The 144,179-nt window shown below is 35.7% G+C and overlaps 2 protein-coding genes across 8 annotated transcripts; both read left to right on the top strand.

Annotated features, from left to right (window-relative positions):
- The first annotated feature begins 45,049 nt into the window (after positions 1–45,049).
- On the top strand, positions 45,050–99,598 carry TMEM196 (transmembrane protein 196). 7 transcript variants are annotated; one of them, XM_059073715.2, is made up of 5 exons: positions 45,057–46,328; positions 88,345–88,401; positions 92,375–92,629; positions 93,788–93,861; positions 96,675–97,440. In XM_059073715.2, exons 1-5 carry the CDS (start codon positions 46,182–46,184, stop codon positions 96,679–96,681), a joined length of 540 nt encoding a protein of 179 aa, XP_058929698.1. In that variant the 5' UTR covers positions 45,057–46,181; the 3' UTR covers positions 96,682–97,440. The 7 variants fall into 7 exon arrangements, with proteins under 7 accessions (XP_058929699.1, XP_058929698.1, XP_058929702.1 ...); XM_067042635.1 differs by having other exon boundaries at positions 45,161–46,346; positions 96,675–99,597; XM_067042637.1 differs by having other exon boundaries at positions 45,441–46,340; positions 96,675–96,985.
- An 808-nt stretch (positions 99,599–100,406) lies between these two features.
- On the top strand, positions 100,407–131,087 carry POLR1F (RNA polymerase I subunit F). The gene is given in 9 exon segments (XM_059073713.2): positions 100,407–100,852; positions 102,364–102,523; positions 103,438–103,507; positions 107,592–107,769; positions 109,714–110,145; positions 115,249–115,390; positions 127,676–127,884; positions 129,153–129,528; positions 129,530–131,087. Coding segments are annotated over 5 exon segments (1,047 nt in total). The 5' UTR covers positions 100,407–100,852; positions 102,364–102,523; positions 103,438–103,507; positions 107,592–107,769; positions 109,714–109,891; the 3' UTR covers positions 129,596–131,087.
- The last annotated feature ends 13,092 nt before the right edge of the window (positions 131,088–144,179 follow it).

Here is a 144,179-nt window from a genome sequence, read left to right as displayed (position 1 = left end):
ATTGTTAGTCTTCTACACTCTCAAATATGATTGTTATTCTTTTATTTCACATTTATATGATAAATATAAGGGAATTTAGGAAGGAGGAAAGTTCAATGTCAAATGGAATTAAAATCCTAACTTGAAAAACATGCTAGAGAGCACTCACATTTCTTGACTTTTTCATCAACTCCAATTTCAAATATTTGTTGTATGATGATTTTACTTTTTCCTTTCTCTGCCCTGGAAGAAAAGCCGGCAATATTTTAATATTATGAAGCATTATATTTGCTCTTTCGGTTAATTCTCAGAAAATGCGTGCACAGTCTCACTGTATGCCCAATGCACAGAATTTTTTAAAGGCGTTGTTGTTTTTCTTCAGGCATGCACTTAATAATATGAAAACTGCTTGATTACTAAAGGACTCAACTCAAAGGAAACTGATTTCATCTTCTCATGTCTATGGTTTCATTTGTAAAAGGCTGAAAATGTGTACTCCCTATATGCATGAAAAATAGCCCAACACATAATCTTTTATTTAATCAACACAGCATTTCCTATTGTGAATCTGTGGATTCTAATAGGATCAAATTGTTTTCCCTTGTGATGATCTTGTTATGAGGATGCTGCATAATTGGAGGAGTAATTGATTCAAAAGAACTGGGAGTTGGGGAAAATTAGTAAAAAAAAAAAATTCCTGGAACTATTTACCCTAAATGACTCCAAAAATGATACTTTACATTCTAAATGAAGATCAAAACAAAACACAATGCTGTTTTTTGCTCAGAATATTTTAAAGCATTGTATTTGAGGCCCAGTGAACAAAGAGCTGTTTGAAAGCTATTTGCGAACATTGCAGCAACAGAAGCAGAAGCATATAGTTCAGGTAGAGTGAACATAAATGTCAGAAAGTCTTCTGTCAGAAGGAAAATTCTGAACCCTGATTGTTCTCACTTCCAATTATAGTAGCAGATACAGTATCAAAAGACTGCAATGAAATTCAGGTGCTGTACTCAGCTGATGGGTATTCTTGTGTTGCTCTCTCTTTTAGCAAATTAGTCCTTCCAGGACCTATCTGTTGTGTAAAAGTCTTACATTTATGTATATTGATTTTTCCTCTTCTACAGTATAATATGTTATTATATGTGATCAGCTAATTTCTCTCTGAGTCTTTTTTGTATGACAAGGTAGGATTTCGGACATTCAAAATCAAATGTCTAGCTGTTACATTTCCAGTAACTTCAGAACAAGCTTGAGATATGAGAAATATTGGTAAAACTATCTGAAGGTTGATGAATCTCAACAGAGACAAAAATAATGCAGAAATAGATCAACAAATATCATTAATACTCCACGCTAGTAAACAAAAGGAAAAGTCATTAAGATAAAACTCAGCAGAAGATGAATAGACATTTTCCCTTCAGTGTAAGTATGTAATTATTCTAGAACTGTAGGTATATAAACTATATGCTATTATCTTGTTTGCAGTTACATATGCCAATGTACTCAAACTCAGTAACCAAGGAACTTTACTGAAGTGGTTTTTAGCTTTAATTTTAGGTCAAAGGGACAAATGTAAAAGAAAGAAATTAATACAATAATTTATTTTTTTTTTAAAATACAGGCATTTATAGGTGTAATGAAAATTTACCTGTGCCCTTTATGAGTTACATGAGAGCAACTACATAAAACTATAGCATAATGACACTAAGTCCTCAATTAGTTAATAAAAGTTAATTATATTTAATATTTAATTTTTGTTACTATGACAAGAAAGCAAAAAATAGCTGATAGATCATTTTAATCACAAGGTTTGAAACCAAAGGGTAGTATGGAATTAATCAAAAAAATTAAACTAAGCACTCTACTCACCTAAAGTTTAAAATGTTGCTAGACTTTGAGACCTATTTTATTATCATTTAGGATTATTTTTGTTAAATTACATGAAGATAACTATGTATTTGAGAATATGAAAATTTTTTCAACCAAAATTATGTAAAGGATAAACACATGAGCTCATAGCTGATAGTATAATAAAATATTTTTCCCTTGACCTTTTCTATTTTATCTAGTTTGATTATCTATTTGAGGAAAAGCTCTTGAAAAGCTATTTAATAAGTAATAAAGTATCCCTTTCCAAAAGGCCTAGTCCTAAGGATTTAGAAATGTAGTTCTGAGGATTAGAAAGAATTTACTTAGGAGGGAAATTATATAGTGATTAAAGAACACTACTGCTACAAATTATATCAGGGATTTTACAGAGGGATTCCATTTAACTCCTTGAATACCGCAGCATTAAAGCTTAGAGTATGATGTTACCAAAGTGATTATGTTATTTAAAAGATTGGTAAAACCCAGTTATCAGTATGCGAGAATGACACTGTTGTTTTAAAGGATAGCCAGGTTGTTCAATATTATTAAAGTCAATAATAAACAGAGTAGAAAGTAAGCAAAGGAATTCATTTGTCTTGTACAGCTGGAAAAATATCTTTATATTTTGTTACAGAACTTACACACACCTACACACACATTCTTTTAATTAACTCATTTACAGAGACTAATTAATGTGTCCGAAAATTAGCACTAGTTATAGTGTCAATAACTCAGCTCTATTGAATTTTAATCCTCACATAGAGAGGAATCATTTCCAGGGAAAAAATACTTTTAAATTAAAATTCCTTGCATTTTCAAAATTTAATAAGCCAGTAACATGGAATTTGGATTCTTCAGTAATTTAGCTTATTCAGATAAATCCAAGCGTCTTTAAAAGACTAAATGATTTCAATCTAGGAGCCAGCCTAAACAAGTTTTGACCTTTGATATCTGAAAGTTGTTATATCAGCCTTGTTTATAGAAAATAAGAAAGTACTTGAAAATTAGGACATTATAAAGAGAACAAAACTGTATTTAGTCTACTGAAGCAGCTTATCAAAAACTTCACATGAAAAGCATTTTTGTCATAAAATTTTTAAATAATACAAAGCTTCATGTTCCATAAGGAGCACACGCAACCAAACCTGTATAACTCCATATCTTATAGTTTCCACTGGAAAATCATCTCTATAATTATAGGCTTGGTCTTTCATAATATATAACTATAAGTATACAATATATATTAATCTATCTCCAGTATGCAACTTGGAAAAACAGAGTACTTTGACTCTTTGAAATAGAGGGATATTAAATTTAAAAATCAGGAATTCCCACACCTGCCAGAGATGTAACTCTTCTTTGTTGTTACATGTCATAGATTTGGAAAATTTTCTGACAAGAGTGTGGATGTCAAGGGAATAGGCTACTAATTTCATTTCTATACTGATTGATAAAAGGTTATGAGTTGAGTCACATTTGTCAAGTAACATAGATCCTTTTTGGATTTTCCTTTTCTTCAGTGCCTGGACCTTGGTAATATGTGCTTTAAAAACATTTATTTAAATTTTTTAAAAAGGTAGAAAAACGATTTCTCATTAATCTAGAGGAATAACACAACCTAAAAAAAAACCAAAAATAAAAACAAAAGAGGAAGAGCCATCCTGTTTCGCCCAAGGTCATGGTGATGATACCTTTGTAAGAGCAGAAGACATTAATGACCTCAGCCTGGTTTGTATTTGAGAATATTCTATATATTCCTTATGACAGTTCAAATTCAATAAAAACCACCCCTCTAGGGAGGTATATAAATGTACTGAAATGTGGTTATTATACCTGGCTCCATTATTGCAATTCATGCCTGTCTTCAGCTTTAGTACTATTGAGGAGATCAGGAATACTGGGCTTATCTTTTGTATTTTCATACTATGAGATGACTCTGAAGTCAATATAGCTAACTGTACTTTTACTTTTAAATCAAGAGTTGAACTCTCTGTTGGACATTGGTACACCTAACCAATATCAATTGTATATTCCCTAAGACCAACAGTGTACCATGTTCAATTTATCCATAAGTAAATACATTAACTCCTCTTCTCCCCTGCTCTATCCCACACCTAATAATATTCTTTCACTGTATACTTTTTCTTGTTGGTTACAAGACACTTGTAAAGAAAGTAATTGTCCTTCTAATACCAATTTCTCCTTGTTTGGTAAACCAACATTAAATATATTCAGAGTGACAAAGTGTTCAGATAAAGTACACTTCCCAGCCACCCTTGTCGCTAGGTTTGTGACCATGTTACTAAGTTCTGGCCAAATAAATAAATGTGGAGGTTGTTAGGTGAGTGTTCGTGAGCCTTTTAAAAGGGAGAGAAAAGGCTGTGCTGTGCTCATTTTGGCTCTTTCACTTTGTGCTCCCTGCGTGGTATATGGAAATGGTACTTGAGCTGCAGCAACCACCCTGGACGATGCAAAATCTAACGAAGAAGAAAAACAGATGGTGGAGCAGCAGGTTGAAGGAGCCTGAGTCTCTGTTCACACTGCATGGCTATCATCCAGGCCAAGAATGCTTCCCACATTCTGCTCATTGCAGAGAGAAATAAACTGCTACTTATTTTAACCACTGTTATTTCTGGTATCTGTTACTAGCAGTAGAAAGCGATTCCTTACTAACACAGTACACAGAGTTCCCAAGAGTCCTTCTAGAATTTCTCTCTCCTCTGTAATCCACCCCAACTGTCAGTTTAATTTCTTAAATTTATTTCAAATTCTGTGCTTTCTCTACATCTCCACTTTCATTGCTTTAGTTCAAACATTTGTCATCGGATACCACACCATTGCTTTGGACTCTAATTTACCTGCTTTCGGCCTTACTTCCCTAGGGCATAGCATCCCCACTGCTGCCAGAACATTCTCTGAAATGATGAACTGATCATAATCCTCTCTGCTCCCCCTGAGGTTCAGATACCTTCCGTGACTAATTTCCAACCAGGTAATGTTTTTTTAGAGTGCCAAAAAAATATGAATATTGAGTATTGGCCTTGTCTCTGGTCTTATGCTCTAGAAGTACCAAAACACTGGTAGCTCCCTGAATACCCCTTCAATTCCTTGTCAGTGCTGTTTATTCTCTGGAATGCCTATTCTCAGGCTGTTGGTTATAAAACTCTTATCAATTTAAAACATGTTTAAGTTTCTCTTTGAAGATTTCATGACTCCTGACTTGTGAAACACAATCTTCACTCTGTAAAATTCATTGTACCCAATTCTGTTGTTTTATATCACACTGTATCATTATTATTTTTTTACATGCCTGTTTCATTTACAAGACTATGGGCAATCTAAGGACAGATAGAATGTATTTCTCATTTTCATACCTTGTACCTCCAGTTTCTGTCTCAGTGTCTGGGGAATAGTTGTACAGGCCACTCAGGAAGTATTTGAGGAATCTGGATCGCAGTATAGCTCCTTTCTGAGATACTATTAGTTAACAAACTCCCAAGAGATGATGGCATCATGGGTCATCCTAATGGAAGCCAAAATCATTCTGGATTATTATCTACATTAAATGACCATTGGGACTATCTTGCACTAAGCTACTGTTATGTTTGGGCTAGTCAAAGAGCAAGGGTCTTGGAAAGTTAGAAGAAAAATAGGTCGTGGCATAATGATGTAAAGACTATTTTGCTACTATAAATGATAGCGACATTAGCTCACCTTTGCAAGTAAATAGAACAGGTTAATTATGAATTAACATTTTACTAAAATTCTTCTCTATCAAGCTTCATTAAAGAGAATTCATCACTCAGTCCGTTTTCATAGGTTTAGTTCTTCTCCATATCATTTGGTTGTGGTTATCTTATCATTCAGGCCCAGCTAATAGATAACAATCATTTCTATTTTTTGAAATTCAGCAAATTTAGCTACTCTTAGTACTTAATATGTTTAAATGTCTTAAATGTTTAGAAAATACTTAAAACAAGCTTTACTGTTCTGAAATACAGTCTCCTTACCAGACACATTTTTAAAATTATTTTAAGAGGAATAAGTTACTTTAAGTACATTAGATAAAATCTGTGGCATTCAGTCTTCAGAATTTAGTGGTTAGTAGAAAAGCAATCATTTTCTGCTAATGCTTTACTTATTAGAATTGGGCATTTGATTTCCCCCATTCTAATCTATGATAATCACTACCAGAGGTGCCCAGTTTGGAGAACAACCCATTATTTCCACAGTACTGTTGGTGTCCTCTCTGTATAGTAAATCAGAAAAACAAAATATTTTATTTGGAACCTTACTCAGCAAATAACCTTGCTGACTGATCTACTCACTGCTCTTGCAGAAATACTACTGTGGGAACTCTGATGTAGGTAAAGTCAAATAAAACATTATTTCTTGCACCCTCAAAGACTCTAGGCTGTCTATGTACTTTTCATTGTAAATAAAATAGATTTTTTTAAAAGTCTATAGAGATGCATGTTTCACATTTGTGGTAGAATTTTTTTCCTCTGTGCTTCAATATTGGCTTTAATAGCACTAAAATTACTAGTAAAGAAAAAAAAATTCTAGTCTTAGTTCCCAAAGAAAATGAAATTTGAGTAAATAGGTATGAGGATTATTTGATATTTCGTGATATTTCAACCTGCTTTTTAACTGTATGCCATGGCAGTTTCCCTAGCTGAATTTTAAGTTACTTTCCTAGGGTCATAGAGCAAGTAACTATTGGAGGTAGGATTCATTTCTAGGTGAGCTGGTTCTGGAATTTCCACATTAACCATTTTTTTCTGTCGTGTCTCCAATGGACATTATATTGGTATTTAACAAAGCATGTTCAATTCAAAATGATTCAACAGAGTTTATTCAGAACCTACTATGATCTAGGCCCAAGATGCCTAACTCTGTAGAGCTCAAATCTGAATAAGGAGAAACGATGGACAATTAACCTAATAAATAAATAAATAGGTAATATCTTTTAGAAGATTGTAAGCACACTATGGAGAAAAAAAAAGATGAAAACAAAAAACTAAAGAAGAGCAGGTGTAAGGGAGACTAAAATATTTGGGAATGGATTATTTCTGAATTGTTTCTTATTTGTTAACCTGTACCCTCTCTGAGTAACAACTTTATCAACCAGAGAACAGTGCTTGTATACAGTTTATATAGATATGATAAAATGAAATCTTACAGCCTCCACTCATTTCCAAAGTTATTTAGGTTAGCATCTTTTCTCCTACCCCTTCAGTGAGGTTATGCCATACATTGTATATAATCAGATGTTTTAAATTCCAGTCTGCATTCCGTCCTGGGATCTGATTTCCTAAATGATTTTGGTTTAAAACAAAGTTTTTACACAAAGGTACACTTTTTCTGCTATAAAGTTCTATGAGTTTTGAGAAATGCACACTGTCATGTAACCATCACTACAGTATCATGCAAAATACATTTTCCCCACAGCTTATGGGCAGGCTTCCTGCTGGAATCCAGAATGCAGTCAGCAGGAATCACATCCTTTGACTGCATGGGCTCTTCTTGTATCTTAAGTCTGCTGGCTTTCAGACTGGAACCTATACCATTGGTTCTCCTAGTTTCAGGCCCTTGGAGTCAGACTTCAGTCCTAAACTTTGATTTTCTTGAGCTTGTCAACTGCAAATCGAAGAATTTCTGAGCCTTCATAATTGTTTGAACCAATTCTACCTTCTGTTACATATTATTCTGAATATATATATATATATATATATATATATATATATATACACACACACACACATATGTATACATCCTATTGATATCCTATTTTATCTGGAAAACCCTAACTACTAATACAATAGCTTATTTCTTTTTGTATTTATATTATATCATATGGATGTACTCATTTGTTTATCCATTCACCTATTGGAAAACATCTTGGTTGCTCCCAGCTTTTAGCAATTATGAATAAAACTGCTGTAAACATTCATGTGTAGGTTTTTGTGTGGACATAAGTTTTCAGATCGTTTGAGTAAATACCTAGGAGCACAATTGCTGGATTGCATGCTGAGACTTTGTTCAGCTTCTTAAGAGACTATCTTCTGAAGTGGCTATAGTTTTGCATTCCCACCGGCAATGGATGAGCTCTCTGCAATCCTCACTTCACTTGGTATCGATTTTTTGCATTTAACCATTCCAGTAGGTGTGTGGTGGCATCTCATTGTTTTAATTTACATTTCCTTAAAAACACATTATTTTGAGCATTTTTTCATATAGTTATTTACCATCCATCTATCTTCTTTGGGGAGATCTTTGTTTATATCTTTGAGTTATTTCCTTATTGAATTGTAAGAGTTCCTTGTATATTTTGGATACAAGTCCTTTATCAGATATATGATATGCAAATATTTTGATATCATATTACACATTCAGTTCTCTGTCTTTGGTTTATTTTTTCATATTTTTTTTTTAGTGGTTAAGCTCCTAGTTTCCAGGATTGTAATAGTTTGAAGCAGCCAAGAAGCAACAGCACTGAGATCTCAATGGACTTGTTGACAATAACTTTATGGAGGTAATTTTTTCCAAGGATGAGAGCTCTGGTCCAAGGCCCAAGTTATACAGCTGCTCAGCCCCCTGGTGGTTTGTTTAACATTTCTACAATGTTATTATCCCACCAGGTGCATGGGGAACAGTAATTCCAGGTCAAGCTAAGTCACGTATCACAGTAGGGAAGGATGTTATGATCCATCGGTCCTGGAGGAGGAGAAAAGTCCCTTTTCTGCTGATTCAGAATTGCAGTCTTTTCAGGTGATAGATGATACAAAGAGAAGTCATTTCGATGTTACAATAGTGAAAATCATGATAATGAGTCAGAAATGCATCATCTTAAATACTTTAGTGGGAAAAACATACAGCCTCAGAGTCTCACTTTAAGCCTCAAATAAATTTCAATCTTTTCCTATTCTCAAGAAACAACTGAGATAAGAATAATTTAGGGAGCCTCAAAACCAGTATGAAGAAATACATCTCCAATAAGACAGAGATCCTTCTTTACTATCTCCATTCTTTGCCTGTGTAAGGAATAAGAGCCATGACTCACCCTCACACACACTCACAGAGGCAAATCATTAGATATATAATAGTCTCAGGGTGTAGGGGTTAAGCATTACCTCTGGAGGGATGGAGCCTAGACCTCTTACCACCCTAAACAAAGGCAGTCATTCTTCCTCCTCAATCCTCTTAAAATTTTACATTTAAATTATCAGAAACAAGATGGAATGCAAAGTGTCTTTGCTCAGTATCTGTTCAGACTTATCCTCTAGAACTCATGAGGTGATAATTTCCATACCCTCACTGCTACATCTGAGAAAATAAGAACTTTGCTTCTAAGATGTTAGGGATGTTAAGGAATCTGCAATACAGCGAGAAAGGTAGCTCATATTCATTTCCTATTCCCTGCTTTTTCCCTATGAAATACAAACCAAATCCATGACACTAGCCGCTGCCATTATTTAGAAACAGGTTTTCTGACTTACAGCTGAAGCCTCATGGACAGCTATGACACCTTCATTTGTGGCTAACGTCTCTCTTTTGCGGGGTGGGTAGAGGGGAGGCTCTCTATTTTGTTAAAACAACTAAAAAAAAAGAACTTCGTTTGTTATTTAGATGCTTTCTGTCATAATATATAATCTAATTCTTAAGCTCACCAAGACAAACAAAAATTAATGTATGACGAATTATTACCTTAACTAAAAACTGCTGCAAGGAACACAGTATTACGAAGTGTGTCTAAAGAAAATTGAAAATCAGACAATATAAACAACATGAATGCCAGAGACTAAACTGACATCCTAAAACCCTCATTAATGTGCCCCAAGATGCAGCTGAGCTAGCCAGAGCTTGATGAGACACAGGTGATTCCATAGTCAGCAATGCTCATGGTGTGAGTTTTCCCCAAGTGTCCAAGCCCAAGCACCCAAGTCCAAAGGAGCAAACTGGGAATCTTTGGCAAAAAGATTCCAAGGAGAATCTTGGAATCTTTTGGTCTGGGATCTGGCTGCTGTCCCATTAAGATTTCGATTTATCTTGCCCATTCTGTGAAAGCCACTTACCAGCTCTTCTTAAATTAGATGTTAACAGAGTTTCCTTAGCACAGTTTCCTTGCGCTGAACAGAAAGAAGAGAATGCAAAATACATGGAATTCAGAAACTGTTTTCATACTTGCCAGTCAGGTCTCCAACTCCCAGGAAAGTAGCAATCATCTCCACACCTGGATGTCATTAAATTTCATATTGTTGTGTATGCCAAGATGGAACCTGAGCTGAACTTGGACACTCAAGATTTAGCAAAGGCACCTGGGACAACACTGTTGAAAAAGTAAATTTCAGAAATGTTGTTCTCTAAGTTTATACCACTATCTTTTCACATAAGAAAAAAAAGAACACTGCTTGTTGCCACTGCTTAAGTGACAACACTTTTAATTCGGAAAGAGGAGGTACGTTCTCCTATTGTCTTTAATAAATGGAGTCTTTTAATAAAGTGAAAAATAATCATCTTATGAAGTTCATCACGGTAGGCATTAAAAATTTTAGCTAAACAGTACCTCCAATGAGTTGGGCAGGAACATTGTCCTTGAGGTGTATTTTAAGTTTACTGACAATATTTGTCTGGAGGGGAAAAAAAAAACATGTACATAAATTAGTGTTTACTTTTCAGTTTCCCTCCCACATTATCTGTACGACAGTATTTCCATTCAGGAAAAATTACTCCCTCCAGGGGAAGTATCAGAATCTTGAAGGGAAGCAAGTATAGCTTGTTCAGTAAGGTACATTCAAATTAAACTATTATAAATTTGGGAAAAAATAACTCTTGCTTTTTAAAATGCGAACACATAATAATACTCCACAAAACATGCCCTAGGCCCTACACCAGGGAATACATCAAAATCTCCTGGGGGAAAAAACATGATCTTTTTATATTATAATAATAATATGCAGCCAAAGGCTTAAAAAGTTTTAAAATAATTTACTGCAAGGTTTGACTTTAAATAACACTCTTTTTAAAATAGACATATCACATTTTACATATTTTCAAGACCTTCAACGTTTCCAAAGGACTATGACCTAAATGTTACCGTTACAATGTTGCTCAAAACAGTTGGAAATTTTCATCTGGAAAAGTCTAGTGTAACTGATACACAAGACAGGAAAGTCCATCTCATTCCTTTATAGCCATATATACCTATTACCCATTTTTGTATAACTTTGCAGAGCCATTGATTTGTCCCTGCCGCATTCTCTGTTTACCAAATCATCTTGTATTTAATACAGTAGTTTACTAAGAACTTGAAAAGCCTACAGAATGCAAATCCCTGTCCCCTAACCTCAGAAATTCCTATTCATCTAGGTATTTTAGATAATTCTGAGGTAGTTTATGGGGAACTTTGGTAAATATTACATTAATGGATGGAAATCTGCTTCCATTAAGGAAAGCTAGATGATCATGCCAAAGTTCTGAAGACTTTTCCAGAAAAATTCCCAAGTGGTTTTGGGCAATGACACCATTCCAACAAGTGCATGGTCTCCCTTGTTAAAAACCTTCAAAGGCGAAATTTGCCTGGATCTATGAATTGTTACAAGTTTATTTTTCTAAGAAATCCACAGTGTAGTCACTTATGTTATAGTCTGTGGTATGTTATTTCTGGCTAGCCTGCGGGTTGCCTCTTTTCTCTCTGCCAGAAAACTTCTGGACCTAGCTTGTCATCCCTACATGAACTACTTACTGTCTTCTGTGATTTTTGCTACCTGCCCTCTGCCTGGCCTTCTTCCACAGCTCCATAGGAATGATGGATTACCTCCACCCCAGCTCCCCCCACCCCTTATTTGGAGTTTCCAAGCTAGCATTAGAGTCAGACTACTATGAGCAATGACCACCATCCCCTGAATAACAAGCAGGGGAGCAACTAGATGATAATCACTAAGTACACAACACCTTCCTGAGTATAGCATGTTGCCTGGAGATAGAAAAAGAGGAAGTAGCTCTAATGACTTTTGTCATTTAAGCACTTGCTTTAGATGTAGAAAAACTTTTGGCACAAAGCATCCTAAAACCCTGAATGTGTAATAGCTTTCTCCAGAAGTCTCTAGGGTGGTTAACATGAAATTCTACTGGAAGTCACAGAGATAAGTTAGAGTTATGAGAGTTATGTTTTCTTCTTATTATTTCTTTTTACCAACTGAGAATGATTCCATTAACCTGGACTTCTCCTGCTTATCAATAAAGGCTAAATATATTTGGGTTCCTTAGAGTGAGTGTTAAGGATCAGGGAGAAGGAAGAAATGAGGAATGTGGTTTCTTAACTCCAAAATTTTTCAGACATCCCATTGATATTCAAGATTTAAAACAGTGTAGTGCACGCTCTAAAATATATACAGTGCTACCTTCAAATTGGAAAAAGGTTATGCTGCTTAATGTACATTTTGGGGACACATAATTTATCATTTAATTTATTTAAATTATAGCATCACTGAATTCAACGAAGTCATAATCTGAAATTGATTTTTAATTCATTGCTCTAAAGAATATTGTCAATTAGCTCTAAAAATATTTGTGCATTGTGTTTACACAGAGAATAAGAGTTTATTTCTAGATGTGTTTTAGAATATCAACTTTGGTACATTAAAAAAGGTAATATCAGCTTATTCTTTTCATTAATTTAAAAATAAAGCTTTTATATTTCATAGAGTTTTACAGCTAACAACACACTGAATTATTTCTAGCGTCTTTGATGCTAATTAACATACTCCTGATAAGTTTTGATAATCATCTTTATAGTGTTACAGAGCCACCTTCAGAGCATTGACTCTTAGTTAGGAATTTAAGACTCTAAAAACCACTCCCCAGGTTTAGATTAAAGTAAATTAGACACAGCATACTGTTTTTTCTGCAGCATTTTAAAATAAATCACTACACAAACAATATAACACATTCTAAGAACATCAGCTAATTAAATTTAAATTCTAGAATAACAGCTATTTGATATTTTAAAATTTAAGTGTCACCAGAGAAATCTTCAGATTATTATCAGATAATTATTGAATATTAGTATTTGGATTTTGAAGTATATACGATTATTTTAGTTCAATTATAAAGTGTTCATTCTACTTCAAGAGACAAAAATGTTTAAATGAATAAAATTGTTTATAAAATTGAAATTATAAAATTTAAAAATAACATGACATCTCTAGTCAGAACTTAATAGTAACATAATGGTATTGATAATAAAAATAATAATGATAATTTACCATTATTATAATCACCCATGTTTTTACTGGTAGTAGATTTTAATAAATAAGATACCAAATATAACATATCTTACAGATCATATTTTATTTAACCTCTCAATAATTAACTGATGTCCCCCTCCATCCTTCTTGAAGTGTATTTTAACTTTTATTATAGAATCCCATGTTGTCCTGGTTTTCCTTTCCTTGGATTTCTGGTTACTACTACTCAGTCTTCATTGTAGTCAGTGCTTCTTCTGCCAATTCATTACATATCTGTGATTATCTGGGTTCTTTCTGTCCAGGGCTCTCTTCTCTCATTGGGTGTTTTATCCATTTCTAAGTCTTCAACTGCTATCTATATGACTCCCCAAATGTAGGTCTGACTACCCGTCTGCCCATCCGTCAACTTACTTGAGTGTTCTATAGCAGCTCCAACTCTACATGTCCCAAACCAGCCAACCCTGTACTCTAGTTTGCAGGGATCAAGGCACTGACATAGGCATTATATTTAATTCTTTCCTTCCCTTCACCTCACACATCCAAAATACATTGATTCTAACACCTAAACATAGGAATCCATTCCCCCTTTCCATTCTCAAAGATACTCTCCTAGTCTTAGGAAGCCAATATTTCTCCACAGGGTTTCCATAGTATCCTGCTAAATAAGCTCCCTGCATCTAATATAATCTCTCAAAATTACACTGCATTGCCAGAAAACTCTCTAAATAGAAATCTCATCCTGTCACTCATTCTTGAGCCACTTTAACCACCTTTGCATAGGTCCTGAGGTCTAAGGACCTCCATGACCTCACCTCTGCTTAATTTTCTGGCCTTGAGCATCATCACTTCCTAGTTCATTCTTTATTTATTTAAAAATTTTTCCAGATTTATTGAGATTTAATTGACATATAACATTGTGTAAGTTTGTATACAACATGATTTGATATATGTATATATTGCAAAATTATTACACAATATAGTTAGTTAACACATCTATCACCTCACATAATCATATTTTGTGTGTGTGTGAGAATATTTAAGCTCTACTCTTTTAGAAACTTCCAAGTGTATAATACACTATTGTTAATTATAGTCACCATGCTGTACACTAGATCCCCAGAACGTATTCATCTGTGACTGGAAGTTTGTGTGCTTTGATCAACATCTCCCTATTTCCTCCATCTCTAGTCCCTGGTAACCACCCTACTGTCTGTTTCTGTGAGTTTGGGTTTTTTGTTTTTTTTTTTAAGATTCCACATATACATGAGTAAGACTAGACAGTATTTATCTTTCTCTGTCTGACTGATTTCTCTTAGAAAAATGCCTTCAAGGTCCATCCATGGCTTGATTGCTCATTTATTTTTAGTGATGAATAACATGCCATTGTCTGCATGTACTACAGTTTATGAATCCATTCACTCACTGGAGGACATCTTGGCTGGCTTCCAAATTTTGGCAATTATGAATAAAGCTGCTATAAACATTCATATGCAGGCTTTTCTGTGGACGTAAGTTTTCATCTCCTTTGGGTAAATATCAAGGAGCACAATTGCTGGGTCATTTGTATGGCAAGAATATAAATAGTTTTGTAAGCAGCTGCCAAAGTGCCTTCCAAAGTGGATGTACCATTTTGCATTCCCACCAGCAGTAAATGAGACTTCCTATTGCTCCACATTCTAGCCAACGTTTGGTATGTCAGTGTTCTGGTTTTGGCCATTCTAATAGGTGTGTTGTGGAATAGTTCATTTTAAGAATCAGTTTATAGTTTATAAAACCTGCCTCTTCTCATTTGATAATAATACATGGGTTATACATTAAATGTATAAATAGCAACAAATGTAATTCTGTCAGAAATAAGCCTTGAGATTACTAAATAAGTCAAAATATGTTATGCTCTTCAACATAAAGATAATATTCATATATTAGTATGAATATTTTTATATTCCTCATAAATTTTCAGATTGAAACATCAAATGTAAATGTGTAATTTGATTGCATTAGAGGGATAGCCACTAGTCCACTTGAAACACATAAGGATTGTTTTTTAAATAAATCTATAACATAGTCAAATATAGGATTTTTAATCAAAAAATACTGAAATGTGTGAAGAAGAAAAAGCAATATAGGAAATATTAACACGCTTTGAAAGAAAAGTTTTTAAAGAAAACTTAGCATTTTCAAAGCTGTAGGTTATGTCTTATAATACTGAGAAAGGTCTTACTCCCAATATTACAAAAGAGAAACCAAATTTCAGCCAAAGTAATCAAGGACTTGAAAATCCCTCAGTATCAGTTTAATTCAGGTGATAGTTGAAAAGTCAATATGCCTCTTTAAGATTCTGACATAGAAATTGAAAAACTCTCCAAAACGTGTCCACATTTATTACATGTGCTGAGGGAAACAGGTGACCTCAAAGTCCAAGACAGCATATACAATGAGACCTAGATAAATTATTTTTTCCACTTATTTATTTATTTATTTACTGTATTGCATCCAGGCCCCATGGTAAACATTGTAGGAATGCAAAAGTGAATCAGCTACAGTTCTGCCTCTCAAGGAGCTAATGTCTCACAGAGAAGCTAAAAATACTTAAATATAGTCTAATAAAATGGCAAATGTCATAAGAGGGATAAAGGCAAAATATTAGATTAATTTAGAGCAGGAGGATTACTTCTGCTTGCAGGAAGTCTTTGTGGATCACGGCTCATAACCAGGAAAGGAAACAACTTGAGCAAAGGAAAAGGAATAAAAGTGGGAAAGTGTGGGATGTAGATAAAAAAGAGCACACGCTTCAGTTGATTTAGAGCATAGAATGGTTGAAATGCAATAGGAGATAATGTTTGGAAATACATACTGGGTCCAGTCTTTAGAGGACCTTGAATGGCATTGTAAGTGTAGTTCTGTAATTCAGGAACAGTGGCTAAAATACGAATCATATAATGTATTTCATTGAGAGATACTCTTAAGAGTAGAAGAGAATATAATACTTCAGATCAGTATAAGGGCCAGTTCTCTTTTAAATATGTAGCAGTTCTCTTCAGAGGAGCACCAAAGATTAATGCTTCTCAAGCCAGCTTTAGAAAGGGCATGGAATATTTGCATGACCCTTTATTCTCATTTCCTATTTATCTTAGTTTACTGAAAGAAGAATGTATCACCTTCATTTATTTGCCATTTCTTCTCTTGTAAGAGGAATTTGTTTATATGTCCATGCCAAAATTTCTGCCTTTCAAAAAAATAATTTCAGTTATTAATAATATTATTAAAAGTGTGATTCATTGTAATATCTCAGATGCTATGACTAGCCTATTACAATATATCATTTCATTTATTTCTCGTAATAAGTCTACTACAAGTATGGTATTATTGTACTAATTTTACACATAATGAAACTGAGGATCTGAAAGACAAATCACTCTTTTACTGTCTTAAAACTAACATGTTAAGAAAGATAAGATTTGAACACAGTATACTTTGACTACAAAATAAGCATGGTCTATCCACTATGACAGTGATTAAAAATGCAGTAAATTCAACCTCTAGTTTTTCTTTCATAAAAAAGCCTGTAGGGTTTCCCTGGTGGCGCAGTGGTTGAGAGTCCGCCTGCCGATGCAGGGGACACGGGTTTGTGCCCCGGTCCGGGAAGATCCCACACGCCGCGGAGCGGCTGGGCCCGTGAGCCATGGACACTGAGCCTGCGCGTCCGGAGCCTGTGCTCCGCAACGGGAGAGGCCACAACAGCGAGAGGCCCGTGTACCGAAAAAAAAAAAAAAAAAAAAAAAAAAAAAGCCTGTAAATTTTATTAGTCTGGATTGCATCTTCCAATCAATTCCTTCATTTGAGTTTCCATAATAGAGATCTTAGACAAAATTTCTCTTTATCTCTTTCTTCTCTACATATAACATAGATCTTTTATCAAGATTGATTGCTTAAGACTCAGTACCTTACATGATATTCATGATTCCCAGAAGAAATGTTCAAAATCCTTACTAATACAGCATGGCAGCAGCCAGTCAGAACAGACCACCAAACAAGTAGGCTCAGGCATAAACTAATATAATGGCAGCGCTGATACAGACCAGCTCAAATATATCTCTTGTCAATATTCCACTGGAATTGATAAACAGCATTGCCATCCAAACAAATTCCTAAATGAATGTATGCAATTATATTGAATTGTTTTAACACATTTTGAATCTTGAAAGATTCATTCAGGGAGTAATGGAGGGACTTTGGAGAGAGCTACACTTCATACTCCCTGCTTAGAGCTACAAGTCTTAAGGGTAATCCCTCAGCTGTCATAGTCCGTTTTCACCATTGGGAACAGAGATCACAACACCTACTCTTCAGTTGTTTATAAGGATGAAATTAATGTATGTCTAGGGACTCATAGCTGCTGACACGGAGAGGCACAATCCTGGATGCTGTTCTTTACTCCTTGTAGTCCCTGCACTAGTCTCCTCTTTTCGTTTCTCCAGCCTCTACCTCTTAAATGGACTGATCTAAAGACCTGGTCCAAAGGGGAACAAAGAATCTCTGCTCCAAAATTGACAGATGAGCAATATATTTTCTCTGTAAGTCTTTTTTATTCACCTTATTCTAAATTCTGGTTTGTAATTGTGGCTGATTTTCATCATGCTTATATATCCAAAACCTTGAGGAAAAAATGGGCCGAAATGTCTTTAGACTGTGGCTCAGGAACCTTTGTCTTATAAAACTAAACCTGCAGTGGAATTCTCTTGAAAGACCTTTTCTTGTAATATCCAGCTCTTAAAAGATCGTTCCCAAAGGATCTGTTCTTAGCTCTCTTTTCTCGCTTAATGATTTTTGTGAGGCTCAGACTAGACAAATATGTAAAAATTGTGCAGCACTCTATTCTACCTTTTGTTTTAGTTTGTTTTGTGTATGTCTAGTTTTCTCCTTCCAGATTGTAAATGAAGGAACCATGTGTCATTCATCTTAGCAGAGTGTCCATGACCTAGTCCATGATTAAGAAATGTTCATTGAATTAAAAGTGAGATGGAACAAATGCTAAAGAAAAAATAACCAGATATGCTAAATAATCTCCCTTGAGATACACATACACAAATTTTTCACTTCAGGTATCTAAAAGTAAATTGTAAGCTATTAATAATCCATCCTGCTGTATTTTTAAGTATTCATGAGTGGAGTAAAGCGAGTGTTTAATGACACAGTGTTTCACTGAGGAAGAGTCGTGGACAGTGAGCTAAAATATGCCTTGAATCCCACCTAGTTTGGGAAAGAGTGAAGTATTCCCTCTCCATATTCCTACACTTCCCTAACTGGGTTATTTTTAATGGTGCCTCTTCCCTATGATGTATCCTGGATTTATTCCTAAAAGGCATCATAGTCATCAAGTAGCTGAGAGCAAGGCCATGACCTCTGTATATCCCACAATAATAGCTTCCTAGAAACGTGGCTTCTCATACAATGGAAAGAAACTACTTTGTGGTCACAACAGGGTAGGACTGTTATTTGCCCAAGCATAAGGCTCACACCTGGCTCCAGGGAAGAATAGCTAATGAGATTAAAAAATGACTTCTCCATTCTTTGCACCTGACAGGTTATATTATTATTGTCTTTTTAAACATGAGGTATCAGTATGGACAAAGAGTTGAAATAATACCAAGGGAAAAAATAATATGTGTGTTCCATTTCAGATCACTGCTGATGTGTAAACTGTTCTGTAACCTTATTGCTTTCTGGTTTGTCATGAAAATAGCACGTTCAGTGTGTTCTCCCTCCTAAGGATACTGGAGTAGCTTAGTGAGAGAGAAGGGGATAGAATGAGTAATGAAATGTTTACCATGCAAATTTCAGCTCAAATAATGCGATATTTCATCTGTTGACTAATTCACACTTTATGAGAGCTATTTTTAAACGTGCCTCCTTCTCTCTTGACTTTGTCTATGTTCAAGGCAGTCTGCCACACACCGAAAACATTTGTATTCCTATTTCAAAAATGAACTTATTCATTTGATAGAGTATTTGTAATTCATTTGCTCCTGTGTAGTAACACTACTTTGATGAGATATCAGTTGCCTACTCTTTCCTCTGCTACGCTTAGAAACTTTACTTATGATTGCTTATTAAGGAGGGAATATGCTCATCGTGCTTCGTCCAAAGAGGAATAGCTTAAATAAGACTTGTTTTAAAAAACATGCACAGCAAAATGTGTCAGACATAAAAAGAGAAATACTGTATGATCTCACATGTGGAATCTTAAACTCACAAACTCATAGATACAGAAAACAGATTGGTGGTTGCTAGAGACAGAGGCTGTGGAAAGGGGATGGGAAAAATGGGTGATGGTGGTCAAAAGGTAACAAAACTTCAGTTTTTAAGATAAATAAGTCCTGGGGTTGTAATGTACAGCATGGTGACTGAAGTTAACAATACTGTATTGTATATTTGAAAGTTGCTAAGAGAGTAAATCTTAAAAGTTCTAATCACAAGAAGAAATAATGTGTAACAATGTGTAGTGAAGAATGTTAACTAAGTTTACTGTGGTAATCATTTTGCAGTATATATATATATATATATATATATATATATATATATATATAATATATATAAAATCAGTATGTCATGCATCTAAAACTAATATAATGTTATATGTCAGTTATATATCATTTTTAAAAAACCCTCATACCTCATCTACTCTACTGGAATAATAATTATATGTAATGAATGTAAATATGGATATTTACTACCAAATCCAAGTGTAAGCCATAACTTTAAAAATTCAAGATCCCAAATTTGGTATAGTCTTTTAAAGTTGAGTAAATTAGAGCCTCATTATCTAAATTAGCTTTATTTCCTTCATCTGAGCTCCAGATTTTTCACATTAGCTAATACTCATTTGTTAAGCTTTTATTTCTCTTGGAAAATTTCTAAAGGCAAATTGTCAGAAAAGGCAGGGCTGTGAATAAGAAATTAATCATATGCAGGTAGAAATCTCAGATCATGTTTTTAATGATAATTGGATTAATTAAGAATAGAAATCTGACAAACCACTTGTTTATTGTCCTATAGATTAACCACCACAGTAACATTTTCCCTCTTTTCAACCACTTATTTATTCTTTGTATGGGTATAATCCAAATCTCTTTACTATAAAAAATTAAACAAAACAAAACAAATATACATGTTTAGGGTTTGACTAGATGTCGAACTTCCCCACTCTGATAGACTCTTGTCTGGCCAGCATCAATAATCCCCTACCCCATTTCTGGTAACTTCAGTTTTCCTTTGGAGAACCAGTCTTCTCCATTCTCAGTCTATGTGGTCATAATGAGACTGACCTCATCCTCTAGCTTCATTGGCTGATCAGAGTAACTATGATTTGTCCATAATGGGCACAGGATACAACTTGGGCTCGAGTCCCACCCTAAACTTTCACTGATTGGAAAAAGCATCTCTTTCTCCCGATGTTGATAAACTTCTTGAAAATAAGTAGATATTCCAAGGTCATTCTTGGAGAGAGCCAATCTGAGAAAAGAGCCAGTGCAAAAGAACATAGAATTCAAAAATGGAAAAAGAGACGTTTTCCAAAGGCCATTGCTGAGTTCCAAGATCTACCTGTGATAAGAGCTACAGAAAACTGTACAACTCTGATGAAAAAAATCACAGATACTAATAAATGAAAAGATATTCCATGATCATGGGCTGAAAGATTCAACTGATTTGAATATTCAAATGATTCAAAATCCTTCCACACAAAAGCCCGCACATAAATGTTTATAACAGTGTTGTTTATGATTGCTTGAAGATAGATGCAACCACTAACAGGTGAATAGATTTAAAAAACTGGTATATCCATAAAATGGAATAATCATTGATAAGAGAAATGAGCTATCAAGACATGGATGAATTTTGAATGCATGTTGCTAAATGCAAGAAGCTAGTCTGAAAGACTGTATAATTATATAATTACAATTATATGACATTCTGAAAGAGGCAAAACTATATAAATGGATCAGTGGTAGCTACAGGTTTCGGGGAAGGGTAGAACAGGTGAAACATGGGGGGTTTGTTGGGAGCAGTAAAGCTATTCTGTATGATATTCCGATGGTAGATACATGAATTTGTCAACCCATAGAATTGTACAGCAAAAAGAGCTAACAACATTTGTAAGCTTTAAAAAAAAATCATTTAGGAGGCTGGGGATCCCAGGAAGGAATGCAAATTGCCACAAGAAAATGTAACTGTATTACAAATGTATGAAACAACCTCACTAAATGAAGTGGAGGGAAAGGTGCTGTCCTAAATAACTTTGAAAATGAGTGGATTCCTTCTGTAAGACTAAAGGCAAAAGGAACTGCACATAAGTACTGTACTTTAGCTGATAAAGTTCACTCCCACAAAAATACTGGATTAACATTTTTGATACTGCTATACATACGTATATACTAGAAGTGAATAATTAACTAAATGGATGGAGCTTGGTGGGAGTCATGTTTTTCCACAGTTGTAGGAATTTATGGATCAAGATGGGGAGGAGGCTATAATGGTCCATGTGGAAATGGATTAGAGTTAAATATCAGTATTAACTCATGTTTAAATTAATATAGGTATTGAAAGTCAGTTACAGACATATTTATAGATATACATATACACAGGTTAGTTGGTGTGCACACCACATAGTTATTTGTTCTGTCAGCTGAGAGGACTTACAAGCAATGATACCCCAGTAGCAACTAGCACACCGAGCATCCAGAACTTGGTTTCTATCACCATACTTACAAAGAAAGAACCAAGAATCCTTGGATAAATAACTGATTCTAGGTCTAGGGCTGGAACCACTGAAGAAGATCCTAATAGCCAAAGCAAGAACAATTTGAGCATCAAAATAAATAGTAATGTATTATAATGCAAAGTATAAATATCCATAAGTTTATATTGATGTAAATGAATGATTGAATGAATAAATAAATAGGGAAAAGAGACAAATCTCTTATGCAGAATAATTTCAAAGAATTTATGTAGATACTCCACCCTCAAGGATGAGTATCTGTTTCAGCTTCAAGGAGTATAACTGTATTATAGTTGCTATGTATAATACAAATATATATGTATCTCTATATATGTATATACATATATAATATAGTGCTTATATATTATTTCTATTTTAACATAGTATGTACATATGTGTATGATATAGTACTTCTGTATAATATATTTATATGTACCATATATATTAACTATATGTTATAAATATATACTTATATGTAATATATTCATAATTTTTAATATATGTAATGCTTAGCACAGTGCCTGGCTCATAATCATTACTCAGAGAATGATAGTGGTGATGGTGGGAGTCATAATTGAACAAATAATCAGTGACAGGAATTATTTAATAATAACAATGGAAGATACGCCCTGTAGAACCATTTTGGAAACCTGCTGGGCAGTATCTATCAAAACTGAATATTTGTACAACCTATGCCTCAGCAATCCCATTCCTAGGAGGTGTGTGTATTGGTGTATCTCTGAAATGAGTACATATTTTACCAAATGGCATATACCAGAATGTTCATAATAGTGCTAGTTGTAATAGTCCCCAAACTAGAAATTCCCAAATACCTATGAACAGTGGAGTGGGTAAATAAATTGTGATATATTTAAATTTTATGGAGTGGCATATAGCAATTAGAATAATGATATAGAACTATGTGCCACGATATGTATGAATCATGAATATAATGTTAAGTTAGAGAAGTCAAATATAAAAGAGTATAATATATGATTCCCCTGATGTAGACTACAACAGTAGGCAAAAATATGTGTTGTTAGAAGTCAAGGTTCTGGTTACTTTTGGAGTTTGGTAGGGTGAATAGTTACTACAAATGGGCATAGGGGAGCTTCTGAGGCTCTTGATCTGGGTACTGGTTACATGTGTGTTCAATTTGCGAAACCCCATTGGCCTATACACTTAAGTGCACATTTCTCTTTGTGTATTACACTACAAAAATGTTAAAAGCACAGAGGACACTGTGATGTCATATAAAGGTCATTGCATTTATGAAAGATGTCAGTAACTAACTGTAAGAGCCTGAGCTACTTCTGAAACAGAATTTATGCATTTACAATACAGGGTCATTGTGAAGATTCAATAAAATTAAAGTATGTGAAAGCACCACAAAAAACTCAATCAGTATTGACCATGCCTACCTACGTAATAGGTTTCAGACTGCTGAATTGTCAGTGTCAGTGATGTGGTGAAATGAGTGGTATATTATTCATTTTCAATTACTTTCCATATTCTTTATCCAAAGAATGATTATCTCAAATGCAGTCATCAAGGGAATTCTGTTTTTATGAGCTTATGTCACATGGCATGACTGCCAAGTGGACATAAAATGAAATAAGATAAAATAAAATTTGCTTTCTCATGGTGTCAAAGGATGCCAATGCTATTTTGGGCAGTGTGTCATGGTAAGAGGATTATTATCACTTTCACCATGAGTGTATTAAGATTGCACCTGAAAACTATTTTTTTCTTTTGGTACCTCAGGAACCTCCAGCAGTAGAGCAACTGGTGGGAAGCTTAGGAACTTTCCATGCCTGTAAGAAAAAGAAAAAAAAGAAAGAAAGATGATGGGTTAAAATGCATACAGTTTTGCTTTGTCAGTGAGAATAAACATAATAGCTCATAAATATGGGAAAGGTGTAATTCTAAAATAAGATAAGGGTAAATGATTACAGTCAAGTATAATAAAGTATATCTATGCGTGGTAGGATATAATTATTTTTAAAGAACAGTTTAGATTTAACATCAGAAAGAAAAGTCTCCTTAGAGTAACAACAATTCAACTATGGAACATTCATTTAAGAGAGGCAATGTGAGCCCCGTTTCTCAAGACAGTGTAAACAGAAGCAGGCTAAGCAGGCAGACAATAAGTTACAGGAGAAATATTTTGCTGATGAGAGGTTAGTTTGGTCTGGCATCCCTTTTCCCCCCTTATCAAAAGATTATTTATTAAATTATTTATGGATGAATTGGGAGATTGGGATTGACATATATAAACTACTATGTATAAAATAGATAATTAATGAGAACCTACTGTATAGCACAGGGAACTCTATTCAGTACTCTGTGGTGACCTAAATTGGAAGGAAATCCAAAAAAGAGGGAGTATATGTATAGGTATAACTGATTCACTTTGCTGTACAGCAGAAACTGACACAGCAGAGTAAAGCAACTATACTCCAATGGAAAAAAAATTTATGGAACTTAGATCTCTTTAATTAAAAAAATTTTATTGCAGTATAGTTGATTTACAATGTTGTGTTAGTTTCAGGTGTATAGCAAAGTGAATCAGTTATACATACACATATATCCACTCTTTTTTAAAAAAAATAAATTTATTTATCTATTTTTGCCTGTGTTGGGTCTTCATTTCTGTGCGAGGGCTTTCTCCACTTGCAGCAAGCGGGGGCCACTCTTCATAGCTGTGCACGGGCCTCTCACTGTCGCGGCCTCTCCCATTGTGGAGCACAGGCTCCAGACACACAGGATCAGTAGTTGTGGCTCACGGGCCTAGTTGCTCCGCAGCATATGGGATCTTCCCAGACCAGGGCTTGAACCCATGTCCCATGCATTGGCAGGCAGATTCTTAACCACTGCACCACCAGGGAAGCCCCTATCCACTCTTTTTTAGATTCTTTTCCCATATAGGTCATTACAGAGAATTGAGAACAGTTCCCTGTACTATACAGTAGGTCCTTGTTAGTTAACAGTTTTATATACAGTAGTGTGTATATGTCAATCCTAATCTCCCAATTTATCCCTCCCAGCCCCCCTTACCCTCTAGTAATCATAATTATGGGTCTAGCATATTAAATACTGAAATTGGTCTCATTTAAAAATATATTAAGAGAGAAAGGACCTTCAAGAGGGCAGAGGAGTAAGATGTGGAGATCACCTTCCTCCCCACAAATACATCAAAAATACATCTACATGTAGAACTGCTCCTACAGAACATCTACTGAACACTTGTAGAAGACCTCAGACATCCCAAAAGGGAAGAAACTCCCCATGTACCTAGCTGTGTGGCTGACAGGGTCTTGGTGCTCCAGCCAGCTGTAAGGTCTGAGCCTCTGAGGTGGAAGAGCTGAGTTCAGGACATTGGCCCACCAGAGACCTCCCGCCCCCACATAATATCAAATGGAGAAAGCTCTCCCAGAGATCTCTCTCTCAGTGCTAAGGCCCAGCTCTACTCAACGACCAGCAAGCTCCAGTGCTGGACATCCCATGCCAAACAACTAGCAAAACAGGAACACAACCCTACCCATTAGCAGAGAGGCTGCCTAAAATCATAATAAGTTCACAGACATCCTGAAACACACCACCAGACACCGTCCTACCCACCAGAAAGACAAGATGCAATCTCATCCACCAGAACACAGGCACCAGTCCCCACCACCAGGAAGACTACACAACCCACTGAACCAAACTTAGCCACTGGGGGGCAGACACCAAAAACAACTGGAACTACCAACTGGGAGCCTGTGAAAAGGAGACTCCAAACACAGTAAGTTAAGCAAAATGAGAAGACAGAGAAATACGCAGCAGATGAAGGAGCAAAGTAAAAACCCACCAGACCAAACCAATGAAGAGGAAATAGGCAGTCTACCTGGAAAAGAATTCAGAGTAATGATAGTAAAGATGATCCAAAATCTTGGAAATAGAATAGAGAACATACAAGAAACTTTTAACAAGGACCTAGAACTAAAGAGCAAACACAAACAATGATGAACAACACAATAAAAGAAATGAAAATTTCTCTAGAAGGAATCAATAGCAGAATAACTGAGGAAGAAGAACGGATAAGTGACCTGGAAGATAAAGTAGTGGAAATAACTACTGCAGAGCAGAATTAAGAAAAAAGAGTAACAAGAATGGAGGACAATCTAAGAGACTTCTGGGACAACATTAAATGCACAAACATTCACATTATTGGGGTCCCAAAAGAAGAGAAAAAGAAAGGGACTGAGAAAATATTTGAAGAGATTACAGTAAAAACTTCCCTAACGTAGGAAAGAAAATAGTCAATCAAGTCCAGGAAGCACAGAGAGTCCCATACAGGATAAATCCAAGGAGTAACATGCCAAGACATATAATAATGAAACTATCAAAAATTAAAAACAAAGAAAAAATATCAAAAGCAGCAAGGGAAAAGCAACAAATAACATACAAGGGAATCCCCATAAGGTTAACAGCTTACCTTTCAGCAGAAACTCTGAAAGCCAAAAGGGAGTGGCAGGACATATTTAGGTGATGAATGGGAAAAACTTACAACCAAGATTATTCTACCCAGCAAAGATCTCATTCAGATTCTATGGAGAAATTAAAATATTTACATACAATCAAAGGCTAAGAGAATTCACCACCACTAAACCAGCTTTACAACAAATGCTAAAGGAACTTCTCTAGGCAGGAAACACAAGAGAATGAAAAGACCTGCAATAACAAACCCAAAATAACTAAGAAAATGGTAATTAAATGTAAATGGATTTAAAGCTCCCACCAAAAGACGTAGACTAGCTGAATGGATACAAAAACAAGACCCATATATATGCTGTCTACAAGAGACCCTCTTCAGACCTAGGGACACGTACAGACTGAAAGTGAGGGGATGGAAACAATTATTCCATGCAAATGGAAATCAAAAGAAAGCTGGAGTAACAATACTCATATAAAATAAAGTAGACTTTAAAATAAAGACTATTACAAGAGACAAAGAAGGATGCTACATAATGATCAAGGGATCAATCCAAGAAGAAGATATAAGAATTGTAAATATTTATGCACCCAACATAGGAGTACCTCAATACATAAGGCAAATGCTAATAGCCATAAAAGGGGAAATCAACAGTAATACAATTATAGTAGGGGACTTTAGCACCCCACTTTCACCAATGGACAGATCATCCAAAATGAAAATAAATAAGGAAACACAAGCTTTGAATGACACATTAACAAGATGGACTTAATTGATATTTACAGGACATTCCATCCCAAAACAAAAGAATACAGTGTCTTTTCAAGTGCTTATGGAACATTCTCCAACATAGGTCATATCCTGGGTCACAAATCAGGCCTTGGTAAATTTAAGAAAATTGAAATTGTATCAAGTATCATTTCTGACCACAATGCTATGAGGCTAGATATCAATTATAGGGAAAAAACTGTAAAAACTACAAACACATGGAAGCTAAGCAATATGCTACTAAATAACCAAGAGAACACTGTAGAAATCAAAGAGGAAACCAAAAAATATCTAGAAACAGATGACAGTGAAAACACGATGACCAGAACCTATGGGATGCAGCAAAAGCAGTTCTAAGAGGGAAGTGTATAACAATACAATCCTACCTCAAGAAACAAGAAACATCTCAAATAAACAACCTAACCTTACGCCTAAAGCAATTAGAGAAAGAAAAACAAACAAAACCCAAGTTAGCAGAAGGAAAGAAATCATAAAAATCAGATCAGAAATAAATGAAAAAGAAATGAAGAAAACAATAGCAAAGATCAATAAAACTAAAAGCTATTTCTTTGAGAAGATAAACAAAATTGATAAACCATTAACAGGACTCATGAAGAAAAAGAGGGGAAAGACTCAAATCAACAGAATTAGAAATGAAAAAGGAGAAGTAACAACTGACACTGCAGAAATGCAAAGGATCATAAGAGATTATTATAAGCAACTATATGCCAATAAAATGGACAACCTGGAACAAATGGACAAATTCTTAGAAAAGCTCTACCTTCTGAGAATAAACCAGGAAGAATTGCAAAATATAAACAGACCAATCACAAGCACTGAAATTGAAACTGTGATTAGAAATCTTCCAACAAACAAAAGCCCAGGACCAGATGGCTTCATAGGCGAATTTTATCAAAGTTAGAGAAAGCTAACACACAACCTTCTCAAACTCTTCCAAAATATAGAAGAAGGAGGAACACTCCCAAACTCATTCTACAAGGCCACTATCACCCTGATACAAAAACCAAAGATGTCATGAAAAAGAAAACTACAGGCCAATATCACTGATGAACATAGATGCAAAAATCCTCAACAAAATACTAGGAAACAGAATCCAACAGCACATTGAAAGGATCATACACCATGATCAAGTGGGGTTTATCCCAGGAATACAAGGATTCTTCAATATACACAAATCAATCAATGTGATACACCATATTAACAAACTGAAGGATAAAAACCATATGATCATCTCAATAGATGCAAAAAAAGCTTTTGACAAAATTCAACATCCATTTTGATAAAAACCCTCCAAAATGTAGGCATAGAGGGAACTTACCCCAACATAATGAAGGCCATATATGACAAGCCCACAGCCAATCTCATTCTCAGTGGTGAAAAACTGAAATGATTTCCACAAAGATCAGGAACAAGACAAGGGTTCCCACTCTCATCACTTTATTCAACATAGTTTTTGAAGTTTTAGCCATGGCAATCAGGGAAGAAAAAGAAATAAAAGGAATCTAAGTGGGAAAAGAAGAAGTAAAGCTGTCACTGTTTGCAGATGCCATGATAATATACATAGAGAATCCTAAAGATGCCTACCAGAAAACTACTAGAGCCAATCAATGAATTTGGTAAAGTGGCAGGATACAAAATTAATGCACAGAAATCTCTTGCATTCCTATATAGTAATGATAAAAAAAATTGAAAGAGGAATTAAGGAAACACTCCCACTTAGCACTGCAACAAAAAGAATAAAATACCTAGGAATAAACCTACCTAAGGAGACAAAAGACCTATATGCAGAAAATTATAAGATGCTGATGAAAATAATTAAAGGTGATACACACAGATGGAGAGATATACCATGTTCTTGGATTGGAAGAATCAACATTGTGAAAATGACTCTAAAACTCAAAACGATCTACAGATTCAATGAAATCCTTATTAAATTACCAATGGCATTTTTCAGAGAACTAGAACAAAAAATTTCAGAATTTGTATGGAAACACAAAAGAACCCGAATAGCCAAAGCACTCTTGAGAAAGAAAAACAGAGCTGGAGGAATCAGGCTTCTTGACTTCAGAGTATACTACAAAGTTACAGTAATCAAGACAGTATGGTACTGGCACAAAAACAGAAATATAGATCAGTGGAACAGGATAGAAAGCCCAGAGATAATCCCACGCTCATATGGTCACCTTGTCTTTGATAAAGGAGGCAAGAATATACAATGGAGAAAGGACAGCCTCTTCAATAAGTGGTGCTGGGAGAACTGGACTGCTACATGTAAAAGAATGAAATTAGAACACTTCCTAACACCATACACAAAAATAAATTCAAAATAGTTTAAAGACCTAAATGTAAGGCCAGACACTCTAAAACTCTTAGAGGAAAATATAAGCAGATGACTCTATGACATAAATCACAGCAAGATCCTTTTTGACCCACCTCCTAGAGAAATGGAAATAAAAACAAAAATAAACACATGGGACCTAATGAAGCTTACAAGCTTTTGCACAGCAAAGGAAACCATAAACAAGACAAAAAGGCAACCCTCAGAATGGGAGAAAATATTAGGAAATGTAGCAATGGACAAAGGCTTAATCTTCAAAATATACAAGCAGCTCATTCAGCTCAATATCAAAAAAAGAAAGAGCCCAGTGCAAAAATGGGCAGACCTAAATAGACATTTCTCCAAAGAAGATATACAGATTACCAACAAACACATGAAAGGATGCTCAACATCACTAATCATTAGAGAAATGAAAATCAAAACCACAATGAGGTGTCACCTCACACCAGTCAGAATAGTCATCATCAAAAAAATCTAGGAGCACTAAATGCTGGAGAGGATGTGGAGAAAAGGGAACCCTTTTGCACTGTTGGTGGGAATGTAAATTGATACAGCCACTATGGAGAACAGTATGGAGGGTCCTTAAAAAACTAAAAATAGAATTACCATATGACCCAGCAATCCCACTAGTGGGCATATACCCTGAGAAAACCATAATTCAAAAAGAGTCATGTACCACAATGTTCATTGCAGCATGATTTTCAGCAGCCAGGACATGGAAGCAACCTAAATGTCCATTGACAGATGAATGGATAAAGAAGAAGTGGCACATATAAGCAATATTGAGTTATTTGTAATGATGTGGACGGACCTAGAGTCTATCATACAGAGTAAAGTAAGTCAGAAAGAGAAAACCAAATATCGTATGGTAACACATATATATGGGATCTAAAAAAAAAAAAAAAAAAGGTTCTGAAGAACCTAGGGGCAGGACAGAAATAAAGACACAGAAGTAGAGAATGGACTTGAGGACACGTGGAGGGGGAAGAGCAAGCTGGGACAAAGTGAGAGTGGCATTGACCCATTTACACTTCAAAATGTAAAACAGATAGCTAGTGGGAAGCAGCCGCATAGTACACGGAGATCAGCTCTCCGTCCTTTGTGACCACCTAGAGGGGTGGGATAGGGAGGCTGGGAGGGAGACACAAGAGGGAGGGATTATGGGGATATATGTATACGTATAGCGAATTCAGTTTGTTTTACAACAGAAACTAACACAACATTGTAAAGCAATTATACTCCAATAAAGATGTTAAAATATATATATACATATACATATATATACATATATATATATATATATATATATATACACACACACACACACACTAAGAGATGCCTAAGTTTGGATATATTTATTTTTGCCTTTAATTTGTCTTGTTACCTATTGTTTGTCTCTGAGTAGATAAGAAAGATAAAAGATCGGTATTATGGAATATGTTAATGTACCTCTGTTGTGTCATTAAAAAATGATATTTTTAAAGTTTTGAACGAAACAAAAAACGCAGGTCTTTCTGTTCTATTCTCAGCTCATAAAACAGTGCCTTGTAGGCAGGCATTAAATATTTTTTGGCTAAATGATGAAAGATTGAACATAGTGGAAAATACACATACCTAAATTAGGCTCAGTATTTAAATAGAAAATGGACAAATTATTAGACCTCGCCAAATCCAATTTTCAGCACCATATTGAATCCTAGATTCTGTTTGGTTATTTAAGTGCCATGGAATAAGTTCAATTCTTATATATTTGGAAATCAATTATTTAATCTTTTATTATTCCTTAAATCTCTTTGAAGTTCAAAAAATAGTACAGTATTAGATTTCCTATGTAGAAGTAAAAGTATAATAAGAATTTCTGACTCTACCAAGCTCTACTTACCAAATCTTTTTAAAATATCATTGTTTATATAGAAAAATAAACAAAACCATACTAGGTGAAATGGACAAGTTACTATTTTGCTGGAATACCTCACGGAGGAAACATGTTTTCCAGGTTTTTTCTAAATCTCCTTCTGTAAATAGATGTCATACATACAATGCAAAGTATCATGGTAAGACTCTAAGACCAATTAATACCTTATGGGACAATTATATTCTCATAAAAGAAGCATTAGTTCACCCTTTTTCTGTCTTCTGGTTTATAAATTGTCTATTCATAAGATAGGTATAATCATTCTCCTCAAAACTTATATATGAGAAACATCACACTGTGTTTTAATTTACATACTTTGATTTAAATCACCATTTCCAGAGTTTCTAATAAAAGTCATTATGATGGAGGCCCAGAGAGACATTGTTGTTTTCCCCAAGAATTGTTGTATAAGAGTTCAAGAGATCATAAACAATTCAGAAAGTTGAAAAATGATTCTGTCCTTGATTTATCGTAGTCCACCCTGAGAAGGTCATTATCCAAATCAACCCCTCCCCAACCAGTGGTTCCATAAAAGTTAAGTCCAAAGCCCTAAATATTTCATTGTATATAATGATTAACTTTTTTCTTTGGCTCCAAGAATGGGACTACCTATAATTCATCCCTGGGAGAACTGAAAAAATATTCATTGCCTGTTAAGGAAATATTCATTTCCGGTTAACTTTCTTGTAGAATCTTGGTTGGGAAAGGGTGGTCTGAATCCATGTGATCCATTTTAAGCCTATTCATTGACTGCTTAAAACATGCATTCATCTCCTCTCAGCCACTGGGATTTTTTAACATTTCCAAGGCCCCTGCACCAACAATGATGTGTACCAGTTCCATCAGATCTCTTTCCACCTCCCAGGCCCCTTAATGAGCATGCGGACCAGATTTCATAACCCGGAGAGAAATTACCTCCTTCACTATTCTTAATCCTCATAAATCCAGTCTTCCCCAACCTCTCTTCAACCCTTCCAAGAGTTCTCCAGTTCTTCTCCCCTATCAAAACAAAGCCTCCTGGCTCTCTATTGGAACAAAGGAAGTCTTAAGATCAACTTGCTCTTTTGAAAGAGGAAATAGAAATTACCTCATATTCTTTCTTGAAGAGTCTAAGAAGCAATAGAACAAGATAATTTCTCAGTTAGTCTGTTTAGACATGAATATCTGAACTGGCTTCATGCTCTTAACTATTCCTCCGTGAGGTGCAGTATTTCTTAAGCTTCACGACTTTCTTCAAGTCATGGCACACAGAGGAAATCATGGGAGATGTATGGCCTATTGGAGAAAGATGGAGAGAATTTGGGGACATCTCTATGTGATTTTATTTTTAAAAAATCATTTCATTTCCTTTATACAGCATAATTTTTATCAAAAACCATTTAAAGTATTAGGGAAAATATTACATTTTGAATTTGTGTAAAATTTCTAGATATACTCTAACAAAAATTTTATGGAAAATAATATTATATCAAGTTTTTTTCCATGAAATGGATATATAATCCCTGATCAAAATTTTTCTAAAATTCAGATTCTTGACAAGAAACTTTATTTGGATCAGTAGTTGGTAATAATTTTTTATGTTGTTTTTATTTTTTATGTACTTCGAATACATTTTTTATTGAAATATAGTTGACTTCCAATATTATATCAGTTTCAGGTGTGCAACCTGGTGATTTGCTAGTTTTACAGATTATACTCCATATAAAGTTATCATAAAATATTGGCTATATTCCTTTGCTATATATTACATCCCTGTATCTTATATATTGAAAAGATATATGCACCCCCAATGTTTATAGCAGCATTATTTACAGTAGCCAAGATATGGAAGCAACCTAAGCGTTCATCAGTAGATGAATGGTTAAAGAAGATGTGGTATATATATACAATGAAATATTAACCATAAAAAATAGAATGAAATTTTGCCATGTGCAACAATGTGGATGGAAGTAGAGGGTATTATGCTTATTAAAATACGTCAGACAGTCAAAGACAAATACTGTTTGTTTTCACTTATTTGTGACATCCAAAAAATAAAACAAATGAATATAACAAAACAGAAACAGACTCACAGATACAGAAAACATACTAGCAGTTACCGGAGGGGGGAGGATGGCAGGAGGGAAAAAGTAGGGGAAGGGAATTAAGAGGTACAAGCTACTAGATATAAAATAAAGCATATAATAATTTTAAATGATTACTATAAGTCATCATAAATGATAACATTTGAAATGTAAAAATTCTAGCAGCAATTTTTTCTGTAATTTACAAATGTACTTTTGAAATTTTTTATGGTAACATGAATGCTCTTCAAATTCAAGTAGATTTTTTTATATCAAGTGTTTCCTAATAAACATCTGTAATTGTAAAACTGTTTGCACCTGGCTTACATAGAACTAAAAGGACACAAGAGCCACAAAAGGAATTTTCCAGTAAACATAAAGACACTACTACCTAAAGCTGCACCCTTCAGAAGCTTCCACTTGGCCACCATTCCTTTTCACTGACTCTATCACCTTGTACTACTCCATTGATCCTTAGGTACCTGGAGTAGGGTTCCTCCATGAGCCACTTTATCCAGGGAATATGTTTGCACCTGGCTAATTAAGTAGATGTCCAAAAGATAGAGCACCTCCTTGGCAATGTTCACTATCACATACCATACGAGCAAGTACTAGATGGTACTGAATAGTCTACTGCCTGCAATGATTGCAGATTCACCCAGCCCTGAGAAGTATCCAGCAGTGGGTATGGGGAGTGATGAGGGTAAGGAGGAAGGGTTCCATCCACCCCACACCCCACACTACTAAGCACTCTAAAGCCTGAGAAGACAGATATTTCTTGGCACATATGTAATACATTTTACCATGCTGCCAAGTGGTGAAATACCAGTACCAACCTCTGACTTAGGCAATTTTACAGGATTCACTCTTCCTGATTGTCTTCTCTTTGATTCCTTGGCCTGGTTTCAATTTCTCAGGCCAGCACTATAAAATAAGATTGCAGTTGAATGTTCTACTTTTTAAAGAAATTCAGATTTCTCCCTTGTATGATATTGTCAAAATGTACATCTCACCACCTCTAACACTACCTTTCTAGTTCAAGCTTTTATTTACAATTGCAATAGACTCCAACTGCTTCCATCCCTACCCATCCCTCAGTGGATTGTATCTGGAGTCAGCAGATTACGAAATTGATTTTATTAAAATTTAAATCATATCATGTCACTTCTTTTCTCAAAAACCCTCAATCTATCCACTTAGAATTAAATACAAAATATTACCGCAGGCAAGCAGGCTTAAATAATCTCGTCCCTGGCTACCTCTTCAACTTCATTTCCAACCACTTTCCCCCTAACTCACTAGGTGTTAGCCATTCTAAAAACACTTAATACTCACTTCTTCCCTTTGTCTGCTATGCGTTTTCTCCAGTTCTTCTTTGAGTTCACATGCTCACTTTATTCAGGTGTCTGTGATCGTGTGTCATGTCCTGGACATTATCTAAACTACCCTTTAATCACTTCATTCCCATAACTTGACTTAATTTACTTCACTATTTGAAATTTTGTCATATAATTATTTGTTGACATGTTTGTTGTTTGAATCCCCGACAGAATGTAAGCTGTTTTAGGGCAGATATTCTATCTTATTTATGGGATATCTTCAGTAGCTAAACTAGTGTCTGGTATATAGTAAGGACTCCATAAATATTAGCCAGTATCCATCGTCAATATTATCTCATGAATCAATATTACTTTGTCCTCTTGCCGAGAAAATGTTTCCAGAGTCTGAGTCCATACCTAGATCCCCAAGTCAAGTTCTGGTGTGAGGGTGAGGTTAAACTAATTAGAATAATTCAGAATGAAAATTAATTTAATCAAACTTTAAAAAATATTATGTAATATGTCTCTTCCTAACCAAGGCCCTCATAATAAAGTCTGATCTACTTTAAATCTTCTTCTGTTATAGACAATGCCATTGTGACTGTCCAGCTAATCAGTTAACATATAATTTTTAGTTACTGTTGGGTATGTACAGAGTTCTGAACTAAGAACCATTCATAAGTTATCAAGGAAATGTAAAAGCTACTTTTATTACTCAAGATTTTTCTGATTGAAGATAACAGGAAGTGAAATTAAATAGTAATTTTATTGGTATCTAAGTGGCCTGAAAATTGAACAGAACTTTCGATCTTTCTTGTTTATTCCCGTTAATTGGCATATTTGCTGAGAGACTATAGTGTTGACTGAGTAGAAAGGGTTTCCTTTGAAATCTGAGAAACTTTATGCTTATTCAGCACCTGTGGCATAATGATCTACTACAGTTATGGCCTATCAACACTTTCATATTATTGGATTTTTCATATTACCTTATCATTCCTTAAGGGCAGAGGAATATGCTTTTTTACAGCTTAAAGATTTCTGATTAAAAAAAAAAAGACCTGTTTAAAACTTGTAATTTATTCCCCTGGCTTCTTAAGCTGGCAATATTTAACATAACTTCAATTTCCAAACATTATCATTATTAACTTTAATTTCTAAATTAAAATGTCATAAAATGATGTTCTCTGGAGGTTTTGAGATTCATATGCATTTCCCACCCATGTTAAGTAACCTCAGACTGCTGTGCTTTTTAGCTCCTGTTTCTTCTTGTATAACTTTTTCTCATTAAAAATTAATACAAGCTTTTGTTCCCAAATTGAAAAGTACAAAAAGCATAAAGGAGAAAATAATAAACATCTACTAAACATTAGAGTACTAATAAAATGATTGTGTAATTCCTTACAGTGTTCTTTATATTCATACTTTAAAAGAAAACTACGATTGTTTTGTTTACTTATATGATTTTTAAAGTATAGTTTCAAGTCGTATTTATAGCTAGAAAATATGATTTTAATATAATTTTAACACTATGGATTATTCTATCTTATAACTTTACAATTCTTTATTTCACTGTTTGACTTTATGTGGAAAATTGGGCTGATTTTAACTTTTTTCCTACAATAATACTGTTGTTAACATTCTTATATGTAAATCCTTTTGATCATCGAGTATTTTATTAGAGTAAAATGCAAAGGTTATTACTGAGTGAAAGTGTATAAGTGTTTTCAATACTTGATATGTATTGCTAAATATCTTTTTAAAATATCGTACCCATTTATATTTCCACAGTATTTATGAGAATAGCCATTTAACTTTACCCCAGTAACAATAATTATTATTTTAAAATAATTTTTTGCCAGTCCAATAGGAGAATTAACGACCAGCTGCACATTTTGTTTGCTCCTGAGTCTGAACATTTTTTAACATGTTAACTAGCCATTTGTAATATTTTGTTTGAGTGTGAAAATTGCCTATTCAAACACTGTGACCTTTTAAATCAGGTTGTTTTCTTTTTGTTTGAAATAGTTATTTATATGTGAGGACTAAAACTTTATCATAAATGTTTCATATTTTTCCAAGTATTTATTTTAATTTTATCTAAATGAATCAGTGAAGGAAGCAAGGAGAGGTGACTTCACCATGCTGATCTGATTTTTTGTAATTAAATGTAACTAGCTGAAGAAGTTGAAGTGGATAGTCTTGGAAAAATAACATCGTTATCTCTCAGTTTTTCATCAGTTCTTTAATTTTTCACATACTTGTTAAACAGGTGTTTATTAAGTATTTGTTCAGTAAGTTTACAAGTTAGTGTCAACTCAAAAAGCAGGAAACAAGCACTGACATAGTAAAATATACACCCAAATCTCTAGAATACATAAGATGAGGCACTGACCAGACACGCTAGTTGTAAGATAGCTGAATTGGACAGGATTCTCTTAAAACCAAAATTGTGATTATACCTACAAATTCCTCATTTGACGGAAAATAAAAAGATAAAAGCTATTAAGTCTTGTGCCTGCCCAGGAACTACTTAGCCATGTATTTTGGGGGAAATACAAAAAGCTAAAAGGGGGGGCATATACATGATGATAAACCTTTGAGTGACAGGAATCTGGAAATATAGAGGCAGAAAAGCAAGAGGCATAAATGAGCAGAGGCTTGTTAAAAATGCCAAAGACAGTAAAAATGACATTTTTAGAAATGTTCAGAACAAGAAGAATGTGTCCAGAATAGGCCCACTGCTTAGGGGGAATATGACATACATAATTCTGGAAGGAGCAGCTAAAGCATGGAATGACAAAAAGAAGATTCAAAAAGATCTCTACAGGAAAGCATGAAGGGCCAAAGCTAACAAGATGAAATTAGATAATGATAAATAAATCAACCTGTCCTTATGTTAAAAAAAAAAAATCAACTGAACAAGTGCAAGATTGGGGAAACAGGACAGTCTACAGGAAAAATAATCTGGGTTTTTCATTGATTGAAAACTCAATATGAATTTGTCATTCAGAGTGCAGCCAAAAATGGCCACAATCATTTAGAGCACATTTACAAAAAATACAGAATTACAGAGATAATTATGCTGCAGTACTTGGCCCTTATCAGAACATACCTGTTACACTTTACACAGCTATAAATGTTGTTACTTTAGAGAAACAGGAGCAAGTTAAGACTCACTACTATCAATGACCTGGACCATTTTGAATGATCTTTATGAGACAGAAATTTCTCCTGTAAATGTTGAACATGGCACAAAGCATGAAAATTGTAAACTATTTGAGTGACTGTGATAACAAAACTAGGTTTTACTTGTTCTCTGTTGCTCCAGAAGATAGAACTGAGTGCCGTGGATGGAATTCACAAAAAAATCTAGATGTTGGTCTAGTATTCAGACTTTTTTTTAATGCATTGTGTTCCTAGTCACTGGAAGAGTTAAAGAAGAGGTCAGGAATATGTTAGAAAGGATTTAAATATAGGATGAAATCTAACAAGAGGGATTTTCATGACCCTATCAACTCTACCATTCTATGCTAACCTACTTTTCATATTTATTAATGTAACCTAATAGCTTATTCTCATCAGTTAATCTATTTTTGAAATAATATATAAATAGTTGCTCAGTTAATAAATGCATAACAAAATGATTATTAAATATCTTAGCACTCATTTTTAAAGTGTTTAAGAGAGTATCAGAAATAGGTGTGAAAACTGTCTCTTTCTGGCAGCAAAAATTTGAGCAGAACACTGCACTTCACTGAACCTCAATAGTCAAACAGCTGGTTCTTTTTACAGTAAAAAGCAAGTCTCAGCAGAAATTATTATCCCTGGTTTATTGATTAGGACAGTTGATGGATAGTTTTGTTTATTTATTCTACATACTTGCTGATTTTTTTCTCTAGTTGTTCTAGCAGTTGGGTATTTAAAATCTCCAAATACAGTGGAATTTTCCATTTCTCTTTTAAATTCTATCAATTTGCCTCATATGTTTTGACATTTTCTTTTTGGGATTTTTTTACATTTATAATTGTTACGCCTTTGGTTTAGTTAGTTTATTGCTCTGTAAAAAAAAAATTATGCCAGAATTTAGTGGCTTGAAACAACAGTTATTATCTCACAGTTCTGGAAAATGGAAATCTGGTGCATCTTAGGTGGGTCCTCTCTTGCAGTCATGGTGTTGGCTAGGTATGCAGTCATCTCAAGGCTTCCATCGTCAAGGATCTTCTTCCAAACTCACTCATGTTGTCGGCAGGATTCAGTCCCTCCTCCTGTTGTTGGACCGAGAGTGTTAATTCCTCTTTGACCATTGCTCTGAGGCTGCCCTCAATTCCTTGTCTGTGGGCCTCCTAACATATTAGCATATTACCATCAGAGAAGGCAGTAGAGTTTACCCTAAGATGGTAGTCAGAATCTTTTGTAACCTTGCTAGAGAGGTGACGTCCATTACTTTTATCAAATTCTGTTAGTTAGAAGTAAGTTTCCCCTTCTTCTATTCCAGTTGTACCTATCTTTGACCATTTGATATCATTTAAGATGTTCCTGCACCCCCACTCATTTTAAAAACGTTTATATTGTTTACTATAATTATTATTTATCTATATTTAAATTAACCTATGCTCTCATGTTCATTGAGCTAAGTCCTTCCAATTTTATTTATTTCAAAATTGTATTTTTTACTTCTAGAATTTCGATTTTAAACTGATTTTATCGTTGTTAAAATTCCCCATTTCTCTACTAAAATATTCACTGGTTGAAAAAAATGTTCTCTTTTAGATCATTGGGGATAATTGTAAGTACTATCTTAAAATCCTAATCTGTTAGTTCCAACATCTGATTTATTTTCTGCTCACACTTGCTTGATTTTTTCTCTCTCATGAAAGAAAATGTATTTTATTTTTTGGTTCTTCATATGTTGGATAATTTTTTATTACATCTAGGATATTAGGAATATTAAGTTGTAAAGATTCTGGATTCTGTTATTTTTCTTTAGTAAGCATTATATCCTTTGTTTCAGCTGTTAATGTTTTTGGCTGTGCTGGAACTGTAAACTCTGTTTCTTGCACAGCAGCTCTGGTTTCTGTGCATATTTTTAGTCTGTTTGAGATGAAAACCAAAAAAAAACTGTTGTTCACAGTTACTCATTTATGTACCATTATGATGCTCAGAATTTCTTTGTGTAGATCCAAGATTCCTTCTGATATATTTTAATTCTGTTTGAAGAATATTTCTTTTAATATTTCTTAAAGTGATTATCTCATGTTTTCATTGAGTAAATTTACTAAGTAAATTGTCTCAACTTTTGTTGGTCTGATGGATCTGTTTCCTTTACATTTTTCAAGGTATTTTTGCTGGCAATATAATTCTAGATTAATAGGTTTTTTTTTATTCTTTGTAAGTTTCAGTAATTTAAATTCACTTGTCCTCTGGCTTGAATAAATTTAGACGAGAAATCTGTAATTCTTATCTCTTTTCCTCTGTACATAATGCATCCTTTTTCCTCTGGCTGCTTTTAATTTTTAATCCTTATCACTGTTTTCCAGCAACTTGATTGTGGTATGCCTTGTTGTGTTTATTCTATTTGTATTTTACTGAACCTCTTGGATATGCGGGTTTGTAATTTTCACCAAACCTGGGAAATAATTGGTTATTTTTACTTACAATATTTTCACATACCTATTCTTCTAGAGTTTATATTATGTCCATATATCATTTCTTAATTGTTCTACAGGTAATTGAGTCTCTGTTAATTTTTTTTCAGTCTTTTTTTTTTCCTCTGTGATTTAATTTGTATTGAGATTTTTCTCTGTGTAACTTAATTTCTATTGTGTCAGTGTTCACTAATTTTTCTTCTTTGGTGTCTAATCTAATAAATCAGTGTACTATTTTTCATCTCTGATATATAATTTCTCATCTATAGGAATTATAGTTTGTTTTTTGCTACAAATTCAGTTTATGTCTTTATTACATTAATGTTTTTTGTCTTCATCTTTGAACGTATTTCTAATACTTATAATAGAAGTCTTCAAGTGTCAACAGATTCCATCATCTCTGAAATCCTGGTTATGGATCACATTTTCCTGGTTCTTCATATTTCAGGTATTAATTAGTATAGATTGTGAGTGTTACATTGTTGAATGATAGTTTTTGTCATTTTATTTAAGATGTGTTAGACTTTTTAAAGTTACTTACCAAACAGATTGACACTTTAGAAGCCTGTTTTAAAGCATTTTTATGTCAGATATAAGGTTGCCTTTATGCATAGTTTAGCCCCACTGCTTATGTGTGCTCTACCTGTTTTCTCCACCAAAGGCTGAGTATTCAACAAGAACTCTCACTGGCTATTGTGAACCTGAAAAATTTCCCAGACATCTTGTAAACTTCAGATGTTAGTTCTCTGGTCATTCCATTTCTAGCCTTGTGTAGTTGCACCCCCTGATTTTGCAGCTTAGATTTAACAAGAGACTCAAGGGAGCCCTATGGAGATTTATGGATCTCTTTCTCTATTAAACACCCTCCTCTCTAGTACTCTGTCCTGAAAATACTGGGTACCTCAGCCTCCAAAAATTCTTCAGTTTGTCCCTGAATTCTGTAAGATTACTGTGCTCTGCTTGGTACCTCTCTTCTTGTAACACAGCTTGTTAGATGCCTATAGTCAAAAGACCAGGAGAGAAAACATTGTTTGTTTCTCTTCTCGCAGGGATCAAAATTCTGCTCTGCCTGTCGTATGGTATCCTAACACTGTTTATTTGAATATATTGTATATAGTAGGAGAGTAAATCCAGTCCCAATTATTCCATAAAGGCTAGGAGCGTAAATAATTACACTCTTTATTAAAAAGTAGGTATCAGTATGAAATACATAATTTGGGTTTTTTACACACTTAAGTCATTAATAATCAAAAGATATTTCAGACATAAATGGAAAATTGTGATAAATACAATACTGAATACTATACTTATTCTAATTAATTTTCATAAGCACTGATGTTACTATTAGATAATGACTTCTAAGCTATATTATCACTAGAAGACAAAAAAAGCAAAAGATAAATTCAGGATTAATGATCTCTTCTTCTTAAGCTTTAAATAAGGAAAAAAAGGTCCTTACAGTGTTATTTCCTGTTTTCTTTTTTTAGCAGAATTACTTTATAAAGTCCCAGTTAAGTCTTAGGTACCATCATTTCTAGCCACACTGACAAGAGTATTCAAATATTAAATAGACTTGTAGCACTTAAAAACAGCTATATGATTTATAATAATTTTGTGATTTTTATTTTTCTTCATCTTCTATACTACACTGGTCATTCAATGCAGTTCCTAAGATCACTATACAAATTTAGTTTATAATAGCTTGAACAATTTAAATCAATTCTCAAAATTAATCAGTTTAAAATTTTGACCTTTTCATTTACTAACCTTATATTAGTGACTGAATTGATTATTTCACCAACTTACGTGACTATATTAAGACAGGTGGTATTTGTTTACCAGCTCCTGGATTTTCCTTTTTCCATGTATTAAAATTTCTATATACAGCATAGGGAATATAGTCAATACCATTTTAATAACTTTGTATGGTGAAAGATGATTATTTATTTTGGTGATCAATTCATAATGTAGATAAATGTCAAATCACTATGTTGTATACCTGAAACAAATATAATATTGTATGTTGACTATACTTTAATTTAAAAATTCTATAAATCTTATTTGGGTAAATGGATGTATGAAGATCTCAGAACCCTTAGATACTTGTTGGCAGAACCTAGGTCCATAAAGAAAGCAATTACAGAGGATTTTCTTCTGATTAGCTAATAAGTTTAATAAAAATTATTTTGAGATTACCTATACATTCATATTCACTGTATCCTACATAAGCCAGCAGGTGGCAAACTTGAGATTTTTTATACTATTGCTCCTATTGAGGAAGTACAAGTATGGAACCATATATCTATCAATGGATCTCATGAATAGCTTTTTTATTGTACTATAACATAAGAAAAATTAAACCCTCTAATTGTAGAGCCACTGGTGTTTAGATACCAATGTATCAATACTTTATTTGTGTTTATCTTGATTTATTGTTTTATCTTGTAATTCTGTCTCTAACAATTAATTTTGAGAGATAGAGGATGCCAATTGAGCCCCCCCCTTTTTTGCCATGATTTCCATGATTAGGAGTAAAATTTAGTGTTGCTGTATTTAATTGGGAGTGGGGATCTTTCCATCATTTAAAAGGGCATGGAAAATATACTTTGTCTCCCAGAACAAGTAATGTAAGATATGTTGAAAGTCCTAACAACATTGATCTTCATGTTGTTAAATACAAACAGTAACTTGTTCATGGTAACGATTGTTTTTATTTTATTCCTGTAAATATTTCTGTTTTGGTGTGACTCATTGGTAGTCATTTATAAGTGAGGATGGATTTAATTTCTTATTATTTTAAATTTTTATTGGAATATAGTTGATGAAGAACATTTTGTCAGTTTCAGGTGTACAGCAAAGTGAATCAGTTATACATATACTTATATTCACTCATTTTTTGATTCTTTTACTATTGAGTAGAGTTCCCTGTGCTATACATTAGGTCCTTATTAGTTATCTATTTTATATATAGTAGTGTGTATATGTCAATCCCAGTCTTACAATTTATCCCTCCCTCTCCCCACCTCCTGGTAACCATAAGTTTGTTTTCTACATCTGTAAATCTATTTCTGTTTTGGAGATAAGTTCATTTGTACCCTTTTTTTTAGATTCCATATATGTGATATCATACATGTATATTTGTTTTTCAAGAAATGAAGGTTGGTTATAGTCAAGCATATGATTAGGCTTTGGGTTTATAAGAAAACACATTTCTAGCCCTTGCATTCAGAGATGAAAATTCAATCATAATAATTTCCTAATTTCTTTCTCTCTGGGAAATTCATCCATTGTTTATGCTACCTCTAAAAATTAATTTTCCATCCTGTAAGTTACACTCCTTTTTATATGGCTGCATTAACCAATCTATTTTAACACTTACTATAACTTTCTCTTCCAATGGGGAAGAATATATATGAAAAAAAAAAGGAAAGCAGTGACTAAAGGCAAACAAAAAGTTAGGCAACATAGTTACTCCATTATTTCTACGTATAAATTGGATCATTTAAATGAGTTTTACAAGATTTAAATAAAATAAACTATCCTTGATTAAAGCCAAAAACTATATGAAGGATTCTAATGATTGGCTGTTTGGTAGACTGAGTTTTCAAGAAGTGGAAGGTGAATTCACTAATTATTGAAAATAAATGTTTGAATTTTTCCTCCAAACATCACAGTAGCTGAAGACTCTTTAAGACTTATTAAGACTCTAATAATTCATAATTCTTCCTTACTTGCTTTTTATTAAGGGAAGAAGACTCAATTTTTCTAAAATGTGGAATATAAATACATCAAAAAGAAAATAAATTATACTGTACATTTGAATTTAAACTCTGAAAGAAGCTCTGAAACTTAAGAAAACTAAAATGGGCACTAATGATATAGATTGTATATCATTCTACTTTAGTGTTCTCAGCACTGGGGCCTTAAAAAAAAAAGAAGAAGCTTCTAATCAGTGGAAACTGCCCTGCTCTAGTCAGCATGCATTCAGAGGTCAAGATGACCTAGTCTTGTGCAATGTGTTCTAACTCAATCCTCCTTTCTTCTATTTTCCTTCAATCCATCTCCAAGTTCCCCAGAAACCAGTTTTTGAGAAAGATGACCCATAAACATCTTCTCATCCTCCCCACTCCCTAGATCTTCCTGATGGAATACCTTGGGATTTTTCATGAAGTAAAAAATCAGGGACATGAAACTGGGCCCAGACTCATTGATACCCAGACTTCTAGAGTCCCACGTACATCAGACTACAACACAAAAATGCCTGAGCCATAGTTGGCCCTTGCTCTAAGTATTCTGACGAGGTCAAACTGTCATAAACAGTTGTGCAGTGAACCAGATTTTTGTTTTTAATAATGCCCTTTCCAATGTAGTACTTAAATATACACATCTCTTGAATATGAGTGAGAACAAGCAGTCCCAGGCATGCGGTCTGGTGATGCTACCCAGAACGCACGTAGCTGTGCTGCTAGGGGAGAGCTGGGGAGGAACCGTGGCCACTTCCTCCGCAGGGGTGAGGCTCCAGCCAATTGCATCTTCCCAACCTTCGGACATGGGAGGTGACAGGTTGTGACAGCAGGGAGTGGCCAACTCCTTAAAGCAGGCTTGAGTGTAACTCTTCTTGAGAGAGGAGTTCCTTGGTGAGTGTCCTTTGGAGTCCTAGTGAATTTAGAAGTCTGTATTTTCTCCATCCCCCGTGCTCTCTCTGCCTTTCTTTACACACTGTGCTCCCACGTCACCCCGTGTACACGCAGAAGAAAGTTTTATACAGAATGAGCCCCGTGTTGACGTAGGCATCACCTCTCCTCCCATCTGGACAGAAGCCCAGAAGGGAGTGAGAGGGGGGTTGGGGGAATGCGAAGGTAGGGATCGCTTGGATCCCTGTGGGAAGCGTCCCGAGGCGGGGCCGATCAAGGACCAGACAAGAGTATTGGTTCTGGACCCACAAATAGATCAAGCTTTTCCCTCCTCCATCACCCTCTTAAATCCCAATGAGGTCACTGCAATGAGAGAGAATCAGATCAAGAGAGAAGGGGAGGAAGAGGACGACGACGACGAGGGAGAAGAAACCCAGACGGAAAAAGGCCATCAGACAAGGTCGCTTTTTCTGGCGACACAATAAGTGTGAGGAGTGTGGTGCTGAATATCATCTGCCCGCTCAGCCTGGGGACCAAGGGACTCACAGAAGCACTTTGTGTTACCACGAAAACAAAGGAAAGGAGACGAGAGGGAGAGAGAAGCTCTGAGCAGTTCCGCCTTGGATCTGGGGAAGCAAAGCTCATCTACTTGGCAAGGAAAGAAAGGGGAGCCTGAAAGGGTTTGGGAGGCTGAGGAGGGAACGGGGTTTCCCTGCGGAGACTTGGGACGCGACAGAACTCTGGACAGCGCCTCCCGAGCCGGATTCCAGGCTCGGGGCTCCGGAGCTCCGTGGCTCCTCCAGGGTTCCAGCTCCTTATTGAAAGCCCTTTCTACCGGTGTGCTCTCCTCCCCTGGACTCTGACCACCGAACCGAACCGAACCGGGAAAATCCTTCTACGATCCCTGTCCGAACGTGCCAGGGGGTGGAGCGACTCTGCCTCTGACCCGGTCAGGGAAGAGGGTCTCCAGTTCTGGAAATCCAGTCCTTGCGGATAATGCTTCGCTGGTGAAGAAAGAAAAGTTTTGGGGTCTGGTAGGGGGCAGAAGGGGTAAGGAGGATAGTGGAAGAAAGAAGGTGGATGGTTGGCTTCCCTCTCTGATCTGGAAGGAATGATGACCAAGGAAGGATGTGCACCAGCGGCCAGATTATTGGGAGCCTCTTGGTTCTCTCTGTGCTGGAGATAGGGCTGGGGGTGTCCAGCGTGGCCGTAGGAGCGGTCAGCTTCAGCCTGGCCCTCCGAGAGCACAAGCCGCAGCTTGGAGACTCGTCCCCGGTATGGAGCGGGGTGTGTGTACGTTGAGCCATTTCACTCTCTCTTTACCTCTTGACGGTGATGGTCAGTGCGTGTGCGTTAGTCACTCCCTCCCTGGGGAAGAAAATTATAAATCTCCTCTGGCTTGCGTGTAGGGTCATGTTGGCAGGCTATACTTCTTTATGTTGTCCTTTATTTATTAGTGTGTTTCTTTTTTTCTTACCTTGACTTGATACCAGATTAAATGGCTTTGTTTAAAGTTGGGGGGAGGGCAGTTTCCACTGGCTGAATCTGCAAAAGCCTGCGTGCGGAGTGGTGCTGATTAGGGGCCTCACACCTGTCAAGGGCAGACTCACTTAGCTTAGTTTCTTTTACAAGGAAAATCAAAATGAAAGTGTCATATCGTTTTCTTATACCAGGAACAAGCAAGAGTAGAATTGTGCATTTATTTCTGGGTAACGGTGCCCAAAGTACGCTAAAGGCAACACCAGTATCACAAAAGGAGAAATGGGGTGTGAGTGTGAAAGGAGCATTTTATCCCAGAAAACACTGCTCTTAATTTTCCCTTGTTAGCGTCTATAGAACTCTTTTGTAAGTTCTAGGCAGTAAGTTAAACAACAGATTACGATATGTAACATTCTAATTGAAGAATAACTCAGCTTAAAGAGTACCTAATGCTCAGAGAAAATGTCATAATTTTCTCTAGGTCAGAGGGCAGACCCAGTGAGCTTCTTGTTTATTTACTTTGGGTGAATCTCCAGGAAAGCTTTAGAGACCCATTCCTTCCACCAAGGATCAATCAAATAACTCAGCACTATTCCTAGTGTGAGCCTAATTGTGAAAATCAGCTTTTCTTCTCCTTTAAGTTATATAGCTGGTATATCCATATCCTTCTGGGTCTCTGGCTCGATTCTATTTTCTCAGATAATTTAATAGGATGTTATCCTGTCACAGATAATCAGTGAGTATAATTAACAATCATGGCTTAGTCATACTCTAGGTCACTGAGGAAAAAATTATTTATGAGTTAAAGAATAATTCTGAAGCAATTTATTTTTGAGAGAAGTTCTAGCATTCTTAAAACTGGCATACTTGTGCTTTAGAAAATTAGTTTTTATATTTTAACTTTTCAGAGTGAAGTGTTTTTAAATTGCAGAAGTTAAAAGAAAAATGGTGTTCAACTCTAACATTGAATTTTTCTAAGAATCCTTGTTCTGAATTCAGTAAGTTACCACCAACCTCAAATAATTACCTTTTTCTTTATTATGTAATTGTATCAATGTATATTTTAAATTTAAGTATGAAAGACTAAAAGGCAAATCTTCAACCTAGTAATTTTACATCTTATATGTAGTAGTGATTATTTTGAGATTTGTAGTATTATTACTTTATTATTATTTAACTAGAAATTGTTAGACTTTAAAACTTCTATCAGACAATTGTCAAAATTAACTGTAATGTCAACATTTAAATCATGGGAAGAAAATGTGATCTTTTGGTGGCTTATGAGGAAGACGCCTCAAATACTCTTCAAATCAATTCCCCTCTGAAATTCAAGAAACTGAGTAAATAAATGTAGGTTGTCTCTAAATAGCATTAAAGTATCCAGTTTACCTTCAAGAATAAAAACAGTGGTTACATTTGCTTAGTGTCAAGTAAGAAAAATAATTAAATGATTTTTTTCTCTCTTTCCCAACTATTTACTATTATCTAGGTGAGTCGACCTATGTGTATGTACAGAAAATGAAAATTCGGAAGCAGCTCAGTGAAAAGCAAATAAAATAATAATACAGTCATTATCATAAAGAACTATTTCCAGTTGTAACATTTTGTTTCCTTAGAATAACCAAAATTCACCTAGGATTCTCAAATAATAGTTTCAAATTCTATTGTCTGACTCAGTTTAAAAAAAAAATCCATGTGATTGAATGAATGGATTTAAAACTTGAGTGCACAAAGAGTTGGTCAGTTTTATAAACTCAACATAAAAAATAAAATTTGTGAAGATACAAATATCCAAATTTGATCTTTATCACATTATAGGCATGCTAAATTGATTTTTAAAATAATTTTTCAGAGGTCATTTGTGATACAGTCTGAATTATCTCTTAATTCTGGCAATGATGAATTCATATAACTAATATTTATAGAGGGCTCACCATATGCAAGGTGTTTTACTATTTAACACAAAGCCTATTAAGAATCAGAATGCCTAGCAGAGGAAACAAGATGGGTATGTCACAAACTTTATCAGTAGTGAGAAATTAGTTTGATTTCAGGGAGTCACAGGAGTAGATAAAGGGCAGAGAGGAAATACCCATGGGAGAACTATTGTTTTTCTCTTGATCTTTAAAGTTTATTGAAACTTGGAATTAATGTATCACAGTGTTAAGTAATGTATCACAGTATAAAATCTGGAGTTTGCCTGGGTACAAATTGCAGCTCAGCCGTTAGCCATTTACTATCTGGATGACTAGCCAAAGTTTCCTCATACTCTGTAAAATAGGGTTGCTAGAAGTCGCAAATGAAATAATGCTCTTAGTAAAAGACATGGTATGTAGTAAGCACTGAATAAATACAAACAGCTAGTACTGGGTACATAGACTAACAGTGAAGGGCATGAGAAAGAGAAACTTTTAGGCAGCAAGGATGAAGACAAAAAAATGGGACAGGATGGGTTGTGTTTCAGGTAGAATAGGCTCTTCTATTTTGGGGCTTAGGTGTGTGAGGGAGAGATAAGGATGGAATGAGTGGAAGGGACCAGACCATGGGAGGCTGCGTGCCAGTCTAAGGCAATAGATTTATTTCTCACAGTTTCAATATAATAATGATAATAACACCAATTCTTAGTTCCCAAAGAGACTGCAGGAATATGCAGCAGAAAACTAGATTGAAAACTACTAATCTCTTTGGTATTTGGTGAATTAAAAATCTGTGTTATTTATAAACACTGGATGGGATTTTATATTAATTAACCTTTCAGGTCATAGTGTATAATCAGAGTGTGTTTTGATTGGTGCCATGAAGTTTTTTTCAACACATAAATATCATTATTGCCAGATTTTGAATTAAATTTTAGAAGCCAATGGAAATAAAAACTGCACTACGAAGGGATTACTTATTATAATGGACCTCAACATCATAAGCTTTTTTCTAGGTCAAATGCACTAAGAGTTCAGGCAACTATTTGATTATTTGGACTTAAATTATTATTGGATATTTTTGGATTATTGGAAAAATTATTGGACCAAATTTTTTTAAGTGGCTTAAAAAAAGAAACAGGGCTTAAAATCCACAAGGTGGATGCTTATACAGACTATCTCCAGTCACTATTTCACAATCAGACAAAGGGTACATCCTGGGACCAGTCTAAAAGATGTGGGCAATTAGAAGGAACAATTACTTAACTATAATTTCATACTGAAAGAAAGCTATAAATGCCTTATAGGATTTTGGCCGTCTCCTGATTATTTGTTACAGTTTATATAGACACCTCCTTGAGAGCATGAAAGAATACATTATTACTAGATAACAATAAATGAACCATTGAGTAAACTGCTTTGGAAAAGACATAGGCATGGTGAAATATAATTGATGTGTAAGGTATATTGACAGGGAGTTAAATAGACAGGGCTATGTTTCCAAGCTGCTGTGGGATAGTCATTTTTCTCAGTCTCCAGTGAATCATCTATAATGGAAGTAGATTATATTTAGTGGTACACAGATCCAAGAGAATTTTATTTTGTTGCTCTAAGTTGGTACTTGAAAAATCTAAAGATTCAAATGGTGGTGTCCAGAGAAGCATCTGATACTGAGTTTTACTTGATACATACCATGCTGAATTCCATCCATCTATATCTGATATTCATTCTATAAATTAAATACATTAAAATAACTTTTTTTAGGCTCCTTACCCCACATGTAAAATAGTCTTTTAAAATAGTCAAAGTTTTTCTGATCAAAATCATATAAAGTTTGAGTGATTTTTATTGCTTATTTTTCTGAAGCACACTTGATTTGTACATCATAACTTCATCTGCTTAAAAAATCCTATACTTTAGGTGAGTAAAATTTATAGCATAATCAAGTCACATACTTAGTATGTAGACTCCTGATTCACCATGGCAACAACTCAGCCAGTGGTAAGATTTTGTTGAAATTCACCTACTGCACAATCTGACCCATACCATAGCACCACAAATGAGGTGCTGTGTATAAATGATAGTTGCTCAAAAATGTTATTTCTAATATTTAAGTCTGTTCAGTTCATTTAAGGAAAAACAAAATAAAGTGAAAGAAACCCCTCAAACAGTTACTTCGATTGTACAAAATTTGAAGCTTATATGTCTCTGGCCAGATAATACATCATTTTTCTCCAAAGTTAAAATATATAATATAAAGGATGCATATAATTTGTCATGAGATGAAAACACTGCCCCTATCCTCAGAAAAAATTACAAATGTACATTTATATCCAATTTTTAAATTAATTTTAATTATATAAGTAATTCACAAATGTTGTTTCAAAGCATTTAAAAAAAGATCAAAACTGAAGTTCTCTTCCCTACCACCTCATCAAGATTAGCCACCATTATAAATTTAGTGTGTAATCTCAAAATATTTCTTTATGCATAAATAGTATTGTTTGAACATATAGACTAATTTTAATATCAAGTTTCTGGATATAATAAAGCCCCTTCATGGACCCTCTGTAGAGCCCAGGTAAAGAATATCTTCCTTATCTGAGTCACACTCTTATACTCAAGTGCTACTTGTTATCTACTCAAGTCAGGGCGATTAGATAACTGGGAATTAGATAAGTTAGACAAGCTAAACAGTTGGAAAATGTAGTTATAATTCAAGGAATCATACTCTGTCAAAAAAAATGCCAATTTCTGGTGTTGATTGATATTGGTAAAGTGGAAGAAAAATGGTGAGTTTTGCCATTATCTGATGATATTTTTTTGTTTTAGTCTGTATTTCACCCACATGTAAGTGACATGTGTTGAAATTTCTATCCAGAGGCCATGAAAAATTCTGCTTCAGGATTTTGGCCCTTATTCAAGGGTATAACTGGTCTTGAAGAATTTGCCATAGAAACATTAGGGAATAAGTGATAATAATAGCATCAGTCACCTACTTGTTGACAGTTTTCTTCATACAACATGATCTAGACAAAGTCACATCTTTTCATTTGGATGTTTTTGTGTAAAATGTTCAAGTTGGCTCTCTATATTGACTTAATTATTAGCCAGATCATCCAATATATGCTTTGAATATGGTAAGCAATTTAACTTTCCTGTATATTCACTTATCCCGCAGATAATACTTAATTTTATTAGTAGATGGGAAGCATAACCCAGCCATCCAAACTTCATCCAAACCTATCTTTAAAATTCAGTAAAAATTAGAATAGATTTTGGTGTGTGTGTTTACACACTCACCAAAGGGGGAAAACACCAACAATTTTCTGTTCAAATGATGTTGGCTCATTCACTTACAAAGTGAACAAAACTTCATCCTACTACTGCATTGTATATATATTGATACATAATTCTATTCATTCAAATGGCATTTCTGTACCTAAATAACTAAATAACAACCCAGAGTTGTTCAAAATATTTAACTTTATTGTCCTAATAATTTAGTCAAATTACAAGGTGGTTACTCTGCAGATAGGTGTCCATGTTGAAATACATGGACAATGGCAGAATAATTAGATGATAGTATATAAAGACTCTCACTGAACATCATTTTAGGAGAAAAAGAGAGAAAGAAAAGACACTGTGTGACTACTTTCCTCTGTGATATATAAAGCTATGCAAACCTTGTCATGAATGCAGATCTAATCTATATATACTTTATTCATATTGAATGACAGATGGGATTCATACATCTCACTCAATATTACAGTAGCTCTGGATAACTTATGTGTCTTCACTGAGTCAAGGAGTACCTATTTTACGGGTTGCTGTGAAATTGTTGTGAAGCTAAGACAATGCTTATAAAGCTGTCAGTAACGAGCCCGGCACAAAGTAAGTGCTCAGTGAGCATTAGCTGCTCCTTTCTTCTACTGCCCTGTTCGGCTCCATGACTGCCTGGGACCATTAACCCACTAGTGGTGCACTGGTTCTCAACATTTCTCCAACACCCTTAATCAACTCTAGCTTAACTCATCATTTTTGTTGTTTTTTCTTTTCATGTGTAGTATCTACTTAACTTTTGATTTAATCCAGGCATATACATTAACAACTATAAAAATGTACCAAAATATCTACATTAGAGAAGTCATGTAAATATTCAGCTTAAAACCAAATGGGGAAACAGCTGTTAGACAATTATCTAAGTTAAGCAAGTCAAACAGGGGGAATATGGTAACTACTTTTTATACCATAAAACAAAGTCCTCAAAACACATATGAAACCATATGTTACTATAATAAAGTCAAAATAAAAGTACAAATTAATACTTCTAACAAAGATACTCAAAATCTTGGAAATTCATATGGTTTTGCCCTAACTACCCAAATAGCTTTTGAAGCAATGTTGATTTCATGTTGTACTATTAATAGATTCATCAATGAAATATCTAGATTTCAACAATGACTCTTATAATGTTAATTAGTGATCATGATTTTTAGTGCCAATATTACAATTCAAGAAGCAATTGAAAGTTCCATTAGTTCATGATCTGTTATTAAATATTGGAAAAAATTAAGGCAAAAATAAAATATTAGTGATTAAGTATATCACCTTGGCAGACAGGGTGCCTTGAGCTATTTATCCTATAGAAATTATACTAGACATGATTTATTCATGGTTAACTATGGTCCATATGCTTTCTTATACATTTTATTTCTAATTTTAACAACTTTGTGAACAATGTAGTGTTTTATAAAATTTATATAGGAAAAAGAACTTACCTAGGGTCCACCATTATTTAATCAGCTGAGTTAGTATTTAAAGCCAGAGCAGTCTTATTTCAAAATCTGTACTTCTTTGATTGCATTGTGTGGAACATGGGATATTTTCATGAGAAAGTCATTCACTAATGCCTGACCTCATTATTTGCTCCCATCCCTAAATCTAGGAGTCAGGAAGGATGGCATAAATGCCAGGTCCTGATCACTGTTTGTATCTATTTTCCGGAAGAGACTGTTATAGTCAACTGATGAACAACACAACCCCGATGTTCTCAAAAGAGTGTGAGATAATAGATTAAATTGTTCTTATCCGTAAAGCTTAAGCTTTAGCCTGAAAAATAAAGCTAAATTATGCATCTCAAATAATCATTAAATATTATGAGGACAAATCAGGAAGACACAAAATAACATATTTGTTTATATATGTTCAGAATGAGAGGTATCAGTGAAGGATCAAGGGTATTCTTCCTCATGGTGGGAGAACTGTACCCAGGCCTTGTAGATCAGGCAGATTTCCAGTGGGCAGAGGAAAGAAGATGATGTGCTAAGCAGTTATTAGCATGTGTAAAGTCATGGAAGGGATAATAAAGTGGAGAGTTTGTGGAGGATTGAGGAGACTGAACTTGTTAGAGCAAAGACATGTTCACAGAAAAACTGGTAAGTGAAGATCTACCTCATCTGAATAGGATGGGTCCAGTTTTAAAAGGGTCCTGAAAGAATGGTAAGACTAGTCTGCTCTTGATTCCCAACTAAGCTTGGTGAGTTCTACTCGGTAGAACTTGGCAGTCATGAGGCCAAGACAGTGGGGCCAGGCATTGCTGCTCAATTTCAAGGCAGAACACCAGCCCTTGGTTCCAAGATGTGTATGCAGGATCAAGAGAAAGACTTGAAGGAAATCTTGAGACTTGAGGGAAGTGAAAATCTTTTATCACAAACCTAACTCCAACTTCAAATGGCTTTTCTATTATTGACGGTGGATTTGTAAGATCATACATTCCTTTTGTTCAATTATTCTTACGGCTGCCTGACATACAAAAGTAAGAGTTCATTTGTGTAACTGGAAGTATTGGCATGACACACAGAAATGAAAACAGGTTTTGGAGGTATTAAGACTTGGGTTCACATTCTAGCTCTAGTATTTTCTAGTTGTTAAAGTTTGAATGATTTGAATTATCTCACTGAGCAGTCAGCTAACTCATTGGTAAAATAGCAATCCTACTACCTATCTCATGGAGTTTTCTAAAAATTAAATGTAGTACTTCCATAAAGGGCTTGATAAATGTTAGGTATTCAGTAACTGTGACTGACCCACAGCAATGACTGCACGCTTTTGCCATATTTCTGGAAAAATCCATTTTCTGTGTATGGTTTCTATTGTGCATTATAGACATTTTATTTCTATACATTTCTGAAGGGGAGCTTATTGTAAGACCGTTGATGAAATTGACCTTGGACTCAAGACTTAGTAACATTTAGGTCATATATCCTCTTTTAGAAAATATGTACTAGTCATAACTGATTTTTGGCATTAGTAGTAGTGATGATTTAGTGTGCTTGTCCCAGGGTCCCAGGAATATTTTCTAGGTCAATATTGAGATAAAGAGGTATACTTTTTGTTTGTTCTATCAAATACAGATGTGTTCTTGATTTTTTCATTAATTTTGCTGGGTTGTTGGAATTTTTAGTTCTTTCTCTACTTGTTTTCTGCCAATTAATCTCCTACATGGATTACTCTGAAGAATTAAAATAATAATTAATGATAATAATAATGACATCAATAATAACAGCAATGGCAGCTTATGTTTATAATATACTACATTGCCTAAGAATTCCACCTACTTTTGATATACCACTTAGCCTGTGAGTTTCTTCACTTAAGGGATGAGAACCTAAAGGATTTTAGGGTTCAGTGATTGAAGATCAAAAAGCGAAATCAGTTACAGGTGTAGGGTAGAAACCTAAATCACCTGAAGAAAGAATGTATATGTATGTGTGTGTCGGTGTGTGTGTGCATGTGCCCATGCAGGTGCTCATACATGTACAGTGGAGATGGAGAGACAAGTAATTCCTAGGAGGAAGTCGATAATTATCACTGATATGCAATATAAGCTGCATTTAGGCTGCTAGTTCCCTGATTTGGGGGCAAGTTCACAACGTCGTGACCCTCTATCAGCTGCCTCTTATCTCCATAACTGGCAGGCTTTCAGAAACTGCCAGGCATGTTGGATGAATGTTCATTAGTGGTGTTGACAATTCTTAGGAAGAGTATAACTTCTACCCTCCAGCCCCTGTAGCCCCTGGATATTTTCAACTCTGAGAGGACAGGCCACAAATCATAGACTCAAAGCTGGCATATACGCAAGGAAGTATCTGTTTTTCCTTTCCTCTTCACCAAAGCCATCTTCGACATTTTTAACTTTATTAGATCTTCCACATGTATCAAGTTGTGAGCTTGATATTTGAATGTTGCCCAAATATATTATAGTATTTAAGTTAATATTATTTATATGACACGAAGGAATCTTAAACATAAAATTACTAGTGAAAACATTGCAAATTGGGATAGCCCACATTAATGTAAAGCTACCTTAATTTACTTAAAAATACTTATTAAGTTGTTATTATGAAATATATAGAGCTCCTGTAAAATGTATATGAAAAGTTTATGCTACTTTAATAAGTAGAATGTCATGGATAGTATTATCTATATCTGGATGTTGAATATTGATTGCATCTTCCTTTACTTCCCTCCAGAACTAATCATTTTTTAAAATTTTAAGTAAGTTTGAATTTTAAAATTCATTTATATGTTATATTTGGCTAAAATAACAAAACTTTGGACTCAGGAGATAAACTCTTCTGATTTTTTCCTGCTATCTATGAAATAGTTTTGTTCTGTTTTAATAGCTGACATGAATAATGACTATACCTAAGATTTACTTGGACAATTGCCACTTAAATATACTGCAAATTCAAAGTCCCTCTTGCTGAAAATTTACAAGTTTAGTTAAAATTTTCCTTGCTACTTCTGGAGCAGAAATAGCTCGAACATCAAAAAGCCTTATTCACTTAGCATACTCAAATATTGAACAGATTATTTTTTAAAAAGAAAAACTATCACAAAGAGTAGTTGTAACAGAATGCAATGCATAATTCATTAAATACAAGAAAAATTGCATTACCTGAACCCTAAGTGGGGGTGTGAAGGAATGAATGGCATTCTGAGCATCAAGGCGGATTTTTTTCTGAAGAAAGAAAGAATTCCACACTGAGGATTTGGGTCCCAGGCCACTAAGAAGTTTCTGAGAGTTTTGAACTAGGGTTCATTTAGAAGAGCTTGGCTTGCCGATCAGCCTCATGCTATGTTTGATGCTTTCTTCTGAAATTCATTCTTGTGTGTTGATAGTTTCATTCAGTTACTTTACAGTCTCTGTAAAGGTTTCTTTCACTACTTGCTGTGCATCCCCATTTACTACTGTGGGGTTTTTCTTTCCATTTCTCCCTTGAGTGCTTTTGGTTTAATTTCTTTATTTGCTCTGGTTGCCTCTTACCCCATGCTGTCTGCTAGGCTACCAAGATGGCCTGCTGCTAATGCAGGACTGCTTTCTTATCACATCAGCATAGCTCTTGTACATTTTATCCCCTTGGTATTTTATTTTCCTATGAAGGTGATTATATTTGTGAGAGGTAATGGCTCTATTGGTAAAAAGTGTACATTTACCCTTTCCCAGTTGAACTTTTAAATTTTTTTAAGTTTCAAAATTTCCTGGAATGGAAGAAACATAGTATATGTATCAATGTATATTAAATGCCTTACTTTATTTCACTGTTCTGTTTAGGGATGGAAAACAAGAAATTAGATCTAGCTTAAGGGAAAAAAAAAACCACTGCGTATTAGCAGGATCTTCCATAGACTAAGAAAAGAAAGGAATATAAATAGGAAAGTAGAAAAGTGACTTATTTTAAAAATGAACGCTTTGCTAAAAATGCCGAATAATTGGGAGAGGGGAAAGCAGAGGCCATTGAGGAGATCTATAATTCTAATAAAGGCAGAAAAAGCCCAGGAAACTGCATTGTTAGATAGCATGGTCAGGGCCTGGGAACCCCCCCAGGGGTTAGGCTTATGAAAATGGGGCCAAATCAACGTTGAGGTCAGTGACAAAGACACTTGATCAGCCTGAGCTACGTGGTCTACACTGGGTTGAGATGAATCAAGAAGAGGAATGACAGCATGGTATGGAGGAAGAGCTATGGACAGTGAGGAGAGTCAAGTTCCTGTTCCCATTCTCGTAAGCCAGATGCTATTCTCCTCAATTCACTTTCTTATAAGATTTCGTTAACAAGTATTGATTCCACAGCTACAACATTCTATGCTCTGAGTTAGGTTCTGAGGATTTAGCAGTGAATACAATTATCATGATCCCTGGTCTTCTGAAGCTCAATTTAAAAAGGAATATAGACGATGAACAAATAATGCACAAATTAACAATTAAAGGTTGTACCTGTTAACTAGGAGAAGTACAGGTTTATGAAGACTATAACAGTTGTCAATAATGGGAGAATAAGAAAATGCATCTCTAAGGAAGCAATGTTTTCTGAAGGATGATGAGGCATTACCCAGATAAAGAGGGAAACAAGCATTGTTCCAACCAGAGGGAATACCGTGTGTAAAGACTCTGAGGTAGAAAAAGATCCATGTGTTTGAGAAACTGAAAGAAGGCCAGGGTAACTGGAGTATGACTAGTGAGCAGGCACTGGGTGAGGTGAAGAGACACATGGGGGGATGAAAGTCACTTTAGGCTTTATACATATGGTACAATGTTTTTATTTTCTCCTAATTATAATAGCCACCAAAAGATTTTAAGCAGGAAAGTAACAGGATTATACCTGGGTTTAAAGAAGCTCATTTGGGGCTGCATTTAAAACAATTTTTTTTGGAGTCAGACAAGTTCTTAACTTGTCACAAATTAAGTCACAAGTCTAGTTAGGAGGCTGCTGGGGTGTATGAAGCAATAGTTACATGGATGAGAGTTAAAGAATAAAATAAAAATAGAAGAACAGACATTTGAGATTCACAGTTGAAAAGACTTTGTTGTGTTTCATTAGATGCCATTGTAAAGTATTATGAATGAGTGTCAGATTTCAGGACTGAGCAACTGATAGGGTCCTATTTACTCATGAGATTAGGGGATTAGAGACGGAAAAACTCTTTGTGTGTGTGTATGTGTGTGTATGTGTGTAGGGAATAATTGTGTATGGTGGGAAGAGATCCAGGATTTATCTGTGATCTGTTAAGTTGGAAGTGCCTGTGAGACATCCAAATGGAGAGATGCTGTGGGCTATTAGATGGGTCTAGAGTTTAGGGTTGGAAATCTAAAAACGGGAGTAGACTGTAAATACATTAAATACATTTAAAGGTATTTAAAGCCATATGACTTGTAGAAACCACCCAAAACAATGCCTTCAGTTACTGTTATATTCAGAAGCTGGACATTCAGAATTTACTATAATACTCAGAAGTAGAAAAAAGAGACTGAGAAGTTGTGACCAGAAAAATATGCTAAAGACCAGGAGAGTGTGGTATCAGAGAAGCCCAAAGGAGAGAGGTTCCTTGTAAGATGAGGAGTGAAATGTGGAAGTCATTACTTACTTTAGCAAGAGAAGATGAAATAAAACAGGATGTAGAAGGCAGTCTGAAGTCTGAGAGAGAACGGGAAATAAGAATGCAGAAATAGTAAGTGTAGAAGCTTGGCAGTAAAGGGAAGATGGAGTAGAGAGAAAGAACAATCAATATAAAAAGATTTGGAGTCAAGGAAGGCTTTCATTTTTAAGGGAGATTTTGGAACACTTTGGCATGGTGATGTGAATAATGGAGTAGAATGGGAGAGTTATAAAGGGAGAGAAAGAAAGTCTTTGAGTAAGTGAAGGGTGATTGAATTTAGAGCCAAAATGGAGGTTTTGTGTTGCTAAGTTTTATCTTTGTTTCATGTAATAAAGCAAGATAATATGAGTTAAGGTGCAGAGCTTGTCACACCTAATGGAAACTAGAGAGAGGATTCTCTGATGGCTTTTGTGTTTTCTGTCTAATTTGATATCTGTCATTAGCTAAGAATAAAGAAGAAACAAATGTCTGGTTTGAGAACATGATTAAAGTGTCTTCTCTCCCTCTTGGTTGAGAATTATAATTAAGTCACACAATATGAACATGATAGAGACATAAAAATAATTTATTCCAAATTCATCATTTTACAGATAACTAAACTGAAACCCAGAGAATTAGCACTGGTGGCTAACTACAGAACCAGGACAAGAGTCCAAGTCATCTAATTCTTGGTCTAACACTATTTGCACAGATGCCTCAAAACATTAAATATCCTTAAAATAAGTGTTCAACCAGAAGGATAGTGAAATTATTTGGCTATGCCCCAAACTGAACAGGAATGATCTCAAATTATTGGTACTGCTAACTATCATGGAGATGTAATAATTTTTTTAACAGATTTCAGGGGTTTCCTCCCAGTTGGGAGTTTCAGGGAAACAGCTTTCCAAAGAAATTGTGACGTGTTCTCCATGGTGCTTTTCCAAACTGAGATAAGCTAATTTTTATTTTTTTCCCCAACATTGGGTCTTCGTTGCTGCATGCGGGCTTTCTCTAGTTGCGGCGAGCAGGGGCTGCTCTTCTTTGTGGTATGCGGGCTTCTCATTGTGGTGGCTTCTCTTGTTGTGGAGCACAGGCTCTAGGCGCATTGGCTTCAGTAGTTGCAGTTCACGGGCTCAGTAGTTGTGGCTGGCGGGCTCTAGAGAGCAGACTCAGTAGTTATGGCTCATGGGCTTAGTTGCTCCATGGCATGTGAGATATTCCTGGACCAAGGATTGAACCTGCATCCCCTGCATTGGCCAGCAGATTCTTAATCACTGCGCCACCAGGGATGTCCCAAAGCTAATATTTAAAAGTTACTAATGTTTCCAAACCCACAAAAGCTAGTGATCAATTTAGGTAAGTAAGCAGATTGCCTTCAAGAAGGCTTTAAAAACGAATTCCAAAGCTCATTTATCAAGCTTTATGCATTTGTAGAGCTTGGACAGGGAATGTCAAAGTCTTGTAGTTCTGAATATTTCCTGTCTGAGACTATTCTTTTTAATTCAAACATCTAGAAATCAAAATTAAGTCAGATTTAGTACAGTTTGCCTAAAGTGGCTAGACACAAATATGCGTATGTTTATATATATATTATATATACGTATGTATGTAAAATGCCCTTATGCAACACTGTTGTAAAAATTGTCAAAATATTTTATAATGATAAATTTCTTTAAAGGGCCACACTAAAAAAAAGATGCTCTTTTCCATAAATGTATCTTTGGCCATGAATATAGCAGAGTGTACTTACTAGTGATGGGATGAGCTGAGTGTTGTAGTGTGACATTACGAAGTTAAAATATCATTATGAAAAGTTAGCAATTTTCACCACCTTTGTACCCAAATTACTTGTAGTTGAAGGAAAGGATTTTCTCAAAGGAACTGTTCATTTGGCGAAAGAGGTGTAACTTTAACTTATAATTTTTGCTAATGTCTTTTCAGCTCTAGCCAAGGGGTATCATCAAACATCTTCGGCTCTCAGACCTTCAGAATAGTCTCTTAGAGGGATACTTGGGGAGTTAATGAAATATCGAGTTGAAAGTATCTACTGCATTAAAAGATGCAAGTTTGGCAGGCATCATGCAATGGGTTATCAGGAAACTTAGGCCTATAGAGAACAAGTTGCCTCTGGAGCTTGCACATAACTGAAATTAACTAATTTAGGAAATCGTTGTATCTCTTGGGTGATATTTGGTGGTTGGAGGGGCACTTGTTTTTCTTTGACTTGTGACCATAACTAGGATTAGGTATTCTCTAGATTTGCACAAATAGAGTAGCCACTAGCCACATGTGGCTCCTGAGCACTTTAAATGTGGCTAGTCTGAGTTAAGATATAAGTATAAAATGCACACTGGATTTGAAGGACTGACTAGGAATAAAGGACATATAGTACCTCAAGTTTTTTAATGTTGATTTCATGGAAAAATGATAATAGTGTGAATATATTGAGTTAAATAAAATATATTGTTAAAATTTTCACCTTTTTCTTTTTAATGTGACTACCAGAAAATGCAGTTATTCATGTGGCTCACATCTGTGGCTTAGGTTAAATTTCTATTAGACAGCTCTCATCTAGATACTTTTTTCTCATCAAAAAAAGTAGTCAGCTGGTCAAGAAAATTGTCAAGCTTTGTTTACCTAAGACATGAACTATAGATGAGGAAAGCCTTTTAAACAATTTGAGTTCTTTGTGAACTGGGAAGGCTGTGTTGGCTTAGTCAGCTAGTAGAGACATTAGAAGCAGCTAAGTGTTACAGTACAGCATTTCCCAAAATGGATACCTAAGGAGCCTGCTCCCATGACACAAGCCTTTCAACCTCTGTTTTTTAAATCGTGAAATCAAAGACTCTGTGTGACATTTTGTTAACGGGATTTCAAATGTTATTTGGCAAGTATCAAAAGGGTTTTGGGAGAGGAGAAGCTTTTTCCCACTTCTTTTACTAACCTGAAATTAATTCATTCATTTATCGATTCATCAACATATATTCAGTGAACTTTTTGTATGTGTGAGGTCCTGTGTTAGTGCTAAAGTTTTAAAGATTAAAATACATAACACCTGACAAGAAGGAGTTCAAGAACTTTTAGAATGACAGCTGTATAGTGAATAATTACCATAAAAAAATGATCAGTGCATCAGTGTTATAATAGACATGAATATAATATATTTCGTTAGGTTTTGACTAGTAGTACATAGAGAGGTTGAAAAGGCTTCACAACTAATGGATCTTGATATTTAAAAAATAATTTTCCAAATAGAGGAAGAAAATAAACACTTATTGGCACCTGCCATGTCCCACAGTCAAGGCTAAGCACTATCACATGGGTTGTCTCTTTTAATTCCATAATCATGTGATATTAGTATTAGTCTCCTCATTCTTATAAAAGGAATGGAGAATATCATTTTATTATAAATGATAGAACTTGTCAAAGAGCTGTGATATATGTCATGGTAGATACTGGAGAAATATTTGGTATTGGAGAAGTACTGGAGAAGTGTCAGTACTGGAGAAGTGTCTGCTGAAAATGAGTGGAGAAAAAATAGGGTTGCTTGGTTTACAGAGCAGAGAATGTCAGAGCAGGGAAAACGTCACAAATCCCATCCAGTTCAAATCCCTCCTTTTAAAGATGAAGCCCAGGGGCTTCCCTGCGCAGGGGCTTCCCTGGTGGCGCAGTGGTTGAGAGTCCGCCTGCCGATGCAGGGGACACGGGTTCGTGCCTCGGTCCGGGAAGATCCCACATGCCGCGGAGTGGCTGGGTCCGTGAGCCATGGCCAATGAGTCTGTGCGTCCGGAACGGAAGAGGCCACAACAATGAGAAGCCCTTGTACCACACACACACACAAAAAAGATAAAGGCCAGAGAATTCAATTGACTACCCTAATATAATTAAATAACAAAGGAAGACTAAATGAGAGCCTTTTTTCTTTTTTCTCAGTAGTGCATGGCCAAAACTTGTTAAGCCCGTCACTACAGAAAGTAATTCTATCACAAGCTGCACTTTGATAACGACACATTATTTACTGCTCATCATTTACTGCAAGCTTTCAGCTTATTTGTACAAGATTCCTTTCTGTATTCTACTATTTAGAGTTGCAAATACAATATTATTGCTAATTTTTCACGTAATTTCTCCTGTTTTGAAATTCTGATGATTTTCCCTCTTCTTTCCTTGCTTTCCTAAATATGTGTTCCTTTAACAAGACCCATCTTGTTGAGATAGTTATGGTAATCTAAAGCTTCAGGATATACACAGGACCCTAGAGCTTCCCAATAAATCAATTTGACTGATAATTACTGGTCTTTAAATGAAATGCTTTGCTGAGAATTTGAAGATAGATAATTATCTGGACTCTGGATTTAAGGGTTTTATAGCTGGTGGGGGAAATACATGTAAACAATAACAGATATTGAACATGAATTCCTCTAAGTGCTTTACACCTATTATTTTATCCAATATTTATAGCAATTCTATGAAGTATGTTCTCTTATGTATTTAATTAAAGGGAAAACTGTAGCAAATTATTTAAGTAACTTTCTCAAAGTCACACACCTGGAAAATGATGGAGCCATGATTCAAACTCAGCCAATTCGATTCTAGAACAGTCAGTCTTAATCACTAAACTCTTGATATATTGACTCCTACTAATCCGAATAAGTAGAGTTAAAAACAGAATGCAGTGTATGAAAATCCTGCAAAAGGAAAGTGAAGAGGGAGACAGATGGAGCAAAGGGAAATGAAGAGGGAGACAGATGACTTCATGGAGGATGTGTTTTAATGGCAAGTCTGGAAAAAAATGAAGTAGGGAGGGCTTGATGGGAGGTGAGGAAAGAAAGGCATTTCGGGTTGGTGGAGACATGATCCATGGAGAGCTTGAGAATGGTAGAGGATATTGGTTTCCGAGCACAGAATATGAAGAAAGAAGAGAATCTGAAGAGGTAGGGTTGAGTTAACTGTTAGAAACTTGAGTACTATACTATGGGATTTGAACTTACACTTTTTAAGAAATGGACAGGTACTAAAAACGTTTTAAAGGTTTTGGGGATATAAGTAACAAGAGTCAGTGTATTTTGGGAATAAGCACCTAGGAAGCAGTGTGAAGAATTAGAGCCAGGGGCATTATGAATACCTTTCATATTAAAATTTAGAATCAGAATGAAGGTAACTCCAGTAGGAATGGACATTAAAAGGGCATATGTGAGCAACTTTATGGAGATAGATTCAACAAGACTTGGTGGGAAGCAGGTTATGAAAAATGAGGGTGGAAGAGATTGGAAATTAAGGCTGCCTTTCTTCCTGGGTTAAAGAGAATGAGAGAGTTTCACTGAGATCAGGAAAACAAAAATGGAGGCATGTGTGGAGGGCAAGAAAACTAAGTTTAGACAAGTTGTGCTTTGTTAAGTCATTTATTCACAAAATATTCATGTGTCAATTTGTAACAGACTTTGTGTTATATGCTGGGAATACAATAAAGAACAAGACGATGAGGTCCCAACCTCAAGACAACTACAGTCTATGGTAGGGAGGCAAACATTAAACAGATAAGTATAGAGATAAGTATTTAATTACAGTGCTACAAAGGAAAAAGTCAGGATCCCATCAGAGCTTAAAATGGGAACTCCATCCAGAAAGTTAAGGAATTCTTCCATGAAGAAGTAGTATTTAGGCTGTCATTTTTAGGTCGTATTTAGATCAGGAATAGTACTTAGCCAGTCAAAGAAGAATAGGACTATTTTAAGCTAAGGAAACAGCATATTCCAAGTCCTTTCCTCAAGTGGGATGAATTCCAAGAAGTTAAAAGAGAGAGATCAGTGAATGTTGAGGTTGTAGAAGAAGGCAGATCATGAAAGAGTTTATAAACCATGTAAAGATTTTGGATTTTTTTCTTAAAGACAATGGGATAACATTAAAAGATGTAAAATGTTGAAGTAACAAGTTCAGACAAGAGTGGATTTGATGAAAGCAAGGGTGGTAAGAACAATTTGAAAGTTTTTGCTGTAATGCTGATGAGAGATGTTAGCGGTTTGGAGTAGAGTGGAAACAATGGAAGTGAAGAGAAGCAGGTAAATTTCAGCTATGTTCTGGAGACAAAAAGAACACTGTGTGGTTAGCTGACTGTGGTAGTTGAGGGTAGGAAGGAGGTGTCAGTAAGCCGTTGCGGATGTCAAGAATGAGAACTGGGTGCATGACTGTGCTATTTCTGGAAGTGAGAAATACCAGAGGAGCAAAATATTTTCAGGGGAATGACAGTATTTTCAGGCGAATATGCTCACAATATTTTCAGGGGTAGAAGATGAGGACATTCTGAGAGTAAAGTATCTTCGTGAGGCACCTCAGTGCCTGGTTCCTCTAGTTGGCTTCATTCTTAGTTTTCACACTGTGGTCCCCAGCAGTTCTCAGGTCATATCATCACTGGACCAAGGCCAGTAGAAAAGATAGTCTGTTTCCTGGCTGATGGAATGCAATTTCTAAAATATATTCTCTTTCCCTAGCTTGACCTGACCTGTATCTTGTGGTCACATCTGAAGCCATCACTGTGACAAGGGGATAGAACATCCTAATTTATTATACCTGGGTCACAGGTCTGTGGGGGATGAGAAGTACATGCCTGAGCGTGAGGGATGGGTGGTTTTCTAGCAGAAAAATGAGGTACAGATTCCCAGATAAATACATTCGGAAGAGCAAAAAACAGCTTTCTACCACCACATGTAATCAGTGATGCCATAGAAGTGAATAAAAGAAAGAGAAAAATGTATAGTTTGAAATTTGGGGAGGACATCATTGTGAAAAAGACAGTTGGCATTCTGTGTCAGAGTTTAGATAATGGTCAGTACTTGATGTACAAGATGTGAGAAGTTGTTGGCAGAGAATAATAGTTCTTCTACCAAGAACACAGAGTGAGAGGATAACTGAAATTATAGCATTAGACAGAAAACGAATCCAACAACGGAGACCAAGGAGGCCTGGGCAGAAAAGTAGGAGGGCAGCCGGGGGAGTTCAGTGCCATGGAATCCAGTGAGGAGACTATTTCAAAAATAATGGAATGGCCAATACAGTGTCACTGATAATCTTTGAATGGGCAGTTTTAGTGAAGTGTGGGAGTAAAAACTGTATGTATCACTGTATTTACTTAACAAATAATTACTGAGAACTTACTGACTGTGAAGTCCTGTGACCAAGAACCTTACTCTTCCATTGCAAAAATTTAGTAAGTGTGCCCTATAAACCAGGCACCATGCTAAAGGTTTCTGGGTGGGGATAAAAACTAAAGTAAAAAAGAGTCTCTTTCTAAAGAGCTTACTGTCTAATGATATAGATAATAAATACATGAATAACTGTAACACAAGGGAAATATAATAAGGACCATAAAAACAGGCACCTAAGATACTATGAGAATTCAGAAAAAAAAAGATGGGATCACACCTGGTGTGATTTGAGATGGACCCTGGTGAATAGGTAAGAATGAGAATAACATTTTGTAAGCAGAGAAGTGAATATAGGCAAAGAGGATAAACTGAGCTTGTACAGGGATTATTAAGTCCACTTTGGCTGTAGGATATCAGCAAGAGACCAGTTCACAAATTAGGTTAGAACTACCCACCTGGGCCCTGATGACAAGCCAAGAAGTTTGCTGAGCCATTGGGAAAAAAATTGTATGAGGCACTAAAAGTCATGCTTAGAAAGAACTTAGAATGACACTGGAGAAACGGAAGGCAGAGAGATGCTCTAGAAAGCTCTTAGATAATCCAGGGGAGGACTGGTGAGAGCCTGAACGAAATAAGAGGTTCATTGTGGGTGTAGAATTAATAGCATGTAGTCATTGATTTGATGAAAATGATACGGAAAGGGGGGGGAAATCTAAAGCGCCTCTGAGTTTTGAAAGAACAGTAGTAAAAAGTGGTAGAAATAGTAAAGTTATGAGTGAAAGTAGATCCGAGACTCATTTTGAGTGTCCCTAGTGGGCCTCTTTCTTTGACTTCCATGCATCTGGCTGTGAGCACACTGAATTGCAGAATGATTGTAGGCTGAGTTAAAAATAGATGAAGCTTTCGTGATGACCAACATCCTTTGTTATTCTCTGGTCCCTTGGAACATGGGCCCACTTTAGACATAACATTTTGCTTCGAAACATCACGTTCAGAAGCAAATATTATTGGCAACATGTAGAAGACTTCCCTTGCATCAAATAGAAATTAATACATTTGATAATTACTTTCTAGAAGGTAGTCCACTTATAAACCCTGAAGTGTTGTTCATTGCAGCTCAGCATATCAGGGCTAGAAGTTTGAGAGAATAATAGTGCCCGAATCCCTGAGTACATATTGTTTTGATGTGGGACAACCCACGTCCATGAAGGAGCAAATATATATACAGTTTTGGTGTAAGACAAGATTTTGTAAATGAGAACAAAATAACAAAGAATGTATGCACAATATGTTTTTATAATTCCTGTCATGAATTCAGACACTGGTCTGTACTCATCAGATACTCAAAAATATTATATAGTTTTAAAAATTATTATGAATAGCTCCATTTGCTTATGGTTCATTGGGTATTAGAAATTACACTGAGCACATCATAAGCATTATCTCATTAATCATTTTAATAGAACCGTAAGATAAGTGTTAGGATACTTGTAGTAGTGTATCCATTTCACAGATGAGGAAATTGAGATTCAGAGAGTTTAAGTAGCTGCTGTAAGTCCTGCTACTATGTGGCATAGCCACATTTAAAGCCCAGGTTTTCCTGACTCCAAAGTCTATACTCCTAACCATTATGCTGTACTCCATCCATTTTTTCAAGCCCTGGCTTTAAAGAGTAGCACTGGGTCTATAACCCAGACCTTAGTCAACAGCGCCCATTGATTCATCTTTTCCCAGAGTGAGAAAGGTCCTAGAGCATAAATACGGCTTCTCTGATTCTTCAGAGTACCCAGCAGCCCATTGTGAAAAGAAATTGCAGATACCTTTCTCCCACTTGTAATTCCATTCTTCTAGCTGATGCACAGCGATGTCTCTCTTGTCAGGGGAAAGAGGTTATTTTTTCTTCCAATATTTGTGTTTCTTCTTCATGTCGATTAACAGAAAAAACGTGCTAACCTGCTCCTTCCTAGTTCTGTACTTAAACAAAATAACCATGATATCCTTTTCCTGTAATTAGATGCTCTTGTTATTTTTTCCTCCAGAAATCAGGGTCAAACTTAAAATTGCATTCCATTTTTCACCATCCCCCTCAATTTGTCTCAAGTATTACAGTTACTTCTCACAGACACCTTTGGAAACAAAACACTGTTCAAGGAAATGAGCATTGGGAAATTATAACCTCTATAACAAATATTTAAAAAGAGCATAATGCACAATTTCTTCTCCTTCAGAGATTCTGAAACTGTATTTTGATTATAAATGGTGCAGGCCTCACTTTATTTCTGAGGGAATGATGTTACTTGTATTGAGTTCTGTGAAGTACAGAACTATCTGTAAAGGAAAAGAACTGGATAATGGATAATGTTTGTTTATAGACTTCTAAACATTGTAGACCCCATATATTTTAATCTCTCTTGTCCTGTTTGAAAGTAGAGAATGGCCTGGAATAGACAAAGAACACCAGAAGAGCGCTGTTTGAAAGTATCCATCACCCAACAGCAAATTTCCACCAGTTTAAGACTGATATGTGTTAATTCTTCTGAGACAGAAATATCTGTAGGGATGGTGGACCAGACATAATAATGATTAGAGACATCAATGATCCGGAAATCTGCTAGAAAGAAATCTTCTCCTGACTAAAAGAAGGTCTGCCAATTTATTGATTTGCTTTTCAGGCAGTTCCATTGCTGACAGAGGTCACCAGAGCATTCAGGAGAGAGTGATCATGAAGATGGCTGAGAAACCAGGGCATGTTTGCCCTAGAGAAAACACAGGGTTAATGGTGTCCTTGTCCTAAATTGTGGATGATGGGTAGGTACCACAGGATTAGGGCTTCAGGCTTAATGAAAGAAAGAACTCTCTGACAATCAGAGTTACTTAAAGACGAAGAAGACTTAGAAGAGAGTCTTAAAGACTCTCTCCATGGAGCAGATTGATCCAAAACTGTAAACACTCTTGTTAAGCAAGGAAAGCAAGTAGTAGAGTGATATTGGTTGGGCACATTACGACTATATGATTCACTAACATCCTAATTTTCAGTGCAACAGACTGAGCTTAGCCCCAGTAAGTTGGATAATTGTTTGTTAGTGTTGTTTACTTGGAAGCAGGAGGATAAATGAAAGAAGAATTTGGAGGAGTTGTTAAGGAACACAAGGCTAACTCACAAAAAGCCGTGACCTTCCCTTTTACCAAAAACAGAACTCTCTGTTTTATCACCAAGGGTCTGACGTATACATAAAACAAGAAAATGGTGTTAAGTCCTTCTCTGAAAAACAGAGAAGTTTCTACTTATAAAGTATAATATGGAAAGAGCTAATCAAAATATTTCTCTCCTTGGCTTTAAGTTCCCACCATGTGAATGACACTGCTCTGGATTATTACCAAGGGTTCTGACATATACATAAAACAAGAAAATGGTGTTTTCCCCATACGGATACTAATTTTTGCATGTAAAACCCACCCAAGTTGTAGGTTAGAATTTAAATGGATGCCCTTTGGGATTTTGTAACGTAATTCAAATATGTCATTCACATGGTGGGAATTTAAAGCCAAGGAGGGAAGTATTTTGATTAGTTCTTTACACATTGTACTTTATAAGTAGATCCTTCTCTGATTTTAAGAAGGGTTGCCTCTGCTGTCTTATTTTCTGTCTTTTATATATTCATTAACTCCTCTAAATGCTAAAGCCATAGGCTAAGCCTTATGTGGTGTGATCAGAGTAAAGTTTTGGAAATACTAAGTGAAATATCCTATCATTTTGCATAAGTTTACTGTAGAGAATTGGGAAAATACAAAAGAACAAAAATGCCATTGAAATCACCAATATTCCACCACTCAGAGATAGTCAGTGTGTATATTGTGGTATATTGCCTTAACTTCATATGAAAATAATAATTTTTGCAATATAAACAGTGTACATAAAGTTTTGCATTCCACTGTTTTGTTAAAATAGTGTTATAAGCATTTCATCATGACCTAACACATTCAAAGTAAACGCAATTTTAAAGACTAAATTTTAGCTCTTTGTTCCAGTCCTCTTCTTTTAGATAGTTTCATGCAGTTACTAAAGATTAATATTATCTACACGTCATAAAATAGATTTGCCTTTAGTAGACCTCTCCAACTTTCTACCTGACTTCAAATTGTCTTCTTTATCCTATAAACTGATTTCTTCTTATCTCTACATCAGAGAGTTGAGCGTCCTTAGAATTTTGATATTCCCTTTTGAGCTTGAATATTAGAAGTCTTTTATAACGGCTTCTTTCCTTAGACATGATAATACCATTATCAGAGTCAGCATGAGACAGTGGAGAGTATGCATGCTGCAGAGGCAGCCAGTTCTCAATTTGAATCCCGATGCTGGCATTAATTAACTTTATATACCATCCAAGCATATCTTGGACAAGATCACTTATATTTTTCTCAACCTCAGTTTCTTCTTCTGTAAAATGGACTGGTTTTGTGGATCGAAACAACATGCTTGAAGTTTCTTATTTTAAATGTGGATAAGTTAATACTCAATAAGTCAATGATTATAAGTCTCCTTCCACTTATGTTTTGATAAGCCCTCCTATGCATTCTTACCTAGCTCTGTCATCACCCTGTTTTGACCAGCTACACGATAAATACCTTGAAACCCATAAGGCTGAATGGACGAAACTTCTCGATAGTAATTATGTATAGTCTTTATTCCAAAGGGAATCAAAGGACTTTAACTTAGGAGAATCAGGAGGGCATCCAAATAACATCCAAGACATCATCATCATTATCATAAAGCTGCATGGGAGAAGAACTGGTAGAAGTAAATGCATTACGTGAAAAGGTTTATTACTTGAAGGGAGAAATTTTTAAGAAATCACTCCCAGCTAAAGACCAGTATTTCTGTTGTAAATTGAAAAACAGCGCTGTAAATTAATTGGTAGCTACTGCCATCAAGTGGTAGAAAAATATTTCTTCAGAGACAAGAATCCAATAGCCTTTAGGGGGGAAAAGCTCCGTTATCACAATTTAGTAGTTCCCCGTGGACCTGAATTTATTTCATCCCTTCCTATTGCATCATAACCACCCAAAATCTGATCTTCATTAAATTCCCAGCTGTCTTTGATTTCTATTACCACACTACCAAAACATCTTCCTGTCCAAAGAGAAAACTTAAGGCTTATTTTGATGGCTGTCCCAGGGGCTTTCTCCAATACAGAAAGAAAAAAGAAATATAACTGCAATGAATGCTGACAGAGTTGGGGTAAAATCATGATTGGAAAATCCTAATGTAGTTCAGTCTCTAGAGTCAGAAAGATAGGTGTTTGAGTTCTGCCACATACCAGCTGTGTGATGTGGGAGAAAAAATGTTGGTCATAGGATCAGTTTTCTTAGGTGGCTGTGAGGATTCAGTTAGATGATGTATGTAAAATGTTTAGCCCAGAGGCTGGTATCCAGCAAGTGCTCAGTAAATGTTAGCCTGTTCTTTTATTACTATGACTATTATACTACATTTCCCTTCCCTAATCCTAAATAAATATTTATTGTCCTAGCAATTCATACTGATATCATTCAACCCAACCCTAAAGAGGTTCAAGCTAAGAAGGTAAAATCCCTACAACAACAAGCTTTGCCAACCTTGCATGATAGGGACGCTCTATGATTTGTCTAGCTCCAAAAAGAACTAGGCTGAGAACACAGGAATGAAGAAACCCTCTAAATTCTAAATCTAGATCTGGCAGTCATTCTTTCTTGCTGAGCTAATTAATGGTCATAACAATAAATAGCTCAGGACACTGAGGACCCTAAAATGTCTTCTCTTTCATCAGAGAGAGATAGCATGGTGCCACATGTTTGTCACTGAACTCCAGTTCTTTGAAAATTGATCATCTAGCCATGTGGTATATTACTCTCAACTAAAATGTCAGTATATTTCATAGGATCCTACTTCAACCCCTTGTCAAAATGGTACCAACCTGTCCTCTGCATCCCAAGAGGTCGTCATTCAGTCACTCCCAGACATTTCCAAAGGGACCTCATTAATTTTATGAGGAAGCCTAAGCTACTTTGTGGACAGGTCTGTTCACTGGAAAAATTTGTCTGGTAACGAGTGGAAATCTCTATTCATGTAACTCCTATCCATTATTCTTGGCTCTAGAATTTAAATTTAAAAATAATAGGCAACATTTTAGGCTATGCCCATTTCCCAGATAGGCTAAAGGCCAGAATTTTGGTTAATAGTAGCTTCACCCTATGAATATGTGTGTACTGCAGCACAAAATGTACCCGTTCATTTAAGTTAAAATAAGCTAAAAAAATAGCTCTTTTCAGCAATCATGCAATGTCATGGACAGATATTTTAGTGGTCTCAGCACTTTAAAAGAAATGAAAATAAAGATCCTCTGAGTTATTTGATTTTTAAAAATCTGAATAGAAATCAGAATGAAATGCAAAAGAGTCAGCATTTTTATTAAATCAATTTACAGAATACTCCAAAGAATTATTTCAATTGGGAGCAGATGACCACAGAAGTGGCCTCTGGCCCCTTGTCTCCTAAGACTTTATATCCTTTTGGAATCATCAGTATGGGGTCCTTAAAACAGGATGTGGGATGGAACACAGCCTGAATATTAAATGAGTAATGCACCAGGAAGGGGACCATTTCCATGCATCTTACAATTGCTTTGTTAATTTTGCTTTTGTATCCCTTTGTTTTTTTATCAAGTTCCTTTGAAAACATCAGCTTATTTTAGTTGTGTTGAGGCGATAATAGAAATGAATTTATTTTATGCTAGGTTTTATTTACAACTGAGCTGCAGATGTAGCTGGGAACCTCAAGCTAAGTATGATAGTGGCTTTGAGGAAAAAGATAAAAAATTTCCAGGGGAAGGTTAAAGCTAAGGTGAGAGTCATACTTATATAGCTGTCCTTCCTACCAGGGAGATTTTCCTAAAAAAGCTTTCCACTGGGGACATTTTATGACTTGTCTATTAAAAAGAATCTTTTTGACAAGGTGCTTCTAATATACTTAGAGCTAACATGAAGCAGGGTGCAGTGCACAAAAAGCAATGATATGGGAACCCCAATTTTCAGTTTTCATTGAACTTCTGCCACTGACTTGCTATGTGAATTTTTTTTGACATCTTAATTCCTCCATCCACAAAATGGAAATATTAAGGAGTTTTTTCAACCTTCCCAGAAATACTGGGAGAGAGAACCCAAATAGTAAGTGTTGCGAATTTCTGAAAAAGTAAACTACGGAAACTTGAGAATTTATACCAACAGAATACTTGAGAAACTGTTTCCATTCGGGGTTCTTTAACAGGAATCAAAATAAAGAGACTGGATGATGAGGATAAAGGTTCACCATCTAAGACATCTTGTAAAGTTTCTTCCAGTAAAGCAAATAGTCTTTGAGCCGAAGAATATTCATGGAGAGTGCAGCATTTAATATTTTCTCCAAAGCCTATAACCCAAGTGTTATTTTATGCTCCACAATTATTTCTTTTTGCCACATTATTATTTCTTCCTGTAATCTTTGTGGGGTTTTCAGTAAAAGCACACCTTACCTCCAGGAAATAGAAAATCTGTCAGGCTTAATTTTTCTGCTTCTTTAAGAGCCAACACTTATTGTCTGGCTGTGTTGAGAGTTTAGTTATTTTTTATTCACAGTCGTATCCTCTTATAATACTACAAAGACGTGTAAGGGGCTTCCTTGGTGGCGCAGTGGTAGAGAGTCCGCCTGCCGATGCAGGGGACACGGGTTCGTGCCCGGGTCCGGGAAGATCCCACATGCCGCGGAGCGGCTGGGCCCGTGAGCCATGGCCGCTGAGCCTGCACGTCCGGAGCCTGTGCTCCGCAACGGGAGAGGCCACAACAGTGAGAGGCCCGCGTACCGCACACACACAAAAAAAAAACCACAAAAAACAAAAAAAAACACGTGTAAGTGTCTGTGACACTACTGGCATAATAAAGTTGCTGAGTAATAAAGAAATGAATCAACGGAAGGCTGGAATAAGGGTTCAAAATTATTTTATGATGGTCTTCCTTATCCAGAGAAAGCTGAAATCCATCCCATTTATAGCATAAATCAGTGAAGCTCAGAAACCATCATTCAGAGCTTTTCTGAAACAATTCAGAAACTCAGCATCTTCCCTGGGTTTTTTATTAGCTTAAGTTTATAAATCTTCTTCACCACTATTGCACTTCAGTTACAATGATTCTTTCCAAAGTTTGGTCTTCAAAAACCTCACTCTCCAGATTCATTTCCTAGAATCTACTAGTTTTAACAGCCTGATTCATGTCCTTGTACTTAAAATTTTTTAGGCAATGAGAAATTTATAATCGATTTTCACTTTTATGTTTTCTAATGACCTCTTTTGAGAATTGATGTACACATCTCCTTATTTACCTTGTCAAGGTTTTAGGGCTCTCTGCAAATCAAATTGAATCAGGTACAGGAAAGATGGTTGTTGGCATTTAAAACCAGTTTAAAGTTAATTAAATAGGTATGTGGAGAGAAGGGACACTTCAACCTTAGAAATGTCAGGCGAGTTATAAATAGTGCTCTGCACCTTATTGGTTACCCATGGTTTATAGAAATGCCTTATTCTAGTTCACCCTTTCCAATCTTGTGGTTTTCACAGTCCTATTATGTATACTGACAAGCTCTGGCATAAATATATTCAGGAAGAAAACTAATTTCCTTCCTGATCCAAAATATTCATTATAAAAACTGTAGCAAACAGAGAAAGCCTGGCTAAGTAATATAAATTATAATACTGAACCACAGAGTGAAAATAAAATTTTCTGTGTTTATTTCACAAGACTAATCAACTGCTCCAGACTCTACTAAAAGAGGTAAGGAGACAGAGAAAGTTGGGCAAGAAAACTTCCCTTTTGTTAATGCCTTGTAAAAAAGCAATTCTCTCATTTCTGAGAGGCTCTATGTGGGATACTGATAGCCCCACCTTCGCTTCAGTCTAGGTGTTCTGATCACCAGAAATGATTCATCATGGGAAACAGACTTAAATGGCCTTAAAAGCCCCAATATACCACCATTTCTTGATGGGAGAAGTGAATCTGCCAAAGATAAGCAAAGGCATAAAGTATCTACAATAGGATCCAGAGAAAGCAACATCAACTTCTTTTCCTCTGTGGCTGATGATATGTATGAATAAAACACTCTTGCTTCTGCTAGAGTTCTTCTGACAACTGACTTAACACCTGGGAATGGAAACAGACATGTTTTCTATGAGAGTTTAAACCCTTCAGGAAAGAGAAGAAGATTGGTTGACCATATAAGCCTAGGGAGTCTTCAGAGTCTTATACTAGACACCCATTCCTGCTCCCTTCGGGACTACTAGTCCTATGCTAGGTTCCATAGGTGGCCAGTTCCTGGTAGGCCCAGCTCATCTAAGCCAAACTGGAGAGTTAAATCATTCCTTTGATTCTACAGCTAAGGTTCTCAAATTATAGGAAGCATTAACAGTTACCTTGGAATTTATCCAAGATGCAGATTCTTGAACTGTACACCACTAACATTTGATTCAAGAGGGGCTCATGACTGCACTTATAACAATTATCTCCATGTCATTATGATAAAAGTGGTTTGTGGTTGTTATTCTTGGAAACATTCGAGTCAGTGCTTTGTAACTCAGTCATTTCGGCTAAAGGGGGTCCAATTGTTAAGACCACCAAAAGCGTATTCTCGAAGACTGTTCTTGGAAAAGAAAAAGGGATGTAGCGTGAGCAGCTTTTACACACTGCCTAAATCAGAAGAGTGTTGGGGGAAATCTTGTTACTTGAAACTGGCTGGATACATATTCAGATGGGACTTTTATGTGAAACATATGTCCTCAGATGGGGAGAGCTCCCTTTATTTTGAGAGAGATCTTAACAAAGAATTTTAAGTAGAGGACATAAAGTCAGGATTATTTTAATTGTGGCATAAGCCCTAAGGTTTGATGGAGCTGTTTTTATGGATGCTACTCTGCCTGCCTTAGTATTCTCTTTTTCCCCAGAAGGAACACATGAAGATAGTAATTACCTCCATTTAGTCATAGCCATTTCAGGACATCCCACTGCTTATAATCAGAAAATGAGGTACTCTCCTTGCTTTAGAATGTCTGCTTTCAGACGCGCTCAGCTTGCCAGGTGTAGTACAAGAAGACTTAAAAGAACCACAGAGTAACAAAACAGTTGACCTATGTTTTTTTTAAAAAAATTGTATTCTCATAATTTGACGTCCTGAAGCTTTTTGTGATGTCCTTTGATTGTGTTTACATTATTTGATCTTGACTGAATGAAAAGCGTCTGGATTTCTTCCAGGAGCAAATTTCTGGATGGGATTGGAATAGTCTGTATCAAGGTTGAAGGGTGATTAAAGGGGAGATTACATTATTATCACTCAGAACAGCTTACTATAGATCAGACCAGCGGGTAGTAGGTAATATCATTCAGATGAGAGTACTAAGACATTGCCCAACTTCTAATTTCACCAAAGGGAAAAAAACTATTCTGAGTCTATTCTGAAGCCAAGCTTGGGGTTCTGAGAGAAAATGAATCAACACCTGGGATATATACTCATTGGTTACTTTCCCAGATCATTTTCTCTCTCACAGAACTAAGAACACAAACTCATGTAATGTTATACGTCAATTACACCACAGTAAAAAAAAAGTTAAACATTTTTTTTTAAAAAAGAACACAACGTTTTGTAGTTTGGGAAGCTACTTCTCATCTTTAAAAAGAAACTTCTGGCAACTATCACTCAGTGCCAAGGTACTATCTTTTTCAGTGTTTTTGTTTGTTTTGTTTTGTTTTGTTGTTGTTTAAATGTCTACTTATGCTGACATCTCAAGAGCATCTGAGGTTTGAGAAGGAAATTTTTGAAAGCTACAATTGTGACACTTAAAAGGTCAACACATCCAAATTATTTTCATATGCTACCAATGATAAGAGAATTAACCTAATCTGATCAATCATGAGTATTACATAAAAACAAAAATTAATTCGATTTTATTCAGTGAAAAGACTAATTGCACCCAGTTATATGTCTTGGAATTGGCTAAATTTCATTAATTTCTGCCCTTCCCCATGCATACTGTAAATACATTAATGCATCCATCTACTAATTCATTCATTCAGTTCGAAATTCCATTATGTCATCTAGAAACTTTATTTCAACAGCACAGCTTTGTCTGAGGAGATATGACAAAGTTGAATATAAAAATAGATGATCTCTCACCCTAGAAGTACCAGTAATGGCAAATGAAATAACACATTCAATTCCATTTTTGTAGTAATCTGAGGTTCAAAACTGTTCTTTTGCTCCATTATTTATTTTCTTCATTTACTTGTCCAACAGGAAGAAAAATTCCCTTTTTTCAATCCATTTTTCTTCTGGAGGGTTGAGAGACTATCAAAATGCTTTGCAAAATAAAAGGTTTATTCTCGCTACTATTATGAATGTGTAGAACTACAAAACCTTTTCTAAATAAAGATGAAATATGATGGTCGTTGAAGGTGAAGCTGCATCTACTTTAATATGTAGTGGTTTATGATTTGTTATACTTAACTGAGAATAAAACCACATTCAGCCTCCAATCACAATTATCCATGATCGGCTCCATTAATTTCAAAAGGACTGAACCCAATCCTGGTAAATTATTCTGTGGCACTTTTGGATTTGTGCCTGAAAGCTCTGACCATAGTAGGTTCCAAACTCAGTTCACCAGGCAAAACCAGCCTTGCGTAAAAGCAAGAAAATGATGGCCTTAGTGTTGTGATTGAAGAGAGACTAGCACAGCTCCTTGACTCCAGAATATGGGCTGCCATCCTCCTTTCCAAATATGCATTCTGAAAACATATAAATTGGGGAGTTTTCGCTAGTTTTTTTTTTTTTTAATACTCACAAGAGGCATGGAGCTTTGAGTCATTCACCAATCTATATATCTTTTTTTGTGTGTGTGTGGTACGCGGGCCTCTCACTGCTGTGGCCCCTCCCATTGCGAAGCACAGGCTCCGGAAGCACAGGCTCAGCGGCCGTGGCTCACGGGCCCAGCCTCTCCGTGGCATGTGGGATCCTCCGGGACCGGGGCATGAACCCATGTCCCCTGCATAGCCAGGAAGACTCCCAACCACTGCGCCACCAGGGAAGCCCTCACCAATCTATATATCTACTTACCTTGCCTGCTTAGCCACAAGACGGAAGTCATTGTCTAGTAAGGATGAATCTTCATGGGCTATTCTTTCCTAATACCTCACTAATAATTTGGCCTTGAGCAAATAGGGGGCTACTCATTTAACTTTTTGAATAGGTAACACCTGTACGTGGCTTAAAATTAAATAACCAAAAGTATTCAAAGAAAAGTCTAGTCTCCTTTATCCAACTAGCATCAGTTCTTCAGCCCACATAATCACAGCTACTCTATGTTTCTTACATGTTTTTCCAGAATTACCTTATGTGTGTAAGGGCAAATATGTACATAGATTATTAATATTTCTTGTCTTTTTATTTAAAAAGTAGTCTATTACATACACCATGTTGCATCTTGCTTTTTTCATTTAACTATATATATGTTAGAGAACTTTCCATATCAGTGTATAGAGAACATTCTCACATGTTTTTAATAGATGCAGAGAAGTCCATTGAATTTAATCAACTCTCTACTGACTGACAATTGAGTTTGCTCCTCTTGTATTGTTATTAACAATGCTAATATAAATAATTTGACACACAGATTGTTTTGCACACTTGCAGCTATATCTGATAAATTCTCAAATGCAGGATTACTGAGGCAAATGAGATATACAGATATGGTTATATATCTATATGTGTGTGTATGTGTGTAATATATATGCATATATATATATAAAATTTTGATAATTGTTGATAAGTTCCTCTCAGTAGAGTCTGTATCAATTTATCTTTCCACAAGCAATGTATGACAATCTGGTTTCCCATATCTTTGCCAAGATTATCAAACTTTAGGATTCTCACCAATCTGATAGATTGAGAAAAATGTATCTGAGTTCATTTGAAATTACATTTCTCTCACTATAGATGAAGTTGAGCATTTTCACGTTTAGCACTCATTTGTATTTTAGGGAAGTATCTTTTCATATGCTTTGCCTGTTTTTCTGTCAGATTGTTAAATCTTTTTCTTACTGATTTCCAGGAGTTCACTTTAATTTAGGGAGATTAGTCTTTTGTTTATAAACTGCAAATATTTTTCCCAGTTTGTCACTTTAAACTTGTTCATAATTTTCTGCCATGTAGCAATTTTTTTACTTATTTTCTTGTTTTAATTTTTGAACAAATCAGTCTTTTATTTCATGGACTTTTATCATAATTAAAAGGTCTTTGTAACTTCAAAGTAATAAAAGAATTCCTGTTTTTTCTAGTATTTTTATGATTTAGTTTTAAATTTAAATCATTAGTACATTAAACTATTACCCTGTCATATGGTGTAAAGTGCATATATCTAGTTTCATTTCTTTTTCCAGATGGATACACAGATGTCCAAACACCACTTACAAAATAGTCTGTTTTTTCATAAGTGTTTAGAGATGACATTTTATTATATAGTAAATTTCATATACATTCTGTCTATTTCTAGGCTTTATAATTCTATTCTTCTGTTCAGTTTTTCTGTTCATGTGTCAATGTCATTCTGTTTTAATTATTGAGGGTTTATAATATGTTTTGACATCTGATGCTAACATTCACCCTCATTGCTCATCTTTGCCACAGTTTTACTGACAAAATTTAAGTATTCTTTTATATTAATTTTTGGATCATGTTTCCAGTTAAAAAATTGATCCTTTTGTTGTTTTTATTGAATTATGTTAAATTAACAAATTAGATTAGAAAGTACTAGCATAATTTTTATGTTAAAGCTTTTTATCCAAGATCATGTATTTTTCCATTTGTAAAAATATTCTATTACCTTATTTATTAATGTTTATAGGGTTTATTTTATTCATTAAAGCTTGTATTATAAATATATTTTTAAGAATTTTATTATTTCTTATTGAAAATGGGATTTCTTCCTTTACAGCCTCCAGTAGGATGTTGTTTGTCTACCTTAATTTATTAGTTTCCATATATTAATTTGTGCCTTGGTACCTTACTAAATCATCTTATTTTTCGTAGTGAATGTTAGAGTTGATTCTCTTGGAAATTTCATGAGTTAATCATACTGTCTGCAAACAATGATATTTTTAACTCCTCTTTTCCAATTTTAATACCTTTAATTTCATTCTACTATCCAATTGCATTGTCTAGTTGTGTAGTAGCTCCATTCCAATATTTAACAAAGGTAGTGATACTGGGCATACTGATTATGTAAGTGACTTATTGCTGCTGGTGTTGACCATGGTCACCTGGCTGAGGTGGTGTTTGTTAGCTCTCTCCTCTAAGTTACTCTTTTTTTCCCCCTTTTCATATGATACCCTTTGGAAGGAAGTCTTTATGTGTGGACCACACTTAGGGAGTGGACCACACCTCTCTGAGAGTGAGGTATCTACATAAAATATTTGGAATTTCTATGCATAGATTTGTCTCTTCTCCATTGTTATTTATGTATTTATTTATCCAATCATTTATTTATATCAGTACAGCCCCATGAATAATTATTGTACTCATTGGTCACAATCTAATACTAATTTATTTTGTTGCTCAAATTGTTCCAGTTTTAATCATTGGGAGCTCTTTCAATTGGCCTCTGTACCCCTCTGACAAACCTCAATCAGTGTGGGTTGTTTGTTTGTTTGTTGAGCATCTCCATACTTTCTGGCACTATATTATGCTCCTAGCCCATATCATATATTTTCTGCTGCATTCCAAGGAACAGACATTTCTTTAAGGATTTGTGATTCCTTTTACTGGAGGACAGTTTTAGAAACCAAGAGCCGAGTGATAGGTGTGTTCTTTCCTACTAGTATCATTACATCTAGGCCCTCTCAGCTGACAGCAAGAAAACGTGTGTATACTAATGTGTATATGCACAGACCTATAAATAGTTCTATATGTAGCTATATTTATAAATATTAAGTTAAAAATTACTTCACACTGCTATCTACAATGATAATCTGTTACCATATGGATCATTCTAGGCTGTTCCCCATGCTTATCTATAAACTCAGGCTCCAATACTAAGAAACCTGTCTCCCACCATCCACCATCCATTTAATTTAATTGTTCAATTTTAGTATACATATATAGTAGGATCAGAATTGTTAATCAGTAACCCTGTAGGAAACAACTTTGTCCGACAGAGTATGGTGCTTATGTACAGTTTCTTTTGCCTTAACTTACTCAGGTCAGTGTCTTTTCCCTCACCTCCTTCAGGGAAACCATTTCATACATTCGTTGCTATACCATAGATTGCTTTGTCACATTCTGCATTCCATCCTGTGATTCCATGACCCTTGAAATGATTTTTTAAATTTGCGTGCATTAAGGTTTATTCTTTGTGCTGTGAAGTTCTGTGAATTTTGACAAATGTGTAGTGTCATGTAACCATAATTACAATGTAATACAGAGGAGTTTCACTGTCTTAAAAATATCCCCTAGTCACCTATTCAACTTCCTCTACCTTCCCCCAAATGCTGGAAACTACTGAGCTTTTCACTGTCTCTTTTGTTTACTTTTTTCAGGATGTCATATAATTGGAATCATATGGTATGCAGACATTTTAGACTGGCTTTTTTCATTTAGCAATATACATTTAAATTTCATACATGTCTTTGAGTATCTTGATACCTCAGTTATTTTTTATCACTGAATAGTATTTCATTGTATGGATATACCTGGTTTATCCGTTCACCTATTGAAGGACACCTTGGTTGCTTCCAGTTTTCGTCAGTAATGAACAAAGCTGCTATAATGTGGCAAATTAGATGAGTAAATACCTAAAGGCACAATTGTTAGATCTTATGGAAAGACTGTGTTTAGCTTTGTAAGGACTGCCATGCGGTCTTCCAAAGTAGCTGTATCATTTTCCACTCCTATAAGGAATGAATGAAAATTTCCGTTGTTTCACACTACCAGCAACTGGTATTTCCAGTTTATTTTAAATTTTAGCTATTCTAATAGCCGTGTAGTAGTATTTCATTGTTGTTTAAATTCATGATTTTTTAACAATAAATGATGTTGAATATCTTTTCATATGTGCCATCCTTAGATCTTCTTTGGACAGATGTCTGTTAAGATCTTTTCCCCAAATGTTAATTCAGTTGTTTGGTTTTTATTGTTGATCATGTTTTTATTTCAACCTATTTCCTTCCAATATTTTTCCAATGATGATTATTTGCATCAGTGTCTTTATTATGCCTATTTTCTTAATTCCCAACACAAAATTAGTCAGATTCTTCTGGATAATAGTGTATCATGCTCAATTCTAGATCTAGTTAACTAAAACAGAAAATTTAGGGAAGATTAGGATTTCTCTTAAGAGAAAAACCTATTAGCAATGACAAAAAACACTGGGTAGAATAAGTTTTAAAATTATGAAATAGTGATCTCTATCTCTGTGAACCATTAGAGACCAAACAGTCCTGGCATTTTGAACTTATGTTACTAACAAGGACTTTGTGTTTCTCCCTTGAAGAGCACTTTATTTGGCTTCATATTTGTTGGTATCTCACTGAGAGTAATTAAGGGGAATATCACTGCTTCAATGAAGAGCTCTAAAATGAGTAGGCCTGCTGGCAGAGCACAGGTGAACATATTGAGTGCAATTCCAGACCATGAGAGCACATTGGAGTCACCTGCGAAGATTAAAATATCGATGCCTGAGTCCCAGCCTGGAGATCCTGATTCTTAATTGGCCACGGAATCAGGAATTTTAAAAGCTAATAAGCAGCTATGTTTGAGAATCACTGCTTTCGGACAGGCTTTCCAACTTGATAAACTTTCCTCATTTTACACATATAATTGATACTGATACTGGAGTCACTAGAGAAATGGGATCCCAAAAGAAAAGAAGTCCATGACAGAGAGGACATCCTTAGGAGTCTAGCCAGGTGTCATATAAGAAAGTCAAAATCATATCAGCACAGTATCAAGAAGACTGTGAACTACTTTGGCATACTAGCATTTTGTGAGCTAAACTACAAAATAATTCTGTTAGAGACTTCAGTTATTATTCTTTAACAGGCGATTGAAGTAGAGTAAAAATATTCAAGAACTGATGGTAACAAAACAAACCATCAAACTTTTAATCCAGGTACAAGGAGAAATATACCATTTTAATCAGAGAGATTTCTTTTGAATCAATTTCTCAACACTTATTATTTTTTTTTGTGTTTTCCTAATAGTTTTTCTATATGTTTTAAAGAAACCGATTAATTTTGATGAAACTGTATAAACCAGTGAATGTTACCAAAGCATTAAGTTCAGTTTGTGATTCATCTCATTATCTTGAAGGGGCAAAAGGTACCATTTCTATTTTTGAATGTGTATATCTTCTGTAATGGCTAGTGAATTTCAGTGAAAATTAATTCACCTGAGGTGGTTAAATGTTACATGAGAAAAATTTTAATAAGCTGTCTTAAAATAAGATCGGCCCATTGTCTTTCATAATCTCATATGCCCAGGACTTGCTTGTTCTCCTAGCCAGCTGATAGAACCATTGCTTTTATCTGCTTCCATTACAACCATGGTTCCCAAATTTTCCATTACATAATTTAAATAGAAATTCTACAATAGCCTTTTTTCTCTTAGTCCTTTTGCAAAATAACCTTCTTGGACAGAAAGAAATAGTAATAAGGAAGTCATTAACTAACATCTAGGTCAGGGCTGAAGGAGAAAGAGAGAGAGAGATTGAGAGAAAGGGCAAACCAGTGTGAGAGAGAGAGAGACAGAGAGAAAACCAGTAAGGAAAGAGGTTTTCATTCATTTTAGGAAAGCTTTCACAAATCTTTTCCTCTTTAAATAGAGTGTCTCTCCCTCTCTCTATTCTCCCTATTATTAGGGAAATTGAATACATTCACATATGTTCTGATTGCTTTACATTACTGAAATTATTTACACCAACTTATTTTATAGTTTCACTTTATTTCCGTTCATTTTTCAAACTTTCTTGACATCTGTTGGTTCAGTCTTTATTGTCGTTGCTGTATTTTTTTCTCTTTACTTTTATTTTTCTGGTCTTTGATATTTTAATGTACAAATTTAAACTTCTACTTTTCCATCAATACCTGGCACGTTAGTGCCTCTAGTGCTTTGCCAAATGATACAAGAATCTGAGAACATTTTACTTACAACGTCTTTACCTCTAACCCACCATCTCTCATTCCAACATCACCTGGGATATTCATTCTAGACTGATATTATTTTTTCTAATCAATACATTTCTATTTAAAATATTTCCTGTTTTGCTTTGTTTTGTGCTCTTGCTACTATATTTCTTTCTTAACTCATGTCTTTCCCTGTTTGTTTTCCTGAAGAACAACTTGTAGTTCTTTTAACAGCGTCTAATTCTTTTAGACACTGTCACTTGAAATAATGTTTTGGAGACTGTATTAGTTTCCTATTGCTGCTAGAACAAATTACCATAAACTTAGTGGCTTAAAATAACAGAAATTTATTCTGTCACAGTGCTGGGAGGCAGAAGTCTAAAACGGGTCTGCAGGGCTGCATTCTTTCTGGAGGCTCCAGGGGAGAATCCCATTTCCTTACCTTTCCAGTTTACAGAGGCCACCTACATCGTTTGCCTCATGGCTCTCTTCCCCCATCTTCAAAGTCAGCAGTGTAGCCTCCTCAAATATCTTTGTCTCTGTGTCTTCATATAACTTTCTTTTGACCTTCTTGTGATCCTCTTAAGGGACCTGTGATTCATTCAGCACCTACCTGATCCTACATTTAGCACAATGATCCAACCAAGTGACTGGAGTTAGGTTGGAGAGCAATACTTATGGTCCTGAGGTCCCCTTGGGCTTTGTTGTGAATAAATAATGGCAGTGTTCATAGATTTCAAAAAGATCCAAGGAACACAAAACTGCACTGCTTTAAAATTATTTCAAGAATGAGTTCTGGGTGAATGGACTTTCAGGGTGAATAATGGGTTAGTCAGGGAAGCAGGAGTAAGACATGCTGAAGCTTTGATTTGGAGCTTAGAAAATCCACTCAAAATATAGAATGCTATTTCCATAACAGCTTCATTTCATTCTACGATGAGTCACAGCTTTAGTTATCTATTGAATTTAGTCTAAATTGAAATCAAACAAATTCCACTTGGAGGACTTAACTAGTTTTATTACATAGTTGCCCTTCATGCCCTATCATTAGATTGCTTCATTTATATGACTTCCTCGTAAGAGCAAAGCAAATAATTCTCACTGGATTAAAATTAAAATTAAGCAAATAATTCTCCCTACCTTCTCAGAAATAAAATTATATTTTCTCATGTAAAATTGTATATCTTATTCAGGATAGAGACAGAGATATAGATATGCAGCTATCAGTTTTACTTTTTTTTTTAACTAATTTGTTTTTCACTTGTTTCATAATTTCTGTAACGTGGGTCAATGTTCTGCATCCTGGATAAAGTTATGTTGAACAAAACTAGTATCTTGAAATACTATAACAGACTCCTTATATAGTAAGGTACACTTAATTTTAGACTGAGATACAATCAACTAATCTTATAATTATTTTTATTACAACAAAAATTAACAAATGGCAAGGGTAAAGAGTGCAATTATAGATGATGAGGTGTCATTGAATGCTTATGGTCGGATCTGCTAGCATAATGCAGTATGCACTAACACTGAAAAATCCTTTTGAAAAGCATTCCCATTACGTTATTAGAAATAAATTAACTTAGACACTTAATCAAGCCTGAGATTTTATGTGTGATTTGTGACCTTGATGTGTGACCTTGAGTAAGTCACTAAACCTGTCTGGACCACTCATTTCCCATGTGCAAACTGCAAGGGCTGACTTAAGTCACCTTTTAAGATCCCTTGTGGTGCTATGACTTGGGATAAAGTTAGCCAATAAAATAAAAGATTGTTTACTGGGTTTTTTTGTGCTTATTTTACTCTTTTCTGTAAACTGTGATGACTAAATTCAAGCCAGGATCTCTTAAAGCCTCCTCAGAATTGCATAATTTTGTATACTTCCCATTACATGGGTCTGTTTTTTCTCAAGTTACAGTTTTCTCTAAGGAGTGTGGATTTTGGATACCCAACAGAAGTATTTACACTGCAGGCCTGCTTGAGACTGGAAAAACATTGTTGGATTCCCTTCCTACTCTACCTTCCCCCTCCCCAAATTTCTTAGAGATACAATAGGAGAAGCAATTTTATTGCACTTAGTTTTTCCAACCAAGTGACTGGAGAGTTAGGTTGGAGAGCTCTACTTATGGTCCTGAGGTCCCCTTGGGCTTTGTTGTGAATAAATAATGGCAGTGTTCATAGATTTCAAAAAGATCCAAGGAACACAAAACTGCACTGCTTTAAAATTATTTCAAGAATGAGTTCTGGGTGAATGGACTTTCAGGGTGAATAATGGGTTAGTCAGGGAAGCAGGAGTAAGACATGCTGAAGTTTTGATTTGGAGCTTAGAAGCACTGAGAGGCATGGAACTGGTCCAAACTGGAATGATTTGAGCATAACCTTGAAATGTCTGAGATGGGATCAGTAAGAAAGAGTCCATATGAGGACAAGATAATCTAGACTTAGAACACAGAGAGGGGTGAGAAGTAGTCACTCAGAAGTTGCTTTTTAAGGCTTCTGAAAATTCTGCATGTATTCACATTTTATAAAGTTCTGAGTTTGTATCTGCTCATGGTTTTATGGTATGAAAATTATTCTGTTAGATCTATTTATATAGTATGTCAACCCTTTGTCTGTTATATACTTTCTGAATATAATCCCAATTTACTTTTTTGCCTTTGAGATTTATGATATTTTTTACTATCAAAATTATAATGGTATGTGTTAGGATTTGTAAGTATTTTCCGTTTTGGTCTGTGACTTTGCTGCTATGTTTAGAAAATCCTTCCCACTTCTCTAAAATCATATAAATCTTTTACTTTATCGTCTCCTACCACAATTTTTTTTATACATTTAACTGTTCAAACTGCTTTGTAGGCATTTGGTGTATGATGTTTGGGAAGATTAACAAATTGTCCCAATTACATTTATTAAATAAATAGTTCTGATCTTTTCCCCATGAATTTGAAAGGTCATCTATATTACATACCAAATTCTTACATATCTTTGTGGTCCCTTATCTGTCTTGCTGCATGATTGCTTGCTTTATAATCATTTTGTTCCCCTGTATGGGTAGTTCCCTGCAAAAGTAAATTTTTCTTACCTATTATTTTTAATCAAATTTTGTTGGTGCTTCCCACAAGCATATTACTTATTTCAGATAATCCTTAGAGTATTTTGATGTGTATATTTTAAAATCTATTCATGTGTAAAATATAGTTAAAACCACTTATATTATTAGTCCTGACTTGAGATAGCAACATTTAAAAGAAAAATCAAATGAAAACAAGCTTAACCATATTCAGTTTTCTTTGCTAATCTGAAAGCCCTTATTAATGAGTTTATTATTTTACTTCTATGGTTTACTTCCAGCAAAAGTATGCACAAATGGCCCTAAACATTTCTCTCCAAATTAAACAATTTACCCCTTTCTGATAACCAAAATGTGTAATAGTGTGGAACTGGTGGACGATTTCATGCAGCTGCTTTTGCAAAGCAATTATGTCACCAATGTACTTATTTACAAGCAATTACATACCACTGATAGCTTCATCCTGTTGTGTTCTTCTGACATTTCTGGTAGAACGAGGAGGCAGCTATTTTATCTGACACAGTTTGAGAGGTACAAAGAATATTTCTACGGAAAAAACATCTCCCTGTCTGATGCCTTCTCTTTTTATGTGTGTTATAGTCCCTTCCTGTAGCAGAGCCCATTGATTTCTAATTACTTAGTATGAAGGAATGTACCATACAGCCATACCATACAGTGGAATGTACCATACCACTTTTCTCCCGAGAAAATAGGAAGGGATAAGAAGACAGTGAAAGTAGACAGGAGGAACAAAACTCTAAATTCATCTACTTCATCACTTTGCCTGGCGGTAAAACAGATTCGAGTTTTGCTTAAATTCCACAATCACCTATATCAACTTTGCACAAAACTTTCATTATAGTTTGCATTTTTATCCCTTACTATTCTAGAATCAGGTATTTTCCTTTTCAGCTTTTGATGGGAATGTAAAATTTTCAAGCTTCCCTGGAGAAAGTGTCATGAGTGAACTATAAACTAAAAACTAGGAGTTCTCTTATCTTTGGATATGAAATAATTGTTATTCTTTTCCTTTTCAGTTTCTTCTTTGTGGCATATGTGGAATATTGTGCGCCAAAAAAAAATCTGGACTTGTCGTAAGTTTTTGCCTTGTTTGTATTGTGCATTGAAGTGTTTGAAATGTAAGAAATCAAAAAGGGAAATAATGACTAGCCAACTTTCATATCCTGAATGTTACTCATTTAGGATAAAAAGAAGACTGACAAATAAATCCTGGCTTTTTTCTTTTCAAAGAAAACCATCAAGATTATTATAGACTATGACAAAAGAAAAAGAAGGAGAAGCTTTGATATACTCTTTAAATACATGAATCTGCAACCCTTAATGACTGCTGTGGATGGCAGTCTCCACTTTTCGTGTATAGATTCCCAGACACTCACAGGAATCCTTCATTGAGCTGAAAAAGACAGAGCTTGAGTTCATGGGAAATTTAACTGTTTAGATATGGAACTGGGCCTAAAGATTAGTAGCCTTGACTGTGAAGTTAATTTTGCAAAGCAGCAAAACAGCTGTGTTGTTATAGTTGTCGTTAATTCCCAAAGTTTTTAAATTTAATTTTATTTTATGACTGTGAATGCAAATGTAAGCATTCTCAGAAGTTTTATGGTACTGCTGTGGGTTTTGGGAGTTGTGGAATACACTCCCAGTTCACTCTGATATTGGCTGGAGGAGGATTTCTGTGTGCTGCAGTGTGGATTCCCTACTGTCTTTCATGATATTTTTTTGAGAGTTAGAAAGTAGAAAAAAACATGTTTATTTTATTGAGGACAATAGGAAATATCACAGACCTTTATAAGTTGGCAAAATTAATATTGTACATGGACCCTAGAAAGTGGTCTTTGAGACCGGAAAAAGGAGAAGGGGACCAGGATACCAGGGAAGGGGAAGTATTGCAGTCATTTGTTCAACTCCTTTTTCTAATCACAATTTTCTTTGTGAGAATACCTATTGCGACAAAAAGGATGAAGCCCCCATTGCTTTAGATATTGTGACATGTAATTTTTAAAAATTACATTAAGGGAAACCTTTGGATAAAAATTTTCTTGGAGGCTTGTAATTTGCATTTGTGATTCTCCCATCACTCTTTACTATGGTTTGCTTTCTTTCTTTCTACACTTTTCCTCTATCAAGACTCTTCATGGCTATATAGTAACAATTTCTTGCAAAATGGATGAAAGAAAAGGAACGGAATAAAGGAGAGAAGGAACAAAATAAGGAAAGAAAGGGTGAGGGAGGGAGAGGAAGTAATGAAAAGGGAGGGAGAGGAGAAGGAGAAAGGAGGAAGGGGGAGGGGAGGGCCAGGGAGGGGAGACATCTAAGTCAGTCTGGGCTGCTGTAACAAAGTACCATAGACTGGGTGGCTTACAAACAACAGAAATTTATTTCTCACAGTTCTGGAGGCTGGAATTCGCAGGACAGGGTGCCACCATAGTTGGATTCTAATAAGACTCTTCTGGGTTGTAAATTTCTGGCTGTGTTCTCACGTGGCAAAAGAGGGAAGCGGGATCTCTAGAATTTCATAAAAACAGGGACCCCATTCATGAGGGCTCCACTCTCATGACCTAATTGTCTCCCAAAGGTTGTGCCTCCAAATACTATAATATTGGGGATTAGGCTTCAAATATGAATTTTGGAGGGACACAAACATTCAGTTATAGAGGAAGGAAAGGGAACGGATTTTTTAAGGGCCACTAGTGTCTTTTCTGTTTTCCTAATTCTCTTATAAGTTATTTTTAAAAAAATGATAAGATCTCATCTTTTTAGAAACTACCATCCACTTTATCCTCCTGTACCATCTGAGGTTCCCATAGATGACATTAACTGTCTAAGATTCTCTACCCTTTAATCAAATTGTGTGAAAATTTCCCCACTCCAAATATCTCTAAAATCTAGAATCTCTAGTCTGGTAAGATTTAAAAAAATAGTATATGGTTATAAACTTTACAGATTTTAACGTTTTAATTCCTGGGTGAGAATGTTCTGTCTGCACATGTTAATGAAGTATCATGCCTTTAAGGAATTAATAGCAATAACATCAAGAGAGATAGTGTTTGTAATAGTCTATCAAATTTGTTATTTATTTTATTAATTAACAGTAATCCATTATTTGAAGGCTAGAATGTAATATCTTTCCATACTTTTTGGAAATGAGTAAACACCAAAATATATTCCCAAGAAACAGCATGTCATTTGAATATACTTTAAAAGGAAATATAACTCATTGATTCTATTTGAAATTGGAAGCTACAATTCCCCACTTGGGATGATTCGTTGATTTGGTAATTGACATTCAATGCTATATTTCATCAACCATTAGAAGATTATACTCATCCATCACTGGGTTTTCAGTTTTGGTCATAAGTACAGAAAGACAGACACAATCAGGAATGCTGAATTAGGGTAGAGAAACCAAACAAACTACCTGTAGTTCTTTCTGCCCATTGTTCTATTTCATACATCATGGCCTTAGCCTTTGCTGGGAACTACATGCACTTACTTTAGATGAACTGTTGTCAAGGAGGCCTTGTCTGAAACCCCTGGTTGGGCTACATTCCCCTCCTTCATACTCCAAGGGCTACCTTTCATCCTTCTTTCTTAATATTTGCCATAATATGTTGGAACGTTGGATCTTCTCTCACACAAGGCTGCAGTGTTCTCAAGGGGAATAACTATGAGCTGTTCTTTTTTTGTAATGACAACTGCTGCCTCACTCATGGCCTAACAGATGCTAGGTGCTCATTAAGTGTTTGCTAAATTCAACTAACTGTCAACAGAAAATAATACCTAATAAAGTAAAATTAAATGCTAAAGTAAGTTATATAGCTGTTTGCCCTGTGGACTTGTGCCAAAGGAGATCAGTCAAGTCCAGGAATGCTTTCTGAGGAAATTAGGACTAGATTTGAGTCAGTCTTCCATCTAGGGAACCAAGAAAGAAGTAAACTAATTTCCAGGAAATGAAAATATCATTGAAATGGGAATGAACAAGCTGTACTGAGGGACAAGGGAGGTGATTAGAGTAGAGACAGTGTTCCAGAGAAAAATGGAAATAGGGTTGGATAATTAAATTAGTATCACACTATAAACTATCATCAAAGCTCTTGGGAGAATTTAGACTAGATACAAATACAGAATAAAATTATTAAAGCTATTGGAATATTCAATTAAATTTATTAAACATGCATAGAACATTTATTGTACAAAAAGTATTGTGCTTGGTTCTGCCAGAGATCCTGTGATATTTAGGTTGAATAAAAACCCCTAGCTCTATTAACAGAGACCCAGATCAAGCGAAGGGTAGGATCAAAAGCAAGGCTACATCCTGCGTTTCTCCATAACAGTCAACCAAACAGTGGTTTTGGGCTATCTGTTGTGTGGTGTCACAGAGTAACAAAAGATTTGTAACATAAAGCACCAGTTCTTAGAGGGTCCCTGAACTATCTGTTGGGAAAATAGATACTAAAATAATAAAATTCTTATAAAAAAAAAAGGAGTTAACTAAATTCCCTAAGCTCACACAGCTAGAAAAGTACAGAGTTTTGAAGCTCATTGGAACTAATGACATTTCAGGGAGAAAACATTTAAATGCTGGGGGCCGGGGGTGGGAATTAACAGTGAAACCATAATTTGAGTCAAAAAATCTGGATTCAATTCCTAAATTTGAGTGTTAACTGCTCATCATTCATTTTCCAAATGTATATCACCTCTCAGAGGATAGCTTGGTGGGTTAATTGAAATGCATAGTAGCATGCAGTAGATATTAAATATTATTTATATCTGAATCTACCTAGAAGATAAATTTTGCTTCCTTCAGAGTTTTCATAAGATGTATCCCTGGTCTTTATATAGTCAACTATTAATTCCTGAAACAATGTGGTCTACGCCCTCTCCATTGAGTCAGAGTGCAGGAAATCTTGGTAAAAGAGAGCCCCTGTCCTCTAAGAAGCACCAAAAGCACCTTCTCTTCACTGTAACTGAGCCATCCTTGACGTGCAGCAGGACGGTGCAGTGTGTTCCAGTCAGCTTTAACTCCCCCTCTCTTTTTCGTATCAGATGATCCTCTTTTCTGCCTGCTGCATCTGTGGACTCATTGGGGGCATCTTGAATTTTCAGTTCCTTCGGGCAGTGACAAAGAAGACCTCTTCCCTCTATCCCCTGCATCTCGCGTCCATGTCTCTTGCGTGCATTGGGATCGGGGGCTGCACCCTCTCTTCATGGCTCACTTGTCGACTAGCCAGCTATGAACAGAGGAGGATGTTCTCAGAGAGGGAGCATTCTCTGCATCACTCTCATGAAATGGCTGAGAAAGTGAGTTTTATACCTCTACCTCTCATTGCTATCACATGATGAAGACTGCAGTCAAATCTAGGTGAATCAACTTGCAGCTTTAGATTAGAATTTGAGGAATTGGATTTTATAAAAATTTGGCCCTATTGGACTAAGAATAGGAATTTAAAATTATTTTTTCCCTGTAATTCTGGGCACACCTATTTTTGACATAATTTTCTCTATCTATATAAAAACACATCTCCTAAAATACAACTAATAAAATATTGAATGTCTTATAAATATGGATTTTTTATGTATTGTACTGAGGAAAAACATAAACTAAAAACACTCTCAACTCAATCATATCAGTTTTAGAAATCTGATGGATTCTTCTTTCTAGCTCACCCCTTGTGCTTGTAAGTAGATGCATTTGATTATGTAAATTAGATTTTCACTCATAAAGGGGCCTTTTAATAAGGCAACAAAAAGCCCTGCCTATCAGTGCAGATATTACAATACACATAAAGCTTCATTTAATTCTCATCTAAGCTTCATGCATATTTGGGTAGCTTTGCCTGTATTTTAAATAACGTTCCTTGCATAATTGTTTCATGATACCCATTCAAACAAGAAGTTACATTTATTGCATCAAAGGACAAATGATATAGTGAGCTGTCTGTGTTTCTTCTACATTTTGCCCATGTTTCTTAATTCAGCTCCTGCTACTGGATCTGTTAAGGAAAAGATAAAACATTTGTAAAATAAACTCACTAAGATAATGGCCACATCACATTTTACTTGATATCACGGAAATAAAATTGCATAACAACAGAATAGAAGAAAGAGTAGCAAGAGTTACAACTGCATACTTCTTTATAATGTGATTTTGCGAAAAAATATTCTGTAGTTTATTTGTTTCCCTTTCATATATAATTTATACACTCAGATAAGGAGAGTAGATGCTCTTAAATTGCTCCAAGAAAGCAATTTTAAACAGATCTTCATGTATCCTTCAAAAAAGAATTAATAGCACAAATAGCAGGACTGTTAATTTAAAGAAATGGATTGTTAAAAATAGGTTATCATTATATATTTGAATAATGGCTCTTTTGTGCTCTATTTTTATACTAGTGTGATTTAGGTTTCTGTGTATATGCTTGTGCAATATTTATTGTATGATTGTTATATTTATATTAGAGATTGAGGGCTATTGAAATAACCGACTTGCCCAGCTGCCCGGTGGTGCCCCCGACACCAGAGTTACCTACAAGGTACGCTGATTTCTAGGGAGTTACCATGTTGTAATGTCACTGCAGGAAGCACTGCCTCTTCTAGGAAGCCATGATGTCAGTAGATCAGTCTGGACTGATGCTGTGATATTGTTCCTCAAAGTATTGCTTTTGTGAGAACTACTTTGAGGACCTGACATAAACCAACATGGCAAAATCTTGCAGCTTGAAAGTTGGTTGAGTATTTAAAATATTCAGCCTGCCTGTAAGCATCCAAACACATTTCTGCTTGGATGATTTGTGACTCCTTTATTCTCTGCTACATCATGATTCTGACTCAATATCATCATTCACAGACCAGAGTTTTGTTTTTAATAATACATGTGTCTGATAAAGGCAAACTTTGTATCGCTCTCATGCTAAAGCTGCATGAGTAGATAACTTAAGTTTGACACTAATACAGTAAAAATTCTGTATAAAAGCTTTCTTCTTATAAACCTATCTGATATGATACATTTCACATTTATTTCCCATATTTTATCTTTCTGAAAATAAATAGTCACCATTCTTGCTTTGGTTAAAAAATATAATAAGAAATACAGGGAGTCACACAGATATTATGGTCCAATTGCAGAAAGTATATCCATTTGCAAACAGTCACAGTTGGTCCTGCCCAAATTTAAAGTATAATCTTTTGCTAAATTGGACATGCCTATCTGCAAATAAACTGAAGATACTTGACCACTTAAAAACTAATTTTCACTGTTTTTTCCTACCAGTGATTTTTCTGTGTCCATATTAGGGTGATTTTAGTTAAGAAAATTCTTTCTTTTTGTAAGGTTTTTAAAAACTGGATTTTTTTTTAATCCCACAATAAAAGTTTGTACCTTAATTTTTTTATGATTATTTTTAAGCTACTTTTTGCATGCAAAGTTATTTTAGGAGAAGAAAAGGCATCTATGAATCTTACTTCTATAAATTCCTTAGAAAATTGTTTTTGTCCTACTAGAAGGAATAGAAATAGATGGATGAGTAAATTTTATTAAAGATCATTTTGGAGAGATCATTTCTATTTTTCTTGCCACCAGTAGTGAGTTTTTAAATGAACCTCAAATCAGGTATCTTATCAATAAACTTACCCTCAGCCCAATAACCCCAATGTATTATCGGACCTACTTTCACAGTATATGTGTAACAGAGACAGCCTCTCAGTTACAGTGAACCATTGCCAGACCGTAGAGGCAGGCTATTGGCACCCAAAGAACTTCTCCACTTTTTGTCAGAGCTTTTACTCTAAACTGGTATGAGTTTTTAGGCCTTAGGCAATTCCTCAGCACCTTATTAGGGTAGATATAGTGGATACCCACATACAACACTACCCTTATGGCCTGGAAGGGGCCAGGCACTTTGCATGGAGAGATGGGTCTTGATGTGAGAAGAGGAAGAGTCTTCTTTGTATATTGTCTTCTTCCTCAGCATTTTCTTGACTGTAGCTCTACCCCGTCTTCTAAAAGACACCAAAGTTTTCAAAAGCAAAGTTCCAAAATCAGACCAATTCCTACCTTCCAGTCCCTCACTGATTCTCCTAAGCAACTTTCAAAACCACCAAATCCAAGAAGTAAGCATCTGTATTTTACTCCATCTCCTATATTGAGTTTTCAAAGAGAAGATACTAAAAATGAGGCACGTGATATCTTTTCATTTTTGAAATAAAGATTTGGAAGAATTTCTAAAGTTTACAGAAGCAAACACATTACTTTTTACTTTTAATTCACCCAAACAGAAATTAGATATACCTGATAGGTTTAAGATCATTGAGAAAATAATTTATTTCAATTGGAGTCCTCTTAACAGCTCTTTTGCAAATAGGCCTGTTCAAGTGTGGAAAGATGTTTTCATCTATTTTTAGATAGTTTTGCCTAAATATTGTTTATAATAAGGTGCACTAACCATTATAAATGTGAATGGGCCTCACATGTCCTCATTACTTTTTATTGTGTAGGGAAGAGTTTAACGTTTAACAGAACATATGAATTCAAAGCATCTGAATTTTTCTTAAGTTAACATATTTTCTAAAATTGCAAGTGAAACTTTTTATGTAAGTTCATTCTTGATATCGAAATTTCTGTTGTCTTCCCATGTAGTTTTCCTTATTAACTACTTAGTAATTGATCTCTTAAAAAACATGTTAAGAGCTTTTTTTAAAATTTTTATTTTTAAAATTTATTTTGTGTGTATGGTTTTTTTTCTAACATCTTTATTGGAGTATAATTGCTTTACAATGGTGTGTTAGTTTCAGCTCTTACAGTTTGTTTTTTACTGTATGAGTGAAGTGTCATGAAAAAAAATCTGTCCTACCATGAATTATTAGTGATCTTCAGTTACAGATAGGCAATCCCCTGGTGGACATTTTTCAGTTCTTCACAAAAAGCCCACACATTTTTCTATAGAGCAAAGGTAACCCCTAGAATCTGTTGGCATTTTGTTGACATGCTCAACAGAGGAACCTATACATTGAAAAAACTTGAGTATTTAACCATCTTCTTTCTAGGTGAGGTCTTTCCAAAACAGAGTTGAGGGCCGAGAGGGGAGACTAAGGGGGCTGGGCAGAGATTGAACTGTTGCTGTGGGTAGAAGATTTTGGTCTAACAGACTGTCACGTCAGCGTTTCATGGGTTCCAAGATGCCATGAAATTTCATTTCCTCAAATTCAGCAACAACACTAATCCTTGTCCTCCCCCAAAAGTCAGAAAGTTTTTCAATGGCTTGAAATTTCTGTTTTGTAAACCCATTAATCAAATTAATGTCTTACTCTGAAAGTGAATTTTAATTAATTCATGTTATTTTCCTAACAGGAAATGACAGACAACATGAGCAATGGAGGACCACAGCTGATATTTAATGGAAGAGTATAATCAATATTAAAGAACTGAACATTTTTTAAGATTTCCATGAGGCAAAGAAATACCAAAGGACTAGGAGATAAGTTAAAACAGTTCTTGCATTTGCTGTTATCTCTCCTGAGTACTTACTAAAATTATTCTTCCTCAATTTTGCCTCACTTTACTTCTTCAGCTTTTTTTAACTGGTGAAAAACTTTCCAGAAATGTTCTAGTACAGTAATTTCAACCAACTTTCCAGATTGTTCTAAAAGAGACTTTTCAGGAAAAAAAAAGAAATAGATAAAATAGAAAGATTCATATTCTACACAAACACTATTTGACTAGCATGAGTGTTAAATTTGTAATGACATATTTTACATAAGTAATTAAAAAGTGCAAATATAAAGAAATAACAATAGTTTATTGATGTCTTTGTTCTGAAAGACGATGGCTTCAAAGAATGCCACAATTTAAAACCTCAGTAATGCCTTGTTATAAAAACATTGTAATTATTTTCAATTTGTGAATGAACTATATTTCATAATTTATTTGTAAATTACCAAAAAAAAACCCTAAAACATAAAAAGAGGATTTTTTAGAGAGACAGTATTAATCTGTATGATATTTTTGCATTTTTCCACAGAGCGAAAAGTTATAAATGAATATGTTTTGATTATACTGTGTAGATTGATGGGCATGTTCATGAATGAGCCTAAGAATAAAATAAAGTATGTGTGTGTATGTGTGTGTATGTATATATATTGTAAATATAGAAAATATATATAGGACATATTTATAGCATTCATGAATGTAAATAAGTAGTAGAAAGGAAATTGTGGTGTTGTGGAGATATTGTCAAGATTCTATTCCCACAGAAATGGGAAAGCAATTGTTCAAGGCTTTTCTATGCCCACAAAGTCACATTTAATTTCTACTAAATTTTTTCAGTTTTATTTCTTTATTATGTCTGCTGTGTATAAATAACATTGTGGCTGATATTATGGAGTTAAGTGATCTGACTAGTGTAGTATCAGATAGATTGCTTAATTATTTGGTCATTTTACTATTATTATATTTATGAAAGAACAATTATTAATATTGATTTATAAGCATAATAACTTTAATTCAAATACTTTCACATTTATAAACATAGACAGAATGACTTGCAATTATTCATGTTATTTATATTTCAAACACTTTACAGCCCAATTAAATTATATAAAAGGACAGATGATGTACAACCAAAAGATGCAGGTACAATTAGCTTTGTTAGAATTTAATTTAGGTTTTTTGTTTTGTTTTACAATTCACATGGAAAAATACAGACCATTTTTTAAGAATCCCTATACCCAAAGAACATGAAAGAGTTCTCTGTAGAAGGAAATTAAAAGATAGGCTTATATTTACACAGCTAAATTCAACTCTCTCTTCCATAACGGAATGTTAAAATAGTAACCTACGACACTACATATAGGTGAGAAAATAGCTTGGTCTTTGAAAATATTTATGAGAATATAACTTGTGGCAATAGATAAAGAAAGTATATATTTTAAAATACATAACTCTCATTGTATTGTACACTTTTATTATTCCCCAAAGTTAATCAGTTTTCAAGTCATTTTTTATGAGTTACTTACTGAACGATAGGTAAATTAACACCTTTAATATCCAGTATGAGAACATGTTATAATTTAGAAACAAAATATAGGTTTTAGTTGTGCTAACAAAATAAAAATAATGCCAGTTAATGGAAATCTGAAGGTCTTTTCATTTTATAACAACTTGATTATCACCTGCCCTATTTAAATCAGCTTATTAAAAATCTGGTTGTATATATTCAAAAGAAATGACGGGACTGTGGTTGTCTGGTGTAGTTTTTTTTTTTTTTTTTTTTTTCGGACCAGGGCACGAACCCATGTTCCCTGCATCGGCAGGCAGACTCTCAACCACTGTGCCACCAGGGAACCCCCGGTGTAGATTTTTTAAGTCTCCCAACTCGTACGAATAACTTCACTAGCCAGCAGATTTACAGAAGTGGCCCACAAATGCAGCCTCAAATAATGAATCAACTTCATTTCTGTTTATTTGATGCCATAAATAGGCATGATCTTTGTCACTGAAAATCTATACTATATAATGCAGCTATTTTGTGTGTATATGGTTTTACTGATTTTATGCAAGGATGTAGTTTTCTACTGAAAGAATAACTACTGACTCTAATTTTAGGTGGCATTTCTTTGTAGAGATGTTTGTTCAATACAGAGGTATAATACATCAGTAAGATGTTTTACCTCCTTTTGAAATGGTATATGAAATCACCCATTAAAGGACAAAAGTAGGCATATCATTGCTTAGACATAGAGTTAAGAAGAGATGCCATCATCACAGTTATTCCAGTAGTCTACAGTGTATTTAACCAAGTATAGATATATCTTTAATGTAATTATTTTAACTCAGTAGTTTCAGGACTCAATTATTTAGAGTGATTTATTTGGGATGTGTAGTGATTCTTTTTGAGATAAGTAGGGGAAGTTAGGAAGACATTGTTCAAGTACTTAAAAATTTAATTTTCATAAAACATTGAACTATGAACTAGAATATTTTAAGTGACCACATTACAGTTTTAGCATGAGCCCACATTTGGGAAAAAGTAATGTGATACTAAATTAGAAAAAAATATGTGAAACTAATGTGGTGGTGTGCTGTAGAGACTAGCTACAGAAAGGTGCAGTAATTATAAGCATAAAACAATAAAAGTGGACTCTGCCTGAAAAATTTTCAACATATGTGTGTGTGTCTCTACACATACATATATATAATATGAGTTGCTTAGAAGTGGGACATAGTATGATGACTCTATTGATATGTCTATATAATAAATGGTGTGTTTTGAAACTACATATGGTGTGAGCTTTCTTTCCATCACGATACAAAAAATGATTTCCCCGATAACTTGATTAATAGATGTGCAGTTCTGAGATTGGCAGGGGACAGGATGCTGTGAATGAGGAGAGGACATGGGATTAAGAAAGGGCCTTTAATCTTTCCTGTTTGAGCAAATGGGAAAGATTAAAGTACGCTTTAATGTAGACAGGGAGTGGTTGAAGATACAGGATAAAATGAGCATGATGAAAGAAAGTGAGATCCCTAAAGAGGCAGGAGGAAATAGGATAGAGATCATAGGAGATAAAATTAACTAGAGATAGGAGATCTCACAAATGAAATCTTTACCTGAAATATTTAGAGAACTCTGCTGACCTATTTGGATTTGTCAGATTGGTTGCTACTGGCATTTAGGGTGGACAGTAATTCATTGTGCAGACTGTACTATGCATTTCAGGCCATTAAGCATCTCTGGCCCCCACCCACTAAATGCCAGGAGGACATTTCAATTGTGACAATAAAAACTATCCAACAAATTTGCACCTATATCTTTGGAAGGGAAGTTTTGCCCCCTAACTTAGAACCACTGAGGAAAACCCTTAAACATGGTCCAGAGCAACCGATGTTAGGGCTACCCACAAGTGTACGTGTGAATTGCTCAGGGTCAGAAATTCACTGTTCTAAGGTCTACTATATTATCTGATACAGTAGTCACAATCCTATCCACATGTGATTATTTAAATTTAAATATAAATTAATTAAAGCAAAATCAAATATTCAGTTTCTCAGTTGAGCTAGTCATGGTCTAAGTGCTGAACAGCCACATATGGACAACAGTTATAGAATATTTTTCATCATCTCAGAAAGTCCTACTGGACAATGCTAGTCAAAAGCACATTGAAGAGAATGGTTCCTCACCCTCAGTACTTATAAAACTTCTTCCACAGTCAGCCAATTATCATTATAACAGAATGTGTGAAAAGAGTTGGTAAACACTCCATGGAATTTGAAGTTGATGAACCAGTTAAATCCAAGGACTGAACGAAACTAGCAAAACTACAGTGTAGGTCAGAAACGTAGTAAAGTTAAGTTGCTTTAGAGTTTTCATGTTTAAAAACAAAATCTGTTCATGAAAAGATTCCACTAAATTATTAAATATTTTATGTTTGACAGATAAAGTGAGATGTATAACTCCTATTTTCGAAGAAATTTATTCAGCTTATCACCATGTGTCAATGGAAAATTCTGCATTTCTTGGGCTTGATAAGGTGAGAACAGTATGCTGCCCTCTACTTTTTTCATTGACTTAGCTTGAAAGTGGCATGTTTAGAACTACATTTTCAAAGATTATTTAGCAAATACATTTCAGAAACTTAGAGAGAGCATCTTAAGTACCATTTGGTTAGAACACTATTTCCAAATAAAGTTTCAGAACTTGGCATCACTTCACTCTTTTCTCCCTTAAATCATTTTTCTGGAAACATATGTAATATTTCTTACTCAAAGTATATGACAGCCAAGAAATGCAATTATTCCAAGTCCATAAATCACACATCATCAGTTACTCACAGCAGAGGAAACCAATTCAGAAACTGCTGGAACGTGGATGCCTAGTAGAGTTATACAAAAGGATTTTTTTAAACTCTTTTTGTCAGGAAAATTATCTGCTGAATACAAAATCTTTTACTAGGAATGCATTTCCCAAGAAATATATTGTGAAAAGTCAAATTCTAGATCTAAAAAAATTTATTTCACTATTTTAACAGTTCAGTATTATCTACATTAGCTAAAGACTACTGATTTCAAAGCTTTTCCTGCCTTAACGTCCAAAGGCTGTGTTTCTTTAGCCACACAAGGCATCGCAAGCCTTACCCCCAAAGCCAAAATGTACTGTGTTGCTGATAATTGCTAAAGAGACTGTAGGAGCTTCACAGAAAAACCTAAAATCTTGTCTAATTTGCATTTTTTTATTGACTGCAGTGATCGCTTCTTGTTATTAATCAATCAGGATATTGGTCCCCACCCACTCACTAAGGCAGGGGACCTCAAACGTCATTCCACAACATCTGGGGCTGAGGCTAGAAGAAATCCCTTGGGCCCTCCAAGCTTACTGCCCAGGCAGGAAAGCCACAGCCCTTCGCGGGTGGCTCTACAAGCCAACACTGTCCTTCACTTTGTCCCTAACTGTGAATCAGCAAGGAAAGAGGTAACACTCAACCTTATTCACATAAATGGACTTGAAGGGCCCTATGCTGCTAGATGTCCACTGCCCCCTTACTATCCCAAAAGTCTCTCAAGATTTGGACATATCTGTCTTTTCTGTCTTCTAAGTGTATTAATACTTTTACATCAATATCTAAGCAAAATACAATAAAGGCTCTGTGTCCTTTATAATAAAACAAATTGCAGGAAAGAATATCAAGTTTTCAAGTCATGATAGAGAGGCAATATCAGCCTATTGCCATCTTTCAGCGAAACCTATGCTGGTACAGCAGGTAAAAGACAACTATTTATTAAGTGCTATAATAATGTACATTGTCTATAAATGTGACTGTTCCTCTATCATATTAATAGCATTTATTTTATTTGAAATAAAGAAAAGGTGGCAAGACATCAGTATTTCACCTGAAAGGTGAGGTAATTTCTGGCTGTAACCGTGACTCTTAAAGTCATTCAACCAAATCATGCACCTTATATACACTTAGGTCTAAAACACAAACCACAACTCCACTGCATATGAAGCACTCCCCTTGACGTGTTCTGCTTCTTCTAATTTCAGATCCAAAATCTGCTCTGTGGTGCTACCTCGATTTTGGTTTCTGGCCCCTGAACTTGAACCTGAGACTTTATCTCTCTGGTTGTCAGTCTTTGACTGCCACAGCCATGTGCTTCACTCTAAGCAAACAGGACTTCAACAACATTAGTTACCTGGCAAACAGGTATGTGCTCAAATTGAAAACAGGAATTCAAAGGAAGGATCTCAGGTGACTAAAGGGAAAGCTTGAGCTCTCTATACCTTGAATGTAAAAAGGCTGAAAAATCTAGGTGGTCAATGGAGACAGCCAGGGAGCTGTAAATCAGAAACCAAGGCAAGATCATGTTTCCTTTTTTCCTTTCTTTTTTTAAATTGGGGTATAATTGCTTTACAATGGTGTGTTAGTTTCTGCTGTACAACAGAGTGAATCAGCTACAGGTATACGTATATCCCCTCCCTCTTGGACCTCCCTCCCACCCCACCCCCATCCTATCCATCGAGGTCACCACAGAGCACCGAGCTGAGCTCCCTGCGCTATACAGCAGGTTCCCACCAGCTATCTGTTTTACACATGGCGGTGCACATAACGTCAGTCCCAATCTCCCAATACGTCCCATCCCCTGTCCACACCCCCACCCCCCGTGTCCACATGTCCGTTCTCTGCGTCTGCGTCTCTATTCCTGCCCTGCAAATAGGTTCACCTGTACTATTTTTCTAGATTCCACATAGATTCGTTAATATACAATATTTTTCTCTTTCTGACTTCACTCTGTATGACAGACTCTAGGTCCATCCACGTCTCTACAAATGACCCAATATCATTCTTTTTATGGCTGAGTAATATTCCACTGCACATATGTACTACATCTTCTCTATCCATTCATCTGTCGATGGACATTTAGGTTGCTTCCATGTCCTGGCTATTGTAAGTAGTGCTTCAGTGAACATTGGGGTACATGTGTCTTTGGGCTTCATAAGGGGATTGGACCAGTAAGCTATAGGGAAAACTAATTTTATAATGAACAAAATTCTGCTTTTATATGTTAGATCTGTTCATTTCTTGTTGTATCTGTCTTTTTTTTTCTTTTAAATCTCTAGTTTAGCCTACTCACCTGCACCAAAAAACATCAGATGAAGAGGTTTTATTCAAGCAGAGATAACACTGTCAGTAAGTATCATTCTGAAGCCGATACAGTGCATGACAGCAGGAATCACACCAAAAAATGTCATGGGAAAGTGAGACACAAGGGGATAGAGTTGCTTTCATTTAGTCATTGGTCCTCCTCACCCAGAAATACACATTTCAGTGTGAATTTCGGAGTTCCAGAGTTTTATCTGACTGACAAATGTGCCTTTTATGTAGTGTCTTACCTTGTAAATTCTGCACACTGTTGCATTCTTTCACAAGTGAGAAAGTCCATTTTGCCTCTGGATAAAGATAAATTCATTATTGCAATCATTTCCAAAGCATAAAACTATTAAGAGCATCTTATAGCCATAAGAGGAAGTGGAGAATATGATCCATTAGTATGCATTCTGTGTAATTACCTGAGAGTAAATTCTAGGTCAAAATGCACCATGTCTAAACTCCATGTTTATCTGCTTTCCACTCTCAAACTTTCCATACCACGTTCTTTGGAATATATTTAATGTCAAAGATCTGCGAGTTCACACCTACACGAACTCTGCAGCCAGCAAGTGGTTTATTAAAGTACAGCTTTAAAGTAATATTCAAAAAATAGAAAAGGAAACAGTGTTCTCTTTTTGTTCTGCAGTGAGCTAAAGACAGATGGAAGTAGATAAGAATTTCCATAGACACCCCTGCAAGCACCATGTTTAATTTTATTGGCCAGATTCCTCAGATTTGAAAACCTTGAAAGAGGGTTGTTAAAACTCTGTTGCAGAGACATCTAGTTGAGAAGAATATAGGGCCTTAGGAAAAATACTGGCCCTAGTTTTCATCAAAGGACAGGACGTTATATAAAGATGGCACCAAGGCCTCAGATACCTTCTTAACCTCTGATACCTTCTGATACCTTCTTAACCTCTTTCCAACCATCACCAGTGCATACAGCTACACGTGTACATCCACATACACAAACACACACCCCAAATGAAATTTATTATTTAAGTCAATCCTTTTCACCTAGAATATTTCATCCAAAAGGGCTATGACGTTGCCTTCCTGGTGATGACTGATAGATACCTAGGTAGTTAATTGCAACCTCAGGTGGGTGAAGCTAAACCATTGATATGATTTTATCTAAGTCCATATTTTAAAGTTCAGGTTTAAACAAATACACACACACGTATATATACATGTAGAGAGAATTCTAACACACACATTCCTAGGTAATAGTCAGAACATCTGAACTATGGCCAGGAGATAAAATCTAAGCATAAAGATCAGGATGTTTCAACACTATTAAATCTGGTTATCACGGAAGTCACACACAATTACATATCTAGAGAGTGAAAATACAATGAATACTTAAGATTTTTGCCCTTGTTATTACCCTCATAAGCACCTAATGTGATTTACCAATAGTCTATTTATTAAAACTGTGTGAAAACTGTATTTATATATATTAAAGATGAGAAAAAAAGGTTGCCTCTATACTGAAGGAGTAAACACTGACTCTTCATGGGAACTATCCATTTATCTATCCTTTGAGAAATTTTGAATTAATAAAAATATTCAAATAGTAAGATAATTGAAGCATAGTAGTGTTTAAGATAAAATTATCACATTAGATAAACAATTTTTGTACACCTTCTCTTTTTTACAAATGAAAGTGTGTCCGGGTATATTAGTTGTTAATTTAAAATGGCTGTGCCTGTTATTTCAGTGACAGAAGAATTGCAAGGGGAGTTGGCTATGCCTTAGAGAAAACAGAATATATATGTGTGTTAATACAATAAGAAAAACACATGTTTTGTAGACTGTTTTCTTTCGTGAAGATTGTTCTCTACTCCTTGGAAATAATCCTATTTTGACTTAGTTTGAATTTGTTTCAATAGATAGGTTGTAATGCAAAATTTACCATAATGTTATTCCTTTCAGTATAATGCAAAGGGGAAGGTAAACTGAAATTCTTCTTTCAGTATAAGAAATGCATGGAAATTATGTAATGGCTTCTACCCTTCTGAGTCAATGTAAATTGGGTACTATTTTATGTTCCTTATTTTACAGACTTTATTGTGTTTGAACACTAAACCATATGAAAGAAGTAATTAACTACATTATTGATTATCACTGTATTTACATCATTTATACCTGAACAGAAATCATAAATTCAGAGCCTCTCTTCTGTATTGCAAGCCTCTTTACAGCCCCTGGTTCTCAAACTTTAGCGGGTATTATAATCACCTAGAGCACTTGGTAAAATGTATTGCTGGGCTCCATCCTAGAGGTGTGATTTAGTAAGCCTGGGTGGGGCCTAATAATCTGCATTTATAACTACTTCCCAGGTGATGCAGCTATTGCTGGTCCAGGGATCTGACTTTGAGGACCACCAATAAAATATAACCTCATTAAAGCAGTCAGGTCTTAACTTAGAGACAGATACATTTGAATAATTTCATTTCTATGTATTTTCAGCAATAGCTATAGCTTGCAAAACATAAAATCTATTACATCCAATAAAATGTAATATATTGTGCTTTATTATTTCTTTTTCTTCAGTGCAAGCATGGTGTACATCTTTTAGTTCAACAATCTAAGAAGCCAGTAGGAAGGGCTTTCAGAGTCAAAACTTGATCCTATGTCCTTTATTGAAGGATTATAGGTTAAAAAAAAAAAAAAAACGAAAACAGGTGTCAATAAATAGTTGCCTTGGTTTTTGCCATTCCTACAGTACTTGAAGGCTAAAGCAAAACTTTATAAATTTAAAGCTCATGTTTGCCATCTGCTGACACATTTGTGAATTACAAGTAGTCTGCATGGTTGGTATATATTGTGTTCAGATTTTTGTGTTTTGTTTCTTCATTTCCAAAACCCATTAGGTACGTTTTATACATGTATTTTCCCCAAAAGCACTGTATTTCACAATTTATTGAACAACTAAGATACAACTGTTTCCCAAACTGAGCACATTTATTTCAAACAGTTAGTTTGTATGGAAGCTATTTTAATTTTTCCTACTGACAAATGAAATTGCAAATTTATCAGTAGGAAATTGTAAAATCTTCAATAACGGGAATCCTTTTGCTGATTTTCTGATTTTTTTATTTTTAGTATAAAACAATGCACACTCAATATAATAATATATGAAAATTCACTCAAAGGGCAAAAAGCCATAAACCAACCGACCCTCAAGAGATAACTAATATTAACACACAGTATTTATATATCCATATTCTTTTCTAATCACATAAGTGTGCATATTTCCTGTAAAAATCAAAGCATACATACAGCTCAAATTACTTTGTAATTTATTTTGGCCAAACCACCAATTATCGGATATTTATATTGCTCCAGGGATTCTTTGATTGAAAGAAATAGAAACAGACTAACATAATACATTGTATGTGTGTGCATGTTGGAGAGAGAAGGATCAGTGGTTAAAAGAAAAGCATATATAGCAAGTTGTAGGAACACTTTTCTCTCTTTCTTTGGGGTCAGTGGACATGAGGTCAAAGTCATTTCTAACCTCCTCTCTTCTTGAAAAAAGGGGGAATTTCCTAGCACAGACTTGCCTTTGCCTTGACAGGGCTTTTCATGAGACAGGGACCATCATTGCCTGACTTCCTATTACACTTTGATCAAATTTTAGAGAAAAAGAAAATGGTGTAGACTGAATATAGGTCACAATGAAATAAACTTTGTGTATGTGTGTGGGATGGGAGATAGGTAGGAGGGATCTCATTGTACTTCTGTTTTCTTCTTCCCTGGAGTTGTAGGTGGAATAGGTTAATTTGGGAAAGTCACTCCATAATGTTGAACATTTACACGCAGGCTGAATCACCCTTTCACTCTTTGAAATCATGCAGTGTGGATAGTGGCTAACAATCAAAACAGATTTAAAAGATTAAAAAGTAGAAAACAATTCTCAAAATCAAACAAGAAAAATTGCCTTTGAACATCCAAAGAGCTACAAAACTACTTCATATTTTAAATTTGTGTATAATCATTACTGGAGTAATTGATTTCAGGTAAGTTTTGTTTTGACTGAATTGTCCTGATGTCCAGCTTGTTTTTTACTAAATTGTGTTTGGACAAATTGTTTTCATTCATGTTTTGTCATCTGCAGACAGCCTAGATGCATCTTGACTCCAAGGAGAGGTTTTGATTTAATTGGTCTGGAGTGCCCTCTAGGCATCAGGAGAAGTTAAAGCTCCTTAGGGGATTTTGATGTTCAGCCAGAGTTGAGAACACTGAACAAAGGAGTCCAGCACAGGGCGGCTGCAGGGCTTTGCAACAAAATCAAGGTAAAGTCTGTTACATTTCCCATTTATGGACTTAACATGTTCACCATTGGGCTTTGGGAGCTGTTTCTTTCAATTCTCATCTCTTGCTAAATTTGAAGTCAGTTAAAGAATAGTAAAGAAAATGCTTTTTACTTACCTTATTTGAACCTTTTATCATCTCTATAGTAGGCAGGGCAAGTATTATTATTCCTATTTTACAAGTGGAAAACAGGCATAGAGAGAGTTTTTTCACAGTGCCTAGAGGATGTGGGAGGGTGTTAGTACTCATACCATATACATTTCTCTTGACACTTATACAGTCTAATACATGTTACATGTTTATGTCTAGATCCTACTTCCTCACTTAGACTGTAAGCTCTTTATCACCTGTTATTTTATTCATTCATTTAAGATGCATTGTTGATAAAAAATTTAATCAATTGTCGATCTAAGAAAGAAATGGAAAATTTTATTCGAGCCAACCTGAGGTTTATAACCTGGGAGATGGCCTTTCAGAAAGCTTTGAGGACTGTTCTGCCCCTTAGATGGCAAAGCACACTTATACACGTTTTTGAGACAAAGGGTTATACATCAAATGAGGCATCAACAGTTTATACAATCCAGATATGCACTTAACGAAGTGAGTAGTGGTCATCAGGATCCCTTACAGGATGAAGAAGGAAGGTTATCTCCTAAGGAGGTCTTGTTACTGCAGATACACAATACACACTAACGGGGAGGGAGGAGGCCCAAATCGGCAGAGAAAATTCTTATATTTAAATTTTTCTTGTCTTGCCATAAAATGTGAATTTTATTTCGTCTTTATTTTATTTTTGAGTCATATGGGGGTTGCAGTGGTGAACTAGACAGATATTATGGTCCCAGCCTTAGTGACCCTGGAGTTTAGGTAAGGAAGGGGGGGAGGGGAGACAAACAGGCAATTAACATAAAATTAATATTAAACCAGTGTTTGATGGCGGTAATTTACAAAGATGGGGGAACTACCTTATCATTAGGTGGGGAAGAGAAGTAGGGTGGTAGTAAAGTACTCAGAGGAAAAGGGTATAAATATAAGCTAAAATTTGATACAGGAGTAGAATTTTCCCATGTGAGAGAAGCTGCCCTATTCCCAGATAGAAGGAATAGCATAAGACTGAAGAGAAAGGGAGAGGAAGATGGTGGGGGGGGGGTGGTTGGAGAGCGGGAGTGGGGAGGGGCAGAAGGTGGGCTGAAAGTGACTCACTGAGCATGCTGGGGCTAGCAGCTAGTGTAAAGTGAGGAGTGGTAAATGAAAATACTGGGCGCAAATTATAAAATGGTTTTGTAATTTAAGAGCCGTATTAAGGAGTCTGTGTCGTCCTGAGGGAAATGGGGTGCCAGTGTGAGGCTTTAAACAGGGCAAGCTCATGGAGATCTGGCTGCTCCATAGTATCCTCTTCACCATAAAACTAAGCTTCCACAGGCAATTATGAAGTTTCGGATGCAAGGACGGAAAGAAATGTCCGAACAGAGTGATGTTTCGGCTTTGGGTCCCACAGGCCTTGGGGCTGATGTGATGTTTGGGGGTACAAGAGAGTCCCTTGGGATGACAGACTGAGCCATTGGGGAAGTGGTGGTACGATTTCCTAAATTAGTGATACAGTATGAGAAGAGAAGCCGGGTTGGAGAGGGATGATGGTTTCGTTTTCAGAAGTGTTGCATCCGGGCTGTTTTTTAGGATTGGGTTCTCTGCACAAAATATATTCAATAAATATTTTAAAATTTATTTATTGTACCGTCCAAGCTTGTAAACCTACCAAACCACCTTACTACTGGATATGACCAAAGTGCGAACCCCGAATAAATCTACATTCTAAATCCAATGAGGACGTAGCGAAAATACGGGTTTGCGCTCTCTTAAGCGACGGGGTGATGGTTGGCCTTTGAGCATGCTCAATGCTTAACCACAGCCTCCTAGCTCCACAGGCGTCCAAGTGCGAAAAAGCGGTTGCCCCCTGCTGGTCACAACTGAGTACTTCAGCGCCAGAAGAGGAAATTTCCTAGGGGCGTGGTAGCTGGTGGATGACGTAGAAACCCGGCGTCCGGAGAGAGGCGGTTATTGACTGCGTAAGCAGTACGCGCTGTGGGAAACCTGACTAGCCGCATGGCTGCGGGTAGCTCAGCGTCTCCGCGGCCGAAGGCGGCCTCAGAAGGGCCGGTGGTGGGGCCGGCCGGCGTCTTGCCTTGCCTAGAATTGCCTACCTACGCGGCCGCTTGTGCGCTTGTGAATAGCCGCTACTCCTGCCTGGTGGCGGGGCCGCACCGAAGACACATCGCACTGTCGCCGCGCTACCTTAACAGGAAACGCACCGGTATCCGAGAACAGCTCGATGCCGAGCTCCTGCGCTATTCCGAGAGGTACCAGTCTCTTACACTTTTTTTTTCCCAGAGCGGACATCATAACGTTGCTTACTGCTCCTTCTTTGGGGCACGGGAGGGGGCAGCGGGTGGACGTCTTAATGGCGCAGCAGAAAAGGGGCGAATGGGAGGTCGCACCGGCCTCGGCGAGCTTACCCCGAGGCATTCTGGAGTGGCAGTCCACCTCGAGAGGCTGGTGCCTCCCTGGTCAAGATCTGTACAGAGTTCCTTTCATAGGCAAGAAAGAAAACGTTAAGGTGACATGAATTATGTCGGCAGAAGGGGTGAAGAAGCTCGCTCCACGAGAGGTAGAGGTAAGAATAGACCAGGGGTCTGGAGACCGGTTAGTTCTGTATGTTTTCTCATTTGACAAAAGTTTGGAATGGAAAGTTTGTAATGCAGTACTTCAAAAGATTCTCACTATGTAGAAAATTATACATGAAGCATTAATCCTTCGTTTAATCGTTTATTTATAAACCACGAAGGGCGGTTTTTATTGTTTTGGCCCCGGTACTTTCCCTGGGTTCTCTTCTCTTGGACCTGATCAGGGATGAGAGAAATACTATTACTTTGTTACCTTTTTAAGAGTAGGAAAAGGAAAACTTATTGCTCTTGAAGGTGAAAAAACCCTTTTGATGCATTTAAAGTAAGATATTCAAAAATAACTTGAAAACTCTTAGAATTACAAGGGTGGAGGGTCAGGGGGAGGGGGCAGATATACCTTAATATTCCTCTAGACCACTTGGCTGGAAAGTAAGGGTTATAAAACTAGAGTGAATGGATTTCCTGGGGATTCGTTATTACCCTTCAGGAATTTAATGAACCCATGGAAATTGCAGTTTTCCTATGTCAGTTTTCTTGGGTAAAGCATCCAAGGTTTTCACTACTTTCTCAAGGGATCCTGAACACTACACAGGTTAAGCATCTAGAATTTGCAGCTTCCTCCAAGCACCAGCACACACTTGTGTGTCTATTTTGTATACTAGGGACTTGGGATATATATATATATGTATGTGTGTATATATATATATATAAAGATCCCTGTTTCAAGGAGCTTTAAGCACTAATAAAGATATAAATGTAAGCATGATAAATCAATGAAATGTTAAAATTTGACAGAAATCTAAATTAAGGTATAGTAAGAAGAAGTGAATTGGATCTTAGGACCTTTGAGAACAACTTGATAGGAGGAGGGTACTTTTGAGATACCAGCATTCTGGGCAAAAAGAGTGGCATAAATAGGGCTTCCCTGTTGGCGCAGTGGTTGAGAGTCCGCCTGCCGATGCAGGGGACACGGCTTCGTGCCCCGGTCCGGGAAGATCCCACATGCCGAGGAGCAGCTGGGTCCGTGAGCCATGGCCGCTGAGCCTGTGCGTCCACGGCAGAGGCCACAACAGTGAGAGGCCCGCGTACCGCAAAAAAAAAAAAAAAAAGAGTGGCATAAACAAATGGATAGTAGTTGTGAAGTAGAATAGTTTGCCCAGATAATTGTAAGTATTTTATAACTGAAGTAAAGTTTATATCAGAGTAAAGACATTGGGTACAGCTGGAGAGGAGGGCAGTGGCTCAAAGATGGGGTGGAGGAAAATTCAGAAAGGATGGCCATTTTGCTCTTCCCCTCCTGCCTTTGCCAGGTGTTTTTTGTTTGTTTTTTCTGTTTGCTTAAGCAGGAAGCAGGGTTACCACTTTGTCCTCTCGATAACCTCCAACTCTGAAACTTGGCATACTCTTGAGACAGTGGTACCTGTGATGTCTGGGACATAAGCAGATTTGCAGTTTAAGAAACCACTTGCTAGCATTATGTGATGGTTTAAGGAGGGTGAGACAGTAAATAGGAAGAAAAATTAAGAGCTTGTTATACTTGTCCAAGAGAAAATTCATTAAAAAAAAAATAGAGAGGATGCATTTGGGAGATTTACGGATATGTAAGGTGGTCATAAAATCTGGAAACATAGACAGATGTTTGATCTGTAACTAATTAATGCCTCCACTTTGACAGGCTAGTGGAATAGGAACCATTACACCAGAGAGATGAGGAACTGACTGGATAATGATAATTTCTGTAACTGAATTGGACAGTGTGACCATGTGGCCTAAGTTGCACTCTGAGCAGATCTGAACTCCCCACCCTACCCCCCATTATTTTTGGGGTGTGCTAAAAACTCCAGTTTATTCTGTGCAAAAGGGGCACCATACATTAAACTGCATTAATAATGAGGGACAAAACATTGAATATTATCAAGAATTGTAATATCGATCCACCATTTATCATATATAGTTTGTTTCCAGACTTTGGGGCCTTCCTATACAATCAGGAGTTAAGAAATAAGGAAAAGGGGAGAATTGAGAATGGCTGTCATGTTAGTTATCTCAACAGCATCCCCTGCATGACACACTGTCCACCTTTTTTTCCCCAGTGACAGATTTTTTAAAGATAATACCATTTCAGTTTTGAAAAGTCTGCTTAGAGAAAATGAGTAGGTTTCCAAAATCACATTATAATTTCTAGGTTATATCTTTGAGAGGTCATTAAGAAAAAAAAAAATTCTTATCCCTTTTGTATATGACAGCTCTTGAGTTATTTGAAGGTGGCAAATATGTTCCCTCCCAGTAGTTCCAGAAAAGTCTTAAGTGTGCATGCAGTCTAATCATCCCTTAAACTTGATTTAATTGTTTTCTGATATCTCAAGTGAGGCTACCACTCTGCCCTGAAACCTACTTAGGATGGTTTCAGAAAAGCAAAGGTAAAAGAGGCAAAGGTATAATGTTGAGGTGTCTGTCTCTGTCTCATGATTTCTAGTAAATTTTATTCAGTGAGTTGCTTCCCAAAAGGTTTGCTGGATTTACACAAATTCTTTTGGGTTTAGGCTCTATGGTCACATTCCCTAGTCAGCAGTTCTGAACCCTGCAGAACTCAGTATGCCCTCTTATAAGAAATATTTTGCAGTACTACCTTTACTGTCATTGGAAACACACTTTAGTGTACTGAAATGAAACTTAAAGATAGTATAATCTACCTACACAATTGAAAAAACATTCATATAGTGCTCTAATACAATACAATAAAATGTATTTCAGTGTGATAATGCTCAAGCATGACTACCTGGAAAGAATAAAGCCTCCTTAACCTATACCTTGAATCATTGTGAATGTATCCGTTGCAAATGTAGATTGGTGCAGGGATCTTGAGTTGACAACTCACATAACATAAAGTGTCTATAGTGGTAAAATGCTCTTCTGAAATAATGTGTATATTCTCAGTAAAGTTCCATGCAAAACAATCTACTCCATAATTTATGTATTAGTTATATTCCTGGAAATTTTAACTTATATTGAAACCATGCAAAGATGATTTTATGTTCATACACACACACATGCATATATATATATATATATATTATTGGGTACTACGACCGACTATTTATAAATGTTTTTAAAATGAGGTTTGTCCACTCATTTAAATCATGTAGAGCTAGGGACAATTTTTATTGTGTAGGACTGTTTTGTACATGGCAGAATGTTACCCATCCCTGGCCTTTGCAGTGTGATAACTATGATTAGTATCACAAACTCCCAAATGCCCCTTAGGGGACAACAGTTTTCCCCCACTTGAAACTCTTAATTGTTGATTAGGGGAAACAAAGTGTTAATTTTGTTTTTCTTTCTCATGTGGTGGTTACTTTTTTTTTTAAACCCCTCCTTTCTCTCTGTTTTCTGGGTCCCTAATATTCTCTTTGTGATGGTATAGTTCCTGCTTAGGAAAGCGACATGAAGAAATTAATGATTCAAAAGGGTGCTTTCTGGAGTAAGTCTCTGAGTTTATGGATTTCCTAATTTGGTATTTAATTAAGTTCCGTTCCAGTGACTCCTGGCTGTTTTAAACAACTGCTACTAGGTATAAATTCTTACATTTATTCTCTGTGAACCATTCTAGAAGTTTGAGTTCACCAAAAATGTTCTCTGCTCTCAAAGGCCTTAGACTCCTGTCTGGAATCCAAACATGTAAAGAAAGAGATTAGGTAAATAAGAACAGTGCTCAGAGTCCTATAGGAGTAGAGGCAGCATGATTTCAGCCTTGCCTTGGGGAGTCAGGAAAGTTTTCAGAAGCATGTAGGTAGTGGCTGTGGCAGTGAAGCCACCAGCTCAGACTCCTTAGTAGTTGTAATTTTTTAAGAACTTGGAAATGATATTTGGAAATAGTAGTGGTCCCCTAATCCTGTATGTTTAATCAACATACAGATTATTTATTTAATTTTTTTTTTTGGATGTGTTGGGTCTTCATTTCTGTGCGAGGGCTTTCTCTAGTTGCAGCGAGTGGGGGCCACTCTTCATCGCGGTGCGCGGGCCTCTCACTGTCGTGGCCTCTCTTGTTGCAGAGCACAAGCTCCAGAAGCGCAGGCTCAGTAGTTGTGGCTCACGGGCCTAGTTGCTCCGTGGCATGTGGGATCTTCCCAGACCAGGGCTCGAACCCGTGTCCCCTGCATTGACAGGCAGATTCTCAACCACTGCGCCACCAGGGAAACCCCGAACATACAGATTAAATTGTCAGAATCAGTTCTCAAAAAATGAAATAGTTGTATTTGTTAACATTTTCTTATACTAGCAACAGTTGCAGTTTGGGGATTTGTCTCCATTAAGTCATTGGCTTTCATATTCAGGGGTTGCAGCTTTGACCCTAATTCTCTTGCTATATGCCATCTAGTACAGAAATTCAGTAATGGTGGATAATACCCAAACTGCCTGGATTCAGTAATATTCACAGAAATAGATATTTTTCTTGCTAAGTCCCATTTTTTTCCTCTCATTCTAGCATGACTAGAATTCAAATGAATAGGAAATAGGGATGAAGTGTCAACTTACTTGCTCTTCAATAATTGGACATTTTGTTTCTGGCTACCTATCTTGAATAATTATTTTTAACTTAGTCATTATTTTGGAACCCTTTTGAACTTCTAAAGTTGTTGCAGACTAATCATATACTACTGTGCTTTTGCCATGGGTGATTATATTAGGAGATGTATACTCTTTGGACTCAGAATATCTAATCAATTAAAAGGGGATAAACAAATAGCGTTTTTCTTTTCTTTTCTTTTTTTTTAACAGCCTTTTAGGTGTACCCATTGCTTATGATAACATCAAAGTAGTTGGTGAATTAGGAGATATTTATGATGATCAAGGACACATTCATCTTAACATTGAAGCAGATTTTGTTATTTTCTGCCCTGAACCAGGGCAAAAACTTATGGTATGTATCTTTTTTTTTCTGTCTTTCTTTGTATAGTTATTTAATTATGTAATTAGGAAAATTTTAAGAGACTGTACACCTTGGAATTCACAAGGATTGCTTTTGTAGGTAACAAAATCATTTTTAAGGAAACAATAATTATTTTCCATCAGTTTAATCTAGGTAAGTTCTTTTTATTTTTATTGAAGTATAGTTGCTTTACAATGTTAGTTTCAAGTGTACAGCCAAGTGATTCAAGTGATATATATTCATATATACATATATATATTCTTTTTCATACTCTTTTCCATTATAGGTTATTGCAAGGCATTGAATATAGTTCCCTGTGCTATTCAGTAGGTTCTTGTTTATCTATTTTATATATAATAGTGTGTATCTGTTAACCCAACCTCCTAATTTATCCTCCTTCCCCTTCCCCTTTGGTAACTATAAGTTTGTCCTTTATGTTTGTGAATCTACTTCTGTTCTATAAATAAGTTTATTTGTATCATTTTTTTAAATTCCACGTATAAGTGGTATCATATGATACTTGTCCTTCTCTGACTTATTTCACTTAGTATGATAAGCTCTAGGTCCATCCATGTTGCTGCAAATGGCATTATTTCATCCTTTTTATGGCTGAGTAATATTCCAGTGTGTGTGTGTGTGTGTGTGTGTGTGTGTGTGTGTGTGTCTATGTGTATGTGTACCACATCTTCTTTATCCATTCTTCTGTCCATGGACACTTAGGTTGCTTCCATGTCTTGGCTATTATAAACAGTGCAGCTGTGAACATTGGAAGCATGTATCTTTTAGAATTAGTTTTTGTCTTTTCTGGATATATGCCCAGGAGTGCAATTATTGCTGGATCATATGGTGACTCTATTTTTAATTTTTTAAGGAACCTCCATACTGTTCTGCATAGTGGCTGCAGCAGTTTACATTCCCACCAACAGTGTAGGAGGGTTCCATTTTCTCTACACCCTCTTCAGTATTTATTGTTTGTAGACTTTTTGATGATGGCTGTTCTGAAAAGTGAGGTGATACCTCATTGTGGTTCTGATGTGCATTTCTCTGGTAATAAGTGATGTTGAGCATATTTTCACCTGTATGTCTTCTTTGGAGAAATGTCTGTTTAGGTCTCTGCCCATTTTTTTGATTGGGTTGTTTGGTTTTTTTGATGTTGAGCTCTATGAGTTCTTTGTATATATTGGAAATTAATCCCTTGTCAGTCACATTGTTTGCAAATATTTTCTCCCGGTCCATAGGTTGCCTTTTCATTTCGTTTATGGTTTCCTTTGCTGTGCAAAACCTTTTAAATTTAATTAGATCCCATTTGTTTATTTTTGCTTTTATTTCCATTACTCTAGGAGATGGATTCAAAAAATTATTGCTTATGATTTATAAATTATGATTTATGTCAAAGAGTGTTCTGCCTATGTTTTACTCCAGGAGTTTTTGAGTATCTGGTCTTACATTTAGGTTTTTAATCCATTTTTAGTTTATTTTTGAATGTGGCGTTAGAAAATGTTCTGATTTCATTCTTTTACATGTAGCTGTCTGCTTATTGAAGAGATTGTCTTTTCTCCATTGAATATTCTTGCCTCCTTTGTCATAGATTAACTGACCATTAAGTGCATGGGTTTATTTCTGGGCTTTCTATCCTGTTCCACTCATCTATCTGTCCATTTTTGTGCCAGTACCATGCTGTTTTGATGACTGTAGCTTTGTAATATAGTCTGAAGTCAGGGAGCTTAATTACTCCAGCTCCCTTATTCTTTCTCAAGATTGTTTTGGCTGTTTGGGGTTTTTTGTGTTTCCATACAAATTTTAAAATTATTTGTTTTAGTTCTCTGAAACTGCCATTGTTAATTTGATAGCGATTGCATTGAATCTGTAGTAGTATGGTTATTTTAACAATACTGATTTTTCCAATCCAAGAATATGGTATATCTTTCCATCTGTTTATGTTGTCTTCAATTTCTTTTCAGTTTTTGGAGTACAGGTGTTTTGCCCCCTTTGGTAGGTTTATTTGCAGGTGTTTATTTATTTTTGACATGATGGTTCATGGAATTGTTTCCTTAATTTCCCTTTCTGATAGTTTGTTTTTAGTGTGTAGAAATACAACCGATTTCTATATACACTAAGTCCCCTACACATGAACCTTCAAGTTGCAAACTTTCAAAGATGAAAATGTGCATTCCATCAATGTCAGGCACGAGTGAAATCACAGCTTGCCTTCTGTCTCCTACTGCTGACGATCCTTCAGCTCTGCCATCTCCCACCTCCTCTCCCTCCTCCAGTCAGTAACTCTTCTTGCCTCTTCACTTGATGCCAGCCCTGGTATGCCAGCTGTTGTACTGTACTACTGTACTTTTTAAGGTATTGTACTGTGAGCTTAAAAATGTTTTATTTTTTTGTTTTTTATGTATTATTTGTGTGAAAGTTATTATATACCTATTACAGTACAGTACTGTACAGCTGATTATGTTAGTTGGGTACCTAGGCTAACTTTTTTGGACTTACAAACAAATTGGACTTATAAATGCGCTCTCAGAGTGGAACTCGTTCATATGTAGGGGACTAACTGTATTAATTTTGAATCCTGCAACTTTACCAAATTCATTGATGAGCTCTACTTGGTTTTTGGTGACGTCTTTAGGATTTTCTATGTATAGTATCATGATCTGCAAAGAGTAACAGTTTTACTTCTTCCTTTCCAATTTGGATTCTGTTTATTTCTTTTTCTTCTATGATTGCTGTGCTAAGACTTCCAAAACTATGTTGAATAAAAGCACTGAAAGTGCTCATCTTTGCCTTGTTCCTGAACTTAGATAGAATACTTGCACCTTTTCACCACTGAGCTTGATATTAGCTGTCGGTTTGTCATATATGGCCTTTACTATGTTGACATATGTTTCCTCTGTGCCCACTTTCTGGAGTGTTTTTACTGTAAATGTTAAATTTTATCAAAAGCTTTTTCTGCTTCTATTGAGATGATGATATGGTTTTTACTCTTCACTTTGTTAATGTGTTGTATCACATTGATTGATTTGCGTATTTTGAAGAATTCTTGCGTCCCTGGGATAAATCCCTCTTGATTATGGTGTATGATCATTTTAATGTATTTTTGGATTTTGTTGGTAGTATTTTGTTGAGTATTTTTGCATCTATGTTCATCAGTGATATTGGCCTGTAATTTTTCTTTTTTAGTATCTTTGTCTGGCTTTGGTTTCAGGGTGATGGTGGCCTTATAGAATGAGCTTGGTAGTGTTCCTTCCTCTGCAGTTTTTTAGAATAGTTTCAGAAGGATAGGTGTTAACTGTTCTTTAAATGTTTGATAGAATTCACCTGTGAAGCCATCTGGTCCTGGACTTCCGTTTGGGGGAAGTTTTTAAATCACTGTTTCAATTTCAGTACTTCTGATTAGTCTGTTCATATTTTCTTTTCTTCCTGGTTCAGTTGTATCTTTCTAAGAATTTCTCCATTTCTTCTAGGTTGTCCATTTTATTGGTATATAGTTGTTTTGTTGTAGTCTCTTATTATCCTTTGTATTTCTGTGGTGTCAGTTGCAACTTCTCTTTCATTTCTAACTTTATTGATTTGAGTCCTCTCCTTTTTTTTCTTGATGAGTCTGGCTAAACTTTTATCAATTTTATCTTTTCAGAGAAATAACTTTTAGTTTCATTGATCTTTTCAATTGTTTTTTTTGTTTGTTTATTTCATTTATTTCTGCTCTGATCTTTTGATTTCTTTCCTTCTACTGACTTTGGGTTTTGTTTGTTCTTCTTTCTTTCATTGTTTTAGGTGTAAGCTTAGGTTATTTGGGATTGTTCTTGTTTCCTGAGGTAAGATTGTACTGCTGTAAACTTCCCTCTTAGAACTGCTTTTGCTGCGTCCCAAAGGTTTTGGACCATCATGTTTTCGATGTCATTTGTCTTTAGGTGTTTTTGGATTTCCTCTTTGATTTCCTCAGTGTTCCATTGGTTTAGTAATACATTGTTTAGCATCCATGTGTTTGTGTTTTTTACAGTTTATTTCCTGTGGTTGATTTTTAATCACATAGTGTTGTGGTCAGAAAAGATGCTTGATATGATTTCAGTTTTCTTAAATTGACCGAGGTGTGTATTGCGGCCCCAGATGTGATCTATCCTGGAGAATGTTCCATGTGCACTTGAGAAGAAAGTGTATTTTGGTGCTTTCAGATGGAAAGTTCTAAAAATATCAATTAAGTCCATCTTTGTGTCATTTAAGGCCTGTGTTTCCATATTGATTTTCTGTCTGGATGATCTGCCCATTGATGAAAATAGGGTGTTAAAGTCCCCCACTGTTATTGTGTTTATGTTGGTTTCTCCTTTTATGTCTGTTAACATCTGCCTTATATATTGAGGTGCTCCTATGTTGGGTGCATATATATTTACAATTGTTATATCTTCTTTGATTGTTCCCTTGATCGTTGTGTAGTTTCTTTGTCTCTTGTAACATTCTTTATTTTAAAGTCTATTTTGTTTGATATAAGTATTGCTACTCCAGCTTTCTCCATTTGCATGGAATACCTTTCTCCATCCCCTCACATTCAGTCTGTATGTGTCCCTAGATGTGAAGTGGATCTCTTGTAGACAGCATATATATGGGTCTTGTTTTTGTATCCATTGAACAAGTCTGTGTCTTTTGTTGGGAGCGTTTATTTACATTTAAGGGAATTATCGATATGAATGTTTTTATTGCCATTTTGTTAATTGATTTGGATTTGTTTTTTAAGGTCTTTTTTCTTCCCTTCCTCTTTTGTTCTCTACTATGGTGATTTGATGTCTATCTCTAATGATGTGTTTGGATTGCTTTTTTTGTGTATCTATTATAGATTATAGGTTTGTGGTTCCCATGAGGTTTTGATAAAGAAGTCTGTATATGTACAAGATTGTTTGAAGTTGCTGATTTTTTAATTTCAAAAGCAGTTCCAATATCCTGCATTTGTACTTTCCTCTTCTCATGACTGCTGATTTGTGTGTGGATGATTTCCTGCCTTTACTTTATGTTTGCCTTTACTGGTGAGCTTCTCCATTTGTAATTTTCTTGATTCTAGTTGTGGCCTTTTCTTTTCCACCTAGAGAAATTCCTTGAGGAATTTGGTTTGATGGTGCTGAAATCTTAGTTTTTGCTTGTCTATAATACCTGATTTCTCTGTCAAATGTGAACAAGAGCCTTGCTGGGTAGAGTATTCCTTATTTAAAATTTTTCCCATTCATTAGTTTAAATGTATTGTGCCTCTCCCTTCTAGTCTGCAGAGTTTCTGTTGAAAAATCAGCTGATAAACTTATGGGGGTTCCCTTATATGTTATTTGTTGCTTTTCCCTTGTTTTAATATTTTTTCTTTAATTTTTGTCAGTCTGGTTAATATGTGTCTTGGCATGTTCCTCCTTGGGTTTATCTTGTATGGGACTCTGTGCTTCCTGGACTTGAGTGAGTGTTTCCTTTCTCATGTTAGAGACGTTTTCGGCTATAATCTTTTCAGATATTTTCTCAGGCCCTTTCTCTCTCTTCTCCTTCTGGGACCCATATAATGTGAATGGTGGTGCATTTAATGTTGCCTCAGAGGTCTCTGAGACTGTCCTCATTTCTTTTCATTCTTTTTTCTTTAGTCTGTTCCATGGCAGTGATTTTCACCATTCTGTCTTTGAGCTAACTTATTTGTTCTTCTGCCTCAGTTATTCTGCTATTGATTCTTCTACTGTATTTTTCATTCCCGTTATTGTATTGTTCATCTGTTTGTTCTTTAAAAACACCTCATGCGACTTCTTGGTCTGTGCTGCCATTTTTTCCCCCAAGATCTTAGATTATCTTTACTATCATTACTTTAAATTCTTTTTCAGGTAAGTTGCCTATCTCTACTTCATTTAGTTCTTATAGGTTTTTATCTTGTTCCTTCATCTGGAACGTATTTCTTTGCCATCTCATTTTGTCTAACTTTCTGTGTTTGTGGTCTTCTTTCCACTGGCTGGAGGATCGTAGCTCCTCTTGCTTCTGGTTTCTGCCCTCTTGTTGGTGACGCTGGTCCTGAGGCTTGTGCGGGCTTCTTGGTGGAAGGTACTGGTGCTTGCCCACTGGTGGGTGGAGCTGGGTCTTGTCCCTCTGGTGGGCAGGGCCATGTCAAGGGGTGTGTTTATAGGTGGCTGTGAGTTCAGTGTGGCTTTAAGTACCCTGTCTGCTGATGGGTGGGGCTGTTTTCCTATCCTCCTGGTTGTTTGGCCTGAGGCTTTTCATCACTGGAGCCTGCAGGCTGTTGGGTAGGGCCAGGTCTTGATGCCAAAATGGCAACCTTTAGGAGAGCTCACACTGATCAGTATTCTCTGGGGACTCTGCCACCAGTGTTCTTGCCCCTGCCATGAGCCACAGCTGACCCCCACCTCCTACCCCCAGAAATCCTCCAAGACCCATAGGTAGTCTGGTTCCAGCTCCTATGGAGTTACTGCATTATGCTGGGTCCCAGTGTATGTGAAGCCTTGTGTGTGCCCTCCATGAGTGGAGTCTGTTTCCCCCAGTCCTGTGGAGCTCCTACACTCAAGCCCTGCTGGCTTTCAAAGCCAAGTGCTTTTAGGGACTCCTCCTCCTGATGCCAGACCCTCTGGCTGGGGAGCCTGATATGGGGCTCACTCTTGTGGGAGAATCTCTGCAATATAATTAATTTTCCAGTTTGTGGGGGGTTGCCCATCTAGTGGGTATGGGATTTGATTATGTCGTGAAAACGCCCCTCCTGCCGTCTCACTTTGTTTTCTTCTTTGTCTTTGAATGTAAAATATCTATTTTGGTGGGTTCTAGTCTTCTTTATTGATTATTGTTTAGCAGTTAGTTGTGATTTTGGTGTTTCTGCAAGAGGAGGTTAGCTCAAGTCCTTCTACTCTGCCGTGTTTTCTGGAATTGGGAGGCTGGTTTTAGTTTGGATGCTTGCTGTCTCTTTCCTCGGTGTGTGCTTGCCATTATCCCCTTGATATGGGGTGTGTAGGTACAGCCTTCCTTACATGCTCCCCAGACAGTAGGGGCAGCACATGGCACCTGGTGAAAGGTCTCGTGTGGGTGGCTGCTCTCCACTCCTGGGACACCGGGGGCAGGGCGTGTTGCCTCCTCATGGGTCTTGTATGGATGGTTGTTCTCATGCCCTCCTGGGACAACAGGGGCAGGGCCTAGCACCTGCTCATGGGTGTTCTATGGGCGACTACTCTCCACACCCTCCTGGGACAGTGGGGGCTATGCTTGATGCCTGTTCATGAGTCTCGTATGGGCTGGTATTATCTGCACACTCCTGGGACAGCAGGGGCAGAGCTTCACGCCTGCTTGAAGGGTCTCGTATGGGTGGCTGCTCTCCATGCACTCCTGGGACTGGGACAGGGCAGGGCCTGGTGCCTGCTTGTGGGTGTTTTAGTGGCGGTCCATGCCAGCCTCAGGAGCCTGCCATGGTGGCAGTGACTCAGCACACTGCTGGAGCTCCTGTAGCCGTGTCCTGTTGTCTGGGAGCACTCACAGGGGAAAGAAACTCGTGGTGGTCCTAGTCCTTTCCCTGGGTCTGACCTCTGAAGCCTGAGCTTCAGCACGCAGCCCCCTCCCACACCAACAGAGGAGTGTCTCAGGCTGGGGAATGCAGTGTGGCAGTGCTGATCTTCTGTGCATGTTATTCTCCGTTTTGCCTTCTGCACACCAGTTGCTGCTCTCTCCTCTTAGGCTATGAAGCTACCTCTCCATACATTCTGATCTCCCTGTTGGTGAGGAGACTTCCCAGGGTGTGGGAACCTTTCCTCCTTCACAGCTCCTTCTTTGGGGTGCAGGACCCATTGCGATTCCTTCTTTTTCATTTTCCTTTTATCCTACCCGGCTATGGGGAGGTTTTCTTGTGATCGGAAGTCTGAGGTCTTCTTTTGGCATTTAGTAGATGTTCTGTGTGAATCGTTCCACTAGTATATATATTTTTAATATTTTTGTGGGAGAAGGTGAGCTCCATGTCATACTCCTCTGCCAGCTTGATCCCCTCCAGCCAGTCTGTGAAGTTTGGTTGGAGCATTTAGTCCATTAACATTTAAGGTAATTACCAATATATATGTCGTTATTGCTGTTTTTTAAATTGTTTTAGACTTGTTTTTGTAGGTCTTTTTTTCCCCTCTTTTTAAATTTTATTCTCTTGTGAGTGGGTGATTATCTTTAGTGTTATGTTTGGATTCCTTTTCTTTGTGTGTGTATATCTATTATAGATTTTTGGTTTGTGGTTACTGTGAGGTTTTCGTAGAGCAGTCTATATATATGTATATGTATAAAACACACACACACACACACACACACATATATATATATATGTGATTGCTTTTAAGGTATTAATCTCTTAATTTCAAATGCATTTGAAATGCCCTGCATTTGTACTCTTCTCCCCTCATGATTAGTATTTTTGATACCATATTTTACATCTAATTGTTTTGTGTTTCCCTTAATTGCTTACTGTGGATGTAGGTGATTTTTACCACTTTAGTGTTTTCCTCTCCCTACTAGCTTTGCATGTGGGTGATTTCCTACCTTTACTATGTTTGCTTTTCCTGGTGAGTTTTTGCATTTTGTAATTTCCTTGTTTCTAGTTGTGGCATTTTCTTTTTTGCCTAGAGAAGTTCCTTTAACATTTGTTGTAAAGCTAGTGTTGTGGTGCTTAATTCTTTTAGCTGTTGCTTATCTGTGAAGGTTTTAATTTCTCCATCAAATCTTATGAGACCCTTGATGGGTACAGTATTTATTCTTGGTTGTAGGTTTTTCCCTTCATCACTTTAAATATATATATCTTGCTACTCTCTTCTGGCTTGTGGAGTTTCTGCTGAAATATTAGCTGGTAGCCTGGTGGGAGTTACCTTGTAGGATATCTGTTGCTTTTCAGTGTCTTGGCATGTTCTTTGAGTTCATCCTGTATGGGACTCTGCATTTCCTGGACTTCAGTACCTCTTTCCTTTCCCAGGTTAGGGAAGTTTTCAGCTATTATCTCTTCAAATATTTTCTCAGGCCCTTTCTCTCTTAACCTTCTGTGTCCCCTATCATGTGAATCTTACTACACTTGATATTGTCCTAGAGGTGTCTTAAACAATGTTATTTCTTTTCATTTTTTTCTGTTCAGTGGCAGTCTAGGCAAGTTTTTAAACTCCATGCTACTAAAACTGACATGTATGTACAGAGTATATGCCTCATCCAATTTATTCTCTGTCTATCATCAGAATGATTTTAAAGGGTTAAAAATTTTTTTATTATTATTTCATAACTTCTCAAATATATACAAGTATATTTTGTTTATATAGGATTCAGATGGTATAGCAATATATAAAACTGGAGTTGCAAATCCAAATAGCTGTGGGACCAGGCAGGTAATGGAAATGAATGATAGAGGTCAGGGCATCCATACTGTGCTGTGGAAATGAAGGCCCTGTGGGGAAGGTCTTTCAGTTTTTTGGTTTTTTTGTTTGTTTATTTATTTTTTTTTTTTGGCGAGAAGGTAAAAAATGCAGAAATTGATGTGAAATCTACTGAAATGTGTACATTTATCCATATCACTTGCTCCTTTCCCACCAGCAGTTCTCTGTGTTCATATATACTCATATATATATATATATATATATATATATATATATATATATATATATGTATTTTTTCCTTTAACTAAAATAGGAATTCTATAGGAATTGTTTAGTCCATGAGAACTGTTAACTAGCCCTTGATACTGTTAATTAAAATGTAGGTCAGATTTCACTATAACAAAATTACAAGGCCTTTCTAATTTAAAAATGTTTTTCAGTGTCATTTGAACTGCTAGAAATAGTACCCTTGCCCTCCAGACTGGGATCCTGTAACCTCCATACTATTAAAGTTGGTGGTAGATTTGTACTTTAAAATTCCCAAATTAAACTGTCATCTGCTTTTTGTAAATTATCATAAATGCAAATATGTGCATGGAAATAACATTCAAATTGTACAGAAAGTGAAATAAAGTTAAATCATCCCTTTTACTCTATCCCCTACAATAAGATCCAGTCCTCAAATACATTTGACCTTTTTTTTCCATTTAATAATATGAGATATAGTTTACATACAATATAATGTATCAGGTTTAATTTACATACAGTAAAATGCAATAGATCATCCTGTGTAGCTCAGTGAATTTTGACAAGTGCATATAGCATTCTCTCTCCTTAGAATGACTCTCATGCCCTTTCCTGGTCAATCCCCTTTATCCTAGATACAAACACTATTCTGATTTCATTATCATAAATTAGTTTCACTTGTTCTGTAATTCCTTATTAGTAGAATGTTTCTTTATACACTCACAGTCTGGCCTCTTTTGGTCATGTTTTAGGGTAATATCCATGCTATCGGGTATATTGGTGGATTTTGTCTTCTAATCGTTCATGGTATTCAGTTATATGAGTATATATGTACTTTGATTATCAATTTGATTATCCATCCTCATTGATAGACATTTGGGTTTTTTCCAGTCTGGACCTGTTATGAACAGAGCTATTGGAAACACGTATTTTCATTCTCCTAAGTAGAAACTTGAAGCAGTATTGCTAGGTCACAGGGTAAAAGTGTGTTTAACTTTATGGAGAACTAATATCCCCTTCAGTACTTTCAGTTGCTCTGCATTCTTGCCAACAATTGGTGTTGTCTTTTGATTTTACTGGTGGGCATATGGTAGTTTTTCCTTATGGTTTTAATTTGCATTTCCCTCATGAGCTCTTTTTCGTATGTTTTGGTAAGAAGGGCCTGTTCAAGTACTTTACCCCTTTTTAACTGGGGTTTAATATTGTTCTTTTCATAGGTTTGATACAGATCCTTTTCAGTTAACTGTATTGTGAGTATTCTTTCCCAGTCTATGCCTTATTACCTTTTAATGGTATCATTTGACAAGCAGAAGCTTTTAATTTTGATGCAGTCTAATTTATCATATTATACTTTCTAGATCCTATCTATGAAACTTGGCTACCCCTCCATTGCAAGGATTTTCTTCTATAAGATTCTAGAATTTTTATAGTTTTAGCTTTTCTGTGTAGGTCTGTGATCATTCTTGTTTTTTTGTGTGTAGTACTTTGTAGGTCCTTGAGCTCCATTCTCTTGCCCATATTCAGTGTTCTCAACCCATACATTGAAAAGACTTTCCTTTGCTCATTGAGTATTTTTTAATTGAAAACTTTGTCTTTTGTAACAGTTTTAGAAAAATTGAATGGAAAGTATAGCATTCTCATATACACCACCTCCTTCCACACCCCCCCCCCAAATAAAACTCACAAAAACATAGTATTTCAGTTATTATTGACATACATAGAGGTGTGGTACATTTGTTACAATTGTTGAGCCAATATTGATACATTATTAAAGTCTATAGTTTATAGTAGAGTTCACTGTTTGTATTGTACATTCTATGAGTTTTCACAAATGTAAAATGACATGTATCCAACATTACAGTATCCTGTGGTATAATTGGTCACTCCTCTAAACATCCTCTGTGCTCTACCTATTCATTGCTCCCTCCCTCCCTTGGAAACCATGGCAACTACTTTTTTTTTTTTAAACTGTGTCTGTAGTTTTGCCTTTTCCAGAATCTCATATAGTGGAATCACAGAGTATGTAACCTTTTCAGATTGGCTTTTTTCATGTACAAATATGTGTTTAAGGTTCCCTCCATGTCTTTTTCTTGGCTTGATAGCTTATTTCTTTTTATTGCTGAATAATATTCTAATGTATAGATGTAGCACAGATTCTTCAGACCATCCAGAAGGTACCATTCTGGACTCCAGGCTCCTTATAAGGAGACAAGTAAGTTTTATTCTGTCACATGTGGAAGGAGGTACTGCCATTAAACAACACTGTATATATGTTAGTATTTCTTATAGTTTTATAATTAAAAATGTGATTTTTTAAAAAATGCTTCAGGTTTTCATTCATATACTTCATATATGTTGATTCCAGGGGAACAGAAAGTTTCTTGGAAATTTTCATTTTAACCTTAAAATCATATAGTGTTGTTATTTGTTATTTAGTTTTAAAGCTTCTAGTAATGTTATGGTTTAGTTAAAATAGCCATGCTCAAGGTGAGTTTTCTAAAAACTCTACAGTGTTCCTAAAGTGGTATTTTAGTGTGGTATGTGGTAAGTTTTAAATGAGGATCAACTTTTTTGATACTGAATTATACCATTTTTTCTATTTGAAGATCACTTTGAAGATTGTAAAGTTCGTTTCACCTTTTAACTCTCTGGCTGTCTTCTAGATGTAATATTCTTTTTTCCTTCTTCTCAGGGTACAGTTAATAAAGTGTCTTCCAGCCACATTGGCTGTTTAGTACATGGGTGCTTCAATGCCTCCATTCCTAAACCTGAACAGATGCCAGCCGAGCAGTGGCAGACTCTGGAGATAAACATGGGTGATGAACTAGAATTTGAAGTATTTCGTTTAGACTCAGATGCTGCTGGAGTATTCTGCATTCGGGGAAAACTAACTATCACTAGGTCAGTTCCTAATCACATTATCATTTTGATACTTAATTGTTTCTATTAATTCTGAATTTAGGGAACATAAATCCTGCTTTTAAAAGGTTAATTTTTTTACTGGAATACTTGTACTTTCAAACCATAAAGTCAATGTAAATATGAATCATAAGTGCTGTGACAGTGCATTGAATATTCTAAAGCTCTCCATCTAACTGGTCTGCATTTTATTAATTCAATTTTTTATTGTCTAGTTTGTTGGTAATCTTTTTAAAAGTTGATCCCTGAACTTGAGACTACTGGAAGCTTACTTATATTGCATAACTATTACCCTTCTGTTTTTACACAGTTGAAACAAAAATAATAATGTATTATTGCCGTTATACCAGGTAGATCATTTAATTTCTGTATTTTTCTTGTTTGGAATTCTTAAAAGAATTACTTTGATCCTGAGCCTGGGTTGATGGGAGCCAAGTTTAATGGCAGGGGGAGAAAAATAAAACTCTTCGCATCCTGTGTTAGCAACTTTTCTAGATTCGGCCTTGATGAGTAACAAGAGTATGGGTTAAAGTTCTAGAGTAGCTGTCCAAAAGAACTTTCTGTGATGATAGAAATGTGCTATGTTTGTGCAATATAGCTTGTTGCTCAAGCCTCACTCTTGAGCAACTGAAATGTGACTAGTGTGACTGAGGAAGTGAATTTTTAAAGTTATCTTATTGAAATTTCTTAAATTTAAAGAGTTATAGGTGGCTAGTGCTACTGTATGGCACAGCAGTTCTATAGAGAGAGGGCTACTTCATTGATCCTTGTTTTTATAAAATATTCACATCTTTGAAGTCATACTGCTTCAGCATAGGCTAAACTATTACTTGAAACAAGGATTGAGGTAGTAGATGGGGAACTCCAATACTTTGATAGGAAAAAAAAACAAACAAACTTCTTGTTATCAAATGTCACTGGTTTGGCTGGTAAGGCTGGGTATGGTGATGTTTAGTGTTCAGTTTGGTTTTCTGAACCAAGCTAAAATTTAGAAGCCATGTTTTTGACAAAAGTTTATGTCATTTTTATGTGTGAAACAGTCTGGGAAAAGTACTTGGGAAACAAAAAATTTAACATTTCCAAGACATGTCAGTGTGCTGGGAGATAATAGAATACTTGAAATTTGTGTCCTAGGTATATTATCTTGTACTACTGTCATTTAGAAAAATCTTAGCATGTGGGGAATATTCTTGATCTTATTTTGTTCTTTCATTTTTGTTTAATGTTCTGTAAATTTTTTAAACTGTTAGTTTACAAACCAAGTGCTCTGCAGTTTCTGAAGAAGTAACAGAAACTGGCACTGAAGAAGCTACTGAAAAACCTCAAAAGAAGAAAAAGAAAAAGAAGACCTACCCAGAGCCATATGAAGTGGAAGGTGGTACCACAGAGCTAGCAGATTTTTCAGATGTTACCATGACGGAAGAGACAGATCTGCAGATTAATAACAATGTGAATGGCCTCTGGGAGGAAGAGCCGAAGAAGAAGAAGAAGAAGAAGAAAAAGCACCAGGACCCTGTTTTCCAAGGCAGTGACTCCAGTGGTTACCAAAGTGACCATAAAAAGAAAAAAAAGAAAAGAAAGCACAGTGAGAAAGCTGAATTTACACCACTTTTGGAACATGCACCTAAAAAGAAAAGGGAAAAGTAATTTTCTTCAGTGCATTTTACATATGATTTGGTTTTTTAAAAATTGATTTACACAAAACAGATGACTAGAGTTTGAACTATGAAATGTTTTGTATTCCAATACTTTGCAAAACAGGGAACGTTTGATTAGGAGTTGAGTTTTTGGTGCTAAAATTACAAAATGATAAATTTGGGAAATGCCAGTATTATTAAAGTGCCATTTTACTGTATACAGAATAGAAAGGTAAGAGCTGCCCTCAATCTCAACTCCTTCATTCTTGCAGTGTATACATTCTAAATAAAATGATTTCTACAATCTGCAAAAGGACTTTTAAAATACAGTGTTCTTTCATATCATACAGAATGAGTTTTGAGCTTGGGTTTTTTTGTTGTTGTTACAGGTTTCACATTTAGTCATGATGTTACATGACATGCTATTTTGCTTTGTTTAAATTACCAGTTTTAGGATTTCTTTTATCATGGCTACTATAATATTTCTACTGTTTAACTTAGACAGGTTTGCCAAAGGAGTTTCTGAAGTTTCTAGAGCTCTTAAGAACCTTGCCACTACTGACTGTGTGGTAGGAAACAATACTCACTATTCTTTTCTTCTAGGTTCATGTATGTTGTTTTCCTTCTTCTCTCAGTCTAAGAGGTTGATGGAGAGGCTGTTTTCTGACACTTGTTCATTTGTGCCTCAACCATTCTGCTTTTGTTGTGTGTTGGAGAGGAGAGTCTGCTGAAGACAGGAAAAATGTGATTCTGACTAGTGGGGAATTTCCCTACTTTTAATATTTGACTTAAGCTACGAGAAATTATTATGAAGAGAAAACAGCTAATTCACTGCTTTCACTGAGGAAATGTGGAATATGTCTTAACTAGTAGAAAACAGTGAAGAATGAAATGACAAGCTGGTTCAGCCTGATAATCAATGCAAGGTCGTATTCATTTAACAGGTATTTGATGATCTGTGTGTAAAACACATCCTACTAAGGTCCAGGGGTATAATGGCAAACAAGGTAGAAATAATTCCTTCCCTCATGGAATGTCATAGGAAAAACAGATGCACATACACAATATAAGTAAGAAAATACAGAAAATTACTAATTGTGGTAAGTGCTACAAAGAAAAAGAAGATTGTCTACTCACTGTTAGTTGGGATCCATGGCAGCCATTTTCATTGCCATTTATCTAGTATCAGACAGTACTGGTCTTACATTGTTTAATGTTTGTTAATGTATGGGTTCTCATAGTAGTAGATCCAAATCTGTAATGATAGAATATAGAATTTGGAGAGTGGCAGTCATTCACAGTGTTTGTCTACAAGCACATGTGCCAGACAGTGGAAATGTGCAGGCCAGTATCTTTCCTTACTATTAGGTTCATGTGGGTATTTAGCCCTCAAAATGTAGCTAGTCCAAATAGAGATAGATGAGTTATCAGTATAAAATACACATCAGATTTTGAAGATGTACAAAGAATGTAAAATATCTCAATTTTGTATACTGGTGAGATTATAATATTTTGGTACAGTGGGGTAAATAAAATGTTACAATTAAATCAGCTTTTTTCATTTTTTTTTAAAGATTAAAAATTGCATCTGAGGGGCCCACATTATCTTTGTTTTGGACCGCACTGGTTTAAAGGAAGGATATATTCTCAAGTTTAATGTAGTACCATACCCAGGAAAGGTCTTATAAATACTTCCTTTAAATTTTTAAATTTAAATACATAATTATAATGTTTGACTTAATGAGAAAAATTAATGTTTAGTGAAACAACTCTAAATCCTTTCTGGTAAATACCAAGGAAGCTGTTAAATTGATGCTATTCATGGAAAAATACTTTGGGGCTTAGCAAAATAAATTCCCACATATTTATTGTACTTTGCTTCAGTTGCTGCTTCTGTTAAAGAAAAACGTATGCTGAACTTGAAACTAGATTTATTCATGGTTTTTCACAATGTCAGTAGCTTTGAAAAGGCAGATCTAGTCATTTGCCTTGCCTAGAATAAAGTGACAGTGACAGTTGTTTTTATCTGATACAGAAACCTCTGATGATGGTATCTTCCATATATCCTTCAAAACACTTCACTAATGTAGGTTTTTCCTTTTTATCTTGGACTTTGTTCATTAAAGTCCTCAAGCCTAGACTAGCCCCCTTATCCTGTCTTCAGTTCCTATTAATTAATCATTGGGAATAAACAGAAGTTTGAAATGTTTTCAGGGCTCTGGTCACCGCAACACCAATCACACCCTCTGTCAAGGGGATAATGGCCAGCACATACTGAGGAAAAATGTGGCAGGCATCCATACTGAAAACAGCCCTCCAAAAATATTAGACTCATACAGGCTACACAGGGATGCTCCCACATAAAAACAGCCCTTCACAGTAGGTAAGTTTCTCCTAAATTCATAGAGAAATATAAGTAAAATGAAGCAGAGGAGCTAGTCCCAATAAAAGAACAAGAGAAAGCCCCTGAAAGAAATAATAATGAAACAGACCTCTCCAGTCTACCAGATTCTGAATTTAAAAAGGAGGTAATAAAAATACTGAAGAAATTAAAGGCTATCAATAGAAATGCACTAGAATTAGAACTATAAAGAGGAGCCCATTAAAATTAGAAAACTCATTTGCCAAGATGAAAGCTGCGCTAAAGGCAATGAATAGCAAACTAAGTAATGCAAAAGAATTAATACATGATCTAGAAGATATAATAATGGAAATCAATCAGAACAGCAGACAATGAAAAAAAATGAAAGCAATATATGAGGCCTATGGGATAATATAAAGTCAGTCAATCTACACATAACTGGGATTCCAGAAGGAGAAGGAAGAGAAACAGGAATGGAAAATGTATTTGAAGAAATTACGGCTGAAAACTTCTCAAAATTAAAGAGATATCCAGGTACAAGAAGCACAGAGGGTCTCAAACAAGATGAACCCAAACAGACCTACACCAAGACATATAATTTAAAAGGCAAAAGTTAAAGAGAGGATTCTAAAGGCAGCAAGAGAAAAAGAGCTAGTTAAAAGGGAACCACCTTAAGGCTATCAGCTAGTTTCTCTACAGAAACATTGCAGGTCAGAAGGGAGTCCCAAGATAATTCAAAGTCCTGAAAAGGAAAAACCTGCAACCTAGGATACTCTACCCAGCAAGATTATAATTTAGAATAGGAGAGAGAAAGAATTTCTCAGACAAGCAAATTTTTAAAAATAAAGCAATACTAAACTTATCCTGAAAGAAATATTGAATGGTTTTCTCTAAATAGAAAAGAAGCAAAAATCTACAGGAAAGAAATCACAATTGTAAATTACTTAAATAAGACAATACATGCATTTTTTTTGAAATCAAAAAAAATTGTGAAAGTGAATATACAATGAATAGCAAAAGGATAAATATAAAAATGTAAAAGAGGACAGAAAAATCATAAAATATGGGGAAAGGGAGTAAGAAAATGTCGTTTTTTGTTTTTCTTTTTAGAATGTGTTTCATCCTATATGATAACAAGTCTAAAGCAAGCAGATATAGTAATGGGTTAACATACGTGAAAACCTGGGTAACCACAAATCAAAAACATACAATAGATTCACAAAAACCAAAAAGGAGAGAACTCAGGCATAATATAAAAGAAAACCATCAGACCACAAAAGGAAAAACAAAAAGGAAGAAAGAAGAAATACAAAATCAGATGGAAAACTATGTTTAAAAGGGCAATGAATACATGTCCATACAGAACTACCTTAAATGTCAACAGAGTAAATGCTCCAAGCAAAAGACAGAGTGGCAGATTAGATGATAAAACAGCATACAATATGCTGCCTACAAGAGACCCACATTAGGGCAAAGGACAGACACAAACTGAAAGAGGGGATGGAAAAAGATATTTCATGCAAATGGAAATGAAAGCAGCTGTAGCAGTAATCATATCAGACAAAATAGACTTTAAAACAAAGGCTACAAAGAAAGATAAAGGACACTATAATGATAAAATGATCAAGAAGAGGATATTATACTTGTTAGCATATATAAGAGCACCTAAATACATAAATACCAACAGGCATAAAGAGAGAAATTGATGGGAATACAATAGTAGAAGACTTTAATACCCCACTGACATCAATAGATCGTCCAGACAGAAAATCAATAAGGCATCAGAGATCCTAAATGACAGAACAGTCACACTTTATATTTTCAGTACATTATATCCATAAAAACTAGAATATACATTCTTTTCAAGTGCACATGGAACATTCTCTAGGATAGACCACATACTAGGAAAGAAAACAAGCCTCAGCAAATTTAAGAGGATAGAAATTATTTCAGGCATCTCTTCTAACCACAATGGCATGAAACTAGAAATCAACCAAAGAAAGAGAAATGAGAAAAAATGATTATATGGAGACTAAACAACATGCTACTCAATAAACCAATGGGTCAACAATGAAATCAAAGAGGAAATTTAAAAAATACCGTGAGACAAATGACAATGGAAAACACAACCATACAAAATCTATGGGATGCAGTAGAAAGCAGTCCTAAGAGGGCTGTTCATAGTAAGACAAGCCTTCCTCATAAAAATAGAAATATTTCAAATAACCTAACCTACCACCTAAAAGAATTAGAAAAAGAAGAGCAAACAAAACCTAAAGTTAGCAAAAGGAAGGAAATAAAGATTAGAGAGGAAATAAGTATTTTTTAAAAAACAATAGAAAAAGTCAATAAAACCAAGAGCTGATTTTTTGAAAGGGTAAACAAAATCAACAAACCTCTGGTCAGGCTCACCAGGAAGAAAAGAGAGAGGACCCAAATAAAATAAGAAATGAAAGAGGAGAAATAACCACCAATACTGCAGAAATACAAAAAAAAAAATTATACTATGAACATGTATAAAATTATATGCTAACAAAATTGGACAACTGGAAGAAATGGACAAGTTTCTAGAAACATTTAACCCACAAAAAACTGAATCAAGAAGAAATAGATAATTTGAACAAACCAATATGTGAAGTACAATCTGTAATTTAAAAAACAAAGCAAACAAAACCTCCCGACAAACAAAAGTCTAGGACTGGATGGCTTCACTGGGGAAATCTACCAAACATTCAAAGAAGAACTTACACTGATCCCTCTCAAACTCTTCCAAAATATTAAAGAGGAAGGAACATTCCCAAAATCATTCTACGAAGACACCATCACCCTGATACCAAAACCAGAAAAAGCCATTACCAGAGAAGAAAATTAAAAGCCAATGTCTTTGATGAGTGTAGATGTAAACTTCAACAATATATTAGCAGACCAAATCCAACAACACATAAAAAACATCATAAACCACAGTCAAGTTGGATTCATCCCAGGGTCATAAGGAATGGTTCAACATACACAAGTCAGTGAATGTGATACAAAAGAAAAGAACAACAAAAGAAAAGACAAAAACCATGTGATCATATCAATAGAGATAAGAAAAGCATAAGATAATATTCAACATCCATTCGTGATAAAAACTCTCATCAAAGTGGGTAGAGAGGGAACATATCTCAACATCATAAAACCTATTTATGACAAACCCACAGCCAGCATAATACACGACAGTGAAAAGCTGAAAGCCATCCCACTAAAATCTGGAACAAGACAAGGTTGCCCAGTCTCACCACTTTTCAGCATAGTATTGGCAGTCCTGGCTACAGCAATCAGACAAGGAAAATAAATGAAAGGTATCCAAATAGGAAGGGAAGAGGTAAAATTGCCATTATATGCAGATGAAATGATAGACTATGTAGAAAATTCTAAAGACTCCACACAGAAACTACTAGAACTGATAAATTCAGCAAAGTAGCAGGATACAAGAATAACATACAGAAATCTGTTGCATTTTTTTTACACTAATGATGAAATGTCAGAAAGGGAAAATTTTTTTTAAAACTCTCTTAAAATTGCATCAAGAAAATAAAAAACTTCAAAACAAACCTGACCAAGGAGGTGAAAGACATATACACTGAGAACTATAAAACACTGATAAAGAAAATTTTAGGTCATTTAAAGAAAGGGCAAGAATATCTCATGCTCTTGGATTGGAAGAATTGTTGTTAAAATGGCCACGCTACCCAAAGCAATCTACAGACTTAATGCGATCCTTATCAAATTACCCATGGCATTTTTCACAAAACTAGAACAAATAATCCTAAAATTTGTATGGACCCATAAAAGATCCAGAATTGCCAAAGCAATCCTGAGGAAAAAGAACAAAGCTGGACGCATAACAAACTTCAGACATACTACAAAGCTACAGTAATCAAAACAGCATGAAGGTTGGCACAGAAACAGACATATGGATCAATGGAAAGAATAGCCCAGAAATAAAATCACATACCTATGGTCACCTAATCTAAGACAAAGGGGGCAAGAATATATAATGGAGAAAAGACTGTCTCTTCGGCAAGCAGTGTTGGGGAAAGCTGGACAGCTGTATGTCAGTCAATGAAGTTAAAATACTCCTACACAAAAATAAAGTCAAAATGGTTTAAAGACTCAAATATACGACTTGATACTAGATGACAATATTGGCAAAACATTCTCTGACATAAATTGTAGCAATGTTTTCTTAGGTCAGTATCCCAAGGCAATTGAAATAAAAGCAAAAATAAACAAATGGGACCTAATCAAACTTACAAGCTTTTGCACAGCAAAGGAAAACGTAAAGAAAATGAAAAGACAATTGACGGACTGGGAGGAAATATTTGCAAATGATGTGACGGACAAGGGACTAATTTCCAATCTATACAAAGAGCTCATACACCTCAACATAAAAAAAACCCAAACAGGGACTTCCCGGGTGGCACAGTGGTTACGAATCTGCCTGCCAATGCAGGGGACACAGCTTCGATCTTGGTCCAGGAAGATCCTACATGCCGTGGAGCAACTAAGCCCATGCACCACAACTACTGAAGCCCATGCACCACAACTACTAAGCGAGCACACATGCCGCAACTACTGAAGCCCACATGCTCTAGGGTCCATGTGCCGTAACTGCTGAGCCCATGTGCTGCAACTACCGAAGCCTGAAGCTTACTGAAGCTCTAGTGCCTAGAGCCTGTGCTCTGCAACAAGAGAAGCCACTGCAATGAGAAGCCCACACGCTGTAACTAGAGAAAGCCCACGAGCAGCAACGAAGACCCAATGCAGCTGTAAATAAATAAATAAATAAATAAATTTAATCACTAAAACAACCCAATCAGAAAATGGGCAGAAGACCTAAAAGACATTTCTCCAAAGAAGACATACAAATGACCAACAGGCCCATGAAAAGATGCTCAACATCACTATTAGAGAAATGCAAATGAAAACCACAGTGAAGTATCACCTCACATAGGTCAGAATGGCCATCGTTAAAAGGTCTACAAATAATAAATGCTGGAGAGGGTGTGGAGAGAAGGGAACCCTCCTACACTGATGGTGGGAATGTAAGTTGATACAGCCACTATGGAGAACAGTATGGAGGTTCCATAAAAAACTAAAAATAGAACTACTATATGATCCAGCAATCCCATTCTTGGGCATATATCTGGAGAAAACCATAATTCAAAAAGATACATGTACCCCAGTGTTCACTGCAGCACTATTTACAATATAGCCAAGGCATGGAAGCAACCTAAGTGTCCATCAATAGATGAATGGATAAAGAAGATGTGGTACATATACGTAATGGAATACTACTCAGCAATAAAAAGAATGCAATAATGCCATTTGCAGCAACATGGAAGGACTTAGAGATTATTGTAAGTGAAGTAAGTCAGAGGAAAACACATATCATAAGATCACTTATATGTGGAATCTAAAATATGATACAAATGAAATTATTTACAAAGCAGAAACAGACTTACAGACATAGAAAACAAACTTATGGTTACCAAAGGGGAAGGAGGGGAGGGATAGATTAGGAGTTTGGGATTAGCAGATACAGACTACTATATTAAATAAACAACAAGGTCCTACTGCATAGCACAGGGAACTATATTCAATATCTTATAATAAACTATAGTGGGAAAAAATAAAAATATATATATATCTGAATCAGTTTGCTGTACACCAGAAGCTAACCCAACATTGTAAATCAACTATACTTAAGTTAAAATTTTTTTTAGCAAAAGTGTTGGTGAGAATGTCGAGAAATTTTACCGATGGGAATGTAAAATGGTATAGCCACAGTTCCTCAAAAAGTTAAACATAGTTACCATAAGTCCCAGCAATTCCACTCTTAGATATTGAATATATATCCAGGAAAAGTGAAAACATATGTCCATACAAAAATTGTACGTGAATGCTAATAGCAGTATTCACAATAGCCAAAAAGTGGAGACCACCCAAACGTCTATTGACTGATGAGTTGTGTATGCATACAATGAAATATTACTCAGCAATGGAAAGGAATGATGTACTGATTCATGCTACAACATGGATGAACCTTAAAAACATGCTAAGAGAAGCCAGACACAAAAGACTATCTGTTGTATGATTCCATTTACACAAAATGTTCCCAATAGGCAAATCCATAGAGACAGGAAGGAACTTAGTGGTTGCCAGGGAGTGTGAAGAGGAGGGAATTGGGACTGACAGCTAATGGGTGCAGAATTTCTTTTTGGGGTGATAGAAATGTTCTAGACCAAGTCATGGTTACACAAAATCTGAACATACAAAAAACCTGTATTATTTTTTAAGTGAATTTAGTTATGCGAATTTAATCTCTAAAATGTTTTTAAATAAAATAAAAATAACACACACTAAAAAAAAAAAAAAAAAAAGCTCAGATATTTGGTCTAAACTGTTTTCTCTCTCAGACCATTGCCTTGTCAATAGTAAATAACTTCTTGGTATTGTTTGTCTTCTTTCAAATAAATATTTAGTACACTGGATCATCTTAAAGCCCAGTTGCCTTTCCTCAGACATCAGACTGATAAACTTGTTCCTACTTATATTAATTTGGTAACTTGCCCTGAACTTACTTGCAAGCTTTTGTAAGGCAAAAATTTAGTAAATTATAAAATGCAGTAATTAAGAACAGAAGCAAAATCAGCAAATAAATATATATATATATGCAACCAGGATTTCAACAGCAAATAAGCTGCAGTCTCAGCAGTTGTAAGTAATTAGTTCCACATTTATTGGACATAATTAGAAAATGCTCTGGTACTTGTTGACTCAAGGAGAAACCAGGACAAATGAAATGCCAATGCTTGTCTTAGTAAACAGAGATACAAGGTAATACATCCATTTTAAAGGACCATAATTTAGAATTTTAAATTAGAATGTATTAGTAAATATAATGATCTACAAATTTATGAGATTATGATCAGGAAAGGAAAGAAATTTAAACACCATGTGTCTCATACATGAAAGAAGTTCCTGTTAATCCTACATCCCACCATATTTTGTTACAGTCTAATGTCTTTCAGATTTGGTTGTCTGTAGCCCAGATCACCAGTTAAGGAAGATTCTTATATGAAGAAACATATTTTGTGTGAGTATTCATGCATATGTGCAAGGAAGCCTGAAAGAATACTAATCCTCCAAAATGAATGATTATATAAAAATATTTCAATACCTCATATTCTAAGCTATTCATACCCACTTTTTATTCACTGCTTTTAAATAACCTTTAAATATTAAATGACAGTGATTTAACCTCATGAGGGTTGAGTAAAGCAAACTTGACTGAATCAGTTCTTGATTCTTATCTATTTGTTACTTTGAACAATTTCACTTACTTCCCTAGGGTGTGGTCCTTTACCTGTAAAATGAGAACACTGAATTGGGAGCTAGATGATCTATAGGTTCCTTTCAGTTATAAAGTCCTGAATGACACTGATAATGCTGTCCTTGTAAATAGTTTATTATGTACTTGAAATCTCATTTACCTACTTGCATCTGTTAAGAACTATAAAGAGTCTGAGATTTTAACCTATTTGCAAGCTAACAAGTTAGTCTGCCCACAGTTTCATGGATGCTGACATAAGATGTCAGAGACACAGGGATTTTATTACTCATGGCACATCAAGAAGCAAGATATTATATATGGGATGGATAAACGACAAGGTCCTACTATAGAGCACAGAGAATTATATTCAGTATCCTATGATAAACCATAATAGAAAAGAATATATAGAAAAGGAATATGTATATATGTATTACTGAATCACTTTGCTGTACAGCAGAAATTGACACAACATTGTAAATCAACTATACTTCAATAAAAAGAATAAAAAGTTTTTAAAAAGCCGCATGAGCTTCTTGTTTGTGTCAGTTCCCCTTGCCCAGCAAGTCCCCTGGGGACAGTGCTGAGGGCCGTATTTGGATGCCGTATGTGAAGAAAGCTTGTGTCACAGCTAAGAAATGCTATGCTTAGTGAATAGTTATTTATAACGGTTGCAAGCAAACCTGTCCAACTTTTGCTGCAGTGGGAGACATTATCTTTATTACACTGGATGATAAACAAACCTGGCCTCTGCTGTTGAGGGAGACACTTTTTATTTTCTAAGGTTTTAGCTATTTAAACATCCTTGAAAAGCTAGTCTGGAGCAAAAGCTGTGAGTGCCACTTGTTCACAAGATGCGCAGAAATGCAAGAGACTTGTAGAAAACTATCTTTGCTACCAGCTCATCCCAAAAGATAAGGTCAATTATTATCTTGTAATTTAATGTATACTATATATCATTACAGATTGATACAATTTATGCAAATATATATTATATACTCAATAATAAATCCACGGTTTCAACTTTAATATGAAACTAATCACTGATTTCTTTTTATTTAGTGGATTTATCTTTAGAAAACGTAAAGTGCTTACTCTTAATGTATTTTTTCTTATTTTAAAACTAATGCATGTCAAAATGCTAACATCTTGATGCATTACACACACATTTATACATACATGCACTCACACATACTAGTGGATATATGCTAATTTTTCTAGCAGTCCCATTAAATTAGCATTTTCCACCTCTTTAGAAACCACCTCACCTCTACATGGATTCACAGATGGTTGTGAAATCATGGGACCCAGTACTGGGGCCCCATCTGACCCCACCCCATGAATCATGGGCTCTGAAATAACGATGTGATTATGCAAACAGCAGGGGAGATTTGGTAGTACTAATTTTGATCCTGTAGGGGAGAAGGTTGTGTTCTTATCTCCGGGATCATTCAACCTCCATGGGAATATACCTTACAGACCTCCTAAACAGGGAGCTTAATTAGCTACGTACCCTCACTGCTTCACTTTGAAATCCAAATCCATCACACATGCATCAAGGCTGTGCTCTCTACTGCTGCTCTCAGCTAAAGGTAGCTTGTGACATGAATATGAAGGCAGACTCATTCCTTGGAGACACTGACTTCTCCTACAACCAACTTTGACTTGAAAACAACCCGGTGGCCCTTCCCTGAACCCTCTTTAGATTACACAGCAACCTAGAACCCTTCTGCCTAACCATTCGTCCCTCTCTCTTTCCTTTTGGCTCAGTTACATTGTGGTCTGACAGGTTACCCTGTCTTCCCCAGTTCCCTCCTCATTTTCTCTCACAGGCATTTTTCCTAACAAAATCCTTGCACATTTAATCATGTTTAGGTGTCTTTTTCTTGGAAGACCTAACTAGATCACTAGCTGTTAGTAGGATCTAAAGGTGATGGTGACTATTTTGACTGTCATGTGGAGTAAGCCTTTTGAGAATCAGGAAAACACAGAGCCAGAGAGATGGAGAGAAGTGATAATGTTCTTTCAGTTCCTACAACCAGTCAATCTGAAGCCAGAACTGTCTTCTTGGACTTATGTAGTCTATAAACCAGGAAGTCCCCTCCCTCTCCTTTCTCTCCCTCTCCTTTTCCATGAGAGCAGGAACGTTACCTATCTCCCTCCAAGAGAGCAAAAACATGGTTGTTCCAGACTGCCTCTGAATTCTGAGTACTAGTATTTTGCTGGTCACCTGGTAGGAATCCAATACATATTTGTTGAATGAATGAAAAAATTACACTCTAATTTCTCTTTGTAATCTCTAGCCACTTTAAGGCTGGATTATTATGGAAATACAGTGGACAGCCATGGAACCAAGTGTACTTCACTTCAGGAGATACACTGAGCAGAATCATTGTTCTATTCCACTTTGAATGCAGAAAAGGATCTGAGTAATCCACCCTCAGGAAAGAAGAGCACTTATTAAGTCTACTTTAATATTATATATTTCAGGCTTTACTCTCTAGAGTTATATGCCCATAATAACAACTTTTTTGTTTTGCTTTGTTTTTTAGAGCCACATTGTCTTGTCCCATTACATCATTATCCACCTTGACAGGCTCTGTTAGAGCAAACAAAAATTTCACAAACAATATGTTGACTGCACTCCCCATAATCCTATATTATAATTATTTTTTCCCAAGCAAATGAAAACTACTAGAATTTACATAAGCTTAAAGAAAAGTGGGAATGAACGAGAGCTTTTATAATAATTCAGGGGTGCCACTGAAATTCCAGGATAAGAATGCCGCAAGACTTCAAGAAAGATTAGATGAAGTTACTGGGAAGTACCAAGAGTTTCTCTTGATCTTTCGTAAGCAATCCCTACATTTTGCAGTCCCAACCATATGGAGAGCGATTCCTTGGCTGTCAGTCCCAATGGTAAGTTCTTAGAAGAAAGAATCTGGCCCACTTTGGGGATGATGCCCTACTACTCCTGGTAGTACTAACACGGTTGCCTGACTCCCAGACTTGTGAGAATTTGTAGGGATTTATGAGGACTTTTCAGAACAAGCCCTCCCAAAAAGGGGATCATTATTATCTGGCAGATACTCCAACGGGTGACTTCCCCACATGGTATCCAATAAACATTTTCAACTTAATAAGCATTTTGCAATGGTGAAATGTTCTTTCTGTATTTTTTCTTTCCCCATGAACTTCTTAACAGAGTTGCATCTTCTTTTCAGTGAAAAAGACATGAGATAGAAGTAGCAACATTATAGAGTCATGGAGAATCATTCTAATCCATATATTATTAGCATCTGAGTCTACCAGAAAATTGCAGGTTCAGGCTCTTGCTAACTGAATCAGTCAAGTTGGGAACATACAGCTTTGAGAAGATGTATGTTCTGTTTTTATAACCCAGAGGTAATATGCCTGTGTCATCACAAGGGGTCATAAGTGGTGGGAGGATTAAGAGAGGCATTTATAAATTTATTAAGCTATAGTACTGGAAGTTTGTATTTTATTATATAAAATACACGGCTCATCCATATCCTTTCAAAAATAATAATTTTTTTTAAATGGGAAAGAAGCTATTTATTTTTAAAATCACTCGTTAGTTAGAGTCAGTTCTGGGGCAGAACAGTTTGTTCATCTTCCCATTCAACTGTTTGAATCTGCCTTCATTGCCCTGGAGGCTGTGGTTTGCAATGCTGGCACACTGTTTATTGCTCTGTGCAAGGAAAAAAAAATGAAAACGTAAAGAGGCCTGCCAAAGTGTCTTTGTGTGTGTATCAGCAGATTAAAGAAAAGCCAAGAGAGGTATTGTTTTCATCCAGCCAAATGTTGGAGACTGTATATTTTACGAATCCACATGTGACAGGGAGAGAGAGATAATATGTGCACAACAGCCTAGATCTGTGTTCCTTTGTTAACTGTCTCTATGGGTTTGATTTATTTCAAAATATGGAAAACCTGTACTGCCAACACATTTAAAATGGTGTCACCAAAATGTCCAAAGAACACTTCAGAGGCAGACTTGGACTAGATATGACTAAAGCTCAAAAAAAAAAAAAAAGAAAAGACAAGAAAGAAAGACTATGACCAACGTTATTTTTGGACTCCTTTTTTTTTTAATGTAGCAAGACAAATTTTTAAAATGTATTTTCTATGCATATATTTCTTTCTTTTTTTTTTTTTTTTTTTGCGGTACGCAGCCCTCTCACTGTTGTGGCCTCCCCCATTGCGGAGCACAGGCTCAGCGGCCATGGCTCACGGGCCTAGCCACTCCGCGGCATGTGGGATCTTCTCAGACTGGGGCACTGCATCGGCAGGTGGACTCTCAACCACTGCGCCACCAGGGAAGCCCCTTTCTCAATCTATTCCACTGGCTATAAGAACATCACTTATGATTTAAAGAGAAGAAAGAAGAATGGAGTAATAAGTAAGACTCCTTCACCTACATTCTAAAGTAGACTTCGAGTTTTTTCCAAATAGAGTTGATAGACCAAAAAAGTTCAAATCATAAAAGTGACAGCTCTAATCTCCAATAGAGATCAGTATGGTTCTACAAATCACAACAGAGGAGTTTTTGTCAATTTTTCTTACAAGTATATTTATAATCCCAATAAAATTGAAGAGTTTTACATTTAACTTATCATTTAAATATCTATGATTTAAAATAACATTTTTATTTTCTGTTAATTTCAGTCTGCATATCCTATTTACCACATGATGTTGTACCTCAAGGCCTAGACTTAGTAGTCTCTAGGGGCCCCAAGTTATTTGATGAGGTTGAATGTGAATACACTCTCACCTTAAAAGGCCATGTGCTTTGTTATATTCAGATCATTTTTGCTTTTTTGTTTTTTTCCTCTGAGCCATTCATTCATGCTAACAATATTTAGTGTATGCCTACTGTGTG

Source organism: Kogia breviceps, chromosome 9, assembly GCF_026419965.1.
Source record: "Kogia breviceps isolate mKogBre1 chromosome 9, mKogBre1 haplotype 1, whole genome shotgun sequence".
Classification (NCBI taxonomy): Eukaryota; Metazoa; Chordata; class Mammalia; order Artiodactyla; family Physeteridae; genus Kogia; species Kogia breviceps.
This window is presented reverse-complemented; position numbering and strand designations above follow the sequence as displayed.

Bases quoted from the DNA above. Each gene is read 5' to 3' on its own strand.
- TMEM196 (XM_059073714.2), top strand. From the start codon at position 46,182: ATGTGCACCAGCGGCCAGATTATTGGGAGCCTCTTGGTTCTCTCTGTG. The intron at 46,347-88,344 runs GTACGTTGAGCC...TTTCCTTTTCAG, and splicing joins CGGTATGGAGCGGGGTGTGT to TTTCTTCTTTGTGGCATATG. The intron at 92,630-93,787 runs GTGAGTTTTATA...TATTTATATTAG, and splicing joins CTCATGAAATGGCTGAGAAA to AGATTGAGGGCTATTGAAAT.